Below are 125,452 nucleotides of genomic sequence, written 5' to 3'. Positions count from 1 at the left end.
ACAAACACGCAAACACACACACACAAACACACAAATACACACACACGAACACACGAACACACAAACACACACGAACAAACACACAAACGCACACACACAAACACACAAACAAACAAACAAACAAACAAACACACAAACACACACACAAACACACTAACAAACACACACACAAACACACACGCAAACACACCCACAAACAAACACACATACAAACACACACACAAGCACACACACAAACACACAAACAAACACACAAACAAACACACACAAACACACACACAAACAAACAAAAAAACACACACACAAACACGCAAACACACACACACAAACACACAAATACACACACACGAACACACAAACACACACGAACAAACACACAAACGCACACACACAAACACACAAACAAACAAACACACACACACAAACACACACACAAACAAGCAAACAAACAAACACACAAACAAACACACACACAAACACACAAACACACACACAGACAGACAAACACACAAACAAACACACACAAACACACACACACAAACACACACACAAACACACAAACAAACAAACAAACACACACAAACACACAAACAAACAAACAAACAAACACACACAAACACACAAACACACACACACACACACACAAACACACACAAACAAACAAACACACACACACAAACGAACAATAAAACAATAAATGAATTGATTGATTAATTGAACTAATTAAATAAATAATTAAATATGTAATTATTAAATTGATGAGTATAATTAATTAAATTATTAGCTAATCAATTAATTAATAATTATTTAATTAATTGAACTCATTAAATTCAAAACAACGCAGTCTAAAAAACCCCAAGACAGCGAGAGAGAAAAAAAGAAAAAGAAAGCCAGCAGATTTCAGTGATTCCTTGGCATCTGGGCCCTTATTTAATTAAGTAATTAACTAATTAAATAATTAAAGAATTAATTATTTAACCAAACAAGAAATAATTGATTAGCTGAGTAAATATATAAATAGGTAATTAAATAACCAAATAAATACTTAATTATTAATTAATTAATTAATTAATTAATTATTTAATAAATAATTATTTATTCATTAATTAATCAATTAATTAGTTAATTAATTAATTATTTAACAAAGACAAACAAACAAACAAACACAAAAACACACAAACAAACACACACACAAACAAACAAACACACACACAAACACACAAACAAACAAACAAACACACAAACAAACACGCACAAACACACAAACAAACAAACAAGCATGCAAACAAACACACACAAACAAACACACACACAAACACACACACAAACACACACACGAACAAACAAACACACAAACAAACAAACACACGAACAAACACACACACAAACACACACACAAACACACCCACAAACACACACACAAACACACACACAAACACACGCACAAACACACAAACAAACACACACACAAACAAACAAACACACACACCCAAACACGCAAACACACACAAATACACACACACAAACAAACACACAAACGCACACACACAAACACACACACAAACACACAAACCAACAAACAAACACCCACACAAACACACAAACAAGCAAACAAACAAACACACAAACAAACACACACACAAACACACAAACAAACAAACACACAAGCAAACACACACAAACACACAAACAAACACACAAACACACACACAAACACACACACAAACAAACACACAAACAGACAAACACACAAACACACACACACACACACACAAAGACACACACAAACACACACAAACACACAAACAAACAAACACGCACAAACACACACACAAACACACAAACAAACACGCGAACAAACAAACACACACAAACACACAAACACACACACACACAAACACACACACAAACACACACAAACAAACACACAAACACACACACAAACAAACACACAAACACACACAAACAAACACACACAAACAAACGAACAAACAAACACAAACAAACAAACACACACACAAACGAACAATAAAACAATAAATTAATTGATTGATTAATTTAACAAATAAGTAAATTATTTAATTATTTAAATGATGAGTTTAATTAATTAATTAATTAATTAATTATCTAATTAATTAATTAATACTTATTTAAATGATTAAACTCATTAATTCAAAACAACGCAGTCTAAAAAACCCCAAGACAGAGAGAGAGAGAAAAAAAGAAAAAGGAAGCCAGCAGATTTCAGTGATTCCTTGGCCTCTGGGCCCTTATTTAATTAATTATTTAATTATTTAATTAATTAATTAGGTAAATAATTAAATATATAATTATTAATTAATCAATTAATTAATTATTTATTTAATTAATAAAGGAGCTCACCATAGTGTGCTCTTTCCCTCACCGAGCTGCTTCCCTCATACTAATAATTAATTATTAATTAATTAATTACTAATTATTAATTAATTAATTACTAATTAATTAATTAATTAGTTATTTATTTTTATTTAATAAATAATAATTAATTAACATAGTCTCATTGATTAATTAAACAAACACACACACACAAACACACTGACAAACAAACACAAACAAACAAACAAACACAAAAACACAAACACACAAACACAAACACACACACAAACATACAAACAAACACACAAACAAACACACAAACACACGAACAAACAAGCACACAGACAAACACACACACAAACAAACACACACACACAAACACACACACAAACACACACACAATCAAACAAACACACAAACAAACACACACACAAACACACACACACGAACACACAAACAAACAAGCAAACACACACACAAACACACACACAAACAAACAAAAAAACACACACAAACACACACACAAACAAACACACGCAAACACACACACACACACACACAAACAAACACACACACAAACACACAAACAAACAAACACACACAAACACACACACAAACACACAAACAAACAAACACACACAAACACACACACAAACAAACACACACAAACACACACACAAACACACACAAACACACACACAAACACACAAACAAACAAACACACACAAACACACAAACAAAGAAACACACAAACAAACAAACACACACACACACACAAACACACACACACAAACACACACAAACAAACACACAAACACACACACAAACGAACAAACAAACACAAACAAACACAAACAAACAAACAAACACACACACACAAACGAACAAAAAACAATAAATTATTTGATTGATTATATTAACTAATTAAACAAATTAAATAAATACTTAATTATTAAGTTGATGAGTTAAATAAATAATTAAATAATTAGTCAAATATCTAATGAACAATTAATTAGGTAATTAATTAATTAATAATTATTTAATTAATTAAACTCATTAATTCAAAACAACGCAGTCTAAAAACCCCAAGACAGAGAGAGAAAAAAAAAAGAAAAAGGAAGCCAGCAGATTTCAGTGATTCCTTGGCATCTGGGCCCTTATTTAATTAAGTAATTAACTAATTAAATAATTAATAAATTATTTAATTAACCAAATAAGAAATAAATAATTAGCTGAGTAAACAATTAAATAATTAATAAATAATTAAGTATTTAATTATTAATTAAATAATTAAATAAATAATCAATTAATTAATAAATAAATAAATTATTTAATTCATTAATTAATAATTCTTCAATTATTATTTATTTATTAATGATTAATTAATTAAGCAAACACAAGCAAACAAACAAACACAAAACACACAAACACACACAAACACACACACAAACAAACAAACACACACACAAACACACAAACAAACAAACAAACACACAAACACACACAAACACACAAACAAACAAACAAGCACGCAAACAAACACACACACAAACACACACACAAACACACACACAAACACACAAACAAACACACACAAACACACAAACAAACAAACAAACAAACACACACACAAACACGCAAACACACACACACAAACACACAAATACACACACACGAACACACAAACACACAAACACACACGAACAAACACACAAACGCACACACACAAACACACAAACAAACAAACGCACACACAAACACACACGAACAAACACACAAACGCACACACACAAACACACAAACAAACAAACACACACACAAACACACACACAAACACACAAACAAGCAAACAAACAAACACACAAACACACAAACAAACACACACACAAACAAACACACACACAAACAAACAAACACGCAGACAGACAAACACACAAACAAACACACACAAACACACACACACACAAACACACACACAAACACACAAACAAACACACACAAACACACACACAAACACACAAACAAACACACAAACACACACAAACAAACGAACAAACAAACACAAACAAACAAACACACACACACACACAAACGAACAATAAAACAACAAATTAATTGATTGATTAATTGAACTAATTAAATAAATTATTTAATATTTAATTAATAAATTGATGAGTATAATTAAATAATTAAATAAATAATTAGTTAATCAATTATTTATAATTATTTAATTAATTGAACTCATTAAATTCAAAACAACGCAGTCTAAAAAACCCCAAGACAGCGAGAGAGAAAAAAAAAGAAAAAGAAAGCCAGCAGATTTCAGTGATTCCTTGGCATCTGGGCCCTTATTTAATTAAGTAATTAACTAATTAAATAATCAATTAATAATTATTTAGCCAAACAAGAAATAATTGATTAGCTGAGTAAATAATTAAATAAGTAAATAATTAACTAAATAAATAATTAATTATTATTAATTTAATTAATTAATTAATTAATTAATTAATTAAACACATAATTAACTAATAAATAATTAGTTAGCTAGTTAATTAATTAATTAATTAATTCGTTAGTTAATTAATAATTAATTATTAATTAAATAGTAAATAATTAATCAATTAATTAAACAAAGACAAACAAACAAACACAAACACACAAACACACACACAAACACACACACAAACAAACAAACACACACACAAACACACACAAACACACAAACAAACAAGCACTCAAACACACACAAACACACAAACAAACAAACAAGCACGCAAACAAACAAACACACAAACAAACACACACACAAACACACAAACAAGCAAACAAACAAACACACAAACAAACACACGCAAACACACAAACACACACACAAACAAACACACAAACAGACAAACACACAAACAGACAAACACACAAACAAACACACACACACACACACACAAAGACACACACAAACACACACAAACAAACAAACACACACAAACACACACACAAACGCACAAACAAACACGCAAACAAACAAACACACACAAACACAGAAACACACACACAAACACACACAAACACACACAAACAAACACACAAACACACACAAACAAACGAACAAACAAACACAAACAAACAAACACACACACACACACAAACGAACAATAAAACAACAAATTAATTGATTGATTAATTTAACAAATAAGTAAATTATTTAATTATTTATTTGATGAGTTTAATTAATCAATTAATTAATTAATTATCTAATTAATTAATTATTACTTATTTAAATGATTAAACTCATTAATTCAAAACAACGCAGTCTAAAAAACCCCAAGACAGAGAGAGAGAAAAAAAAAGAAAAAGGAAGCCAGCAGATTTCAGTGATTCCTTGGCCTCTGGGCCCTTATTTAATTAATTATTTAATTATTTAAATAATTAATTACTTAAATACCAGATAAGTAATGACTAGTTAGTTGAGTAATTAATTAATTAATTAATTAATAAGTAATTAATTAGGTGAGTAATTAATTAAATAAATAATTAATTAGTTAATTATTTATTAATAATTAATTAATTAACTAATTAGTTATTAATTAATTAATTAATTAATTAATTAATTAATTATTAAAGGAGCTCACCATAGTGTGCTCTTTCCCTCACCGAGCTGCTTCCCTCATACTAATAATTATTAATTAATTAATTAGTTAGTTATTTATTTTTATTTAATAAATAATAATTAATTAACATAGTCTCATTGATTAATTATAATTTAATTAACTAATTATAATTCAATTAATTAAGTACTCACTTATTCACCCAATCAATCACTCAGTCAATCATTATCTTCTAGTCCAGCCGTGGTGACTCGAGAACGTAAAAAGCCATTCCGATCAACGAACGCACAGGCCATGTCAGCCGTTAACGCATACGACCAATGACAATGACTAGAGGATTTATTGGGAAGTCACTGTAACATCCGCGTTGGGGACGTCGAGCCGCAGTCTGCAATATGCGTCCAATCCCGAGTTGGTGCTTTCATTGACGCAGCGCACGGGTTCGGGAACGGTCTCGTCGCCGTCGGCTCACCTAGTGCCTTCAACAGCACTTCGCAAGATCGCCAGTGGATGGTGCAGTTCTTGAGCCATGCACTCCTGCAAATATAAGGAATGACGCGATGCTCACCTCATCGTCGATGTTGTTCTTGTTGCTGTTGTTGTTGCAGTTAGCATTGGAGATAAGAGAGGTGTAACTGCTTCTTTTATATTAGATGTCAAATGTGCAAAATTCGGCCGTCGGTAGGGGGGACTACTTAAAAAGCATAGGAGTAAAAAACAACGCAGTTTAAAAAAAACCCCAAGACAGAGAGAGAGAAAAAAAAAAAGAAAAAGGAAGCCAGCAGATTTCAGTGATTCCTTGGCCTCTGGACTCCTTTTATTGCGTCACCAGCATTATCTCATAAAACTGACTATAGTGAGGAGACCATAAATGAGGAGGAGCCATAGTACTACAGTGACGGGGTTACAAGAGAGAATGCACAACCGGGGTAGCGGACCTTTCCGCTATTACACAGATGTCATGGTGCGCACCTCGCATCACACAAGAAACTACAACTAGCTTCGAACTTTAAAAAAAGTGGCACCAACAAGCAACTTGTCAAGAGGTGGTACCAGTCCGGTCGAAAACCTGTAAAGCCATACATGTCCTTCAAGCGTCCAATCATTTGAGAACACTGAGATTTCGGTGAAGCTACGGCTTCAGCGTTTCGGTCCAACATACGCATCTTCCGTATAAGTTATGTAGTCCACTTAGGAAAAAAAAACATATCGAAGGACACGTCTTCATCGTGGGGTGCAATCAAGTATCGGATGGTATGCTGGTTTAACATGAAGTATTTCTTAAGAGTCCTTTGAAGCACATCCCGAAATAATATTGCATCTTTACAACTTGGGAAGCGTGCTCCAAGGCCATGAATACGACATGTGTTGGCTGGTGCTTGCACCTTTCTCGCGTATAGGAAGATTCTTGCATATATACGATGCAATAAATACCATGTAAAAAAAAAACGAAAGAAAGACGCAGGCGTCATGGTGTCATGGTGGCGCGGAAAAGCGTTAGACTTATGATTCTGGGCCCTTTGGTTCGAATCTCGTGGTGGCAATTGTTTTGATGTTATATTTAAAAAAAACACTGTGCTGTGATATTATTCTCTTTGTTTCAGTTCTGCCGTACTTGTTCTTTTGCGCTATACTTCACCACCACGACTGAAACAGGGAAGGGGGGGATGGGGGGGGGAATTCTTGCCAAGGGTAGCGAAGCGACCCGTTGCGATGCCGATGGGGGGAGGGGGGATGGGGGGACGGGGGCCTTTACGCAGGTGCCGCTTTAACTGCCGCAGACCACTGAGTAATGACGCGTTGCTGGTTGTTGCTGTGCACCCCAAGGCAAACGGGCCAACCGTGCATTGACTAGCGAAACTCGGCACACGCACACCATGCGATAGAATAAAAAAGGGGGCCCCGCTCACTTGAGTAACTATACGGTGAGGGGGCCGTATAGTTATTGGTGCGAGGGAAGGAGTTCACCATAGTGTGCTCTTTCCCTCACCGAGCTGCTTCCCTCATACTAAAGACCAGCATCTTTTTCTTTTTGTCTGCTTCTTTCTCAAATGCGTTCACCAGTACGCGTGCATCCAGTAGTTAGGGTTCTCTTTCTTTAATGGTGAAGTGCGAGGTTGTATGAAAACTTATAATTTAACGTAACAAGAAGCGATAACTAATATTTATTGCAACATTGGAAATGTAATTAGAATATGCGATAGTACGAAAAGGTAAGTGTGCAGAAGATAACTTGTGACTTTTTCGTCTTTGTCACCTAGGAAACCTCCTTTCTGTATGGCATAGTAATGCATGTTGTGAAAATCGAACTACGTATATGGACAGATTTTATCATTCTTAGATTGCCCCTTGTCTCAGTATACTATATTTAGTTAGTTAGAATACGTGGCTTTGTAAGACTTCCTATACGCAATTGTTTGGCCAACTGCTTATGCTAATCTTTTCTTTTGTTCGCGGTGGTCGAACAATTTACACTTTAAACATGTCATTCGGATTATCTTGGTACAACTTCTTTATTTTAGTTTTTTTCTTATGTGAAGCAGTCACGTTTATTTGTTCTCACCATGCAGTAGCCAATGTCGATGTACCTAACTGCTTGTCGTGACTGTAGCGGGATATTTCAGGCGACCTTGAAATCTGAAATTCCCTTACACCACTTTAATCCGATTAGCATTATAAGAGTACTTCGCGAACTTTCTGAAGGCTATCTGTCTCTCTGTCTGTGTGTGTCGGCCACTTTTTTTCCGCCGCCAGCTTCGGTAATAGATAGCCCATGCTCTGATGGTTATAGTACCGGGCTGCTGTGATGAGGAAACTGCGGTTCGAAAACCAATCTCGCGAGCCAAGTTGGGTAATGGGTGTGTGAAACCGCGTGGGTGCCTTTCTTCGATAAAACTCGTTCACCCCCTCCTTGTACCACTGGGTATGTGAAGCTAGGTACGTGGTCCACTTCAACGAACAATTGATTTCAATTAGGGTTACTGGGTAAGAATTGTCACTGCGATGTGACGCCCTTCAACCACAAAAACAAATAATCTAAATTTCTCCTGTGTTGGACCGAGTACAGCCCGCGTCATAACTATTCGCTCTTGTCTGAAGATATGTTTGCAATCGCGCCTCGCGGCTTGTTCGCTGCGGCGACCCTAGATGGCGCAGCGTGCCCAACGTAAACGCGAGAAAGCGTTCCGGATGCATTCACGCTTCATACGTACACGCCTTCCTTTTCAAATTTTTAGAATACGGTAATGTTGGCTCCGTTGTTTACGGAAGTGTTCGTGTGTGCTACACTCACTGTTCTAGCAGAATCGTTATTAATGGTGATCTGTCTGAGTCGGTGTCGATTCTTTCCCCTGTAAAACAGGGTTACGTGAAACGGGGTGCCCGTTATTCGGAGTCATATTGTGTAAGCATTCTAGAGTCCAGTGATGTTCATGGTTTTAACGTTTCGCGACAGGAAGTAGTGGCTTTACGCAGATGATCTTGACTTTTCCTGCTTAGAAAAACCGAACATTGACAAAGTTCTTTCATTACTTGTGTCTTATTCGTAGCGACAACAATATTTCATGCACTGCGGATTCTCCCTTGTGTCCGGACTTACACTCAACGTTTTTATAGAATATTCGCTACTTCTGTGTGGTCATCTACCTATGGGCCTATGTGGCGAGATATCTTTAGACCCATATGGGCTGGTGGACATAATCTGGTGCATCTATTTGTGCGATAGATTCAACACATCTCGTCGAGTGGCATGTTGCTTTTGCGTGAGTTACACCATGCTTGCTAATTTTCTTAGTAAGCGAACGTTTTCAAGTCTATATGGCCGATAAAGCTACTATACTTACTTCATATAGCTTTCGACTAATTTGCTATCGCTATCGATGCTTCGCCTTTCGTGCGAAACTGAGACTTTGTTTTGTAGACATCTCCTTAACCTTTATTTCCCATCCTCCAAACTTCTCTATCTGCCTATCGTATCAGTCTCTCCCCTGCCTTTCTTTCCCACCGATACACTACGCGTCTCTTGATTATCTAGACTGCTGAGCAGTTGGTGCTTCTGTCCACTTCGAATTAAAGCGTTTCTGGAAAGGTTATGTTACCTACGGTTCTCACTGGGTGGATTCCTTCGCATTCCTTTTGAATATGCTGAGTGGTCTCCGGATTTTTCCTGCAGCATATAGATGCCTCATCTCATTGTGAATGTTTGCCCTGGTATGTTTTCGTCCTTAGGTCCTTTGTGTGATCGTACATATCTTATTTTCTATTTTTTTATTCCCATTCTTGTATTTCCCAAGGTTTTTTGTTTGTTTGCATTCTCTGCATCTAATTCGCTGTCTCTTCTGTTTCTCGCACTGTCTGATGACCCCTGGTTGTGTGGGTACACTATCATTACCTTATACTTGTTTGCCAACTTTATTGACCACATTCCTCTCCCCACGTGTAGGATAGAAAACTGGACTGTCTGGCTAACATCCCTGCCTTTCCTTCTTCACTTCTCTCTCTCTCTTCTTGACCTCTGCCTCCATTATGCGTCCACGCTTCTCAAGCACAGCTATTTGTGCACTTTAGGTGCCCGTTTGTTTTCGTCCATGTTCCTGAGTCTTCAAAACTAATTTTGCTCTGCACTTCTCTCACTTCAAAAGAGGCCCGACCCATTTCACCCTGCACTGTACATTTGTGGCTGTACCGTGGGCTGCCAAAGCCGGCCGGCCTACAGATCTTTGGTTGACTTCCAAACCCAAAAAGAAGTGCGATTTTAAACATAGAGTCGCATTAGCGAACGTTAGTTCTGGTACCAGCATTCCTTTCAACATCGACGCTTTCAAGGGACGCCGGTTTCTTGTGACCCACCATATCCGGCCCCAGAAATAAGCCACTCACGCCAAGAAAAGAAAGATTTGTGCCATATCTTTGAACACAGCTTCAAATGATACCGGCGTTGCTTCTCTTGTTTTCAAATGCGAAGCATTTCTTGGCGAACATAGGTCACTTTCACAGCATCTATCTATCTGGCCGCCTACGTCTTGGTGCTTTCACGGTTGTTTCGTTAACTTGGTATGTGCCGAAATTTTCATAGTATGACAAGAGTGTATGACAAACATAAATGATCGGTCATGACATGAATGTCATGACATGCCTGCCAAGTAGGTCATGAAACATCCGCCTACATCTTGGTATGTGACAAAATGTTTATAGTATCACAAGAGCGTAAGACGAACACAAATGATCGGTCAGGACATGAATATCATGACATATGTGTCATGCAGGTTATGAAATGGCTTCCTACTTCTTAGTGCTCTCATGGTTGTTTCGTTAACTTGGTACGTCCCAAAATTGGCATAGTATGAAAAACTATATGACGAACATAAATGATAGGTAATGACAAGAATGTCGTGACATGCGTGTCATGTAGGTCACGAAACAGCCGCCTACTTCTTGGTGCTCTCATGGTCGTTTCGTTAGCATGGTAGGCTCCCCGCACGCTGCTTCGCATAGCATCGATTACCACAGGGCTTGGGATCTGCCGGCTTTTTTGCCTCTAGCGATGTCTTAGTACACGTTCTCACTGCAATGAAATGATCCACTAATTCGAGAATCTGTGCCTAGCGCAATAATAAACATCGTGACAAACATAAACATAACGACATCATCAACAACAATTTTTATATTCAAAGCAGCACAAAGGCCTCTCTTGGGGATCCGATTAGAATCAGCAGTCGTCTGTATGATCATTATTCATTACATTGCTTTTCTAAATTCTACCGGGAACATATGTAAAGAGTCTAGCGCGACGTTTGCCTCTGAAGTTCGCTGTAGAATCTATATATGAAGCAACATATACCAAGGTGGGCGAGTGGGTTAAAAAAGTGGATAAACGCTGTGAAAATCTACGGGCGCGGTGGTCGGCCGTGCTGCTCAGCTCAGAACTCCAAGACCAACTTTGGGCCGTCCAGCGAGCCAAGGAAGCCGCACGGCAGCAGCAGCTCCCAGTGGCCATCTAGGCGGCCCCAGGCCCGCGCCTCCCAATCGCCGGATTCCAAATGAAGTTATCACATCACAACACTGTGTAACACCGCAAAAGCAAAGCGGACAAAAGGAAGGAGCGCAGTGTTGTTTTTTTCTTTTGGCCGTGTCGCTAGTGCGCGGTTACAAAACGAATGACCTACATTTAGTATCGAACATGACCTCCGCGATCTTCGAAGCACGAGTTTTTCCTTGCGCTTGTCAGAGAGCTTCAAGACCTTTTGTAATAGTTCTCAGTCTGTCAAACAACAGGGTCAGAAGGGTCATCATCATCATCAGCCTATTTTATGTCCACTGCAGGACGAGGGCCTCTCCTTGCGATCTCCAATCACCCCTGTCCTGCGCCAACCGATTCCAACTAGCTAGCACCTGCAAATTTCCTAATTTGATCGCATCACCTAGTCTTCTGCATTCCTCTACGGCGCTTCCCTTCTCTTGGTACCCATTCTGTAGCACTAATGGTCCAACGCTTACCTAACCTGCGCATTACATTACCTGCCCAGCGCCATTTTCTTCTCTTAATGTAAATTAGTATATCGGCTATACCCGTTTGCTTTCTTAACCAAACCGCTCTTTTCCTGTCTCTTAAAGTTATGCCTAGCATTCTTCTTTCCATCGCTCTTTGCGGGGTCCTTTCAGTTCAGTTCAGGTCACTTCTATTACCTTAAGGCCCCTTTCCGTGGGGCATTACATAAGAGGTGGGTTATTTATTTATATAACGAACAAGCAAGGAAGATTAATTAACACTTAAGATGATCACTAACACAATCTTGATAAGTAGATGCTGAAGCGATGACGGCGATGTCCCGGGGAACTTGTTCTCAAGCCTCTTTGTCAGTCTTCAAGTCTCTGCCCCATATGTGAGCACCGGTAAAATGCACTGATTGTACACCATCCTTTTCAATGATAATGGTAAGCTTCCAGTCAGGAGGTAACAATGTCTGCAGTATGTGATCCAGCCCATATTTATTCTTCTCTGAATTTTCTTCTCATGATCAGCGTTCCCTGTGATTAATTCACCAAGGTAAACGTACTCCTTCACAGATTCTAGAGGCTGACTGCCGGAAGTGTACTCACCACGAATTCGTCGACGAGCACCAGTATTCTGTACTTGTGCTTTATAGACTGTAATGTGAGAGGAAGAAACATACTAACAAAAATAGAGGCACATATATTATTATTATAATTGGAAACCTGAGAAGTCCGTTAGAACTATTTAGCTCTAGCCGGCTACTCGGCGTTGGAGGAAGAGAAACAAATAGAAAAGTGAAATTGATGGTAACACGAAGAAAAATAAATGCGGGTTAGTAAAATAAAAATAAACATATTGAGTTCGCCTTCTTTAAAAAAAGATCACACATCGGCCATCAATGGACCGACACGAAGAGTATCTTGCCCACTAGCCCAAAAGAATAACTTCAGAGAATGGTCGGCTGTCCATGCTGGCCAAAGATTCCGCTCTACTCATTGTTTTTTTCTCGCAAGAACAGCGGCCCCGCGCGCATAAAAACACGTGGTGCGTCATCTCTGGCACCACGCAGGCTTCACAGACTGAGCCGTCCACGCGGCCATAAGCCATCTCAAGTCTCAATCTGTACAAAGCGCTTGCGAGGTTTCTTTGGCCGCTCAGTGTCGTCCTGAGACGAAACTCGGATAACGGCGACTAAGTAACTTGCTTTGGTAACTTGTATAAGTAACTAGGCTACTTGCCTTGCCTTGGTGGCATATATGAGGTCGTGCTACATACAATTAGCATATGTCTTGCCAAATGGGGTTGAAATGAAATTGGGATTGTGGCCTACCAACTTTGCATTTGGGTTGGGGAGCTCATATCCGTTAAGACCGCAGTGTCCAGGAAGGCATCTAAATGCTGTGCGATGCCAATTTCTCGAGGTGGACTCGTAAAAATACGGCAAATTCGTGAGCAAGCCAGCTATACGCTCCTGGCTTTAGCATAGAGTCAGTAACCTGTAGTATGGGTCAAATGAGAAACATTTTAGTTACACCAAGTTTACTGTAACAATGTATTTGGCCGGTGTCTGGCGTTCCCCATGGGTCAATTGCGAAGATAGGGCAGTTGGAAATATTGGCCCATGTGTCACTGGGCCCACTGAGTATATGCCGCAGTGTATGTGACCGAGGTGCCTCAGTGCTTTTCAATGAGCCTATCTGAATAGAACTTGGGTCACTGGCTATACGTAACGCGAAGAGTTACCCGCAGTCAACCGCAGATGTCATCGGAGTTTACTGGGTGTAAGCTTCCTTTTATTTTTTTTAAGGCGGAAGTTTTTAATGGCTCATTGTCAATGTCATCTGCCGTTAGCAGAAACCGTCACAGCTTTCCGGTCTCCTGATTGGTCTCCTCTGTATCGTGACGTAACTTTCACTAGGCACACGTGTGCGCCTCCTGATTGGCTCGCGTGCGTGACGTCACTGTCATCAAGTGCGGGTGTCGGGGTGGTTCGGTGTCGCGCGGGATGACTCATCACATCGACACGCGCGGCGGCCGTGTGTTCGACGGTGCGCCCTGACGTCACTGTCGTCAGGCGCTTGAGGTGGCCTCCCGATTGGGTGCTGTGTGGCCTGACGTCACTCTCGCGAGGCGCGCGTGGCGCCCGTCTGCTTGGGTTTGGTGTGGCGGCGGCGGGGGTGGCGGCATTTTACTTTGCGATATCGTGTGGGAAGGATGCCTATTCTCGCCGAACCAGTGTCTCCTAACATGCGAGGTGCGGCAGCCGCTGAACGCAAGCGACGCTCAAGAGAGGCTGAGCGTATACGTCGCATGCATCAGGGCGGCGAGGCGCAGCCGACACCACAGAGTCCAGGGACGCGACTGGCCAACGCAAGAGAGGCAATGCGTTTGAAGCGACTCGCTGCATCTCCGGGTACCAAGGCAAATGAAGCGCGGAAGCGCCGTGACCGCCATTTTGCCGCGGCAAGCCGAGCAAGTACAAGTCAATCGAGCGAAGTGGATGATGAGGATGGCGAACTACACCCCGACACCGCCATAGAAGACGCGTCTTCTCCGGATCCACAAACGGCGCCGCAACAGTTCGGCGCTGCAAAGCAGCCATCCTGAATGTAGACCCACTAAAGCACAAGGAGTTCACCGGCCATGAGTTGCCAGCCGACATCCTCCCAGATGACAGCTTTGAAATGATGGACTCAGAAGACATCGAAACGATGGACATAGGCGTAAACGACGTTGCAGGCATTTAATAAACAAACAAACATTCGCATAACGCTGTACGAGTTGTGTGCCTCCGTGGTGTTTCCGACGCAACAAATCGCCATTGGTAACGGTCAGGCTTCCGCTGCTTCACACTGTTGTCTCGACAAAGTGTCTTCCGTTTTTTTGTGTGTGTTACGAAAGATGGTTCACGTCTGAGGCTCTTGTTGAGATAATTGACGAACTGCTTGCGACTGAGAGTAATCTCCGCAACCGCCCGCCTTTTCTTGTGGCCAAGCTCGAAGTTTCGTCGAATCGATAAATCTGGGACGACGAGAACTACTGTGGAGGCAACTGGTAATGTCACTTCATTGTAGTGTATACATGCACTAGGTGAGTATGCAGTCGAACACCTTTATAATGAAGTGCTTCGTGCCTCCGACATCATTCGTTATGCAGGTCACTTTGTTCTGAAGGACGCGGACCACACCGCTCACAATAGAACCAGGACAATATTGCTCCTTCATTATACAGGCCATTCCGTTATACAGAGGCGTTCGTTGAAGTGATGCTCGACTGTATGGTACAGAGACGTGTGATAGCGCTAATTGCTTCACACCAGATGATGACATTCTTGATTTCTTTCTGGGACAAATTACTACTATATATTACAGTACTATGATAAAAATTTATACTTTAGAAGATAAATAAATGCGCTATCACCGTAAAAGAAATCAAACGAAAGAATAACACGCACGCACATGAAGTGTGCAGGCCGTAATTAACGCGAGTTCGAGAAATGATGCTTACCGCCATCTCGAACATTTCCGCCTTAATGCAATGCGCTGCGATCGTCATCTGGCAAATTCAAGAAATGAGAGAGTAAGCGACGGTGAAGAAAAAAATCAGTGAGTGAATCATTGGGCGAATGAGTGCACTGGAAAATGACGTGAATGACGCTAGTCCCCATGTGCGCAACTAAAGCATTCAGAGAAAGACTCGAGGGACTCTACGCAGAACTGGTTGGTGTCCTTGCGGATGCTTTCTGCGACGAGCATCTACATGTCATACGGGCACACTATGTCAAGATATTAAGTTTGGACTCCAGACTTGTAGGCATCAACGACCTTTACATCAATTTTAAGAGAAAAGGCTCCTAGGCTTATCTAGTCAATAATGTAGCCGCGCGTGAGCAGATGTTCGGAAATATCAAAGGCGAGCATATATTATGGTCGCTTTTCTTTGTATCTGCCTGAAATCGGACTCCATGCTTATAGCTAATTATGCTGTTCTGGTTGACCTCCCTGCCTTTCCTACCCTTGTTTTCTCTCTCCCTCTCTCTTATTGGTACATTATGCTGGCGTGGAAAACCAGCCAAATTAAGGAAAGAAGATGTAGAGTCGATTATCTCATTATTATTGGTTCGGTCCTCGAATCGAGCAGCTGCTATCAAGTGCTTCCTTAGAATGGCCCGCTTTCTTTTTTCTCTCGCAGCTCTCCCACTCACCCGCTCTTTTCCCCTCGCACTGCAAGTCATGCCTTGAAACGTCAAACAACAGCGCTCATTTTCTTTTCAGTGTCTTACTTTACAGCCAGCAGTCACCGGTAACGACCGCACGTGACGGACCCCTATTATCCTGTTGAAGCTGACTTGCCGAGGATGATAAGGCCGCCTTTGACGAACGTAGGCCCACCTATCGAAACGCAGGCTAATCCTTTTTGAGGCACCTTATTCTTGTTTGTAATTTTTGATGCCGCAGTGTGCTACTCCGTGCGTCGGCCCCCTTCTTGATTTTGGATTTCTAAACCGGCGAGAAACTGTGCTCTCTCTCTCTTCAACCCCATACCCCCTTCCCCCAGTGCAGGGTAGCATACCGGACGCGCGTCTTGTTAACCTCCGCGCCTTTCCTGTCTTCTATTTAACTCTCTCTCTCTCGCTCGCTCTCTCCAATCCTGAGGCTCGGGCTTCTGGTAAAGCTTTTACGCTTTCTCGCCTAAAGGCCCTTCAATCGTTTGTTGCAAATAATCCGAAGCGTTGCTGGACAGGAAACTATATCAACTGCGAACCGTGGACTGGTAAGATATTCACCGTTGACGCACCCTTAGTCCTTCGCACTGTTATAACCGGAACTCACTAAGCATAGGGAACGTAAATATCCTTGGAGAGAGAGATTGCGTTTCCTTGCGTACAGTGACCGTTCGGCTATAACGGATTATTTTGCGCGGCGCTCACGGCATTGTGTGCGGGCCAACACACAGCTGCAGATAGATAGATAGATAGATAGATAGATAGATAGATAGATAGATAGATAGATAGATAGATAGATAGATAGATAGATAGATAGATAGATAGATAGATAGATAGATAGATAGATAGATAGATAGATAGATAGATAGATAGCGTGCTGCCATGCTACTCTGCGTGGCGAAGGAAATTGGGGAGAGAAAGAGAGAAAGAGAGAATATGCACTGGTGTGCACTGGCGACTGACTGTGTAAGAATTCAGATGCCGTATGCTCTTGAACGCCGCGATCGGGCTTATGTCCGCACCGCATCCTTCTGAACGATGCCCACAAAAGATACCGTCTCGCGTAAAATTAGGCGGCTAGAGAATGGCGACTGTCTCCCACGAGCCGTCTACGATCGCACGTAGCACACTTAATCTTCCTTTTCTCCTTCTTAATCTTAAAGTTTGAGAACACCTAGAGTGCAACCCCCTTTGGACTCCAAAAGACCGGCCTAACGTCCGCACTGAATCTGCCTCAGGGAGCGGGCACTTTTATCTACAACACCTACGCAGACTTCGGACTGGCGCCGTCTGCGGGTCCCGCGCTTTGAAGGGGCTTTTCTTTTTCTCACTTTTTGTGCGATACAATTATCCAAAAGAGTAACAATATTTGTACGTATAGCGTGTTACGTGTCTGTTGTGTGCCACTTCGTTAATCATCCCATTCATATCGGGTAGCGTGTATACTTCTTGGTGCCGCCAGGGAATCCTCTCCAGTATTAATTGAAGAACCTTATTCTCTCTCTCTCTCTTTCTCTTTGTACACGTAATGTATCCTCGTAGTTCCTCATCAAGGAGGCGAGGCCTGCCGTATTCAAAAGTTTCCAGAGCGTTTTAGGAGTTCGTCACCGCACCGCTAAACGTCACTACGGCCGTTGCGGTTTGAGCACGGCTCCCTACTTTTCGTTACAGTTCGGTCTAAAGACGCTATACGCATGCAGTATGTTACTGCCATCCATACTTACTTAATACCACTGTCCATAAGTAACCTACGTAATACCGTGTCCATAAGGTACCTAATACCGCATACATTGAATTCATACTCAGAAATACTAAAATTATCATTGCAGAACATGTCAGACATGTGCCGTAAAAAAAGCGTACATGAATTGTTCTGCAAACGATTAATACTGTGTATTCTAACTTTTTTCATTGCTTGCACTGTCTACATTGTTGTCTATTGGGGCATTTGTTCAATCATCTATTATAGCTGTGCCTTTATTCTTTATTGTAAAGTGCATAATTATTTCCAATGCTGTCTTTCTTTTTCTTCTCTCTTCTTTAAATTTATGATAGGCAGGTGTTTGTAATGCCTGTAGCCTGTATGCTCTTCCTCGTTTTACCAAGCTCATGTACAGGCAAACTGAAAACAATAAATATATCGAATAAACTGAATAGTACAGTTCTCTGACGAGGCGACGCCCGATCTTCAAGGAGGAGGTAAAACTTACCGTAACTTGGCTGGTGCACGGATCTAGTGACTCGTTGGCAGGGGTGTCCTGTGCGACGCAAAGTGAAAGCTTTCTCCTTAATGATTCGCTTGCGTTCTGCAGATTGCGCGAAAACAGAAAGCACAGTTTAGGGAGAAAGAACGTTTAAAGGTGCAGCGAGGTCAACATAAAGAAAGGCACTTTTGGTTGGCATTTCTGCGCTTGGAGAAGGGAGGAGGGTGTGAATCGAAGAGCAAGAACGCATTCAGCCGCGTACACTCGAGCATAATCACCTGTTTGATTAAATGTGTGCTGAGATTTTTTCAGGCCCTACTGCCTTGTCACTAGGTATAGTTCCTTCTGCTATCGCTGTCCGTTCTTTTCTACGGTGACTTTTTGCGCTCTCCACCTTCAGTTTTGCCGAAAGGATCACTCATTACACCTCTCACCTATGGCAAAGCGTCGCCTCTTTTCTAAGATGTCACCGTCATCGTCCCTCATGAAAAAGAACAAAAAAAAAGGTTGCCGACTTTCAGTTGGTGCTCTTATAGGGCACTCGCGTGGTCCCAAAATCTTTCTTTGGTGTGCATTTACTTAATCTGCGAATATGTATGTATGCCGCCACTGATACATACATACATACATACATACATACATACATACATACATACATACATACATACATACATACATACATACATATGCAGCATGAATGTATGTGTGTACATATAGATAGATAGATAGATAGATAGATAGATAGATAGATAGATAGATAGATAGATAGATAGATAGATAGATAGATAGATAGATAGATAGATAGATAGATAGATAGATAGATAGATAGATAGATAGATAGATAGATAGATAGATAGATAGATAGATAGATAGATAGATAGATAGATAGAAAGAAAGAAAGAATTGGAGGACAAGTTGCACAGAACTAAATTCTGCACCGTGCCACATACGCGTATGGCCTTGCGCTTACTAAAGGTCTGTGGTCATGGTCACATTATCTTAGTTTCTGAGAACGGGCCTATCCCCTAAAAGGCAAAGGGACTCGTGCGCAGGCCACGTTTTTTAAAGGCGCAGGTAGGATAGTGGCACAAGGAAGGTAACGCATCGTCCAACCTTGTCATGTATAGTGAACGACGAGAAGCTAGAGATTTCGAGTATTCTACAACGTGGAATCCGTATGCTTTAGGGGCTGAGTGCGTCGAACAAGAAGCCGATAAACTCGTTCTACATCACCAGTGAATAGTTGTGCCAATAACGATGGATTACGTTTGCCTACCTCTGTGAAAAGCTCTCTGGGTAGGCGTCCCTTGAACTTCTCTGAGCAGGCATCGACTGCTCTCATCGCTGCGTAGAAAACGCGTCAAAGTAAAAAGAAAGCTGCGCTCAAATAAGATAGATGAGTTAGTTTGTAACTACACACAGTGGCAAAGTACAATCACGGGACATCAATCGCAGCCCAGCAGCAGCGTCTGTTCGCGAAAGCGGAATGAAGACTCGTTGACCACTTTCATGTGCAGATCGAGCGGCTTCGTCGTCGTGGTCGTTCCCACTGATGTTACAATGTCCTGGAAGCCATTGAAAGATTATGTTGTGTCCCTTGTCATGGCGGTGATGATATATGTGTTGAATTTCTGAGGCCAGTTGTTCATTGGGTCCGTGGCGCATTGGGCTTTGTATGCACTGAAGGGTTGCCTTCGAGTCACTAAAGACAGTCCACCGTTGCGGTGGTTCCTTCTTAATGAAATCAAGTGCAGCACGGAATGCCGCTAGTTCTTCACCCGTTGATGTGGTCACACATGAAGTTTTTAATTTGATTTCTTCAGATTTTGCGGGAATGAAGACTGCAGCAACAGAGATGTTGAGTTTCACCGAACCATCTGTGTAGACATGCTGCCGAAATCTGTGCACGTTGTGAATGTGTTCCTAAGTTGCTTGTTTCAAAGTTTGCGAAGGCGCTCCGGCTTTGTTTCTGATGCCTAGAATTGTCAACTGCACTTGCGGCCGGTGCAGACACCACAACGGGTCGGATAATCGTGTAGCAGGCGTAAATTCTGATGGCAATTAAGTAGGACTGATGTCTTACAATAGTGTTGCCAAAAGTTGAATGTGACCTTTTTGCTGGCAAGCAAGCAAGATGGTGGGAGGGAATCCGAGTCAGGTGTCGAATGTGAGCTCTCAGGACATTTGTATCGATGTATACTGTCAAAGGAGTGTCTCCGGCAATGGCCAATGTCGCAATCGATGACGTAGCTTTTGGGAGATCGAGACAAGTTCTGAATGCCTGTGTTTGCACACTCTGCAGTTTGCGGATATTCGTAGTGCAAGTATTTCCTAGTACAGGTAAGCTGTACCGCAGGAAGCCCAAGAACAGTGCTTTATACAGTTGCAACATTGATGGTACTGTTGCGCCCCAGGACTTTCCGCCGAGGAACGCAAGAAGGTCCACAATGAAGGCCAAACGCTTTGTCATGTACGAGACGTGAGGGCTCCAAGCCAAGTCTTTATCAATGATGACGCCAAGAAATCGGTGCGTTCGTCTATATCGTATCGTTTGGTCATTAATCCGCAAAGCATACGGGGCCATCGATTTGCGAGTAAAAGCAACGAGTACACATTTCTCAGCTGAAAGCTACAGGCCTCGCCTTCTTAGGTATGATTACACGGCCGTTGAAGCTTTCTGAAGTCGTGCGCGGACTTGTACAAGTGTCACTCCTGAAGCCCATATGCTCAGTACGTGCTGCATAGGAGTCGCGGGCTTGGAAAAACCTTTTATGTAGCAAGTATTGAGCAACAGAAAGCTGAATCGAGAATTTTACAGCGAAAGCTGTATATGACTAACCTTCCGTAGTTTTTTCGACGTCCGGCAACAGAAACCGACTTAACGATTTCTAACAAACCCATACGGGTGCAGTGCGGATGCGCTGATGTCAAAATGCGGTACAGATTAAAACGCTCGCCATCAATAATAGCGTGACGTCAAGGTTATCGCAGCATATAATCAGGAGAGGTATCGGCGCTAAAAACAGCTGCGTTATCGATGGGGAGGACACGTAGAGCGCGTATAACCGAAGAAAAACATGCGTACTAGGAGCGCCGGAGGGAACAGCGTCGAAACTGTAAATGGCGCCGGCGCGAAACGACCACCGACGAGAAACGTTCCCGCGATGCTGAACGAAAACGACAATCGCGAGCTCGGGCACCTCCAGACGAGCAACGACGCGAGACTCACAACGCAAAAAAATAAAAAATGACAACCTTTCCCCTCTGTGAACATGTAATGGCAGCGAAAGCACTTTGCTTTTCGTTCGAGAGCTTTGACTGTCGTGAGCTTTCGCTGCCGTTCCATCTTCACAAAGTAGAATGGATGTCATTTTTTCAGGATGGTCTGCATGTTTCTCGTTGACAATTTCGTTATGAAATAATACTTGAAATGGCAATTAACAATACCTGTTATCTAAATACGCGAAATACGAAAAAATGAGAACCCATCCCACTGTTACTGTTGGCGGTAATGCACGTTAGCTCTGAAGCAACGTAATCATACAACGAATTGCCATCGTCGAAATGAGTTATGTATGAGGCATCTACTGCTCCAGAACTTCTCTTTTGCGATTCAATGGATGGATGGATGGATGGATGGATGGATGGATGGATGGATGGACGGACGGACGGACGGACGGACGGACGGACGGACGGACGGACGGACGGACGGACGGACGGACGGATGGACGGATGGATGGATGGATGGATGGATGGATGGATGGATGGATGGATGGATGGACGGATGGACGGACGGACGGACGGACGGACGGACGGACGGACGGACGGACGGACGCTATGAGCGTCCCCTTTGGAGCGGGGCGGTGGATTGCACTCCCACGCGCTTGTTATTATATCACCTAATGTGCTGCCTATGTTAATAAATCAGAAAAAAATAAAATAAACCACAAAGAATTCCCATCCCCAACCTTTTTGACCCCCTATTGGGAACTTTGTTTTTGTACGCCTCCCTTGTTTGTCTTATCTCTACTTTTCCGCCACCGCGCTTCCAATCACCTCTTACTAATCTCTATTGCGGACATGCTTACTTTCCCCTTGCTCTCGCGGCACCTAAGGGCTTCAAGGAGGCCAGAGGTGCCTAGTTCAACCGGTAGGCAGACATCGTCCCATTCTAATAAAACGTGCTCCATCGTTTCCCTAGCTTTCCCTAGCACCCTAAGAATACTAGGCGCCATCTAGCGCTGCCTCAGCGAAGCCTGCGGCTGGCCTCCGATATACGTGGTGCGCCGGTGCTTACGAACGCTACAAGACGCGTCAAGGCTGTTTCACACGATTGTGATTTCAACAATGCGGCCGGTGCCACTCCCAGTGTTGCTTGCTGCCAGGTTTTTGTGGCAGTCACCGCATAATTTTTTTTAATGTTGTGAAAATACCTGTGCGTCATGATATTATTGATCTGTCGTTAATAGGCGCACAATAATACGCGCGTTTCGCAATTTAGAAGCGATTTGAAGTTTAAGTTCATTTTGGAGCGCGCGCAATGTTGCATCCGTTCGCGGCTATTCGCCGCTGCATAGCAGCGGGTCGTTCAGCGCTGTGTTGCTGTGCGCTGCCTCGCGAGCCTTTTATATCCATGCCGTTGTGCCTGCGCTACAACTAATTACACGACAGCCTATCGAGAAGGCCGTACGGCAACCCTCATCGCACATGCGGTATTCGACTGCAGCGAAATCGTGGCGTCAGCGCAGCGAGGTCCTCGCGTTACCCGCGCTCATCGGCGTAGGCTTCTTAAGAAATGATGTGCGTATATTGCTCGAGGTTGCGCATAAGCGGCGTGTGCTCTAGCCATATTCTTGCACCCATGCTTAGCAGAAAGCACCAACCCGAATGCTCACGTCTGCACTGAAGGAAGCCGTAGGTATGATCTCTGTGTGAATGCTGAGTGCGGACAATAATTTGTGTTGTGAACATTAATTTCTAGCGCTATAGCCTGGTTCGTCCACCCCGGCGCGTGTGCTGCCAGTATGTATAGAAATCCTCTCTGAATGTTTCAAAAGGCGTAAAAGGACCACAATATTTTTTTAGGAGCTGCAGTCATTTGTGTACGTGGCACCTGTGCGTTATTGTTCTTGACGTAATAGTTCTGCGTAAGCCCGCAAGATCGAGAGAAGTAATTAATAAAGGGAAAACCAGACATCCACCCAAACGTAGCTAAGTGCTACAAAGGACACCCACACAGGTTCCTCGAAAGAAAAGCTCCGCAGTTGAAGAAAAATTCGTCCTGGTCCGGGACTCCAACACGGGACCACCGCCTTTCTGGGGCAGCCGCTCTACCAGCTGAGCTAACCAGGTGGCTAGCAGACGGCAGGGCGAAGTCGAATTTGTCAACAACTCGAAACAAATGCAAGGGTTTGACGTAATAGTTCTGCGGAAACCCGCAAGCTGGTAGAGCGGCTGCCCCGGAAGGGCGGTGGTCGCGTGTTGGAGTCCAGGACCAGGACGAATTTTTCTTCATCTGCGAAGCCTTTTTTTCGAGAAACCCGTATGGGTCTCCTTTGAAGCACTTAGCTACGTTTGGGTGAATGTCTCATTTTCTTTTTCTTTATTCTTGCTCTTGTTATTGTTCCCCAGCGAAATGGGGCAACCCACTCGGGTGATCGGCCATGAATCCGCGGTAAAAGAAATGTTAGCATTGTTTTCAGGCATGGGCTTCGTCTTCTCTCTTGTCGCGTGTCTCTCGCGCTGTTAGTGTACTGTGAATCTGTACCATGAAGCTTAAATCAATATGGACTTAGTGCGGTGGCGTAGCCCCACGGCAAACAATAAATACGTTTTTAGGAGTACAGTTTAACAGCAAAAGATAGAAAGCTCGAATTCTGTATTCACACTGGCAAGCGTAAATAACAAAGTTGCGCCAGTCTCGTTGACATGCGGGTGCTTCTACCTGCTTCAGCAAGTTATCTTGTTAAATTGAAGTCGAAAACAGCAGAATACGAAAAACTTATGCAACTGGAGCAGACGCTGTGGTTCCTTCACTAGAAATAAAAGCAAGCATCCAATCGGTTAATCTAGTCATGTACACAACCTATATTAAATAAATGTTAGTGCATGCTAATAGGAGCCGTTTGAAACTACAATAATCGACCAAAATAAAAAAAGTGCAAGGGAAGCCTCACGGTACAATCCAATCTGATATTCCCGAACACGTTGCATTAACAAAATTGTGTGCCTGCTTGAACAGCCTGCATTAACCGAATGCTCAAAACAGGAGAGACGACGTTCCAACCTTTGTTTGAAAAGCTGTTGAAATGTCAGTAGCATACCACATATTGTTCTAAAGAAAATTGTTAATCATTGACAATATCTCTGGGCCTTTATATAAGCTTTATTCATGAAAAAAAAAATGAAATAACGCTGTGTACTTTTATAAGTTTCAGAATCTAAACATAATGAAATTCTTTCGGAGGCCAGGATAAAATTTAAGATAGAGACAATAAAAGTGTGCCTAAATACAAGTCTCACAACCAAATGCAACACACTTGTCTAGAGCGGTCGAGTGGCCGGCTGTGGACTGCACAAGCGTATGTAGCTGCTACATCGCGGTAACTGCTTGGTTCATATTTGACTTAAAACACAAGAAAGCTCAAGGACACAAGACAGAAAGACCAGCCAGGACTATCGCTCGTTCTATCGGGTCTTCCTTCCTTGTGTCCTTGTGTCTTCTTTTTTTGCGCTCGAAGTCAATTTTTACAAACTCGGTCAAATTTCAGTTCCTGTAAACTGCTAAGTTACAGATATGTTACACTGGCAAATGACATGACATGCGTGGTCTCATTCCAGTATCAGCCTGTGCTATTTTTGGCGAAAGATGGCGACCAACTCGACCCAAGCACCATACCGTCTGTACATATATTTAGCATTCATGTGCATCTTACTATGCGCATGTGTTTGTATCATGCTATTATTGTACTTTCAGTGATGGAAGCATATTTATATACATACTGCAACACAGTCATTTATTTAACATTGTGTTGAGATGTTCAAAATGTGGCCACGAAGTAATGGCCAAGATAGCAAGCAGTATCGGTAAAAAATATGATGCAGTTCCAGTGCACTTTGTTGGAATCGACATGAGGTGAAGCTTTCATGCAACGGTTAAGTAAGTTCTGTAAAACTAACTGCAATGTGCACAACTGTCTTTATCTTCATCCGATGCATCACGGACTCCTATACAATGTAGGCTTATGAACCTCCCATGTCAACAACCTTAATGTTATGCGATGCATACATAGGTCGGTGAACTCACTCGAGAGTCGGCTCACCAGGGCTTGGACCAACCCGTGAGACTGAGTTTGTGTGAGCCTGGATGAGTAAAGTTTTGGTGAACGTGGACGGAGCCAGCACCGCTGAGTAGAATTTTGGCTAAGTCTGAGTCCGCGTTAACTAGGCTGAGTGGAACTATGGGGAGTCTGCACACGCATGCTAAAAGATTAGACCGTGGAATAAGTCAGGGAAATAAATAAGTAAGTAACCGCATCTCACAATCTATCAAAAAGAAGAACCACATACACAAAGGTCATGCTGCCTTTTGTATATTTTGCGAGTTGCATAATACTTGTTTTATAGATGCAGTAATGACGGGATATGGTTGTGAGCTTATACATGTAATTGAAAGCGTCCTTTTATTTATTTATTTATTACATACTACCAGCTTATATTTAAGGCCTTAGGCAGGAGTGGGAGCTGGGATACAACATAATAGAAGCTTCGTACACAAGATCAAAATTTAAAAAAAATGAGAATCAGAGGAGGATAGAAGCAGGGATGAGTGCAGGAATACAAGGTAATAGAAGCTCAGTAAACAAAAAAGCAAGGCGACGGGACGATATCGGAGTATGTGGAATAAATCCGCAGCAGCGAGTCTCAGAATTCCTACTACACGCGGTAAATAAACGGGACTTCAGGAATGTGGGCTGTCGCCTCACTGCTCGGCTGCTGTTCGCATTGCCCTCGACAGTCGTGGTCGCATGAGTTCTGTCTTAACTTCTTATTCCTGCTACAACCTTTTATTCCCTTTAACTCTTTCTCCAGCACAGGGTACCAAGCAAGTACTTACACAAGCTACCTCCGTGTCGTTCCCTCCCTTTTTACCTTCATTGAGTGTATCTATCTATCTAGCCTCTTACGCCAATGCAGTGGCCCAATATGACTGCTAATTTAGGGCAGACTGGGAATTTGCTCGTGTGGTTGATACCGCCGTGGTCGTTGCGCCTTTACCACTCCAGCTTCGTCATCCGACTCTCATTACCGTCGTCATACAGTGATCGCGATGCCTTCGTCGTCAGCCCAGTGTCCTCACGTCGTTGCCATGCCAACGCTGTGCCATTGCCATTGCGACGTCGTTATGCAGTCTTCGTCATTCACTGTTTGTCATACTGTTGTCCTGATTCTGCCATGATGGTTCCACCGTTGTAATTCAAAATTTCTTATCCGCCTCCCGTCACAACTTATCGTCACGTCATTCTCGTCATACAGGCGTCGTCATCGCATTCTCATCACGCCGTCGTTTCTACGCTGTCGTCTTACCAACGTCATCGCTTCAGTAAAGTTATCCTAATGTCGTCGCGCTGTCGTCGTCCTATCGCATACGTCGTTTCATCATTGTCATTACATATTAGTTTTGTGTAATCATGCTGTCGTCATTCAATCGTGAGTATATATGCCACCATTATCAGACCATTGTCCTCATTGCGTTGTCGTCACACGCTCTTCCTCGTGCATTCATTGTCAAGCCGTGGTGGACATTTCATCGTCATTATTTCACCTTCGTCATCCAATTTTTGTCACGCTGTCGTCGTTATAACATGGTCATCATTTGAGAACCGCCATCCCTTTGTCATCATGCCGTCGTAATCAAACCGCCTTCCTTTTTTCATCGGTGTCATTGCGCCGTTGCTTTGCCTTGATGGTCATGGTCGGTTCTGGCAAACGAGTGTCATAACAAAGTGGGCCGATACCGGAAAGAGTGTATGTCACACATAGCCGAAGTCACAGAAAAGTTAATATGACAACTGCAAATTCTAAGTAGAAGTGTCTTCAGCATTATGGTTTGTCGCTACATTTCTCGAATGTTAATCGCATTTACGCCGACTCTTACCATGAGTTGGGTCGACGGATGATTCTAAGGAAGAGGAAAAGACAAACAGAATAAGAAGAACCTCGGAATGTTGCTGTACAGGAACGCCCTGCGTCCTTCGCTTCTTGACAGCATGGCAGGAAGGCCACGGCACCGATGAAAAGGAAAAAAAACGCTGGACAGGCAAGCTGAGGATCCGTTCCCGTGGCGCTGTCTTTCTCCACTCGTAAAAGCAACGCCATCTACACGGTCACCTATATTTGTAGTGGGCGCCACGTACTATAGTGTGCCAACAAACTGAAAGCCCCGCTTTCACATACCGACCTCGTATGCACTCTGGTGACTCGTCCATCTCACTGGAGGCGATGCACGTTCCGCACGCAAGAAGAAGTGCCACGCATACGCGTATCAGTCTCTCAATCATGCCTGAAGAAACGCTGAAAGAGAGAGAGAGAGAGATAGAGAAGAAAAAATAGTGGCCTACCTTAGTTTTTATTTCATTCATGTGGCCTCAGAGTAACAAACTGAACTCGTTTAGTGACAGGATGGAATTGCTTTACAGTGAAGCTGCACAGGAAAGTTCCACAGTGGTCAGCGCAGAGGAGGCGCAGGCACATTTAGTGATTAATTTCGTTTAGTTATTTTGTTATTTTTTACTTATTCCCCCGTACGGGCTGTCGTTGTCGAATAGTGTCCCAAGAGTAATTACATCATTGCTATGCACTGTAGAGGAACAAGCATATATGGTATAGTATGAGTGCCCAGCTGGTGGTTTTAACGCCACTGGTTGCACAGATCAGCAAGCAAAGCCTTGAAGCTGTGAAAGAATACAAAGCGCATTCATACGCTAGAAGTAATATGATATGGTAATCACCAAGAGTACAACGATGTGCCGTAAAGAGCGTCAAGCTAGGAGGAAGCTTTGCAGTGGGGAAACACTTGGAATTATTTATTCAAGTACACGTGAAATAAAAGTAATCCTCGCAGGAGGCAGCTGGCTGATACATTTCGAAATAAATTCGTTTTATTGAAAAGAACTGCATAAGCTTCACAAACATCGACGTTCTGAAACAAAGAACATTTCAGAAAAAAAAAGCAATTTCATCCTTATTATACCTACTTTAGAATTTGTGTGCATCGTTCACTCTCCCCTACGGTTTACAAGTGTTACCAAAAGCATATCGATGTTTACACACCTTCCTATATTGCCCAGCTGTCTAACCTACAGCACTGCAAGCAAGATGCTCTACTCCGCCGGAATTCAGAAACCTTGTTTCTTTTTATTTGAAGCAACGAACATATCTTATACCCTTCTGTTTCTTTTTTAACGAATGTTTTCAGTTCCCATCACTATTCAATTTAATCCTCAAATAATCAATACATAACGTACCTTTTGAAGCGACAGAAGTAACCGAAGTTAATAGGAAAAAAATTCTTAAGTCGTTTCGTCGTGACTTAAAGTCTCGATGCTCATGCAGTGGTGCTTTCTTTGGATGTATCCGCCCCTCGTTCTTTAATTTTCCCAGTGTTCCTAAAGAAGTCCTTTGTTTTCTCGTTACTTTTTTACAAGCGGCACTGAACTGAAATAAAAAAAGAAACAGCACGAAAGCTCCAGCCAGATTTGTTCCCAAAATATTTCTAAAGACTCCCGCAGCTGGCCTATATATTATTCAGTTAGAAAAGAAAAACAAAAGACAATCGAAATGAATTTGTGCAGTGAAACGAAATAAAAGCAAGTATGCGGATCTAACGCAGCCGTTGAAGTTTATGGAAAACGTAGTTTTAGTCGAGCGGCTAAATTATATGCTACACAGCTAAACGCGATGCGCACACGTGGCATGTTGAATACCAACCCAACGTGCCATATCGTGCAAGGTTTTTTGTTTACGCCCCCACGCTGGTAACAACTTTAATCCCGTACAGTGTGTCGGTTCATGCATTACGCCGTTCACAGGGTGTATGTTGAAATAAGCCCAATCAGGCGCGAGTACACTGGAACACGTGTACGTAGCTATGTTAGAAGGACGAAGGCTAAGTGGGATATCAGTCGGAGCGGAGAACGGGGATGGAGCGCTGATGTAAAAATAAGTACGGCGAATATGTAAATAAATTTCAGGTTTCAAAAACAACAACCTTTGTGCGCTTGTGTTCGTGTGTGTATTGTAGTTTCTGAGATTTCTCTCTTTCTTTCTTTTCTTTTCTGGAATCTGGAATTTTGGTACAGCCAGAACCGACGTAGCCTACCTTCCCATGCTTCTACATCTAAACAAAGTACCCTATAGTGGCACAGCTATCCCAGAGGATCGCGCGAGAACGGACACATACCTAGTATACACACATAAAAGGACGTAGCCGAAGCGTAATTTGTGGGCTCATCGACATGGTATTTCCGACTTCTCGTTTTTTTTCGCGTTGAATGAATGTCTCAAACCTCTAAACCTGCGAACAAAATACGCACATGCCTGGGAGATCCTCCCACCCCCCCCCAAAAAAAAACAACAAAAAAACAACAACAAATATATATATTGTCACGGTGCCACGAGAGAGATTTCGCATCGCACGCGAAATGCGAAGGTTGTGGGTTCGGTTCCCGCCTGCGGCAAGTTGTTTTTTCATCCACTTTAATTTCCAATATTTCATCGTTTCTTTATTTTCATTTATTAAGAGCAACTAATTTCCCCTGTGTTGTCCTTGGTGTCAGTGTTTGTTGGCTTCTTATGATATGACCAATAAAAATCGAGCCCCTCGGTTAACTTCCTTTCTTCTCGTTTATTACATAACAAGGGTCTCGAATCCGGCTACAGTGATGCCTTCAGGTAGCATATGTGGGTTTATTGACCAGTTGCCTTCACCCAAAAAGATCACGTTCTCGTGACGCCTGCGGCAAAAAGGACGTTCCACGTCCGCCGCCAAGGTCTGTGAGTGGTGGCGCTGGCTAACACTCCCAGGGTTCTACTAGGACACATAAATACCCAAGAAAGTGGATGGGGAAACAGCGCCGCGGTAGCTCAATTGGTAGAGCATCGCGCGCGAAATGCGAAGGTTGTGGCAAGTTGTTTTTTCATCCACTTTAATTTCCATTAATTTATTGTTTCTTTATTTTCATTTATTAAGCACAAGTAATTTCCCCTATGTTGTCCTTGGTGTCAGTGTTTGTTGGCTTCTTATGATATGGTAGAAATTCAGTCGCATATAAATAACCTATTATATTAATCTGGTTTAGTCGCATACAAGTAATCATAGGCCACTCTATGAAGCGTTGCGCTTCAGTATTGCTTGGGTTCGGAGAAGGGGTTTCCAGTTGACCCAATGAAAAAGCCGCAAAATTCACCCGCAGGTGACCTCCTGACATCAGTGCCTTCATCGGCCATCGTTACCGCGCCATAACATCACAGGTTCAATCAAACCTTCGGCCAAGATCTGGTGAAACATTCAAATCAGGAAACGAATACTGATGACTTAAGATAACCTGCCTGAACATGCTCATTATCGAGGCTAATGCGGGGCACGACAGCGCATGTTCGACTATATACTACCCGCCAAATTGAAGCGTTCAAAGCTGCGTTCACTGCTATACGGCTTCTTTCTTCCATAACGTAATTGGTTAGACGTAATTGGTTTCTGAAAACTGTATTACAGTGGGCGTTACCGAGTAAAAAAAAGCAATCGATGAATTACAACATTACCGGAAATGTAATTGATTACTAGTTAACAATTACATGCAATTTCTTACGTACAAGTGTCGGTGTCTGTCAGTGTGACACAAAGCCTCTTAGTGCCTAATATGTACTCACATTTTGATCTGTAGCGCATGTTATAATCCCTATGCTTTTATTTTCTCCAAATACACCTCTCCGAACTATTCGTTCTCCGACCAGGATCAAACATCGCTTTAGTCTCCTCGTGACGTCGCTGCGTTGAAGTCTCCCTTGAACAGTTTGCATTTCGGCAGAACTAGTGAATGGTTTAGTGCGTAAAGATAAAGTTTGCATTGAGGTAACAACTATCGATAACATCGAAAGGTCGCGGGATCGAATCCCGGCCACGGTGGCCGCATTTCGATGGGGCCGAAATGCGAAAGCACCCGTGCACTTAGATTTAGTTGCACGTTAAAGAATACCAGGCAGTCGAAATTTCCGGAGTCCTCCAATACGGCGTGCCTCATAATCAGAAAGGGGTTTTGGCACATAAAGCCACACAATTTAATTTAATTTTTTTAGCAACAACGAACTACAACAGATATTACCTGTGCGGTGCATAAAAATTCAATTTGTTTAGGCGGGTGCACTGGTGGGCTGGTCAATTGGCTGGACCTTATCGTTTCGGAGCTCGCGTTTCTCTGAATCATCCCGAATTATAGAACGTCCCTACACTGAACACTCCACCTCGATGCTATGATGATGATGATGATGATGATGATTCTGTCAGTATCTTTCCTGCCTTTTTTTCCCCCAATGATCCAATCGTCTCTTACTTATCTTGACTGCTGGCCGGTTAATCCTTCCGTCTTCTTTGAATCCAAACGCTTCTGGAAGGTGGACACTTTCTACGCGAAAGTGTATCGCACTAGAAAGGGGGTGACAGCGCCACCCTTTGGGAGAAGTTGTCACTGCGCTTCACTCACGCACCTCGGGAACGTTTGACAATCATGGCTTCTTCTTCTGTCGAGGGATGGGGGGGCGTTGTGCTCAATTCAGCGGGTACCATGGAGATTTACAAGAATCAAAATAACGAAAACAGAAGGGAAAATCTATACGAAACCACGAAGGAAAGTTCTTTTCTATTTGAGGCTCGAGCTGGTTGCCTAAGATCAAAAACGTACCGTAGCAAATATTCGCAACTGGATGAGACAGTTGTATGCTGAAGCGAAAATCCGGAGACCACTCGGCGCATCCAAGTGGAATGCGAAGGGATTCACCTAGTGAGAGCCGTAGGTAACGTACACCTTCCAGAAGTGCTTGGATTTAAAGTGGACGGAAGGCAGCAACCATTCAGCAGTCGAGATAGACAAGAGGTGTTAAATGTATTGGTGAAAAAAGAAGGCAGGGAACAGATTGACACAACCGGTTCCATTGCAAATATAGGCAGCGGTACAAGGTAGATGGAGAAGTTTTGAGGAAGAGAAAAAAAAAAGATTGAATACATACACACAGGAATGCTAGAATGAAAAGCTTCTATAGCGTAACACAAGCAGGATAAACGAGAAGAAAGGGGGTTAACCGAGGGTCCCGATTTTATTAGTCATATCATAAGAAGCCAACGAACATTGACACCAAGGACAACATAGGGGAAATTACTTGTGCTTAACAAATGAAATAAAGAAACGAAGAATTAATGGAAATTAAAGTGGATGAAAAAACAACTTGCCGCAGGTGGGAACCGAACCCACAACCTTCGCATTTCGCGTGCGATGCTCTACCAATTGAGCTACCGCGGCGCTGTTTTCCCATCCACTTTCTTGGGTATTTATGTGTCCTAGTAGAACCCTGGGAGTGTTAGCCAGCGCCACCACACACAGACCTTGGCGGCGGACGTGGGACGTCCGCCGCCAAGGTGAGTATTTGTCGCCGCCCTGCTTCAAAGGGCATGCCAATAAGTCATCATCATGGAGGGGAGGAACATCGAGTCGACGATGGTTTGAAAATACAGGGGTTGGTGTTTGTGTGTGTCTCAAGAAGTGCTATTTCTTTGAAATAATGAACTAGTGACACTATACGCGGTTCCTGAAATGAACGTAAAGACAACCATGGGCATTGCGTTTAGTTGTATAGCACTTAATTACCCGTTCGACGATAGCATTGCTTCGCCATACCATACCCGCGTTGCATCTGCCTAATTTCTTTATTATTTACCTTTCGTGATAGGTCCCAGGACGACCGTAGCGTGTGGCTTCTTGCAAAAGCTGGCCTTCGTAGCCACAACCTCGTTCGCAACATAAAAGAGTAGTGAGCGCCTGTTAAATAATTAACCACTTTAAGCCAGGCCGACAGCGCTGGAGAGACGATGCGGTCCTTTGTTTTCAATTTATACTGGAATCGCGCTTCTTTTCCTGGAACTTAGTCCGTCAGACTGTTCTTTTCCCTCACGTTCTTCCTCGAAGAGAAGGGCAAAAAAGTAACTCGAAAACGCAAATGGCGCCGACGAAAAAGCTCTGTGGCAGACAGCTTAACAGGTGGTATTTCTGTTATACGGCCGCATAAAACAGAAAGCCCAAAACGAACGCTACGCTTCGCACATGTACCAGGCGACGCTGCGAAGGTCAAGGGAGATTTCTCTTAGAGCTCCCAGTCGTGAACAAATGTAGCGCATCTTATATGAAAGCATGCAATTGTGTGTCACGTGACTCGATGCGACATTAAAGTGGCACTAACATTGGCGTGTACATTAGCAGAGGTCGTGCGACCGATCGCGACTGACGACCAAGAAGCCCCGTGAGGCCGCATTGTCTTGCGACTGCTGCTGTTTACGCATGCTTTGCCTGACTCGGTCACGCTCCCTATACTAGTATTTCCTTTCTCCGTATGTTCACGTCTGTTCGCTCAGCCATCGCCACGTAAAATAAGGAGTCAGCGTATGCTGACGTCCTGCTCCTGGTCCGCTGATTGGTCCAGCAGCTTTTGTGATTCCAGTCGTGTAGCTCGAAAAAAAAAAAGAAAAGGTGAGTAAGCGACTTCCCAAAATTGGTTGCTTTCCGACCTAATGGGACGATTTCGGACAGTAGCTCTGCTGTCAACTTGGCCGCAAGAGCTCTGTGAGTCGCCAATGTGAATGCCGTGTACACATCTCGTACTTTAATGTCGCTATACATGACGTAATCGGTGCACGTAAGGTGTCGCCTATTGGAGCCGGTTTACCACAGAAGGGGCGGAGTGACATGTTTTTGGGATCAGGGGCCAGAGAACGCCGCGTGTGTTCGCACCAAAACATAGTACGTGGCATACTTGAAGCACAAATGCGAACAACGCATCACGTCGTTCGACGTAGCCTTACGTGCATAACATGCATTTGTAATATACCAAGTAGTTATTCCGTAGGAGGCGCCGCCCAACAAAAGCAATCGCCCCGGGAACCACTGCATGGTGAGCCTTGTTTGAACGCACTACTTTCGTAACCTCCGCAACCTTGTCTCGTAAATATAAAGAGGAGTATAGACGTTCGGCGACGTAAAATGTTGTTGCATGCTGATGTCTTCTGCGTTCTTGCTCACTAGCTGTTGCTGTTGTTCCTAATGACCAAAGTTGACAGAATCATATTTTAATGAATAAATCAGTCGCTCGATCAATTCATCAAGAAATGCCTCTGGCAATCGGTCAGGCTGCAAATCAATCATGGACTGAATGAGCCATCTCAGTAAGTAGACCAGTGAAATAATCTACGAGTAAATGAATAAATAAATAATTAAATTAATTAATTAATCGTCTCTAGGTCAGCCGCAGTGACTCGGGAATATAAAGTCATTCCGATAAAGTCATCGAACCCATACGCCGGCTCAATAGTTAACACACACGACGCATGATACCGAGTCGAGGATTTATTAGGTAGTCGCCCTAAGGTCGGCGGTGGGTATTACCAGTCACAGTATTCATTATGCGCCCAATCCCGAGTAGTTAGTGCACTCGTCGCCGTCGGGTCAGCTACTGCTTTCAACACCACTTCGTAAGATCGCTAGTGGCTGTTGCAGTAGGTCCGCCATGCACACCTGCGAATATAAAGAGCGTCGCAATGCTCAACTCATTGGCATTGTTGCAGCCTTTAACATTCGAGATTAAAGAGCGGCTTCTTGATTAGATCTAAGGTATGCGAAATTCAGCCATCGATAGGACCAGCAATCTTAAAAGTATAGGCAGGAAGAACAACGCACACACAAAAGAAAAATAATGAGAAAGCACTTTTCAGCGATTCTTTCGGCTCTGAAGTCGTTTACTGCGATAGCAGGATTCTCCCACAGAACTGACAATAGAGAGGGGGCCCTTCACTATAGCCATAACCCTACAGTGACGAGGATAGGATGCGGAGCGTGTGTAATAGCGGTCATTTCCGTAATTACACAGGTGTCATGGCTATCATGACGTAATGGTGTCATCATGGAGCACACTATTGGAAAAAACAGATTTTGGCTCTGCAGTGTTTTGCTCAGACATTCGTTCCACAGCGAAATTATATTTTCGGAAGAGCTCAAGGTGGCAAGAAGCTTTTGGCAACAAACATTTTTTTACGTATTGGTAGCTTTTCATTGTGCCAGGCTTTACGCACAACGCAAGCATCGAATTTTTCGCAACTTTCGAATTGACTTCAACTTTTCAGCCTGTGAAGCGAGAAAATATACATTTAGGCCAGTCGTGCGGTTTGGCTGGGCTTAGTGCATCTCCATTTGCAGCAAATCGTGTCTTGTTTCGTGCAAGTCACAGTTGTTAATATCTTACTCGATTTAGTTGTTTCCTCACATGTTTCTTGGCGTTCATGCTTGTAGAGTTCATGCAAGATGTTTACCTTGTGGTTCGTTTCCTGAGAGTTTGGTGGTTTTCCACTGACTACTTGTACTCCGTGACCCGTAAAGCATTATACATAGGTTTACTGTTCATACTATTATCGCCTCCCTTTTATGGATCACTACATATTGAATGATCAGGCCAAGAGGTAACTAAAGCGAGTTCGTAAAATTTCTATATCCCTTTGCTGCAGAGCATTATATTATAAACTTCATTGTGAAACCTTACCGGCAAGAAAGTGGTTACAGAAGGAGGATATCTTTGTGTCTTCTGCCAACTGTCGTCCTTGTGGTGTGCGAGAGGTAATTGTTTTATTAGCTACAAAGGCGCCATCCTGTTTTGCGAAGCCCTTGAACACACTCTAGAGAAAGACTTTGAAATTAAACCTCATACTGTGCGATACCTGCTGCCGACCGATGATGATAACGTACCTTTTGATATTGTGTGTGTGTGTTTATTTTTTTCTGTCGTGCGAGCGTAGTCGGCGGAAAGCGCGAATCATAGACCTCAACGCCGAACGGATAGTTCCTACAAGGATGCATCTTATTCAGATGGCTGTGCACCTAAAACACTTTCATAGTGATATTCCACTGGACTGGTACCCCATTTTGGGGAGGTGTTTATCCTCACCACCTTTCTAAATTGACACCAGCATATCCACCTAAAATACGAACAGTGCCTCTTTTGTGTGTGGCTGTCTGTGCCCCCGCCGTTGTATGACTATTCACAACCGGCGAATGTTTTATTGGGTTACCATTAAAAAAATAATATGCTGTCAAGGCGCTGCCGCCCAAGAGCGTTGGGCTCATGGGGTCGAATCGCGTAGTGGAAACTCGTTTCTAACGTCGCTGCGCTATTATTTTGATTATTATTTTGGTGGTGATTTACGGGCATATCCCTTTGAAAAGGGGGAGTTGAAAAATGGTCAGCTAGCCTGCTCGAGTTAATCAGCTCAGTGTTGGACGGAAGGCTCGCCTGCGGCTGTGGTATAATGTTTTTTTCGCCGACGAGAATCTGCTATGGATTCTCGTCCGCCGCGCATTGTCCACGACGGGCCGGCCTCCACAGGACGCAGGGGGAGGGGGAGAGGGGGTGCGTGCCACTTGCTTGCTCGAGAGCACGCACCCTTTCCTTTCCAACCAGCGACCTTGCATAATCCCCCGTCTCCTTCCCGCCACTGCAGTAGCTAGAACTCGCGCCTCACGTTCCCTAAAGTTACTGTATATGCTCCCAAAGGTAGAGAGAGAGAGAGAGAAAGAGAGAGAGAGCAAGGACCGGAAAGGCAGGGAGGCCAACCAGACGAGCACCCAGTTTGCTACCCTACACTGGGGGGAAGGAGAATAGGAAGAGAAAAAAAGGGAAAGAGTGAGCACTGAGTTCGTGTGGGAGGATGCACAGGAACACTACAACGATCTCTTAAACCGCCAAAGGTAGTACATGTAGTCACTCTAACCTGCTCCACCGCAACATCTTTACTCCTTTCAAAACCGACGCCTTTCAAGGGACGCCGGTTGTTAATTTTGTAAACCTGCATCCAGCCTCGGAAATAAGCCGCTTACGCCAAGAAAGGACTTGTGCCATATGTTTGGACACAGCTTCATTAGATTACGGGGGGTTACTGTTCTCCTTTGTGCATCTAGCAATATCGTGGTATCCTAGTGCTTAACTGAAATGATGCACTAATTCGAGAACGTGTTGCTTAGGGCAATAGCAGACACCGTGACAAAGAAACAAACAAACAAACATCATCATCATCAACAACAACAACAACAACACCTATATTCAAAGCAGCACAAATTACTCTCTTGGAGATCCGATTACAATCAGCACTCGTCTCTGTGATCATTATTCATTACATTGATTTTCTATATTCCGTCGGGAAAACCTGCAAGGAGTCTAGCACGACATTTCCCTCTGAAGTTCGTGGTAGAGTCTATATATGAAGCAACATATAGCAAGGCGGGCGAGTTGGTTAAAATTCATCGTACGCTGTGTAGCACCGCAAAAGCAACACGGGCCAAAGGAAGGAACGCCGTGTTGTCTTCCTTTTCCCCCTTTTAGCCGTGCTGTCATTGCACTGTTACAGAACGAATGACCTGCATATGGTATTGAACGCGGTCTCCGCGACCTTCGCAGGCAGAGTCTTTTCTTGCGCTTGTCAGAGAGCTCCAAGACCTTATGTAAGAGTTCTCAATCTGTCTAACAATGGGGCCGGACGGGTACTCACCACAAGGAAATCCAGGAACTCAAGTACTGAGTACTTGTATCTTAAAGGCTGTAATTTGAGAAAAATAAGAACTAACAAGACACGTACAGATATTATTAAAATTGAGAACTTGAGAGGGCAGTCTGAACTATTTCGTTTTAGCCAGCTACTCGGCGTTGGCGGAAGCGAGACAAAAGGAGAAGTGAAATGGATGGTAACATGAAGAGAGAAATAAATGCGCATTAGTAAAATAAGATAAGCATATTGAGTTCGCGTTCTTTTTTAATCATACAATGGCTATCATAGGCTGACACGAAGAGCACCTAGGCCATTTACCCAAGAGAATAACTTCAGAGTGTGCCCGGCTGTCGATGCTTGCCAAACATTCCAGTCTGCTGGTTGTTTTCCTCGTAAGAACAGCGTGTATGCACGCATAAAAACTCGTGGTGCGTAGTCTAAGGCACCATGCAGATCTCACAGTCTGATCCAGTGGCGTAGCGAGAAATTTATTTCGGCGGGCTTCGTAGGGTCTTCTCCTACTGGTCCGAGGTAGAGTCGGGCGGAGCGTTTCTACACTCCCAGAGCATGTGTGCGAATGTTGCTGTGGCCCTACACGAGGGGCACGCATCGTCGGGGTAGACGTCCGGGTAGATGACGTGTAACGTGGCGGGGTTGGAATAGATACGTGTTTGTAACAAGCGTAGTTATAGCGCCTGCGGCCTATTTAGTCTGGTGACGTCAAATGTCTGCGGAAAGATTTATCGTGAATATTTTCACTGGTTAGTGTTGATCCACTTAGCGCAATTTTTTTACCGCGAGAAAGGAATTGACATATATTTCGAGTTTTTGTTGCGGTGTGCACGATCGTGTTCATCGTAACATTCCTTGTGCTATATTCTTAATTCTTTTTGTCGCCCGTCTTGTTATTCTACCTTTCTCTATCTTCCTCTTCCCCCAGCGATAAGTACCTGGCTTTTGGAATGTGTGCCTCCGGTGAACCTCTCTGCCTTTCTTATCATGAAACTTCTTTCTTTGCTTTGATTTCCTTTGCATCCTATCCTAGGCAGTTGCTTGTAGGCCCGTGCTTACACTGGCTAACTTTCATTTCTTTTCCTCTCATCTTCCTCTCTCGCTCTCCTCAGTACTTGGCCTGCATTATGGTGCTAGACAACCTAAGAAAAAAGATCTCTTGACGCGGCCATTAGGTACCCCACGCTTCATCTGCGCGGCTACAATGAACTGGTGCGAAGGTTGCCAAGATCAGAGATTTAGATGACCCGCTTTGTGATATATGCCACGCCGTCATAGCACTTTTAGCTTCAGGTTTGTTACCACGCGCTCGGAGCAGCCTTCGCGGTGAGATCTCGATTTAGGCTCGGGTGCATTACCACTGTCATCATAAAAAGATAGAAGGAATAACATGCACCAACATCGCGCACGCACACGCACACACAGACACAGACGCGCGCACACATGTACAAAGACATGTAAAAAGCACGCACACGCATACGTACATCCAAAGTGCGCAGGCCGTAATTAACACGAGTGTGAGAAATGATACTTACCACCATGTTGAACATTTCCGCCCTAATGCAATGGGCTCCTATCGTCATCTGGCAAATCAAAGAAACAAGAGAGTAAGCGACGGGGAAAAGAAAATGAGAGAGTGAATCGTTGGGCGAAGGAGTGCCCTTGAAAATGACGTGGATGACGCCAGTCGCTGCGTACAACTAATGCGTTTATAGAAAGGCTCGAGGGACTCTACGTCGAACTGGTTGGTGTCCCTGCGGATGCTGTCTGCGACGAGCATCTACATGTCATATGGGGACACTACGTCAAAATATGAAGTTTTGACTGCAGGCTTGTAGGCACCAACGAACTTACTATCAAGAATAAAGGAATGGCTCTCGTCAACAAGGTAGTCGCATCAGGAGACGTTCAGAAATATCGCAAGGCAAGTACCTTTTATAAGTCGCTTTAGCGGTACCTGCGTGAAACCGGACTCCGTGCTTGTAACTGATTTTGCTCCGACATTATTCCACGTGGCAAACCGGTCGAACTAAAGATGAGAGAGTCGGCTACCTAAGTAAATGTCACAGGCCTGCGCGGCACACGTAGCAGAGGATCCATGTACGAGCTCCATTTTCGGCTCCGCGCGCACCACGGGGTCTTCGCGGCGAAGCCTTTTCGCGGCGAAGCTTCATCGCGGCGAAGCATCTTCGCAGCAAGGTTTCTTCGCAGCGTTTTTCGCGAGAATGAGGCACGAAGGTCCGCTAGGCTTCTACGGTGACGTGCGGCTCGTGCAGCTAGCTCTCTGCACAGTGGCTTGCTGATCGCGACGTTGCCTGGCTGCAGCTACGATCCGCTTCTCCAGCGCCGTTTCGTACTTTGCGAGGCGTTGCCGTGAGGTGCACTGAAGAGTGAAGACAGGTTTCCGACACTACGCGGCGCACATGTCGAACTCTTGACACGTGACGCGACACGATGCAACTGCTGCATGTCTCGAAACCTGGTGGAATACAACGCAACTTCAGTGCGAATTAAGATTTGTACGTACGGACGTTACACGCGGCGCGCATCTCACATCGCGTGTCAAGTGGCACGATACGGCGATGATTATTTCAGGGCATCTCCTTTGAAACAAGGCGGTGACGAATAGTCAACCAGCTTGCTTGATTTAATCAGGTGTGCTTGGGTGCTTTGGGGCCCCAAACGTTCGGGGCCCCCAAAAAATAGCGTCGGAGCCACTGCGAATGTGAGAGGCGCAAACTGCCTTTGGGTTTTGGGTCAGGCACGCTATTTCAATCATTTAGCGGGAGCCCCAAAGGCTGCGCCAAAAGATATGCGTAAACAAACATGGAGGCACCCATCGAAGCGACGGCTCTGACCTAGCACCAAACTGGGCTCTATTCGTAGTAACACGTGAAGTTCGCAAGCTAGGAGAAGTGACTGCGGTTATCGCTTTCTTTCAACTAGCGTGTGTTATGAAGATCGATTTATTAGACGCTGCTGAATCCGAATTCGATTTTCGATATTATGGTCCGTAGGCCTAACACGGCTTAGCTTGGCTGGTGAAGGCACGTAAAGCTGGTTACTCTATACTAAGCGCAACGAATTGCTTGCTGCTAATAGAATAACCTCTAAATTGTAATTAAACTCGAAAATACGAAAGTCAAAATTACCTTTTTTATCATAAAATGGTATATTTTATTTCATTATTTCTAATAGCTTTTTTTGACGCCGTAGTGGTGCGTCGGCGCAAGATGCAATCCGCAAACGCAAAGCCCTATTTTAAAGCTTCTGCTCCTGCGTGCCCCAACGCTAACACACCGAAAGCTCTTTGGGGTCCCAATCTTTTGGGGCCGCTATGCTAAAACTCTCTATTACCGCTGTGCATAACATATCCATAATACCACATACATTGAATACATACCCAGAAATACTAAAACTATAATTGCAGCATATGTCAGATACTCGCTATAAAAAAAGTGTGCTTAAGTTGTTCGGTAAATTATGAATGAGCTGCATTGCAATTTCTTTTTCATTGTTTACACTCTCTACATTGCAGTCATCTGATGTATTTTTAAATCATATAATGCTGCTGTGTCTTTTATATTTTATTGTAAAGTGCATGATTATTTCCAATGGGGCCCTTTTTTCCCCTCTTACTTTATTTATTTTATGGGAGGGCGGGCCTACGTCACGTGTCTGTAAGGCCTTTAGTCTGCTCTCCCTCAGTTTAGCAAACTCGTGTACCAGCAAACTGAAAACAATAAATCAAATCAAATCAATCCTACAGGTCTTTCAGAAGGCGAGACCCGACCAACAAGCAGGAGATAAAACTTACCGCAATCTCGCTAGTGCAACCATGAACCGTCTCGTTCATAGGGATGCTTGACTCCATGCACTTCACGACTGGAGCGACTAAATAGTTACTTTTTACCTGCAGTTTACAGGAAAACAGAAACAGCAGTTCAGGGAGAAAGGACACGTAAAAAGGCAGGTAAGTCAACATTCAAAGGCAATTTTGGTTGGCTCCTCTGCGCAGGGGGAAGGGAGGAAGGGATGGATGGAAGAGCACAAACGAAGTCAACCGCGCATACCCGAGTATAATCACCTGTTTGATTAACTCTGTACTGCGATTCTTTCGGGTCCTGGCTGCCTTGTCACTAGGTACAATTCCTTCTGCTATTGCTTCCCGTTCATTTCTGCGGTGAGTTTTTATACTCTGCGCCTTTTGTTTTTCCGTACTTACCACCAACTACCCCTCTCGCCTAAAGCGTCGTCTCCTTCTAAGATGCTACCGTCCTCATCCCTCACGAAAAAAAGTTTGCCGATATTTGCAGTCGGTCCTCTTAGGGCACTCGCATGGTCCCTGAATCTTTCCTTGGTGCGCCTTTACTTAATCTGCGAATGTTCAGGCAACACGCGTTCGCTGGTACATTTACTTTTTTTTCTAGAAGCTCCGTGCTCGACGTTGTTGCAGCGGGCTGGCTGCCCGCTGGTGGGTCGTGACGTAAGCGGAACGTCACTTCGTGGGGCGTGGCTACGCGTGCGGGGCAGGCTCGCAGTTTCAGTTTCGCGTGCTCTGATTTCGTCGAATTTCGTCGTGCCACAGTTCCGCGGGTAATCGCATTTTATCCAGATCCAGAAGTTGATACGGCTGGCGCGGAGAACTCGCTGCAATTTCCCGATTACGATGTACCTGCTGAAACAAAAAAGTAAAAAGAAAAGTTCATTATTGATTGTTTTTTTTTTTATTTAGCGACCTCGCATCCGCCGTCCCGCGGTGGTCGCCACCACTCACGGAATGTCTCTAAAGGAAATGTTCTATTTTTTTTTCGGAATTGGTATTTTTAAATATTGCTAGAATTCTTCGTAAATACATCCGGTACATGGTTACTGCAAACCTAGCTCTGTCCTCCTCGGTCAAACACTGGGGCTCCAGGTGGCGCCACTGACCCTGGCTGTCAGGTTCACGACTCTGGTAGCTCGACATTCCGTAAAGGGCAGTGCAATTTGCGGACAAGCTAAAAACTCCCCCATTAGAGTATTTATGCTGTGCGTGACACGTTGCCGTGGTAAGGGATATGTTGGGCCTGCTGCGCGTGCGTGTGTTGTACCGCTGTAGGGAGCGGTACGTTACTTTAATTGCGGAACAACATGGCAGCGCCAACGTCAGTTCAGACCACCCGCTTCGATCCGAATGCACCCTTGCTGTGCTTGCTTGCCGTCATGACAACAAGGAAAAATTATACATCGGTTAGTTCCCTCTTATGGAAAGGACAAGTTATCACCCATGTTTTGTCATAGCCTTTCGTTTTCATGCTACTAGGCCTGTAGAGACACCACCGACGCGAAAGAGCATTTCAGTTCTAAACAGCAGTTGACGTCACAGCACTAGCGCCGGCGAATGGTTTTCGGTCCGGTATGCTCTAAAAACCTAATTCATCACTGGATGATCAATTTAATTCCATGTTCCAGCGCGGTACGCGGTGACGGTATGCGCAAAAGGGGTAAACTAGCGGGATAGTTGGCTTGTCTTTATGTAGAGTGCGAGCCACTATTAAAAGGAACACTCAAATGTGCTCGCCTCACTTTTTCGGCGCCCCAGCTGCAAGTGGATGCGGGAGCAACGTCCGCACGCTGCACTGGTGGGTCGAGCGTAGTAAGAGCTGCCAGCCATAAGCTACCTGCTACTTCAAATCTGGGTGATTGTGCCCTTGCGAGTGCGAAAAATCTGCACATGTTAAAAATAACAGTCAAGTGTTCTCTTTAACGTTGGGTCCATCTGTCCAACGTTGGGTACACTGTAGCGCAAGGGGCATGCACATGGCTACACACCAGACAGGGACACCGTAACGGGTCCACGTCTTTTCCGTTTGTGTTTTCATTGCGCAGTGCAGGGTACACGACGGCATGTTATAACGTTGATCTCTCGACATGTCTACAGGGTGATTCCGCTTAGAGAGAGAGAGATGAAGGAGTTAGGTAGGTAAGTTAACAAAGCACAAAGGTCTCGCCCGATTGGCTACCCTACGTGTCAGAAAGGAGAAAGGAGGAAAGAAAGATAAGGAAGAGAAAAGCCATTACACCAGCTCATTAATTTACCTCATAAGCGCTCGTCTAGGCCGGTTGTCTTAGAACAGTTCACTAACGTTTCCCCCCCCCCCTTTTTTTTAAATGAAAATAAAAGCACAAGATGCAGTCACCCCATAATGGAGGCAGCTACTCCTTTCAGCGTCAGTAGCAATGTTATTAACAAAAAATAATATTGAAAAACGAAAGAAAATTATGCTGATCCCACGCACTATGAGAATCGATGTAAACGAAGCTGTCTGTGTGGTTTGCTTTGAATGACAATTAGTGGGGACGTTGAGGGCGGGTGTTTAATTTCTTCTACGTTTTGTACAACACGAGAGTGGTGAGTCGATGTTAAACGTTACCTTACGTGTACCACTGCTGTTTGTCTGCGGGGTACACAGAACACACAGGGAGGGGCGTTTGCTTGAGACGTTGTTTTGCGCTGTAATTCATAACCTCCGAGAGAGTTTGGCATATTCATTGCCTCGCATGGCACATCGCATCGTGGTAGAAGTGTTAAACTACTGCCACGATGGGGTTGCATGGTGCTGTACGTGGCAGAACAGCAATCGAATTATGAGGCACGCCGTAGTGTCGGACTTCGGATTAATGTTGACATCGTGGTGTTCGTCAACGTGTCGCTGAAGCTAAGTGCACGTGCGTTTTCTACTTCGCTTCCTTAGAAATGCGGCTGCTGCGGTCGGTATCGAACCCGCGACCGCGAGCAATGTCATAGCCGCAAGGCTACGGCGGCCGGCAGAGGAATGTTGATTTGACGTGTGACCGCTTCCGTAGTGCCGCCTGGACCCTACTGTGCGCTTTGGTGCGGCTCTGCTTATGTGCGCCCTGTGTAAGTTGTCCGCTCGAAAATTTGCATGGTGCTTATTTTTCAGAAATAGCAGGAATGTACGGTACCGTGCCTTGAACATAAGTTTACTCCGTTTGCCTGCAACCGCTGTCGTGTCCATCGTAGTAGCGTTTGCTTGCCTTCTCACGTTAACTTTCCCCATCCCAACCTCTCCTCTGTCTCCTCTCCCCTCTCTTCTCTGCTATTCTACCTAGTTTCCCTTTGGACTTGCACGTTAGTAGAAAGGTAAACATCATCATCATCATCATTAGCCTATTTTATGTCCACTGCAGGACGAAGGCCTGTACCTGTGATCTCCAATTACCCATGTCCTGCGCCAACCGATTCCAACTAGCGCCTGCGAATTTACTGAGTTCGAATAAGTAAAGAACAAGGCTCAATAGACCAGGACAGAAGACGAACACAAACGACAGGGCCGGCACTTTGTTCTTCTTATTTGTGTTCTTCTTCTGTCCTGGTCTATTGCGCCTTGTTCTTTACTCATTCAAGCATGAACTAACTAGCCCAAGCAAGAGTTACTTACTAAGTTCATCGCCCACCTACTCTTCTGCCCCGTCCTCGACTGTGTTTACTTTCTCTTGGTATCCATTCTGTAACCCTAATGTTCCAACGGTTATATAACCGGCGCATTACGTGACCTGCCCAGCTCCATCTTTTTCTCTTGATGTCAATTAAAATATCGTCTATACCCGTTTGCTCTCTGATCCAAACCGCTCTCTTTCTGTCTCTTAACGTTACGCCTAGTATTCTTCGTTCCATCGCTCTTTGCACGGTCCTTAACTTGTTCTCAAGCTTCTTTGTCAGTCTCCAAGATTTTGCCCATACATTATCACCGGTAAAATGCACTGATTGTACACCTTTCTCTTCAATGTTGATGGTAAGCCTCCAGTCATGATCTGACAATGTCTGCCTTATGCCCTCAAACCCCCTTTTTTTCTGTAAGTTTTCTTCTCATGATCATGAGTAATTGACCTAGGTAAATGTACTCTGTCACAGACTCTAGAGGCTGACTGACGGTTCTGAACTCTTGTTCCCTTGTCCGGCTATTGCTCATTATCTTTGTCTTCTCCGTATTAATCTTCAACACGACTTTCACACTTTCTCTTTTAAGGTCCACAGACATTTGTTGCAACTCGTCCCCAGTGTTTATGAACAGGACAATGTCATCTGCAAACCGATGGTTGCTGAGATATTCGCCATTAATCCTTACTCCTGAGCCTTCGCAGTTTAATTGCTTGAATACTTCTTCCAAGCACGCGGTGAATGTGTCTCCTTGTCTGACCCTTTTTTTATAGGTATCTTGCTGCTTTCCTTGCATAGAATTAAGGTAGCCGTGGAACCTCTGTAGATATTTTCCAAGGTATTTACGTAAGCGCCCTGGTACTACTTGATTACGTAATGCCTCTATGCCTGCTGGTATCTCTACTGAATCAAATGTCTTTTCGTAATCTGTGAAAGCCATATAGAAAGGCTTATTGTACTCTGCGGGTTCCTCGATTACCTGATTAAGGACATGGATGTGATACATTGTCGAGTAGCTCTTCCTGAAGCCAGCCTGTTCCATTGCTTGACTGAATACCAGTGTTCCCTTTAATCTATTGCAAATGATCTTGGTGAATATTTTATATAATACTTGAGGCAGTCTAACCGGGCCTGTAATTTTTCAATTCTTTAACGTCTCCCTTTTTTAGGATTAGTACAATGCTGCCATTCTTCCACTTCTCTGGGACTCTTTAAGTCGCTCGATAGTTCGTATAAGAGGCTGCCAGTTTTTCAAGCATTATGTCCCCTCCAGCCTTGATTAAATTGACTGTCATTCCATCTTCTCCTGCTGCTTTTCCACATTTCATGTCTTGCAAGGCCCTTCTAAATTCATCGCTAGTTATAGAAGGAGCTTCTGCAACCTGTTCATTACTACTTCTAATGGAGGTGTCGTGGCTGCTTTGGGTATTGTACAGGTCAGTACAGAATTCTTCCGTTGCTTTTACTATATATTCGAGACTGCTGATGATATTACCCTGCTTATGTTTCAGTGCATAGATGTTGGTTTGCGCTATGCCAATTTCCTTCTCACTAATTTCATGCTGCGTCCATTTTTTACTGCTTCCTCAGCCTATCTCGCATTTTCTCAACAGACCACCGTCAGTTGCACTAGACGGACGGATGGACCGACCGACCGATCAACCGACCGACCGACCGACCGACCGACCGACCGACCGACCGACCGACCGACCGACCGACGGACGGACGGACGGACGGACGGACGGACGGACGGACGGACGGACGGACGGACAGGGACGGACAAAGACAGACAGATGGACAAAGACAGACAGACGGACAAAGACAGACAGACGGACAAAGACAGACAGACAGACAAAGACAGACAGACGGACAAAGACAGACAAACAGACAAAGACAGACAGACAGACAGACAGACAGACAGACAGACAGAGACAGACAGACAGACAGACAGAGACAGACAAAGACAGACAAAGACAGACAGACAAAGACAGACAAAGACAGACAGACAAAGACAGACAAAGACAGACAGACCAAGACAGACAGACAAAGACAGACAAAGACAGACAAGGACAGACAGACAAAGACAGACAGACAGACAGACAAAGACACACAGACAAAGACAGACAGACAGACAAAGACACACAGACAAAGACAGACAGACAGACAGACAGACAAAGACAGACAGACAGACAGACAGACAGACAGACAGACAGACAGACAGACAGACAGACAGACAGACAGACAGACAGACAGACAGACAGACAGACAGACAGACAGACAGACAGACAGACAGACAGACGGATGGACGGCGAGGACAGGTTGCATCACCCTTAGTTGTGTCATTGAGCACCAGTTTTGTACCAGACCGTGTTACTTATACTGGTATGATCTTGAGCATATTATAGGTCTACGGCCAAGACCCCGGGATCTTAGTTTCCTAGAAGAGGTCCGTCGTCTAAGCTGCTAAGTCTCATGCGCAGACCACGTAATTTGTACGCTTTGGTTAGACTGTGGCACAAACTAGATGACGCATCCGCAGATGGCCTAACTAATCTCTTATCATGAATGACGCAAAGTTAAAACTCGAATATTCTACAACAAGGTTCAGGTGAGGAGTGCGTCGAGAAAGCAGCCGATCAACTTGTTCTATATCATCAGTGAATATTGCAGTCGTAAAATTGATGCATTATTTTTGCTCACCCGTTTGAAAAACTCGTCTGGTAGTTTTGGACCATTTGTAGTGAAGTCCGGTGATCGATACTTTGGTGCACAGTCAAAAGCGGAAGCCTTCACTGCATAAAATGAACGCGTAAAAGTGAAGAGAAAACAGTGCTCAAACCAGAAAACTGGGCTAGTTGAAAATTGAACATCTGAGACATATTCATTGTTTAGGGGATGAAAAAAAGACGCAAGAAAGGTGCAAGAAGGGATCCCGGCAGAAAAAGGCAGCGTCCTTACCGTAAAGTTATCTTTTTATTCTTATAATAATAATAATAATAATAATAATAATAATAATAATAATAATAATAATAATAATAATAAAGCAGGGCAGTATATGCTCTGTCCTCGTGCCATCGCCTTCGTTTGTCGTGGTCGTTTCATCTCCGGAATTCCTGTGTCACCATGCCAATTGATCGCCATTCGTCGCACCGTGGTCCTCGCACCGACGTCGCCATTACATCGTTGTCTTTCCTGCGACATGCGCGGGGAATCCGCATGTGTTGAGCTAGGCATCACCGGCGAAAATGTGTCCGCCTCGGTCGTGTGCTGTATACTTTCAAACGGTCGTTGAAGAGGAAGAGCGCTCTTTCCAAATTTCAACGAAAGCTTTGGCTGAACCGATTCCCACGGTGCGTGGGATCTGAAAGTATTACTTGAAGCAGTCCTATGACGGGGGGGGGGGGGGGGGGGGGGGGCTGCAAATAGAAGAAGGGAGACTTCTAACCATACGGAAAACCACCGGCTTCTTGGCCAATCCCCCATAGTGGTTACGCGCCACTGTTGAGGACACACGACAAGACAAGAAGAGAGAATAAAGAAGTGCGATAGAACAAAATGGAGTCTTTGTTGTGACGCTGCTGAGTGCAGTTTTACGGCATATTTTGGCGCAGTCAGCCTTATACGATCCGTGATGTGGGTAACCTTCTTCGTTCAGCCAGCCAAAGACAGCCTGGTCTTCACGAAGTACACACTTCCTAAAGACACACCAGTCGACCTTCCCGTCGACGTTAAAACAGGTGAACTCGTGTCCATCGTTTTGCAGAAGGCATGTATGTCCTTAAACGAACGCTTAGAAGAACGGTCCATGAAGTTAAATCTTTAAGTCTCCCTTTTCAACCGACATGTGCTATCGCAAGTAGAGAAGTCAATCGCATTGGAGCCAACTTACCATTCGGATCTCTCCGTTATGCTTCAGGCGATTCAACATCAACAAAAGCAAGTTTCCGAGCAAAATGAAATGATTCAGGCTCTTGTCTCGGCCCTGAGTCTCAAAGAAAGCGTTCCTACAGAGGTTGTGGAACCTGAACCCTTTGATGGTTTGACGGGGAATCCAGAAGCTTGGATTGCGTTCTCTGAATACGCCTGTCGACAAAACGGATGGGACACAGGTGGAAGAGTGAAGTATGTATTCTTTTTCTAAACAGTATCGCAAGAAAAGGGTACGAGCTGCGTATCACGTGACACCACTGGGATGCATGGAGCACGTTGAAGGGGAGCTTTATCTAGTCATTCCGTGGCAGCCCACTTGAGCGAGGGGAAGAAACCTTGTTTTATCGCTACAGGTCTTGAGCAGTGCTCGATTGTTTCTTCGAAAAGCGTCGACTACTTCACCTTGCAGAGACGGAACTTCCACTAAAATCTGTTAGAACGCTCATAGTACATGACCTACCTCGGAAATTGCAACGACAAATTCAAGCTGCAGTGCCAAAAACTATGGAGGCTTTGCTGAAATCACTTCAAGATATCGCCTACCATGGGATGGAGAGGAGGACAAAGCCGCGTTAGGATGTCCAGAGTGCAGAAGCATCGAGAAACAGAGTTTCATGAACGGTTACTAAGAGGGAAGTCACCATAGGTCTTTGCATAACGCGGAAAGAGAGTCATTGCCTGAGGAACGCAGCTTGCCCAGATTGAAAAAAAAAACTAATAAATGAGGGTTCTCAGTCTGGCCCTATGACAAAAAACAACATTGTTTGTTTGATTTCTGCGAGTTGGTAAATATAGTAATTGAGGTTAATGGACAACGGAAAAGAACACTTATAGACAGCGGAGCTTCTGTATCCATTCTTAAAAAAACCAACGCAAACCCACAAGATGTATTCTTAGTGAAATGAGTTCTTGTGCGGGACTATGATGGAAGCAAGAGAGAGTATTGTGAATAGGCACACCTAAAAGTAAAGTACCAATATAAAGAGGCAGAAGTAGTTGCATTAGTTTTAGACACTGTGGAATACGACTTTCTCCTTTCTCGTCCGGACATGAAGTTGTTGAGACTGAATATTTATTGGGACGATGCAGTGTGTGTTGATCAGGAGGCTAACCAAACGGAGTCGGGACAAAAAGAAGAGCACCTGCAGATGCCGAAGAAAAAGTGTAATACCTCAACTGTATACCCCGAACTGGTATACTTGGAAGGATATCCACCGGCAACGACAAAGTTAGAAGTTCCATTTCACCTGTCCCAGAAAAGGGTTGTGAGAAAACAGTCATACAACTTGACGAGAGAAAAGAAGGCGTGGATAAAAGAAGAGCTGCAAAATATGTTAGATGCTAAGGTAATTCGCCCGTCGGTGTCTCTCTTTGCTTCATCTACGCGTATCACTATTGCTTCAAAGCAAGACGGCAGCTGGCGGCTATGTACGGATTACAGAGCAGTAACTAACCAAACCCTGTTGCTTCCTTTTCCAATGCCAAGGAATGACACCATCGTCGATGAAATCGGAGGCTATATCTGCTTTTCTCGCATAGACTTGTGCAAGGGCTTCTGACGGCTACCACTGCAAGAAGACACCAAGTAATACACCGCATTCACGACTTCATTGGGCATATACAAATATAACCGCCTTCCCTTTGAATTGAAAACTCACCTAGTCGGTTTCAAAAGATGATGAACACAGCTTTGAATTCCTACATTGGATGCTTCTGCAATGTCTACGTGGACGACATTATCACATACAATAAAAGTGAGAAGTTGCATGAAGAACACCTGGGTCATATTCTGGCAGCGTTATCTGATGCTAAGCTAAAAGTTGACTTCAAGAAAATTGAGTTCTTCAAAACTAAGATGACATTTATTGGCAGAGTTTCGGACGAAACAACGAAGAATACGAAACAAGAATCGGTAGCTTGCATAACAACACTAGTAAAGCCATACGATGTACACTTACTTCGCGTGTTTCTAGGCGTGGCGGGCCGTTTCAGAGCATTCACTCAAGATCATGTTCTCAAAAGTCGCTGTCTGACAGGACTGACTCAGAAGGATGTTCCCTTTTTTGGACAGAAGAATGTGATGACGCCTACCGATAATTGGTCCGAATAATTTCTTCTGATCCTATGTTTTGCTTACCAGACTTTGCGCTGCCCTTCGAATTGAATGCTGATGCATCTCACTATGACACGGGAGCAGTCTTGTATCAGAGAGACTCATCACGACCACCAAACCAACAGCTTCGTGCAGTTGGATAATACAGTTATACATTCAACCAAACTTAATTGAACTATACCACGACAGAAAAAGAAGCTCTTATTGTTTTAAAAGCCGTACGCTACTTCCGCTCATTTTGGAAGGTGCAAAGTTCAAACTATACACAGAACATCAAGCACTAACGTACATTTTCAAGATGGTCGAACTGAAAGGGAAGATAGCTCGTTGGGTGAGTGAACTTCAGCCATTTGATTTTTAAGTATCTCATCGCTCGGGAGCTTCTATGACGGACGCCGATGCAATGTCGCGATTAGCCATTATGCTTCCAAACAGTCGCAAATAGACAAATATTGCAAGGATATGGAACGGAACGAAGGTTTTGCAACGCACTAAAAATGGACGAGTTGCCGTTCCTACTTCCTTGGTTCCAAAAATATTAGAACTGTATCATGATAGCCCCAAATTCGGAGGCTATGATAGCTTTAGGAGAACCTACATGAAATCAAGAAAAGGGTTCTCATGGCGTAGCGTGAAGCAAGAAACAAATGACTATGTATTATCGTGTCATAACTGCCACATTAATGAAAATTTCAACAACGGACGCAAAAAATGGTTATACGACAATATTCCAACAAGCCACTTGAGGTTATTCGTCTAGACTTCGCGGAATTACGAAGAAAGTCTGGAGAAGTTAAGAAGACACAAGCCTTCCTGTTGTGCATTGATGACTGCACCAGGGCTATTGCAGCAAGACCAGGTAAAGAAGGTGCTAAGAGGGTAATTTCCTTTTTGAACAGGAAAACGTTTGACAGTGCCAAGGTAATTGTCTCCGATAATGTACCTGCTTCCCGAAGTCGTCGGCTACAAGAATGGGCTGAAAAGCATAACATCAAGTTACGGTTCACTGCGCCCTATCATACCCGCCGCGGATGCTCAGGGGCTATGGTGTTAGGCTGCTGAGCACGAGGTCGCGGGATCGAATCCCGGCCACGGCGGCCGCATTTCGATGGGGGCGAAATGCGAAAACGCCCGCGTGCTCGGATTTAGGTGCACGTTAAAGAACCTCAGGTGGTCGAAATTTCCGGAGTCCTCCATTACGGCGGGCCAAGAGTCCGAAAGTGGTTTTGGCACGTACAACCCCATAATGTAACGTATGTAATGCGCCCTATCATCACGCAGCAAATGGGCTAGCCGAAAGGGCTATCAGGGACATCGAACAATACATGTATCCAGCATTCCCAGGTGGTTGGAAATGTTGTTTGAAAGCGGCAGTAGCTCACCACAATCGCTCGTATACAACTGGCCTGGTATGCACTACGCTATTCACGGCAACTGGGAGACCACCTTACCTGCCTGCGTATGTAAGCCTCGGAACTTAAAAGAACATCAAGCTCACAGAAGCAGCAAGAACTGAAGACAGTAGATCAAGGTATCGTGAGAGAATGAAGAGAAATTTCGACAAGAGGCAAAATACAACATTACCAACACTCGATGTCGATGACTTCGTACTGGTGAAAAGAGGGCCAATCCTGGAAGCCGCCTGTGTTGTGAAGCTGCCTAAGCGCAGTTTTGTTACATTAATCTTATTCGAAGCAAGAAGGAAGACACATGAAGTGCAAGCTGGACAAGAAAAATAAGGTAGAGACCGTCCTTAATAATTATCGGGTTTTACGTGCCAAAACCAATTTCTGATTAGGAGGCACGCCGTAGTGGAGGACTCCAGAAATTTCGACCACCTGGTGTTCTTTAACGTGCACCTAAATCTAAGTACTCGGGGTCGATGACACCGCCACATCGAGTATCGAGCATTCGGTTCGGCAAGCTCAGGGTGTTTCATGTCACGTTATTAATGCGAGTAGCACGCTTTGCCTACGGCAGGTACCTTAAATGTGTCTACTTATCCTCTTACGCCAAGCCAGTGGTCGAAATTCCCGACTAGTCTGAGTCACTAGGCATGAGCCCATGGTCTTGATACCTCCGTGGTCATTGCTTCGTCGTCATAACAGTTTAGTCATCCCACTCTCGTCATACCTTGGTCGTCATGCCATCATTGTCGTACAAACGTTCTCCACCTATCATAATCATGTCCTCGGGGTTACGCTGTTGTCGTACCATCGTCACCTATTAAGGAGCTTCGTCCTGATGTCTTCATGCTTCATCATCCTACCGCCCTCTGCTTTTCATCAACGTCCTTCGATCTTTGTCATTCCGTCACAATCAGGCCCTCGTCATTCCGTAGTGATTATGCCACCATTGTTACGTCATCGTCCTCATTGCGTCGTCGACATAAACTCTTCCTCGTGCATTCGTTGGCAAGCTTTCATGGACGTTCCATCGTCGTTATTCCATCCTCGTCGTCCGATTTTTGTCATGCTGTCGTCCTTATAACATCGTCACGACTTAAGAATCGGCATCCCTTTGTTATCTTGCTGTCGTCATCATACTGCCTTCACTGTTCCATCACATTCGTACATTCACATTCCACAGAGTCGTCGTCGTGCCTTGATGGTGATGGCCGGTTCTGGCAAACGAATGTCATTGCAAAGTGGGCCGATACCGGAGAGAGTGTACGTCACACATAGCCGAAACAATAGAAAAGTTAGCATGGCAACTGCAAGTTCTTGATGAAGGTGTCTTCACCATTACGGTTTGTCTCCACATTACTCAAATGCTAAGGGCATTTACGTCGGCTGTCATCGTGAGATGGGTCGACGGGAAATTCTAAGGAGGAAAGTCGCTGGGCAGGAACGTGTAGGGTCCTCGTTCCGTTCTTGATAGCACGGCAAGAATGACGCAGCACTAATGACAAAAGGACGCTGGACAGGCAACCTCGGGACCATTTCGCTGCATTTTCCCTAATAAAAAAAAATCAAAGCCAATGACACGTTCCCCTATAGTTCTTGTGGGGGCCATGTGTGAAATTGATAGAATAAACTGAAAGCTCCGCTTTCATATACCAACCTCGTTTGCATTCTTGTGACTCCATTATATCAGCGCAGTCGACGTACGTTCTGCCCGCAGAAAGAAGCGCCACGCATACGAGCATCAGTCTCTCAATCATGCCTGAAAAAACGCTGAAAGAGAGGCATAAAAAAATAGTGACCTATGTTAGTTTTAATTTAATTGATATATCTTTAGGGTAATAAATTGAGCAGGATGGAGTTGTCTTACAGCGAAGCCGTGCAAGACATTGCCACAGGGGTCAGTGTCGAGTAGGCGCAGGCACATTGTGTGCAAAGTGGAGCCCGCTCAGTGTACAGCCGGAGAGCCATTGCAGAAACGTGTCGCATTAAGCGGGGAGTACAAAACTAAGTCTAATGGTGAACCGGTTATCTACCCCGCGTATTACGTGACCTGCCCCGTTAGTTCCATTTCTTTCTCCTAATGTCTGCTAGAATATCGGCTATCCCCGTTTGCTATCTGATGCGCACAGCTCTCTTCCTGGTCTGTTCAGGTTACGCCTAACATTTTTCGTTCCATCAGTCTTCGCGCGGTCCTCAACTTGTTCTTTATCTTCCTTGTTAAGCCCATTAAGTTTCTGGCCGCGATGTTAGCACTGGGAAGGAAAGCGCAGTCGAGCACGGCAGAAAACTAGGTGGTGTGTGAGGAAATTAGGAAATTCACAGGCTCTAGTTGGAATCGGCTAGCGCAAGCCACGCTTAAATGGAGATCGCAGGGAGAGCCCTCCATCCTGAGAGTGGCCATAAAGAAAATAGGCTGCTGCTGACGATGATAGAACTAAGTCCAGGTATAGTCAAGTGTTTCAATATAATTGGGCATAGCGAAGGAATTGCGCCGGATAACGTGAAGCATTGCCAGTTGTTCGGGGTAATTTCGGGCATAAGGGAGTTTTAGACTTTGGGCAGCGAAAGTGCGGGACGCAAGCCTCCGGGAGAATGCAAAAGAATGCAAGCAGGTGCACAAAAGAAAACAGAATGCCCACCAAAAGCACAAGCAGGGTCTGGCGCTTTGGGGGCGCAAAATGAAAGACCTCCTGTAGTCTGTTATAGTTTCTGGATCTAGCGAAACGTTCGATTACATTTCGGAAATTGTTGAAAAGTTGCACTGGATACGGCGGAGCATCTAAGAGTGGGGAGTGGACGCAGCCTCCAGGAACATGCACCGGATATTTCTTCCGCCATCTTTAATACTTATTCAGGACATCTTTTTTAACTATTCTAAAGTAATGAACTTTGCTATGCCTTCTACCATTTAGTTGGGCTTGTTTATTGCTGTAACAGCTCCCTCCCCCCCCCCCCCTCACGCAATGTTCCAGATACTGGAACCTGTGAAGTATGCATATAAATAAATATAGCATATAATATAGAAGCACAAAGCCCGCATATAGTCAAGCGCACGAAAACATCCCGGCTACAGAGGAGTGCCCGCATTGATTATAGAGACCTGTTTGCAAAGACTGAAGAAGTATCCGTCGGGTTATTTGACCGATGGTAGTTCAGAAACTTGTGAAAAGTGCCTTACACGGTTTCTCTGTTTTTGACGTGCGAGTTGCTCAATTTGACATCTATCTGCGCTGGATTCTAATTAGAGTTAGTAATTTATTGTCCCTGCTTATTCAACCATACGGCTCATTGTTGTCGAATAGTGTGCCAAGAGTAATTAAATCATTGTTACACACTGTAAACGAAGAAGCGTATAGTGTACATAAGTTCGCAAATGGTTGCTCTTAACACTAAGTTTCACGCATCAGCACGATAACTGTTAAAACTGTGAAATACTATAAAGCAAATTTATCCGCTAGATGTAACGTAATGTAGTCGTCGTTAAGAAGACATCTATGTGACGTGACAAGTACCATATTAGGAGGAAGCTTTGCAGTAGGGAAAGTTTTGAATTTTTTGTTCAGATACATGTAAAACACAGTGATGCTGGCCTCAGGTAGCTGGCTGATCTAAGTTGAAATAAATTTGTCTTATTGAAAAGAGCTGCATAAGTTTTGCGAACGTCGACGTTCTCCAATAAATAACGTTTCCTATAAAAGAGTTTTATCCGCTTTATGCACACTTGGGAATTTGTGTGCACCGTTAACTCCCCCATGCGCGCTACAAGAGCGACCGCAGGCACGTCTTTGTTTACACTACTTCGTGTAGTGCCCGGCTATTTATTCTGCAGCACTGCACGCAATATGATCTTGGGGGTACAAGCTTCTCCGCTGAGATTAAGGAACATTGTTTTTTCTTTGAAGCTACAAAAATCTTTCACCGTTCTCTTCTTTTTTTTTTGTTCTTTAGCGAATGTTCTCGCTTCTCATCACAATTCAACCCTAAAATAATCGATATATGACGTACCTTTAGCAGCGACACAAGTAAGAACGTAACCGAAATTGAAATGAAAAATTATTCAGTCGTTTCGTACTGGTTTGCAGATTCGATGCTCATGTCGTGGGGCCTCCTTTGTATGTATCCGCCTCTATTTAATTTCAGTGTTCCTAAAGAAGTCGTTTATTTTATCGTTGTTTATTTTGGAGGCGATGCTGAAGGGAAATAAAAAACAGCGCGAAAGCGAAAGCTAGGTTTCTTTGCCAAAATATTTCTCAAAACTGCCGCAGCTGGCCTATCGATTATTCAGTGCGAAAAAAGAAAGCGAAATGTCTTTCCGAAGTGAAACGAAATAAAAGCAAGTATGCAGATTCAACGCAGACGTTGAAATTAACGGGAAGCGTAGCTTTAGTCGAAGGGGTAATTAGATGCTGTAGATCCAAACGCGATGCGTAGACGTTTCTTTATTGTGTACTATGCAACGTGTCTTATTAGTTATATGAGTGGTACTTCCGTGGCCCTCTTCAAAAGGGAACTGTCCTATCTTGAACGGTTTGGCAGATGATGCATTATGGTCCTTGAGCACATGTCTGTAATTTTCCTTATATTATGTGATTTTTTTTTTTGTGAATAAAGATATATGAAGTTGGCGCTTGTCCTGTGTCGTTCTCCCTCTCGCGATCGTCTTAGTTGGCGCTGTTCCTTCCTAATTCGTATTATACGAGGTTTTCGCTGGTGTCCCCACGCCAGGTAAACTTTCATCCCTTGCAGTGCCTCTGTTTATGCACTGCACCGTTCACCGGCTGTATGCCGAAGTACGCCCACATAGGGGCACGTACACTGAGACACGTCTACGTAGCTATGTTAGAAGGACGAAATTGATGTGCGATGCCTTTCAAGGGGAGAGGGGGATGACTGGCGTATGTAGAAAGAAGTGCAACGAATATGTAAATAAATTTAAGGCTTCTACGACAATCTTTGTGCAGTCATGTTCGTGTGTGTATTGCGGTTTCTCTTATTTCCTTCTTTATTTTTTTCAACAGCGAATCTGGGATTTTGGGATAGCCGGCACTGACGTAGCCGACCTTGCCATGCTTCTACATTTAAAAAATATCCCCTACTGTCGCAGTGGCATAGACCTGTCCAAGAGAACTGGACAAGAACTGAACCATACCTACTGTCCATAGAATAGGGTAGTATATAGATATAACCTATATAATATTACGTAGAAAAGCTACTATATCAAATTTCAAGGGCGCTTTGAGGCTTAACAGTACTTTATACTGAGGTTTAGAGATCCGGGACCTTAACTTCGCGAAAAAAAGGAATAATTGGAAATACCATCTCAGTACATTTTTGAGAAAACTGAAGAAACCATGCTATATCGCGATCAATGCCAACTGATGGTCTCCAGCCCGTTACTGAAATACCTATGAACCGACGTTGTATGTGCAGACTTTCCAACGTGATGCAATTTCTACATATGCCAAACAGAGGTGCGCTTACTAGCACTGGTCGAAATTTAACCGCATATATGTAATCATGGGGTACCCTGATGTATGAATATGAAGCACTTAGCAAGCAGTAAGTGCATCATTATTGCTAGAGCTTGGGAAAGCCACTTCCAGTAGCGTCAATGAAAAGCTGGAAAAATTGCCCGCCGGTGACCTCCTGACATGAATATCCTCATCGGCCATCACTATGGCGCCATAGCATCGCAGGTTCAAACCTTTGACCAAGATCTGGTCAAGCTTTCGAATGAGGAAACTAATATTGATATTCCGAGATAACCATTCAAAACATTCTCATTATCGAGGCTGATGCGTGGCACGACAGAGCGTGCTCTGCAGCACGTTGTAGTACAGTACACCCGCCAATTTAAAACGTTCAAAACTGCGTTCACTGATGCACGGCTTCTCTCTTCAATAAAGTAATTGGTTACATGCAATTGGTTACTGAAAAGAAGTAATTGGCATTACAGTCAGCGTTACCACGTAGAGAAAAGTAGTCAATCAATCGCAAAATTACCAAAACATGTAATTGATTACAAGTGGTTAATTACATGTAATTTCTTACGTAGACGTCTCAGTATCTGTCAGTGGAACACAAAAGCTATAAAAGCCTTACGTTTCGATCTGTGGCGCAAGTGTTATAATACGTATGTTTTCGTTCTCTCTGAGTACTCCTTCTTTAACATTCCTTCTCCGACTATAATCAAACATTGCTTTAGTCTCATCCTGATAGCGCTACGTCGAACTTTTACAGTGCACCTTCTTTTCGGCAGCACCAGTGAGCGGCATGGTGCATAAAAATAAACATTGCATTGAGGTAACAACAACAAACAACTATAACAGCTATGACCTGTGCGGCGCATGAACATCGAAATTGCTCAGGCGGGTGGACTGGTGGTCTAGTTCGTTGGTCAGTATCGTGGTCACCTAGCGTGTTTGACTTAATGAGGATTTACCACATCTATCGCTATATAGCCTTTGCCTCTTTGACCTCGACCTTAACTTTCCCATTTCACGCCTCTATCTCTGTATTGTAATATTATCTACGCTTGCAATGAGTGCGGTTCTGTCAATGCGGTTCTTGTTTTTAGAGCGCAGCTGTTAGGCGCCCGTTCCTGCGGGGAGCATTGATGTCGGCGTCCCTCGGCGTAACCGAGCGAGAGATAACAGCGAAGGATCGAAGAGTGAACGCGGAGCGCAGCGGGTAAAGAAAGACTGCGATAGCGAAGAGAGCGCGAGGAGGAAAGCGATGCAGGAGGGTATGGCGAAAGAGCGAGAAGGAAAGCGTAGTGCCACGCAAGACGAGCTCTGCGGCGGCGACGGCTATGAGATGGCGCCCGAGTAGCACGCGTCATCACTGACGCCACCGATAGGATGTATGGAAACAAAGTGCTGCATAAGAGAAGGTCTGTCTGCGGCGGCTGCTACGAATCGTGCCCACGCGTCGCCCACGCGCTGCCTCTCGTCATCTCCTGATTAGCGAGGCAGTCGCGCCACACTTCCCTCCGTTTGCAACGTGCCGCACGAGACCTATTGTGCGCGCAAGCCAATATATCGCAAAATGAAAGCACGCACAGAGCTGCGCTGAAATTTTTGCATTAGGGAGTATCGTAATCGTCGGTGCATTTCTTATTTTTTTGTCACCAGTTACCTAATCGTCTCTTATCTCGACTGCCGACCAGTTCATGTCCAAGAAATCTGGACATTCTTCTTCGGAACTTCATGGCAATGCACAAGTATAACTCAATGGGAATTTTCTTTTCAAAATTATAGTTCATAATATCGGCTGAAGGTCAAAAAGCTTCAACTGACTACAACAACCCTTCTAACAGGATATGTTTTGGCACTTAGTCGGAACATTGGTAGTGCGTTAAAGCAGTTAAAGCAGGTCAGAGAGAGGCGGTGAAGTCACATAACTGGAGGAAATCAGCTTTCACCCTCCCTGCAGAGGGCACATTGACTTAAAGAAGCTCCAAATTGAAACCATAAAGCGATTTATTACAGATGGCATTGAAGCAGTAATAGTATAGGGAGTACTATGCAGTCTGTTTGCACGCGCAGGTTTTTGAGAGGCAGCCGAGACTGTAGATAGTGATTATGCGTGTGCACGTCTTGAGTGTGGCTGTGTATTGTTGTATGCGCGTGTACGCTCTGTGTATGTGTGTGCGTGCGTGGGCCCCCGTATTTGCGTTTGCGTGCGCGCGAGTGCGTGTGTGCGTATGTGAGCGTTCGCTGCGTGTGTACATGCCTGTGTGTGCGCGCAAGCGTACGCGCATGTTAGTGCACGTGTGCGTGCTCTTGCAGTACATGCGCGGGCGCGTGTGAACGTGTTCATGCGCCAACTTGCCTGTTCGCGTTTCAGCGTACATGCCTGCGGACAAATGTGTGCGTGTTTGTGTGCCCATCTATATCTGTGCGTATTGTGTGTGTGCGTATATGTGTGTGCGTGCGAGGGAGAGAGAATTCATCTGTGTGTGTACGTGAGAAGGAGAGACGCTGTGCGTGTGCGAGAAGGAGAGTGTCTGTGCGTGCGGGCGACAAAGAGTGTGTGTGTGTGTGTGTGTGTGTGCTTGCGAGGGGGTGTGTGTGTTTGTGGGTGTGAGGGAACGTTCTTCTGCTTACACCTACTCTTGGAAACAAAAGCAATGTGGAGATCATTAAAACCTATACTTAAATCCAGGAGACAAGAACGAATGACACTGCATTTGTAGCATTATCTCTTTCCGAAAGCGAAACCGACAAAAAAGAAAGCATCTATGACGTCAATATTGCCGCCCTTGATCTGCACGGCCCCGTAAGAAGCTGCTAAGCGGTTCACCTTCGTTAGCTTGCTTCGTTAGGAGCTTTTGCGACTGCAATCTTGGAGAGGAGAGAAGGAAAAAAAAATCGGTCACTAAGCGACTTCACAAGATTGGTTGCTTTCCGACCCAAAAAAGTCCATTTCCGACAGTCGCTTTGCTGTCAACTTGTCTGCACAAACCCCGCACAAACCCTCAGTTGCCGGTGGGAATGCCGCCTACATCTAGAATTTTATTGTCGCAATACATGACGTAATGAATGCACAGAAGGCGTCGCTTATTGTAGCCCATTTGCCACAGAATGTGTGAAGTGACACGTTTTCGTAACCAGCGGCCGCATCACACCGTTTGGGCTCGCACAGAAATCTAACTCGTTGCATACTTAAAGTACAAATGAGAATGACGTACTACGCGATTTGACGTAACCTTACGTCCACAACTTGCAGTTGGAATGTACCGAGCAGTTATTCTGTAGGAGGCGTCGCCGTTTAAAAAACGACTCTTGTTTCACGAAGTGAAGCCGTATTTCGCATGAGCGTGCTTCCATTTCTGTCGTCATTGTTTATGTAACTATTCTCTTATTGTTTATACATTATATTTTTTTTATTTTTCGCCCACTTCAGGACAGCACAAGTACGTCCATTATTAAATGACTATATTATTTAACGTCTCATTCACTATAATCTGCTGCTGTTGCTTATTATTCAGCTATCACGCTTTCCGACCATCACACCTCCACCTCTTCTTCCTATTCCGATCCACATTCTTGTCCGTCTGTCGACACCTCTTGTGTGATCACGAGAAGGACCAGCTCCCTCCATACAACTTCACAGCGATGACGCACTGACTGTTCTTTCCAATCGCCGATACAGAATTGATCACGTGCCTCTGCGAGCGCCGAGTTATGTTGGGCTCTGAAGCCATGCGCTCCGCGCCGCGCAACCCCTGCGACTTGGCACCGCGTCAACTGTGGTGATGACGTCACCCGCGGCGCCGCTCGCCTCTTCTCATCAAGGTCACTCCGTCATCCGCCGTGACAGCTGCGCCGCCGACCTAATTGTAGGCGCTCTGCGAAATTTTGTCGCCGGGCTTCATACACGCACATCGCGAATCTTCAAAGTGGCGGCATATAATCTCACGCTCAAAAAAAAAAAAAAGAAGAAAACAACCACGCGGGAAACCGCCGCGTAGTGAGACTTGTATCAATTGAATTTTCGAGTTTTGCGTGCCATAGCCACGATTAGATTATGAGGCATGTCCCAATGCGCGGGACACGAGCGTTTTCGCATTTCGCCCCCATCCAAATGCGGCTGCCAAGGCCGGAATCGTATCCCGCGGCATAGTGCTTAGCAGCTCAACACCAGAGCCGCTAAGCCACCGCGGCCGGTAAGATAGAGACTTGTATGACTGCGTTACATTATTAACATCCGTATCCGTGCCTCGAAAGTATAAAATGGAGTCTAGACTAAGGTTAGTGTTTGGGCATGTTGGTACGACATGAATGTAGCTTTTTTGCCCACTAGACGAGGACGAAGAAGAGGCTGATACACATGAGCGCAGACTTACAACATTATTTTATTTTATACGGGAACACCGCTACATAGCGAAAGAAATGAGAGGGGGGTTTGTGGATGTCCACTGTAGAAATTGAACGCGTAATCAGGCAGACGCCGCTGATGCGGTCACGTGTAAACCGGTGTATAGTGCGTGCTCAATCGTCAGCAGAAATCGTAATCAGCTCACCCGGGAAATCATCGAAGCGGAATTGACTGACAAGTATGGCAACAGCTATGTGTCAAAACCGTCCATCACCCTTTCCAGCAAGGAGTATCCTTATTGCGCAGAGATAGACATTTTCTGCGGGCGGGTCACACCTGTTGTGTCACATATTCTGCTATGTATGTGGTCGCTTGCTTCAATATAAAAAAATATTGTAAGTCTGTGCTCGTGTGTCTCAGCCTCTTCTTCGTCCTCGTCTTGCACGCAAAAATGTGGAGTCTGGAGATTGTGCGGCGAAAAATGTTGCATGCTGATGTCTTCTGCGTTCTTGGTCACTAGCAGCTGCTGTTAGTAACACCTGGGGAATGAAGTTGCGAAAATAATTTTTTAATGAATAAATTATTGTCCTTTGTATCAATTTGCTACATTTGGGTGGATGTCTCATTTTCCCTTTATTAATTACTTCTCTCCCCCTTGCGGGTTTCCGCAGAACTAGTACGTCAAACTCTTGCCTTCGCTTCGAGTTGTTGATCGATTCGACTTCGCCCTGCCATCTGCTAGCCGCCTGGTTAGCTCAGATGGTGGCGCGGCTGGCCCGGGAAGACATTGGTCCCGGATTCGAGTCCCGCACCAAGACGAATTTTTCTTCAATGGCGAGGTTTTTGCTACATTTGGGTGGATGTCTCATTTTCCCTTTATTAATTAATTCTCTCCACCTTGCGGGTTCTCGCATAACACTTTTGTCAAACAAATAAGTTAGTCAATCGTTTGGCTAATCAATGATTCCACCGATCAGTCAATCTGCCAACCAATAACTAACTGAGTGACCCGTGTCAGCAAGTAGAGCAGTCAATTAATCAACTAGTAAATCAATCAATCAATCAATCAATCTTCCCTAGGCCAGCCGCAGCGATTCGGGAACATAAAGTCACCCCGATCAATGAACGCAAACACCATCTCAATAGTGAACACACACGAGGCTTGATAATGAGTCGAGGGTTTAATAGAAAGCCACTGTAAGGTCGGCGGTGAGTACGTCCAGTCACAATCCACAATCGGCGTCCAATCCTGAGTTGAGTGCATTCGTTGACGCGGCCCACGTGTTCGGGAACGGTCTCGTCGCCGTCGGCTCATATAGCGCTTTGAAAAGCTCTTTGCAAGTACGCTAATGGCCGTTGCAGTAACTCCGCCATGCACACCTGCGAATACAAAGAGCGTTGCAATGATCAGCTCATTGGCGTTGCTGCAGCCTTTAACATTAGAGATTAAAGAATTTTAGCAGATTCTTTATTAGATTTAAGGTGTGCGAAATTCAGTCATCGATAGGGTCAGCCACGTTAAATTCATAGGTATACGAAAAAGAACAAAGACAAGAGAAAAATAATAAGACAGCATATTTCGGCGATTCTTTCAGCTCTGAAGTCATTTACGGCGATTGCAGCATTCTCCCAAGGAACTGATTATAGTGAGGGTGCCTTCCACTACAGCCATAACGCTATAATGACGGTGAGCGGATGCAGAACCTGTGTAATAGAGGACCTTTCCGTAACTACACAGGTGTCGTGGCTGTCATGATGCAATGGTGTCATTGTGGCGCGCGCATTATTGGAAAGAACAGATTTCGGCTCTGCAATGTCGGGCTCAGACATTGGTTCCACGCCGAATTTATATTCTCGGAAGAGCTCAAGCCTGCAAAACGTCTGCGGCAACAAATAGTCTTTCTACGTATTGCAAATTATTCGTTGTGCCGGGCTGTACATCCAACGCTTTCACCAAATTTTCGTAGTTTTCGTATGGTCTTGAACTATTGAGCCCATGAGGCGTGAAAATATATTTAGGCCAGTTAGTGCGGGTGAACTGGGCATAGTGCATTTTTATACGCGGGAAATAGTGTCTCGTTTCCTCTGTTTTCGCCATGCTGCCCTTGCTGCGATTAAGTCATTCGTGGAATTTCCACTTGATAATGCCTTACCTGATTTAGTTGTTTCTTCAGATATTTTTTCGCGTTTATGCTTGTGCGGGTTCACTCAAGATGTTTACTTTGTGGTTCGTTTCCTGACAGTTTTGTTTCCCACTGACTCTTGTACTCCGTGTGGCGTAAAACGTTGCACTAATATTTGCTGTTCATGCTATTTCGCCTGCCTTTTACCGATCGCTACACATTGCGGGGTCAGGTCAAGATGCGCCAAAGCGACTCCGTAAAATTTCTATATCCCCTTGCTTCAAAACATTCTTCTATAAATTTCATAGTGAACTTTTGCAAAAACGTCACTACAGTAAACGGGTGTCATTGTGCCTTCTGTCAAATGCCGTCTTTCTGATGTGCCAGAGACAATTGAACATTGTTTTATTACATGCAAAGACGCAATCCTATCTTGCGATGTCTTTCAACGGACTCTAAAGAAAGACTTGAAGTTAACGCTCATGCTGCGCCCACCTCCGATGATGATGTACCTTTCGAAACTGTTTTTTTTTCTCGCGGGAATGCGCAATTTGTGGGAAGTGCGTATGATGTACCGCAACGCAGAATCATTAGTACCTCAAATGATACATTTCATTCAGATGGTTGTGTTGCTTAGTTTGGATTCATCGTACGTTTTATAACACCGCCAAAGGAGCATGGACAAAAAAAAAAGGAAGAAGCGCCGTGCTGTTTTCTTTCCTTTTGTCCGTGTTGCCATTGTGCTGTTACAAAGCATAGGGCCGATATGTGGTATCGAGCATAGTCTCCGCGATCTTCCAGCTGCCAGTTTACCCTGGCGCTTGTTAAAGAGCTGCAGGACCCTATGTAAGAGATCTCAATCTACCTAAGAACGGGACCGGATGGGTACTCACCACAAGGTCATCTAGGTACCTCAGTACTGAGTACTTGTAGCTTACAGGCTGCAAGTTGAAAAAAAGAAAAAAGAACAGAACAAAGGCATACCGACAGAGAGTATTGTTATAAGAGAAAACCTGAGAGGTCAGCCTGAGCTATTTCTCTCAAGCCGGCTTCTCCGCCTTCGCGTAAGAGAAACAAAAAGAAAAGTGAAGTTCATGGTGACAAAAGAAGAAATAAATGCATATTACTAAAACAAAATTACAAACGTTTAATGAATTCGCATATACGGAGTTAGTGTTCTCTAAAGAAAAATCATACAATGGCCACCATAGACCCACAGGAAGAGCTCCTTGGCATTTTACCCAAAATAATAACTTCAGGGAGTGGCCGGCCTCTCGACGCTTGCCAAAGATTCCGGTCTATCGATTTTTTTTTTCGCAAGGACAGCGGGCATGCAACGCAGGAAAACATGTGGTGCGTAGTTCAGGCGCCATGCAGGTCTCGCAGTCTGAGCCGTTCGCATGGCCGAAAACCACGTCAAGTCTCAGTCTGCGCAAAACGCTCGCGGTGTTTCTTCGGCCGTTCGGAGTCGTCCTCAGGCGAAGCTCGGATCGCGGTGACTGAAAGAAGGAACTTGTCTTGGCCACATGTATGATGTCGTGCTACATAACATTAGCACATGTCCTGCCGAATCCCATTGGAACGGAGTAAGATTTATGGTGGACCAACTTTGCCTCTGGGTCGGCGAGCTCATTTTTCCCTTAACACCGCGATGTCCAGGAATTCATGGAAATGCTCTGCGGTTTCGATTTGGCGAGGTGGACTCGTGAAGTGCGGGAACTTAATGAGCAAGCAAACTGTACATCCCTGACCTAAGCACAGAGTCAGTAACCTGTAGTGAGGTTTTAATACGAAGCCTAATTGACGAGTTCAACAAAGTTTACTGTATCATGGTAATTTGCCGGTGTCTGGCTGTTTTCGTGGGTCAATGCCGAAGATAAGCCAGTCTAAAGATGTGGGCCGATCTGTTACTGTGTCCACTGGTTATATGCCGCCCTTCAATGAACAACTTTGATGTACAGTTGGGCATGTTCCATTGGATATGTGCCACATGTAGTGTGGCCCGGGCATGTCCGATTATGTGCCACTCTTGAACCAACTGCTTGGAAGCGAATGTGGGTCATTGGGGATACGTAATGCGAGATATCAGATTCCAACCGCAGATATCACCGGAGTTGACTCTGTTTAAAAGTTTAATTGGTAGCATTACAGGGGAAATAGCTCAAGATGTTCTCTTCGTCTGTCTGTGGCCAAACTATGTGGGCCGATCCCCGAGATGGTTCAACACCGGCCCCATCGTGTCCCGGAATTGCCCCCTTGTAACGCACGTGTTTTCTTTGAAGCCCTAAAAAAGGCCAGCAGACAATGTGAAGCAACGTAACAGACTTCTTTGATGGAGGCAAAAAAATAGAAAGCTGGACTTATCGACTTCGCTCACAGTGTGCAGATATGTGCGTTCCATTTGTCTTTGCCTGGTATGTCCAGTGGCGGCGAATAAAAAGCAGCGTGCGCGGAGGTTTGGCTGAATTGGGCCCCCTATACATATCTGATGCGTCTTCTTTTCACTCCAGCTTGGTGCGTATTGCTACAGGCAGCCGTTCTGGCGAAGCCACCGTCGGTTTCTCGATCGTGGCTGGCTCCATCCAGCAAGTATATAGCCAAAGGAGCGAATCTCGATCAAGACATTTCGATCCAGATTGGGCTCCGTTCCGATCGTTTGCCCGGGTGGCCGAGGAGCTAGACGCGGCGTCCGACATTCCGCGTTCGGCGAAATAACTTTTCATTTCTCGTAACGCTTAACTTGTGCGTCTACTTCGCGACGCGTTCAGTGTTATGCAGAAAAGCAACGTTACTCACTGCCCAATAGATATAGACTCTAATTATGATGACTCGTTAAGAAATTCACAAACCATAAACATTCTGTCGTTCTTCTTATGGAGTGTCAAGTGCCTTCGAATGAAGTTGCATAAATTTGACACATTGTATCGACAGCGCACCACCATTTTCGACTGAAGGAGTTATAACAATCCGATTAACCTCGGAGAAGTTCTCCAGGGCGATCAACTTTAACCACTGGTGCGTTTGCAGGCCAGCCAGCCGATGCTCGATGTAGTTAGTACTCGATGTATGCTAGAACCGTTGACACCACGCTTGATAGCACAGAGCCGTTCCTGTTAAACAGGGCTCGAGGTCGCACAAAACGGTTTGGGAAGGCTAGGCACGGAAGGGTAATCAGAGGGCCTCGTTACCTGGAACCGGGACGCGCTGGGTTCTGACGACGTCTTCGGGAAATCAGAAGAGCCGATATAAGGTCAGGGAAGTCCTTCTTTGAAAACCGAAACACGCGGTTAAAACACGTCTCTGTCCACCGTCTCCGCTTCCAGAAAACCGCGCTCGTGCAAGTGGCGGTGTGGCGCAGGCTCAGGTTGGGGGAGACACATGTCGTCCATTTCTAGGCACGACAGAGAGTGAATTAGCAGCTCTTGGCTAAGCGACGCATTGATATGTCATTTGAGCTTGGTGAACTCTGCCTAAGCCGTACCGAAAGAGAAAATTCCGTGCCCTTCCACTCCGCGAAGAAGGATGCCCAGCGAAGCTGTCAATGTGGCCCTTTAATGGCGAACTGCACCTCCGCCGCGGGTCGGCCCGGTATTGCGGTATCTTTGGTATCAACCTACGTACGGGGAGTGCTTAACACCTGCATCCCATCCGCCGCAGGTCGGACCGGTATTGCACTATCTTCGGCATCGGCTCACGCATGGGAGTGCTTAATGCCTGCTTTACCTCCCCCGCAGGTCGGCCGGGCATTGCACTATCTTCAGTATCGGCCCACGTATGGGGAGTGCTTAATGCCTTTTTTTAGCACCACCGCAGGTCGGCCCGGCTTTGTACAATCTTCGGAATCGGCCCATGTATGGGGAGTGCTTAACGCCTGCTTTACCTCCAAGGCAGGTCGGCCTGGCATTGCACTATCTTCGGGATCGCGCCACGTATGGGGAGTGCTTAACGCCTGCTTCACCTCCGCCGCGGGTCGTGCTGGCATCGTACAATCTTCGGGATCGGCTCACGTATGGGGAGTGCTTAACGCCTGCTTTACCTCCAATGCAGGTCGGCCTGGCATTACACTATACTCGGAATCGGCCCACGTATGGGGGGTGCTTAACGCCTGCTTCACCTCCGCCGCGGGTTGTCCGGGCATCGTACAACCTTCGGGATTGGCCCACGTATGGGGAGGGCTTAATGCCTGCTTTACCTTCAACGCAGATCGGCCGGGAATTGCACTATCTTCGGGGTCGGCCCAAATATGGGGAGTGCCTAATGACTTCTTTACCTGCAATGCAGGCCAGCCGGGCATTGCACTATCTTCGGGGTCGGCCCAAATATGGGGAGTGCCTAATGACTTCTTTACCTGCAATGCAGGCCAGCCGGGCATTGCACTATCTTCGGGGTCGGCCCAAATATGGGGAGTGCCTAATGACTTCTTTACCTGCAATGCAGGCCAGCCGGGCATTGCACTATCTTCGGGGTCGGCCCAAATATGGGGAGTGCCTAATGACTTCTTTACCTGCAATGCAGGCCAGCCGGGCATTGCACTACCTTCGGGGTCGGCCCACGTATGGGGAGCGTTTAATGCCTTTTTTACCCCCAGCGCAGGTCGGCGTATGGGGACGCCGACCAGCGCACGTATGGGGAGTGCTTAACGCCTGCTTCACTTCCGCCGCGGGTCGTCCTGGCATCATGCAATCTTCGGGGTTGGCCCACGTATGGGAGTGCTTAACGCCTTCCTTACCTCCAACGCAGGTCTGCCCGGCATTGCACTATCTTCGGCATCGCCCCACGCGTGGGGAGCGCTTAACGCCTGCTTCACCTCTGCCGCGGGTCGTCCTGGCATGGTACAACCTTCGGGATTGGCCCACGTTTGGGGAATGCCTAATGCCTGCATCACTTCTGCCGCAGGTCGGCCCGGCATTGCACTATCTTCGATATCGGTCCACGTATGAAAAATAGCTGGTCTATGTTCACGGAGACGAGATCCGTCAGAAACTAGCCATAAACAGCTTCGCTGTAAAAACTGAATAAATAGACGAAACTTTATACGATGACACTACGCCGATGTGGAACTCGGACTTTGATAAGTCATTTGCACTTGGTTAACTTTATCTATACCTGCAGAAAGAGAAATACTGATTGAGCGAAACTCTAGATTAAACGATTACACTAAGCCGATGTGGAACTCAACCTGCCGAACCCTAACCGCGTAGTGCAGTGAGCCGTTGCGGTGAGCTAACCACGCCTATTTGAAACATGGCTTGCGCTCAGTTTGGCTGGTAGTAAATTTCATCGGCCCTATCACGGCTAAATTAAATACCGCTATCCATAGACTTATAAATGGCTTGAAAAATTATTTTAACCAAAATATGGAAGTGGGAGGAGGCCATAATGAGCGAAGGTGTTCCCTCTGTCTCCCGTGACCCCCAATATGCGCGGAAAAATTTAGCGTGAATATTTTCACTAGTTAGTGTTTCTTCGTTTAGCGTTTTCCTACTGCAAGATCAATTACATCTCTGTCTAGTTTCGGTTTCGCGGTGCTCCCGTTCATCGTACTTGTCCTTATTCCATCCTTAGTTCCTCTTGTTACCAGCCTTGTTCTTTCTTTCCCTGTTCACCTTCACTTTCCCTCAGTGGAGAGTAACTGGCTTTCGGAATATGGGCCTCCGGTGAACCTGTCGGCCTTTCTTATAATCCTGAAAACTCCCTCAATCCGTCTCTCTCTCTGTACACACACACACACACACACACACACACACACACACACACACACACACACACGCACACGCACACGCACACGCACACGCACACGCACACGCACACGCACGCACACACACATATATGTATATATATATATATATATATATATATATATATATATATATATACTGGCTAGTCGGTCTTTACAGCGGCTAACTTTCATGTCCGTTCGTGTCATCTTCGTCCCCCTGTGTAGAAGAATCGACATTTGGGCGAATTGGTACTGGTTGGACATCCTGAATGGGCAGCGCAAGACGACAAATACAAAAGGCAGGAAACACACGGGACGGCGCTGTCCTGTGTGTTTCCTGCCTTTTGTTTCCGTCGACTTGCACTGCCCCTTCAAGATGTTCCTCTCCGTCTGCTCAGTACTTGGCGACATTTCTGGAAATATATAGACAACCAACAAAAGAATTTGCTTACGGGTTATCAGATACTTCTCGCTTCATCTGGGCAGCTCGCGGTGAGGAGGAGGAGGAGGAGAAACTTTATTATTGCAGAAACCGTTGCGCGGTTTATTCCTGGGTGGTTCCCTCTGACAGGGCTCCACTGGCGATCGCGGCTCGCCGGGCCTGATCGAGGGTCGCCAGTTGGCTTCCCAGGTCCAGTTCGGAGAGTCTCGCCTCCCAAGACCACGTAGTGAGTGTGTGTGTTGTGACTCGTGGCGAAATTGCGTCGCCCGGACGGTCGGTGCATTCATGTGTTATGTGCGCGAGTGTCGCTGTGTGGTTGCTACACCAGGGACATGTTCGGGACGTATAACTGTCTGGGTAGATTGCGTGTAGACGAGACAAGTGTGGGTATGTGTTAGTTTGCAGGCGGCGCCAGTCCCTTGCCTGGAGTTTATTGAGAGCTTTGTGTGGGGGAGCGTATTGCGTTCTTCCGAGCCGTTGGTCCTGTAGTATTTGTTGACCTGTCGTTAATAACTCGTGGGTCGCTCGTCGGTCTGTCGGGGGCTGAAGAACGGTGTGGTCTGCCGCTCGGCTAGTGAGACCTCGAGCTGCGCAGTCCGCCTCTTCGTTGCCCCGCAGGCCTTCGTGCCCGGGGCACCAGACGATACCGTGGGTCCATTCTAGTGAGCGACCCAGGATTCGAATGGCTTGTATAGGGAATGTTCCATTCAGGTATAAACGACAAGCCGCTTGTGAGTCAGTAAGGACACGGGCGGACCTTCCCTTGCTCTCAGCGTCGCGAAGTGCGAGAGCGATTGCTGCTGCTTCTGCTGCTGCGCTGCATGTGGCGCGGATGGAGGCTGAGGCTACCAGGTTCCCCTGATTGACAACGGCGATTGTGTATTTGAGCCCGCAACGTGGCGACGAGGGATACGGGCTAGCGTCCGTGTAGTACGTATCCGGGTCTCTGAAACAACGTTTGTGCAACATGCGGGCACGCGCTGCTCTTCTCTCCTGATTGTGGGTGGGGTGCATGTTCTTGGGGATAGGGTCTACTACAATGTTCTCTCTAATGTGGTTAGGCAAGAGTTGTGTTTCTTCTTTGCAGTACTGAGGTGTCAGCGGGTACCCTAGCCGTTGAAGAAGGTGTCTTCCCTGTTGAGTCTTGTTGAGGCGCTCCCTCTGCGCTATGAGCGTGGCACTTGCTAGCTCCTCAAAGGTGTTGTATACGCCTAGCGCTAGTAATTTCTTTGTGCTTGTGCTTGACGGTAGCTGTAAGGCCGTTTTGTACGCGGTTCTTATAAGAGTGTCCATGCGTTCTGTCTCGCTTTTGCGCTTGACTTGATACGGTAGCGCGTACGTGACACGGCTGATGACGAGGGCTTGTATTAGTCTTAAGGTTTCGTCCTCTGTGAAACTATCTTTGCTGCGCCCTACTCTGGCGATGCTTCTTATAACGTGATTTAATTTCTCTGAGGCTAGCTTTATGTCGTTGTTCTCCTGGATGTGCATACCTAGTATGCGTGCGGTCGGGACGCGCTTTATAGGTTGCGGTGAACTGGTGTGAAGGTTCCATACGATCAGAGATTGAGCCGACCTGCTTCAAAGATATATGCTATGCCGTCACAGCGCTTTCAGCTTCAAATTTTATGTGACATGCTCGAAGCGGCGTTCCTGGAGAGATTTCAATTTAGGCTCTGGTGCATTACCGCTTTCACCGTAAAGAAAAAGAACACGACGCACGCACATCACAGATGCACAGACACAAGCGCACACGCACACAAACACGCACGCACACACAAGCACGCACACACACACACGCACACAAAGTGTGCAGGCCCTAATTAACACGCAATTAAGAAATGATGCTTACCGCTATCTCGAACATACGAGCCCTAATGCAATGTGCCGCGATCGTCATCTGGCAAATCAAAGAAATAAGAAAATTAGAAAGTGACTCGTTGGGCGAAGGTGTGTAATCTAAAATGACGTGAATAAAGCCAGTCGCTGTGTACAACTAAAATGTTGAGAAAATCTCAAGAGACTTTGCGTCGAACGGGTGTCCCTGCGGATGCTTTCCTGTGTGAGAAGCCTGTATCGCACACAACACACATTAGTCCTTTATACGTCTACAAAACGTCTTGGCAATTACCATACAACTTCTAAAAGACTTCCTCCAGACGTTTATAAAAAAACGTTTTCGAAACGTTTTCTGGACACTTTTACAAAATACTTAAGACATTTTATAGCCGTCTTGACGCAACTTTGGCAGCGGCCTTCTCGCCGTCGTGAAGACCATTTCATGCACTGCGAATAATTAATATAAGACGTCTTGCAAAACTCCTCGTAGCCATATTAAAAACGGCTATCAGATGTTTTGCAAGAAATTTCGTAGTAGTTCTAAAAACGGCTATAAGCAACTCGCTGAGACGTTTTGTAACCATCTTAAGAACGTCTTTAAAACGGTTTAAACATATTTTCGAAGGCGAAGGTATGACACCTTCTAGTCAGTATTTACGTAATGTAATCCTAGATTTTGTTGAGTGGAAGGTGCTTTAGGGCGCCAAGGTGACATATGAACAAGCCATTTCAAAGTTTTTCAAGAAAAGCGAGGGTACAATGTCTAGTCAGGACTGTTCAACATTCATTGCAGCCGTAAATTGTTCAGTAAATGATCAATGCGGGGGTTGCGTTTTTTTTTTTTGTTAGCACTCAGTACATTGTCGTCTGTTGATGTATTTGTCTAATCACATGGTGCTGCTGTGTCTTTTAACTATTATTCTAAAAATACAAAATTATTACCAATGCTATCTTTTTAGAGCGCTGATCTTAGGCGCCCGTTTCAACAGCGTGCGTCGGCGTTGTCACTCGCAGCCGAGCGAGCGAGCACAGCGAAAGGTGAAAGCGAACGCGGAGCGCAGCGGGAGATGAAAGAACAGAGTGCGAGGAGGAAAGCGCAGCAGTAGGCTGCAGTGAAAGCACGAGGCGGAAAGCCGAGAAGGAAAGTATGGGGAAAGAGTGCAATGGAAAGCAGAATGCCGTACGAGACTACGAGATGGCGCCACAGTATTTGTGTTCTGTAACAGAATGGATAACTGGGCTAGTTGGTTTACTTGCATCCTGAAAGTGTCCAAGCGCACAAAGACAAGAAACGAAGACAGTGGACAGGACGAAGCGCATGTCCTGTCCTGTCCAGCCATGTCCACTCTCTTCGTTTCTTGTCTTTGTGCGCTTTGACAGTTTCAAGATGCAAGTATTTGTAATCTGGGTTATTGCGCAATGCCAATTGTGTAGTACTTCTGGAAGCCACGCGGGCACCAGCGATTGCACTGGAACCTTCGACGAGTCATGTATAAAAGCCGACGCGCTTGACCCACAGATCAGGTTTTCGACGATCGCAGACTCTGCTCTCCGCTATCGTTGTACGGGAGTGTTCCTTGTTTTGCAAAGCTTCGCTTCGTTTGGAACGTGCCATACAAGACAGATAGTCCGCGCTAACCAATATATCGCGAAATGAAAACACGTATCGAGCTGGGCTCAAATTTCGCGTTAGGGATTATCGTAATGGTCGGTGGATTTATTTCTTGTTCTTTACGCGAGTGTGGGCCTACGTCAGGCGTTTGTAATACCTTTAGCCTGCTTCTCCTCGGTTGGCCAAGCTCATGTGCGGGCAAAGTAACAATAAATAAATCAAATAAATCCTGTGAGATATCTCCGATGGCCAGACCCGACTTCCAAAGAAGAGGTAGAGCTTACCGCAACCTCACTATCGCACCCACGAAGTGCCTCTCTGATGGGGGTGCTGTCATCGATGCATTTCGAAGCTTCCTGGACGAACTGATGGCTTTCGACCTGCAGTTTGCGCGAAAACAGAACACTTTAGGGAAAAAAGACACCTAGAGGCTAGAGACAGAAAGGTCAAAATATAACGGCAGTTTTGGCTGGCTACCCTGTGTGGGAGGAAGGGGGAGGGGTGAAATGGAAGAGCACAAACGGAGTCCACCGCATATACAATCAACTGTTTGGTTAGCTGTATACTGTGATTTCACCAGACCCTGCTGCCTTGTTACTAGGCGCATTTTCATCTGCTGTTAATGCGATTAGCATTCTTTGCCTACTTCGCCGATTTGGGCCTATCTATCTATCTACACATCTATCTATCTATCTATCTATCTATCTATCTATCTATCTATCTATCTATCTATCTATCTATCTATCTATCTATCTATCTATCTATCTATCTATCTATCTATCTATCTATCTATCTATCTATCTATCTATCTATCTATCTATCTATCTATCTATCTATCTATCTATCTATCTATCTATCTATCTATCTATCTATCTATCTATCTATCTATCTATCTATCTATCTATCTATCTATCTGTCTGTCTGTCTGTCTGTCTGTCTGTCTGTCTGTCTGTCTGTCTGTCTGTCTGTCTGTCTGTCTGTCTGTCTGTCTGTATCAGTGTGTCTGTCTGTCTGTGTCTGTCTGTCTGTCTGTCTGTCTGTCTGTCTGTCTGTCTGTCTGTCTGTCTGTCTGTCTGTCTGTCTGTCTGTCTGTCTGTCTGTCTGTCTGTCTGTCTAACATTTTACGCCGACCCAGTAGCCAAAGTTGTCTACCTGCTGGGCCACTAGGCATGTGCTGATCGTGATGTCGTGGTCAATTCAACTTTGTCATTCCAGCTCCATGATCTCACTCTTGTCCATATATACCTCGTCGTCGCACATTCTAACACGACCCGGTGGCCCAAATTTTTTAAAAGCTTGGGCCGTAGGTATGTGCTTTTGGTTGTGATGCTGTCGTGGTCATTGTATCATCGTCATTCAAGCTTTGTCATCCGACTGTCGTCATGCCGTCACCGGCACACCATCGTCGTCAAACAGTGGTCATGTATTCGTTGTCACACCGCCATCGTGATGCCGTCATGGTCCTTTGGTCGTCGCCATTGTAATTTCGTTACCTGATTTTCGTCATGCCGTCATTGTCACACCTTCTACTCTGACCTAGGGGTCCAAGTTGTCTAATAGCTTGTGCCACCAGGCTCGTGAACCGTGATGCCGTGGGAGTCATCGCACCGCCGCCATTGCTTATTTGTCAGCCGACTCTCGTCATGCCGCCATCGTCGTCATACAGTCGTCGTGCTTTAGTTGTCACACCACCAGTGTGATGCCGTCATGGTGTCTCCATTGTCCACGTTCTAGTTTTGTCATCCGACTATTGCCTTGGCGTACTCCTGACGCTATCGTTATAACATCGCCACCACTTCGGTAACGCGATCTTATTGTCCTCATGCGTTGGTCGTCATACAGCTTTCGTTGTTCTGCCGATGTCAGTGCTTCTTCGTCGTTCAACCGCTGTCGTTCACTGCCGTCGTCATTCGAACCTGATTATGCTGCTGTTGTCATGGCCTTATCGTCACTTAGTCACGGTCCTGCATCCGTTGGCATATCTTCGCCGTCGTGCCCCCATGGTCGTGACATTGTCGTTACGCAGCCTTCATGATGCCGTCATCATCTCGCCATTGCAACATACTCTCGTCGCCATACTATTGTCCTCACACTGTTGTCATGCATTCGTCATTACTGCGTCGTCGTCATGTATTTTTTCGTACGTTCGTGGTGATGCCGTCGCGGTTGTTCCATCATTGTCATTATCAGCTTCATGGTGTCGTTCCCACACTGCCGTTTTACCGTCGCCATCACTTGAGTAACGCCATTTCATTGCCATCGTTCCATCACCATCCTGCCATCTTCGCCGATACATCGAGGTCGTTCCTTGCTCGTCATTATATCGTAATAATGCGGTCGTCATTCAATTGTGTTTATTTTGCCGTTGTCATCAGGTCGTTGTCATTGCGTCGCCGTCACATAGTCGTCGTCATGCATTCGTTTTCGCGCCTTCGTGGTGATGCCGTCGCGGTCGTTACATTGTCATTCTGACATCGACACCCGACTCTCGTCAGGCCGTCGTCGTCAGGATGACGTTTCACCGTCGTCATCGACGGCATCCCATCGCCGTCGTACCGTCATCATCATACAATATTCGCCGATCCACCGACGTCGTTCCTTGTTGGTCATTCTAGCGCAATAATGCTGTCGTCATTCAATCGTGTTTATTCAACCGTTATCATGCCATCGACATCGTTGAGTCATCGTCAGATCGATAGTCGCTATTATGCATCCGTTGTCATACCGTTGTCGTAATGCCGTTGTGTTCGTGCCATGCATGGTCATCATTCCAGCTTCGTCATATACCTTGTCGCAGTGCCGTCGTAACGCCATCGTCATCATATACTCTCGTTGTTATCTCTTCGTCCTCACGTAGTCGTCGTCACGATATCGTCGTTATGATATCGTCATCGTTTAAAAAAATGACATCTCGTTGTCGGCATGTCGTAGTCGTTATGTCGCTTCTGCCGCTCCATCGTTGTCAATGCGGCTGCGTGATAGCGCCTTATTTATGCCGCCGTTCTCATAGGCTACCTTGGCAAGGTAGTCCCATAGCAAACTTGAATTTCGAAGTATGTCGCATATCTCGGAGGCAAGAAAAATGTCGGTATGACCACTACCCGCGTTAAACGTGACTTCAGAAATACAGTGTGTCGCCACATTGCTCGAATGCTAATCAAATTACCCTCCACAGCCATCGTGGGATAAGTACTGCCGTAATTTTTTTTCAACAACCTCTTATAATTATTAACGTTTTTTTGGAAAGCTAGCCATACAGGAAAGATTCATTCTTGAAAGGATTGACTACAGTCCCGCTTCAATGATGTTGAGAGGTCATTCACGCGGTTCATTTCTTGTCGTTTCTTTTCTATAGTTTGCTCTTCGCCATCTGTATTACTGGATTTGTGCGAACACAGACCATGACTTCCGTTTTGCTGAAATTATTACTTCTAGCCTTCCTCACGTACAGCGACGCGTCGTCTCTGTCTAATATGTTACCGCTCTCATCCCTCATGAAAGCTTTTTGAATGTTTAGTTCGTGCTCCTTGTTTACTCGCACGGCTCCAGAATCTGTTTTTTTTTTCGCCTTTACCTATATTGTGCATCCGCAAGGGTGCCTAACTTATCTCGTAGCACGAATGACGCAAAGTTAAAGCTTATGAATATTCTACATCGAGATTCAGGTGCGGAGCTTGTCGAGCAAGAAGCTGATAAACTCGTTCTTTATCATTATCGAATATTAGATCCGGAATAACGACGCATTATACATTTGCTCACCCTTTTGAAGAACTCTTCCGGTAGGTAGTACTCGTACTTCTCTGAGCAGTTGTAAATCGCCTTCATCACTGCATAGTAAAACGCGTAAAAGTGGAAAGAAAAGCAGTGTTCAAACACTGCTTTCTGCAGTGTTCACTGCAGTGTTCACTGTTTCTGCAGTGAACACTGCAGTGTTCAAACACTGCAAAAGGTGGGCTTCTTGAAAATTGGTCATCTGAGATGTGTTCATTGTTCAGGGGAGGAAATGAGACGCGTAACAAATGCAAATATGACAAGACGGATGCAAGAAGGATTCTGGGCAGAAAATGCCAGGATCCTTCCCTTGATCTTTTTTTTTTTTATTCTTAGAAATAAAAACAAAGTAGAGCAGGACAGGAGTGACAGTTGCGAGCACGCAAGAAGTGTAAGCTGGTTAAGGAAAGGCCAGGATCTCTCTTGACATTTTTCTGTTTAATGTGGCGCATTATACAGGGCATCCCGCGTAAGTTGTGCCAACATTTAAATACCTGCGAGTGATACGTATCTGGGCAGAACCAAATTAATGTTGTTTGCCGTCGCTTAGGGCAAGTTAGACAATGTAGTTTGTTGTATTTCGCGTAATAACATTACATATTAATAATAATTCAACTTCATCAAATAATATATGCAGAGCAAAAGTGTCAATTAGTAAATTGTATACCTTCCGGAAAAATTCCTGGTCGAGCTTTCTCTTGCTCAAGACGGGCTAATAGAAGCCCGGGCCGCAAGAACTTTCGGGATTGAAAAAAAAAAGACAGTTACGTAGCACGTATTCAGCAAGAGAAAGCTAGGTCGGGAATTTTTCGGGATGATCTACAAGTTTCTTAACGGCAATTTTTGTAAAGAAATAATATTTCGGAAGGCAATTTATAAATACCAGTAACTAATTATGTAATTGCGTGAAAAAAAGAAATATACCTGACTTGCTTACGGAAGAAACGAGAACGTTTAGCTCGCAAGCGCGTGAATAGGGAGTCACTAGAATTCCTCCTAAGGCAGTTTCGGTCGTAGCGTTCCTGATTCTAAGGAAGGAGACGAAGCAACAGGACAGGAGGCACACTGCAAGGTCGCATAGAGTATGAGTCGAACAGAAAATCTAATAGCCCTTCCTGTCATGTTATCGTTTGTTATCCTACGCAAAAATGATATAGGACAGGAGGTATGCAGCGAGGATGCAGGAAGGACGCTGAATAGGAGAGTCCGGTTGTCCTTGTCATGTTCTTATCGCAACGAAACTTCCTTTGGTACCCTTTCGGATTTGGCATGGGAGTGTCGGTGATATATATATATATATATATATATATATATATATATATATATATATATATATATATATATATATATATATATGTGTGTGTGTGTGTGTGTGTAATGTGAGTTAATGTACGTAAGCACGGGACATGAGCTGCTCCAACACAAGATACCGTAGTCTTCGTGCCGTCCGCGTCAGTTCATGGCCTTCATTCCTTCGTTCTCGTTCCGTTGTCATCGCTCCGCCAACTTCATTCTATCGTCGTCGCTGTGTTGTCATTTCGTCAACACGACGCCACCGCGACGTAGTCATCGTTCCGTCGCCGTCATAACGCCGTCGCCATCACGCACCCATAACCGTGTTGTCATCAAGCCATCGTCATGATTGCGTCTTCGTCATGCCGCCATGGTCATTCATCGTCATCTTATCTTTATTGCAGTGTTGTCACATGCAACCATTGTTACGTCATCTTTGTTATTATGCCACTATGCTCAAAGGTCTTTCTACTTGTATTGTCGTCTTGATTCGGGTGCATTCGTGCCGGCATCGTCCTTCTAGCTTCATTATTCGATTGTCGTTTGCGCCGTTGTCGCCATCCGATCCTCGCCTGGCTTTCGTCATCGTGCCGTCGTCGTCACATTATTGCTGCGCTGTCGTGGTCATCCCATGATCGTCATTGCGTTGTCGTCATACAGGCATGCTCGTTCAAGCGTGGTCGTTCTCTCTTGTAGTCACTCGAGGATTCTCTTCCCACCATCTTTACGCTATTATCGTCATGCTAATCGTCGTCGTGCGGTCGTTTTATCTTTGTCATTCCAGTGTCTTAGTCCCATTTTGTCGTCATGCGTTACACTGGCGTCGCCGTATCGATGATTATATCGTCGTCTTTCCTGCGACACGTGCAAGCAATCCACAATTGTTGAGGTCGGCATATCCGGTGAAAATGTGTCCGCGTTGTTCATGTGCTCTGTACTTGCAAGTGGTCGTTAAACGGGAACAGCGTTCTTCGAAAACCCCAGCGAAAACTTTGCTTTCTCACAGCGCGTGGGATGGGGAAATATTTTTCTTATTCGAAGGAAGAATGAGAGACAAAAGGGTAGGAATGACGCTTCGAGGACACGGGAAGTATAAACTGGACAAAAAATAATGCAAAGGCCATCCTTGATGAGTTACCAATGTTATGCAAATAATTTTTTAAAGATAAAGACGACTCAAATGTGTGCACAAGCTTTCTAAATCTTAAGTTCTAATCCTCACTGCTTTCTTCGATGCTTCTTCAGACATCGTATAGTAGCCGCAGTATAGTCTTCATGCGCAGTTTGGTGGTAGCCTCGCATGCGTACTGAAGTACGAGTCGTATTTGCAGGTGGCTACATCGACTTCTCTGGTGAACACGCGGTCGTTGACAGTGCGGCGTCGACTAGTGGGTATTCGGTTCGTGGTGTTTAAGGTGACGCGAAGCTGATGCTGCATGTAACAGAACCGGTTAGCCAGGTTAGATGCCTTGCCGCTTAGTTCGAAAGAGCCCGAGCGAGTGCTATGTAGTCGTGCGCGGCCGCATAGAACGCCCATGAACCGAGTCTGCTCGCGGTGATGAAGCGGGGCTACCACGAGATGAAGACGCTAGTCGGAGTGGCAACAATGATATCGCGGCGATGACCTTGTGATGCCGACTACGTGACGAACGTGGGATGACGACGCTGAAGAGACGACGAGGGTGTATGATGATGATGGTGAGGCGATGGCCGCGTGATGACCATCGAACGACGCTGGAAGCACTGCGGTTCTATGACGTCAGTGGTATGGCGACGGTGATATGGCGACGATAGTGTGATGAAGACGGGGTGACGGGAACGGCAAGACCACAGTGGTGTGACGAAGGAAGTTATGGAGCTGGAACGACGGCGACGGCGTGTCGACGATGGCATCACGACAAAGGTATGACTACATTGCAGTCACTGTGCCAAAATGACGACGACAGTCTGATGACGATGGGGGTGACGGCAACGGCAAGACGACAGTGGTGTGGCGAAGGAAGTTATGAAGCTGGAACGACGGCGACGGCGTGTCGACGATGGCATCAGGACAAAGGGATGACGACAGTGGGTTGACGACATTGCAGTCACTGTGATGAAATGATGACGACAGTGTGATGACGATGTGGTGCCGACAGTGGCATGAAGACGATGAAATGATGACAATATTACGATGAGAGTATGACGACGACGGCTCGAAATCGGCATGATGGGGACGATATGAAAACGCAGTGAAAGCAACAGGTTAAAAACAGCGAGAAGATGACGATGACATGACAACAAAACAATGATCGTGATATCACGGAGACAATTAAATGACGACGACAGCGTGACAACGATGGCGTGTTGGGTTTGGAAGTCACGCCTGCGCTCGCATGCATCACCTGCTTCCACGGGCTGCCTCATTTCACATTTTAAGCAGTTTTTGTTTGCAATAGGTCCGGTACTGACCAGTCGGGCCGCCTTAATTAGCAAAATATTCACATTTTTTCGACTCCACTATATTCGGCATCGGTCCACATTTTTCTTGGGCTAAATGTCATGAAGACGACATCGCGTCTTTGCGCATTACGTTCACTCTGACCGTGGCATGACTAGGTAAAAAAATGCTTCGCACTTAGAAAGCTGTCGCCATCGCGCCATTGTCGTCGTACAGTTATCAGGCATCTAACCTCGTCATACCACTCACGCCATGGCAGCGTCCTCACGCCTTCATCGTCGCACAGTCGCCATCAAATCAGTGTCGTCATTCCATCGTTCTTACGCTTCGCTTTAGCATCGTCATTACTTCAGAAACGTCAGCCCGCTGTCGTCGTGCCGTCGTCGTCATGCGGCCTTGCAGTGCCAATGACGTCATTGCTTCTCCGTCGTTCTATCCTACTCGTGCAGTCGTCATTCATTCATGGTTATCCCGGCGTGCTCGTGCCGTCACTATCGCTACGTCTTCGTCAGACAGTCGGTGCCACGTTTGTGACGCCATCGTCATCATTCCACCATTGTCCCCCAGTTGTCTTCATACGCTCGTGGCCATCCCACTGTCTTAGTGCCGTCGTTGTGACGCTGTCGTCGTCATAATATCGTCCTTATATTGAGAATCGTAAATGTAAATGTCGCCCTTCCACCATCTTCATACGGTATTTGTCGTTCCTTCGACGCCATTCATTCGTGCTCATTCTATTGTTGTCACTGCGACGTCGTCATACAGTCGTCGTCATGTCGTCGTGCTCGGCAGACCTTGGCAAAGGAGTGCCATTCGAAAGCGTGCAGACACTGGAAACGGTGTATGCCGCATATGCCCAAAGCAACGGAAGTATAATAATGACCACTACAGGGTTTGAACAAACGTGACTTCAGCAATACGGTGGGCCGCTACATTGCTTCAATGTTAATCACATTGCCATCGAAAGTCATCGTGAGATGGTTTCTGCGTTAATTTTTGTAAATAAATTCTTCTCTCTCTCTCTCCTTCCTGCGTTGTTATTTTTCTTATTCTAAGGTAAAAAGGCCGACGGGTTAGAGGATAGAGGCAGCAAGTATGCAGGAAGTATAGACCGGATAGTATAGCTTAGCGTGCTTTATGTCACATTATTAATGCGATTATCATTCTTTGCATACGAGCCACTTTGGGTGTATCTGTATATCTGGCTTACGCGAACTCAGTGGCCCAAATTTCCTACTAGTTTGGGTCACTAGGCATGAGCTCGTGGTCTTGATATCGCCATGGTCGTTGTATTGTCGTCACTACAGCTTCGTCATTCGACTCGTCATACCGTCGTCATCATAACGCCGTCTTCATGCATTAATTGTCATACCATTGCAGTGACGCCGTCACGGTAATTGTATCGTCGTCATTCTTGCTTCGTCATCTGATTCTCGATACGTTATCGCATATCATATTGACCACAAATAAAGACGGGGACAGCGGAAGAGAACACAAAAATGACGCGCTGTCCCGTCTTTATTTGCGGTCAATATGATATGAAGTAAACAACTAGGCCAAACTGAAGTTGTTCGTCATGTTATCGCTGTGCCAATCTTTTAATACAGCTGTCGTCACACAGTCGTCGCGATGCGATCGTGATCACTAAAAATGTCTTCGCATCGTTTCCATGCCAACGCCGTCAGGCATTTGTCGTCACACTCTTGTCGTGATTCCAACGCGGTCTTTCCATCGTCGTCATTCCAAATTTGTTAACTGACTGCTGCCATGCTTCCGTCGTCGCGCCATTTTCGCTATGCGGACGTCATCGTCCCATCCGTCATCATGTCGTCGTTCTTACGTAGTCGTCGTCGTTATTTCAGAAACCTTATCCTGATGTCGTCACGCCGTCGTCGTCCTGCCGCTTTCGTCCTTCCATCATCGTCACTCTGACTTCGTCGTTCTGTCGTGATAACGTTGTCGTCGTACAACCGTGATTATAGACCACCATTGTCATGCCGTCGTCCTCATGGCGGCGGCGTCGTGCACTCTTTCTCGTGCTTTCGTTGTCAAGCCATCGTGGTCGTTCCATCGTGGTCGTTCCATCGTCGTCGTTTCATTTTCTTCATCCGAGTGTCGCCATGTTTTCGTAGTTATACTGCCGTCATATTTAAGAATCATCATTATCCTTTCGTCATCATACCGTCGTCCTCATACCGCATTTGTCGTTCCGTCGTCGTCATGCCTTGATGGCAATGGCCGGTTCTGACAAGTGTCATAGCCAAGTGAGCAGGTACCGGGGAGGAAAGTAATGTGGAAAGTTGGGCAAGTTGGTGATTAATCATCATACTTTGCCGGCGAAACAGCGCACTGACACGGACACGGTGGAGACACCGTGTCCGTGACAGTGCGCTGCTTCAACAGCAAGGTATGATGACCGAGGAGAGTGTATGTCGCATAAAGTTGAAGCAATAGCCTGCGACCACTGCGAATTCTAAATAAATGTGTCCAGCAATAGGGTTTGTCGCTACATTGTACGAATTCTAATCGCATTTACGTCGACTGTCATTGAGAGCTGGCTCAACGGAAGATTCTAAGGAAGAGGAAAAGACAACAGGACAGGAATGCCGTTGGAAGGTTGCTGTACGGGAACACCCAAGATACTTATTCTGTTCTTGACCACATGGAGGGAAGGTCGCGGCACTGGTGACAAAAGGACTCTGGACAGACAAGCTCAGGATCGTTCCCGCTGCGCTGGTTTTCTCGAATCTAAAGAACAACGCCGTTTACACGTTCACCTATATTTGTAGTGTGTACCACGTATTATAGTGTGCCAATAAGTCGAAAGCTCCACTTTCATATACCGACCTCGTTCGCACTCTGATATTTCTCCTGCGGGTGTGCCTTCGGCGTCCGTTCTGCACGCAAAGGGAAGTGCCATGCATACGAGTATCAGTCTCTGAATCATTCCCGAAGAAATGCTGAAAGAGAGAGAAAAAGATAGTGACCTACTTGAGTTTTTATTTCACTCATATGGCCTTACAATAATAAATTAAAGGCTTTTTAGTTGCCGAATGGAATTGTTTCTCAGCGAAACTGTACAGGAGAGTTCCAGAGTGATTAGTGTCGAGGACGTGCAGACGCATTCTGTACAGAATGGAGCCCGCTCGTTATACTGCCGGCGCGACATATACATGAACATGCGTCGGATACAGCAGAGAGTACGGAACTATATAAGTCTCGATATAGCCAAACGTTTTATCACAGTCGGGCATAATGAAGGAATTGCTCCGGATATTGGGAAGCACTCTCAGTTGCCTTCGATAGATTTCGGGTATAAGGTAGTTTTCGATGTTGCGCAGAGAAATTTTGGAACGCGAGCCTCCGGGAATACAAAAGAATGCGAAAATGTGTGCAAATAAAAACAGAGCTACCGAAAACACGAAGAGGGCCCGGTGCATTCGGTGCGCAAAATCTAAAGCTCCCTATGGTCTCTTAAGATGTCTGCATGTAGTGAAACGCTTGGAAACATTTCACGGATTGTTTAAAAGTTTCACTGGACGTAGCGGAGCACGTAAGAGTGGGGAGTAGGCGCAGCCTGCAGGGACACGCATCGGATGGTTCTTCCGCCATCTTTAATATTTATTCAGGATACTTTTTACTACTCAGAAGTAATGAACTTAGCTATGCCTTGTACCATTTACTTGTGCTTGTTTATTGCGGTAACACCTCCCACCCCCCCCTCACGCATGAAATGTTCCAGATACTGGAATCAGGGAGGTTTATGTATAAGTAAATATAGCATATACTATAGAGGCACTAATATCGGATATAGTAAAGCGCATGAAAACATCTCGGCTATACAGGAGCGCCTGCATTGCATATAGAGAAGAGTTTGCAAAGACTGGAGCATCCGTCGGGTCATTTGACCGATTGTAGTGTAGAAACTTGTGAAGAGTACCTTACACAGCTTGGCTGTTTTTGGTGTACTCGTTGCTTATTTTGCATGCATATGCAGTGGCACTTATTTAAGTTTAGTGATAGTGTTCTTGCTTATACCACCCTACGGGTGGTCGTTGTCAAATAGTCCCAAGGGGTAGTTCCATTACTGCTAGACACAGTAAAGGAAGAAGCATATAGCGTATATACTAAGTGCACAACTGGTTGTTTTTAACGAAACTCGTTGCACAGATCAGCAAGGAGAGCGTTAAAATTGCGAAAGATTACAAAGTGAATTCATCCGTTAGATTTAACGCGATATGGCTGCCATTAAGAAGACACTTATGTGGCGCAAAAGGTATCAACTTAGGAGGGAGTGTTGCATTGGGTAACGCTTTGAGCTATTTATTCAAATACATGTGAAACATAATAATGCTCGCCTCAGGCAGATGGCTGATCCAGTTGGAAATAAGTTTATTTTATTACAAAGAACTGCGTAAGCTTTGAAAACATCAATGTTCTCCCATAAACAACGTTTGTTATGAAACAACTTCATGCACTTTATACGTACTTGAGAATTTGTGTGCACCGTTAACTCTCTCATGCACGCTACAATTGCAACCGCAAGCGTGTCGTTGTTTACACGCCTTGCTGTAATGCCCGGCTATTTATTCTATAGCACTGCACGCAATATGCGCTTGCAGGTATCCAACAGAACATTTCTCTTGGGTACTTCCAAGCTTCGCCGCGGTAATTCAGGAACATTTGTTCTTGTGTTTTTTTTTTCTTTTTCGAGCAAGAAAGACCTAGTTCACTACTTGTTTTTTTTTTTTGTTTTTTGTAATGCGAAAGTTTTTTTGCTAAGGCCTCTGCGCTTGTCTTGCTGACTGAGGCTGCCCGCTCCTGAGGCTGCTCTTGAGTTTCGCCGAATAACTCACCCTCGGCTGCTACATTTATTGTATAAAAGGGAGTCTGTACAGTAGCTCTATCGGACGGATGGACGGACGGACGGACGGACGGACGGACGGACGGACGGATGGATGGATGGATGGATGGATGGATGGATGGATGGACGGATGGACGGATGGACGGATGGACGGACGGACGGACGGACGGACGGACGGACGGACGGACGGATGGACGGATGGACGGATGGACGGATGGATGGATGGATGGATGGATGCCATGAGCGTTCCTCTCGGAACAGGGCGGTGGGTTGCGCCACCAAGCCCCTGTTATCATATTGCCTGATGTCCTACTGATCTTAAAGAAGAAAAAAGAAAACTAAAAAAACTCACGATGAATTCCCGTAATCAAAATTTCTGAACCTCTATTGGGAACTTTGTTTTTGCACGCCTCCGTTGTTTGTCTGCTATCCGAATGCGGACGGCAGCGCCATCTTGGAGCGAAGGCGCCCGCGGCAGCGGAAGGTGGAGGAGAGGGGGCGTTGGTGGGGGCGAGCCGCCCAGCGCATGAGGTTGTTGGCCACTGGTGAAGAGGGTGAGGCGGCTGCGACGGGCAGACCCGCGATGAGACGGGAGAGAGGGCACCGCAGGAGATGGCCTTAGGCTGCGCATGCGTCAACTGCGCCGCCTGGCAACCACGTGGACGGTCGCACCTGCGCCTTCAAGGGGAGGTCGGGTACCTCAAACAAATGGTGCGGTGAGCTAGATTGGATCTTTCAATCCCTTTAACGCCGGTTGTGTTCGAAGATGCATTGTAAGTTTTCGCCAACAGGAATAAAGCATTCAGTTTCACTTCGCACTCACACTGAATAAACGCAAACACCTGCTTCAGCACTCCTTATGCATTTACGGTGAGCTTCGCTTTATAGAGACTCAAGCACGGCACGTTGGATCTGCTGCATTTCTTTAAATTAATGCTCTCGGTTGTCATCGGTATTCAATTTAATCCTAAAATAATCGATATATGACGTACCTTTTGCAGCAGCAGAAGTAAAAACGTAACCGAAGTTGAAATGAAAAAATTCCCGAGTTGTTTCGTCCTGGCTTGAAGACTCGACGCTCATGTCGTGTTGCTTTCTTTGTGTGTATCCGCCTTTCTTTCTTTAATTTCAGTGTTTCTAAAGAAGTGTTTCGTTTAATTGATATCTTTTTTTTGAAGGTAATGCTGAGGGGAATTAAAAAGAAGCAGCGCGAAAGCTCATGGCAGATTTATGTCCTTGAATATTTCTAAAAACTGCCGCAGCTGGCCTATCGATTATTCAGTCAGAAAAATATGAGCGTTATGCTTTTGCGCAGTGAAATGAACTAAAAGTAAGTCTGCGGATTCAACGCAGACGTTGAAATCTACGCGCAATGTGGCTTTAGTCGAGCGGGTAATTAGATGTTATATATTCAAACGCGGTGCGTGCGCGTGTTTTTTTTTTTTTTTATCCTATGCAACGCGTCATATCATGAAATGTTTTTGATTAGGCTCTGTGATGAGATACCTATGAGCCGATATTTTATGTAAATGTTTTATATCGTGCACTGTAAAAATGTTTACACCCTTAAGATTGTTCTCTTGTCGCACTGGTAACACCCTTACCGTTAGGGCCTAACAAAAAAATTTGCACAGGCCGACAACGGCGCTCTAACTAGGCGTGCTATGACAGAACACGTAGTTGAAAACTATGTAATAATTTTGAAAGCCTTGGTCGCACTGAAATATCCGACAAGAGATTTTCACAGGGAGAGATATAAAACTGCCCGTCGGATATTTTTGTGTGCCCAAGGCTGTCACAGTGATAACATAGTTTTCAACCACGAATTTTATCATCACACGTCTAATTAAAGCTGCTTTGTCAGCCTCTGTAAATTTTTGTAAGGCCCTAACGGTAATGGTGTAATGGTACCTGTGCGACAAGAAAACACCCTTAAGGGTGTAAACATTTTTACAGTGATGATGTAATGTGGGATTATGCACAACGGAGGCGCATTTCTTGAATAGCTATATCAAGCACTAGTTGACGTTGAGCCGCATAAAAAAAAATATATATATTTGCTCGGAATGATAAGAGGTACAATATTTTGCCATGCGTGACGAACTCTAATGGGACCAGAGGCCTTTTGTCAGCCTATGTAGCCTTTAGCCTCTCCGCCCGTTCCTGCAAGCAGGCAGGACAAATAAACTTCAAAAAATATAAATACATAAAAGTAATCTGTTCAGCGAGAAACTTGCAGCAAACCTCTGGGGTTGCATGCGCAGAAAGCTTCGCCTTTAATGTAATCCCTGATCCACTAAATGTTTAGTACTTGCAATGAGAAGGTCAGGAGCCGAATCCACGGAGATTTTTGCTCTTAAGTATTTTTCCTATTGGCCGGCTGCCATCGCTACGAATGTATAAATAAATTTGCATATATTGGTGACGCACGTGTTAGTGCACCATGGGTGCGATCTTGTACGCGTTCCAAAATAGAACGGAGGCGGTCCGTTCCACCGAGCCGCACACGGTTGGTCAGTTTGAACGGTGGCGAACGCCATGACGTCAATTGTGAAGTGATATCTGCTGTCAATCATTCCGTGTCGTCTGCTATCGGACGAACGCAACGGAACGGACCGCCAATTTCTGACGGAAAGAGCGGACCGCCTCCGTTCGATTTTGGAACACGTACAAGATCGCAACCCATATGTTCACCTTTCTCAAAAAAGAATTGAATTTTGTCAACCCCGCGCAAGCAGCGGCTCGGCGCGGAAGGCAGTACAAACTAATCTCATAATCGTGCAACATCGCACTTCTTAAACTTGGTTTTATCATTATTTGTCGCTTTCATATGCTGCATGCTTGATGTCATGATTTATGAAGTTGTAGGAGTGCGCGTGTGCGAGCTGTGTGCTTGCAATATGTACGCGAGATATTTGCGAAAATAAACGATCGTTAGAAGCGGAAGCGCTTCGTATATACATTAGTCTAAGCCATCACTGTGTCTTTTGCGATCTAAAAGCATACCGACACGCATAAGCTTACGTTGTTTCATTAATAATTTGTCCAGCCCTAAGATGTTTACTGGAATTTCTTCTTAAGAACAAATCCAAGCCAATCTCCACTCCGCTATACCACTAGCAAAGGCGGTCGGTCAATGGCAAAGAGTACTTACGAACCAGAAGCTTTGAAATTCGTCCCCATGGCGCAGATTAAAGAATTAACGCTATGCCGTGGCGCAGAGATACTACGCGTCTTGGTTTGTTGTGGTGCTTTACTGTAGCACCCTTTAACAAGACATGTGTGGCCTCCAAAATATGCATTTATTTTATGCATCTTCTCCCACTTTGTTTCATTTTCCTATTTTTTCTTTCGTTGTAAGACATATGACACACAAGACGCTTCAGACAAAAACAGTCCATGCAAAACCAGTGCAGAGTCCAAGTATAGCTAGCTACGTGCAAAGTAAAATGTTGCTTGATTAAAGGTTTAACGGATGCTTATATATGATGCATGAGAGGCTTTAGACAAGAGGCTTCACGAGACCATGCAGACATTAAGTATAACCTGCTATCGTGAGTACAAACAAACGGGCTGATGCAAATGAAGGGATACGTCAAATGTCCACATGTTGCACGCGTAATACTCACGAAGGACATTTTTAGACGCTGGCAACAGTTCGCCAGGAACACAGACGATTCCCTCAGCCATACGGGCTGATCGTACAGCTTTGAACTACAATACAAAAATAAGTAAAAAAAAAGAAACTGTCGGGTACAGTTGGGTTATCTCAATGGGGCAGCCATCTTTCTTTTTTACTCCTTTTCTTCTGAGGCGTCCTAGCTCTTGCATGTTAGATGGACCAATTTGATTAACAGCGTGCAGATGTCTTTCATTAATCAAAATACAGGCGTCAAAGTTACGCCCAATGCGAAAGTGAACACAGCAACTCCGAACACACACCGGCAAAAGGGATTCTCGTACCTCGACGTCTGGCACTACTACTTTAAACTGAACTTAATTCCAAGCGTACTTGCGTTGCACTGTAATGCACACTAGAGCCAAGGTGGCAGTGAGCCTTGTGCAGTTTTTTTTTTTTATGGACAGCCTCGCAAGATATCGGAATCTGTTGATTCTTCTTGGTTAATCGGGGAAGAGTCAGCGTGTCACACAATTCTTGCAAAATCAACTATTTGCGGCGAACTAATGCAAGACACATTTACACAAAGAAACACTTTACGTCTTTTTGGGAACCAACTTATCGCATCAATACGCTTCAATATATATATGATATGGAACCACGTCATGTCACAACATGGCACAAACGTTGCTTCCCTTCTAGCCTCGTCTTTGCCCTTGTATTTGGCAAGGCACACCTGTACACAGGGGTCACAGGTCACTGAGTTACTAGGGTAAGAAGTATGACTGAACCACGTCAGTCTTTTTTTTTTTTTCTGCCGAAGTTCGTATATGTAAGATTGTCTGCCGATTTTTCGGGAATGTTTCCAAAATATTCCAGGACAGAAACAAAGCCTGCTTCTCGCATGTAAATAGACTTTTCCCATTTCACCTGCGGCCAAGCTAACTGATAGTAGATAAGTTCTACGATTGTCATGCTCGTGACGGCTTTCTTGCTCCTCAGATAGTGCAGTAGCGCAGATTTAGTTGACTCAGAGCTATATCTTGGCCTGGATAGTCCAATATTGCTTTGTCATTCATTCATTCAGTCAGTCAATCAGTCAGTCAGTCACTCAGTCAAAAAAAAAATCACGTGGTGCGCTGAAGAAAACCTTTATTCCCAGTCGGCGTCGTGATTTGAGCACTCTCGACATCACCCCTTTTCCACGTCACTCTGAAAACAGGGCCCACGTGCGCATATTTTACGTGGGGTCAACCTGGTTCGGTGTTGAGAGCCAATGCCGTCTAACGACGATCCAACTTTGGTCCAACACTGACCCTGCTTTCCCATACGCCATGCAGGATTCGTTTTAGTCCAACAAGGAGTCGTCTGGCGCGTTCGTGACTTGCGGGGCCTCGAGCAGGTCGTCGTCTATCGGCATAGACGTTCCTTCCCTTCTAGACTCGTCCCTGCCCTTGTATTTGCCAAGGCACATCTGTGAACAGAGGTCACAGGTCACTGAGTTGCTCGCGTAAGAACTATGACTGGAACACTCTGCGGTATGAGACACCATGATCATGACTTAATAGCTCAACGGGAAACGTATCTCTCAGTTGTCGGTTGCAGTTTTGTGACGTGTAGGCTATGTGTCCTTTTCAAGGGACAATTTACAGCCCGGTTCTAGTTCTCCCTCAGGGGTGTATTGTATCGGTTTGCATGATTAATATTTTTATTAACTGAAGAACAAAGTGCGTGCTGGTGATTTCTTTCTTCGAGAGCAACTGCATGTTTGACTCCCTTGTCAGAAGTTTTCGTACTCTCTAAATGGAGCACATTTATTTCACCTGTACTTATAATAACTGTGTTCATATTCAATAACGTACAAGCATCAGCAATAGGTTTTAGCCTATCGTTTCCACCACCTCTTTTTTTCCTGGAAACAAAGTGCGCGCGCGCCCGCGTGTGTGTGTTCGTGTGCGTGTGTGCGTGTGTGTGTGTGTGTGCGCGTGTGTGCGTGTGTGCGTGCGTGCGCGCGCGTGTGTGTGTGTGTTCTGCTAGAAGGGCGGAAAAAGAAATCAACATGGAACAAGCGGCTAGCGCTCGAAAAGTTGCCACGACTGCTTTTCTTCGGCCCATCTTTCTTTTCAATCCTACCTGAACTGCGAGACCGACAGCATCTCGGTACGGACAGCGTGGTGGAATCCGTGCTGTATGGATATGCTCGAATGTGAATTTGTGCAGATCATTCCCTCCGCTTAAAGGGGCCTTGAACTGCTTCTTTATCGAAGTGGAGAAATGCATCTGAAGTTCGAATATGCTAGTCCGAAACACTTCGCTGCAAAAAGTACTTCAATGCGTTCAGAGGTAGCGCAGTTACCGCCAATCAAAGATCGCCCTTGATCCTGTCGCAGTGCTACCGGCCCTTCTTCAATGTCTTGCACTGCGAACGCTACGGCGCAGCGGAGGGGGGGGGGGGGGGAGGAGGGGACGAGGCAGTGCTCACAACGCACCGCCTACTGAACTTCACCGTAACGCACAGTTTACATTTGATTTGGGATCTTCGCGTAGACGTCACTACTTCCAATTTTGCGGCTAGAACCGCCAAACTCTGAGGGTATCCCTCAACCTACGGTTGAGTTCACGGTGCCTCTACAGGTGTCTCATCCATTAGCTGTGTTACAGTGCGCTAGATAGCTACGCGTGGTTCTTTTTTTTTTTTCTCGCAGCGAGTGGCAAGGGTATCCCGCAATCAATAGCTCACTATGAAGCGATGTTTGGCAAGGCGTCTAGCCAGGAGTGTTCGAGAGGGTGTGCATGTTGACAAGCGTGCGTGTGGTCCGACCTTACGTTTCGCGTGGTTTCGCGCTAGTTGAGTTGAGCGCTGTGCCAAGGCTTTGCTCCTACGTAGGCAGGCGCGCATGAGCGCGAGCTGACGTTAGTCGGCTTCGTCAGCACGTACGCATAGAGTTTCTCACTATAACACCTAGAGGGTAATCTGGCGCCACCGTCTATGGGAGTTTCTTAAGGGGGCACCGTGCCGTCATGGGAATGACGGTATATGTGTCTGCGAGGCTCGTGTTGGCTGGTGTTGTAAGAGGCTTCGTCTAAAACGTGGATATGGCTACGCAAATAACCCGTTCTCAAAGTAAAATCGTCATAAAATGTTTCCATCCACGCATATTACATCTTTACTCACCCACGATGCATGACCAAGCGAAGAAAAGCAAGAATAGACGACCAACTGTTTCAAAGCGAGCGCGAACCTTGTCGTCTGTCCTCCAACTTTAGCGGCTCGCTGATACTTTTTACGTAACATGTAGTCGTACACACAATAATAAGTTCTCTTAGTTAAACAAAACATGTTTTCGCGTAATAATAAAGCTAAAACAGCTTTTCACGTGCTGTTCTAGTAGAAAATGAATCATTGTGACAGACGGAACGGTACTTGCCAAGCGCGTCTTCAAGGTGCCCTGTCTCTACGAGAACGATGCCAATCCGAATCCACAACATACCGGCATTCCCATGCATACTACAGCGCAGCAGCGCCAGATTTCCCTCTAGGTAATGTAGTGAGAAACTCTATGCACGTACGTGATTCTTATCGGAATTCGAAAGTAGATTTTTCGCTTACGTCAGCCTGTTTAGTTAAACTGCGTCAATAAATGTACACAGTAGCAGAACTTAGAAGCGTACGATCCAAACACGCTTCTTGATTGATGTCAGTTATCGGCCAATGGTAGCACTTTATGGGAATCTGTCCGCTGACGTCGAAGGGGCAGCCGCCGATCTCTTCGAAGCGGGTGAGTCATAGGTCTTTATTGAAAATAGAGTCTCTGAGAAAAAGGTGACGTCGCGTTCCACTTGTGAGCTCCACGCGCCGCGCGCACGACTAAAATTTGGTTGAGACGTCCACAGGAGCGCGTGCTATCCGCTGACTGTGTTCTTTCACGAAGGCCGAGGGGTGCTTCACTGCAGGGCGCCTTTAGGGTTGAAAGACGTAAACTTATTCTCGTGTATTTCTCCAACACTAGCTATGCGCACGCGCGCACGCACGCATCGCAGCAGCATAGCACCTGCGTATGACAAGTATGGCGCATCTATGCACAACTCAACATAGAATGCACATGAATGAAACATCAGATAACGTCAGCACATTTAGCATCCAACCAAGCAGCTGCATCGAAGCTCGGCCTCCGCGAATTCCCACAGTGCGTCGGATCCCGACTATCTTTTTGAGCGTGAACTCGAGCGCGATATGAGGCGCAGTCATCGCATGTAGTTTCGTTCACTCCGAGTGTGTTTAGTTGGAGTACTTACCCTGATTTTGTTCGCGAATCTCGCCACCCTCCAGCGTACTATGGGCGACTGCAAAAGAAAAAAAGTTGGAAGGCGATTCAACCTTCAGTTGAAATAGATGAAAGAGAAAGTTTTCTTGGACAAGCTGGGGTTGAGACTGGGGTGTACGAACGATATAAATCATTCTGAGAAGCCCGCAACGTCTCAACTGGCAGCGTCGGCGTCTTTGACCAGGGGAGCAGCGTCTCCACGAAAGTAGACATCTTTAGTTTAGCGTTTGCAACAGCACGTAAAAGCATTACGTACGTAAAGAAATAGCGTCGTCCTTACTGCGCATGCTCGGAACGTTATTGGGTTTCTGCGGTTTACGCGCGCTATGATAACGTACGTTATTTGGCGAGTTTAACCAATGCCTCGTTTTACGTCCGTAATGTTTACGGACACTAAGAACTGTCGTTGTCGAACATGGCGGCACCCATGGCTCCCGCTTCAGCGTGAATTCTCGTGATGGCTACGCTCTCACTCGCGTTGATCGCCAGTAACTGTTGTAATGAGCTTTCGCTTTCTCTAAACTCACCTGAAAGGTTAGTGATGAGCGCATAGCACGTCCAATTTCTGAGATCGTTCGGCGATTCTGGCGCCCGTACGCCTAACGAGACGCGTCCACATAGCAACAGCAGGATGGTTGCTGATGGACCGTCTTGGTTTGGATACGTTTGGCACGAAATACCAGACGGCGCCCTGTTTTATAACGTTTTCTTTACTTTTGTGTTTTCGTAAGGTAAACTAAAAGACTTGAAAGGACACGCACCGCAACGTCTCCCAAAGGTGGTTGCGTTTAACGTACGTAATGCGACAAACGCTATTCTAAAACTGTCTAGTGTCTCAAAACGCTAGCTGTGGGAAGAATTGAGAGAACGCTCCCCTTACCACGTACCACCGGGCGGTGATGGTGGACGCTGGCACCACCGGTACCGGTACCGGACCGTTGTGCTACCGCTTTCCTATCAATGATACCACCCAGTACACCGGTACGGCACGGTGGTACAACCGGTTCCGATAACATTGTTACCACCGGTACAACACAGCTATATCATTGGCGCCAGTACCACCATGAGTACCGGTGCCACTGGTACCACTGATACAGCACGGTTGTACCACCAGCACCAATGCCACCTGCAGTGCCGCTGGTAGCATCGGTACAGCAGGATTGTTCCACCGGCACGAATACCACCCCGCGAACCGATATCACCTTCACCAGAGCTAAGGGATTGACGCACATTTGTACACTGCGCTATCTCAACGATCGGTTGTAAGGGATGATAACTTGCCAAGAAAGACTGTATTTATAAGCAGTGCTTATGCAAAAGGATAGGGTAAACAGTAAATGGTTTTCGTGGAGAAGTAAGGTCAAAGCCAACACTTTCGGATAAAAGCCTCGTATTAAGCTGAAAGCTTTAGCTCAGGGCCAATACCGGTGATGGCAACCACTTCCGTCCCCACTTCGCCCTTAGAGTAGTGTCTCCTTAGAAATCCCCAGACAAGCACTACTTTCGAGATATCCGTTAAAAAAAATGCGCTTGAAACAGCACAGGTGCTTTCGTTAGCATTACCATCAACTGTTCAAAAGACAATGTTTACATTAGGCTGGAAATTATTAGTTTCTATCCGCCAGTTCTGTGATAGTGATACTGACACATCTTTTGCACGTTTATTTACAGCTACTTGTGGCGTGCCAACATTGGCCGCTTTAGACACCATATCAGATGCATATTTCAGGTGACGACTGAGTACTGCATTGTCGGCTTTGGAACAACATTGAGAAGCGATATTTTCAATCAACAAATGACCGCGCTCGACTATCGTGTTTCGGCGTGCTTACCACATGTTCCCTGAGAGATGTGTTGATGCAGCCAACTAGAATTTCCTCCTGCCAGCGAACAAAGGAAAAACAGAATGGTGCAAGGTCAAAGTTGGTCCAATAATGGTCGCTAAGCAAGCTATCTGTCTGGTCTTTTCAGTTGTATATAATTAATGCACAGCCTCCGAATGTAGACTTATCAACGTAAACCAGCATGAAAACCTGATCCGGGCCCGCCCCACCACCCCCGCCTCAACGAAAAAAAAAATGGAAAAGAGGAAAGGAAGGCGATCACGATACTCACACTTAGGTTGAGGAGTTCGCGCGTTCCAAGTTTGAAATTTTAAATTCCTTGTGAGTTGGATTATTCTAAGATATTGTGACGTAGTTTTGGAGCATGGAATGTGGGAGCTCCGTAACGTGAGCATGAGAATGAGTCGGCTCTGCTGATTTCTTTCTTTCTTTACTTCTTTTTACAGCGGAGCTTAGTATGGTTAGAGCACCATAAAAATGTTCGTGTTCGCACACGAAAGCTAAAATCATCAATGGCTCATATAGTTCCGTAAGCTCTCATGCCCCCGTGAGCAAGCATGCAAAAAATGCAATAACTCATATCCCTGTAAAGTTCATGGCTACTCACTTTGCGCGGGTTAGTTACGATGCCACTACCTCTGTGGTCGTTGTCGCTGATTTCAAAGTGGATGGGTCAGGACCGCAAAGGGAGTGGTTTAAGCGTTTCGTGATGCAGGCATATCGCTTGCGATGCCACACCGCTCCGGCCCAACCGACTACCCAGCGGCGTACGTGCATCGATTTGACGTCATCACAGAATGTGTTTGCGGTTGCGAATATGCCGATCAGTCTAAATCACAGCGACCACAAAGCAATTGTGACCTTCGTTACTAAGAATGAGAGACGCAATAAGTTCTGTACCCCAAGTTTTCTCGCCACGATGTTCACAGCTCCACTGGTCATCCGCCTTCGCATGACGCAATGACTTTGAAGTTTTTTTTTTTTTTTTGTGCCTTTCGTGCATATTTTGTTCGTGTCGGCCTTCCTTAAGTTATTTTTATTTGTCATCGTTTCTGTGTGTGGAGGGGGGGGGGGGGGGGGGGCGTATGTGAATCGTGTAACTGTTTGTGTCGCAAAACAAAAGAAAGCCACTGAAAAGTGAGCGATGTGTTTTCGTTCCCCTCTTTATTTGGTGCAAGTCTAACCTTCGTGCTCTTAGTTTATTCGGGATAACTTAGTAATGCGATTGCCAGTCACGGTGGATCGGCGGCTACAGCATTATGCCTCTGAGCACAGGGTCGCTGGTTCCGTTTATCACTGATTCCTGGTGTCAGAAACCAATGAAGGCGCAGCGCATGCATATTTACATTTACTGGCACATCTACATTTAGATGAATCTGCGCTCCCCGGTGGTTGAAATTAATACTTAGCTCAACCGCTGCAGCTCAGCTTGGGACGTTAAACTCGTAGTTTAATTTGTCACTACAGCGAAGCTGTTAACGAAAGTATTCGCAGCAGCTTTCGTGCGGTGAAAGCCGGCTCCGTTTTCGCTGTTGAGCAGCAAGGTATAACCTGTGTCGGAGTGCCAAAGTGTTGCATCACAACGTGATTATGGATGACTATAAAATAAAGGTTACCTCGCGTACACCTAATAAACTTCTTTGAGCAGACTTATCGTTCTTTTTTTTTTTGTACAGCGATTTTCTTTTTTCGCTTCATCTCTTTTTTTTTCTGTTTCTCGTTGTAGGTGCGCTGGGAGTTGGTACGGCTGCGATGGCAAAGAATGGGGACAGCGACACAGTCGGCGTCGTCGGGATTCCGATGCAGCCGCACGACTAGGGCGCCGATGAGAACGCGCAGGCACCGTAGGTGGTCAATCGTCACTTCAAAGAGCCAGCTAATAGACTCATATATCATTTCCGAACGGTGCGAAAACTCGCATATACGCAGCTTCGATGTCCACGATGCATCAGTTCCTCAGATTGACACATATGTCTACGAAATATTTTTATGTATTCATTTCTTGCTTTTCTTATCGCTACGCAAGTGTTTTCATATCGAAAAAATAAAGCGCGAATGCGACAGAACCAGTGATAGAACAGTTGATTTTTCAGAACCGGGTTGTGACAGACCTTTCATTTATTCAGTGACCGTGAGGAATTGTATTTCTTCTTTTTCCAAATGTGCTACCTGACCAGACGATATTTAGTCGATTTCATGGCCATACTACCTTTTTCTCTTCGCGCATCAATTCTTCCTATGGGGAGGGAGGGGATAGATGACCGAATGTGCCTCGGATCAAACCACTATGCCCTTTTCTTCTACAAATGAACTTCACTTTTTTTACCAATAAAATCTTATATGACACATGTGCCACATACCCAATAATGCCATATGGATTATATAAAAACACATGCGAAGCATGTGTGTTTATATGAGATTATTGGATATGTCGCATGCATATGTGGCACATGAATTTTCATTTTATAGAGCGGCGATGTTAGTGATTCTAACTACTTCTTGGGCGTATTCTTCACTCCAAACATCCCCAAGGGCGCACACTGTATTTTCTTTAAAATCTTAGATTGCTGAAAATCTTAGTTTGATGAACGACGCTTTCTTCTCGTTGATCACCCTCCGCAGCGCAGACCTCGGAAGCGCGTCACAAGGTGCCTCCACTGGATGCGCACGTGATGCCAAGTGTGCTTCCACCAATGCGAGAGTGGAGTTGTGTCACGTGACGCCAAGCTTGGTTTACTACAGCGCCACCGGGCGGTGTTGCCCTCCGCGCATCACTGTATTCGTAGCCGTTGTGTGTGTGCGTGTGTGTGTGTGTGTGTGTGTGTGTGTGTGTGTGTGTGTCTGCGTGTGCGTGTGCGTGTGCGTGTGTGTGTGTGTGTGTGTGTGTGTGTGTGTGTGTGTGTGTGTGTGTGTGTGTGTCTGCGTGTGCGTGTGCGTGTGCGTGTGTGTGTGTGTGTGTGTGTGTGTGTGTGTGTGTGTGTGTGTGTGTGTGTGTGTGTGTTTTAAAGCGATATTTTCCAACGGACTATGCACTCGGTTAACAAACGGGGTTTGTCATATGGTTGTTTCTTGTGCAGGATTCACTGCATCTCGCGCGCTTACCTCCACTGCCAAGGACCTTCCCTACACCTCAATACTCCTTCGTTCCCAACATGCCTTAGGTGCGCTCGTATGCTATAGAAGGGTATGACAATTTTTCTAATTGTAGTGTGGAAGAACCAGTTGGTCCAGTGTAAAGTGTAATGCCGGCGTTCCTTACGTTCTGTGTGAGCTACTGCTTGCCTGTGGAAGATTAAGGTCCTGAGATTAGCTGCAAGGTAGCGCCAATCTCCCTTTGCCCCTGTACCCTCCTCCTACATGGAGCACCGCTAGCCCCCCGAAAGTTCCTAAGCCTTCAACGCTGCGGGCGGAAACAAATAGTAGTAGCTTCTAGTGCGTGTCCTACTACATTTATTATTACTATTATTATTATTGTTATTCCTCGGTTGAAACTGGATACCATGCAGTAAATATTTACTCGTGCCGCGTGCGGATGTTGACGTAAACCATACTACGTGGGGAAAAAAAAACATGCCTTTGGGGGCGCTAGAAGTCAGTGCGGTCACGTGGAAGTTGCACGTGACCACACTAAGCGAATCATGCTCGGACGCGATGGAGAGGAAAGTGAGCGGACGAGGAGGACGGCGGCTAAATGAGAGGATTACGGTATACCTTGAAACTCCTTTTTTTTTTGCTGAGGAGGAGCTTACGAATGATGAGGCACAACCGCCAACTATAGACTATATAGGCTTCACGGGCGCCGCCGTCTTGGCCTGTTGCACAAACAATTCCTATGTTTTATCAATATATCAATAAATAAATAAATAAATAAATAAATAAATAAATAAATAAATAAATAAATAAATCAAGTTTTATTATTTTCGCCGCAGATAGTACATTGTTACTGCGAAAATAGGGGGCCAGAGGAAAAAGCTGCATCGGTGCAGCTTGACTAAGCTCTAGCCAACCGTAGAGCAGCAGTGACACGACGATAAGGTATAAGGATTCAGTTATGTAACCATCAGCAAATAAAGAAACGATCAGACACTTCCATCACAAATAAAACTATTTTCATGCTTGCGAATCGACTGTAGTAAAGCGCACTTCATCGTTAAAGACAGAAAACAGCGGCGTTAACAGCCAAAGATGGCGGCACCTAAACGCTTCCGTAAAATAGTCTATGCACCGAAGCGAACATCGCGGCTGTTGTTCACTCCTTGACTCATTGTACTGAGTACGCTCGTAAAGCGAAAGTAAGAGTTATACTTGCCGAGTTGTTGCCGTCACATATCCTGACGATGTGTCTCTCCACAAGCCTCCGCCTGACACAACCCATGAGCTGGTCTTGAGTTCCTTGGTCGCTGAGCTGCAGAGGTGAAGGTAAAGAGAACGTAAATTAGAAGGGCGCGCACCTCGTGAATGCTAGACATCTCGAGAGATACTGACGCACAATTTGGAAATTGTCGAAACTCTTGTGACTCGCTTTCAGGTGTCTATAGAGAAGGATGGCACATAGCGATGCGGGGATGTTTTGGGAAGCGCTGATAAGATACCTTAATTACCAAAGTCGCTCTCGAAATTCCAGACACCTGGCGTTATTAACACCGTTGTGACGTAATGACACAGACGTGCAGCAATAAGAACACGTATGGTGGCATTGTTCGTCGAAAAAAAAAAAGTAAGCAAGTCTGCTGCGCGTGTCTGCCTGACTTCGCGTTTGGCAGCACCTGCAATCGCCGGAACGGAGCGAGCCGGTGTACCGTGACGTCATGACTCGTCCCCCTTTCCTTGTTTTTGTTGAAACCGGAACTTATTTGAAGCAGCAAGTCTCAGAGTAAATTATTCAGGGTGCTCAGGGGCTTGCCCAAAAGAACCTACTTTTTGGTGTTTATATTGTGTTGACCTTCATTTGACCTCCTCCCTCCGCGCGCGCCCAGAAGAAAAAATATGGCAGTACCCATTTGTTATCGATCAAACGACGGCTTGAGTGTACGTTTCCGTCTAGAGGTCAAAGAGAAAATGAGCGCTCGATTTTATTGTCTGCGTACAAAACCTTGCCCACCGCAAAATCATAGTGGCTGTGGAGTCTTGCGGTTGGGGGCGATCTCGCAAGTTCGATTCTCTTGATGATAGCGACAGATTACAACAGAATGCAAAACGCTCTCTTGCACAGTTTTGTCTGCACGTAAAAGATCGGTCAAGCTGCTCATTCTTCTTTTTTAACGGGATGTGGTGGGATTTGTTCGAACACTCCACCAACAATAAGGCTGCGGGATGCAGTCTATTTTAAATGCGTAAGCATTTCTGTGCCTACCCGAAGAGAAAGCCGTCCGCCCGTCGCGTAGGACAATGAATGGCTCATACCCTCGTATGCAATGGCTGATACTCCGTAAGCAAGCAAAAAATGCAATAGCTCATACCTACGTAAGGCAGCGACTGTAAGTGCTCAGCAAAGTGAAGCGAACAGTGCATACATTCATTGAAAAAAAAACCACAGAACAAACAGAACAGCATAAATTTCAATAATACTCAGAACAAGCACGCAAACCATCAGTCAAGCACTGCACACCCGCCTCACTAATTGTAGTGGTGGTTTTTGCAACAGCTTCGCTGGACACCTAAGTTGATAAAGCCTGGTAAGAGTTGATAAGGGCCGGATCATGTTCGATGAGGTTGATAAGGGTTTATGCTGGGCAAGGGCTTATGCTGGTCGAATCAAGTTTCGTGACATTGATAATGACACTGGACTGCCTTGAGCTGAGCATGTGGGGCAGTGCTTACGCACAATGTGGGGAACTCCCAGACGAGTTTCTGCGTGAATATTTTACCATTACTAAATTGTTGGTCCAGATCTTTTCATGGATGGAATAGAATACATAACATTCGCTGCGCAAATAACTTGTTGCTATTTTCTTTCCTTGAAAGTGTTGTCCGTGGCATTTTAGTGCAAGCAGGCTGCAGAAAAAGGCACCCACCCCCGCAGCTCGGAGGTCTTCAATTATAGCCGCTTTGTTGCTTAACGTGCAGACTACCGAAATATTCCTGCGTCAACGGTGTCCATTATTTGAGAATCATCAACTTTTTTTTCGTTATTAAAACCTTCAACTTGAGCCAATAAAACTTTCTTGTTTTTCCAAGCTTGCTATAGTTAAGTTCAAACCTTCAGACCGTCTTTTCCTTAGGCATTATAGGAGTATACTCCTCTCCGAGTCCTTTTTCACGAACCTTATCAATACGTTAAACTAGCAGTATTCCACGGACGCCTGGCGTGTGCGCTGGTGAACCTAGAGCACACTTATTCGCACCCTTATCGTCTCAAGAACGACACAGTTCGTTCACCTGCACAACTTCGCTACGCGGGAGATCTTGTTTTAAGCATTCCCGCCTACACTTCCCTCTCAGGAAAAAAACGTTCCTGCGTTAGTTTACTTACCCTAGCCGGAAAACCAAATAGAGGTAATTGCTTTTGTTTATTCACTTGTGCACATACAATCACAGACACACTCATTCGCATGAACGCGCACACACACAGTAACAATTTTCGCTCCCTCAAGGGCGCTAGTACGTCTCATGGTTAACCCCCTTACATTAAGGGTAAGAGTGAGGCGCTGTTGGAGACAAATTAGTTTTCCTTTCTGGCGACTTTTTCTTTTGGCAAGTAATTATGATGATAGCTGCGACGGACGATGCGAGAACTGTATGATTTAAGCTGTAATAACCATCACTGTGAAACTCTCGTGAAAGTTACTTCGGCGTGCACCACCTGGTCAGAATTAATGAAGTTTTAAGCTGTGGCTCCTTCCATCGTAGAAGTAATTTGAGCTGGATGTACTGTAAAGGTTTCTTTTTTTTTCTTGAAGCTTTCGGGGTGAGCGTATTTAAATTGTGTATTTAAATTAAAATTAAAATTCTGGAGTTTTACGCGCGGCAATTGTGATCTCAATTGGTGAGGCACTCCGTAATGAGGGGGGGACTCGGGATTCTATTGAACACCTATGGAGCTGCTTAACGTCCACCCGTCGAAATGCCGCCGCCGAGGCCGGGATCGAACCCAGGACCTGAAGCTCAGTAAGGCAACGCCATAGCCACTGGACTGTCACGGCGGGTAGGGGTGCCACACCTACACATAAACACACACAGATATCCGCAGAAACAGATACACTCATACACACTCAAACACACACGCAAACACACACGCAAACACACACGCAAACACACACGCAAACACATGCATGTGCACGCACACAGCTTCGTATCAAGAGGGGAAAGAAGCTGCCTACATAGTTCACAATATATCGAGAATGGCCACTCGCATACCGTACCCTGTTCTTGAAATACCGCACTTCGAGCCCTTCGAATCCATTGACGCATGTCTTTAGGCGATTACTAACTGGAAGAAAAAAACAAAGTTACTGGTCAGGAAACTCGAGAGGACATTCAAAATTTCCGACACAAATTTAATTGCTTTTTGGGTTTTAAACTGAATGCACCATACTTCTGTGTTTGATCGGCAACGTTGGTAGCCAAACGTTGGAGGTGACTATACAAATACTGCCTGCCGGGAAAGACCCCACGTAGTCAGATACGCGAGCACAGGGTTACACCTTAGGTGACAGTGACACGAGAATTTCATGACGATGTTACGATGTGATAAAATTGTGCTTTCGTGGGACTTTTGTTTTAAATCTTATTTTGGGGCGCTATAACGTAAAGCCACTCCAAACTTTTCTATTCCAATTTTGCAATCAGTCCTCCGCGATTGGTCAAACATTTTTCGGACCACCCCCACTTCGCCTGTCTATCAGCGACGTCATGAAAACCACGATAGCTCCTCATCTGATATGACGTATACAGACTGATTATGCGTGATTTGAAAGAACAAAAGAATAATAGTCATTTCTTATTCGACGCCTTTTCGCCATTAGCCCTTGGCTATTGGTCGAAAGTTCTCGAGCTGCACCCACTTCACCTGCCTGTCGCACGACGTCACAAAACCGCAAAAGCTCACCACGTCAAAGTGACGTCTACGCGTTAACGATACATTAATATGCCGAACAAAACTGAATTTTCTTCTGAATAGCCGCAGGCTGCCCTGTTACAAAAGGAATAAAAGATGGCTGCCACCGATCGCTCAGGCAGTGGCTACTCGTACGTGCCGGAGAGCATGGGTTTATTTCCGTATACTAAAACTTTTTGCGTGGCCGTGTAACGTTTCCGAGCTCTTTCGGCACATTTACGACCTCGTTCTGCCAACTCATGTTTGCTGAGAGTCCATTTTAGCGTCATTCTTAAGCTTTCGTTGCTTCCGCCGCGATTTGTTACCAGATACCACAAACTAACTTAGGGAAAGCGGACCAATCGCAGACGCCCGCAACACCCTCTTCATCTGGTTATCGATTTTCAGTGCAGTAGCTCGGCTCTATTGAATCGCTCTCCACTTGAGCGTGCTCCTTGCCTCTTGTAAGCCACTTAGATGGGACAAGCTGCTCAGTGTAGGCAATGTTGCTCGTTTTGAAAGCAAACAAAAGTGAACGAGGAGAGCGTTGGATTGGGCTGTTCAGACAACGCTGCAGGTCACCGCCCGATGCTTGCGTCGGTGGTTACGTAAATTTGACGTTAGAGGATTGGAATAAAAACATATTGGAATCGTTTTACGTTTGTGGGGTTCTCACACCCATGCTCTTGGGACAACGGAACGACAACACAGTAGTGCAAACAATCACAAGGGCATTTATTGCACCTTTCATAGATCAATGCCTGCTAGCCGAGTTGCTATCCACAAAACATGCCGATGGGCGCACGACAAATCTAGAAGTCCGACTCACCGCGACCGGATAACGAGCGAATATGTTCGCCCCATGCTGGATCTCAACGCCTGGTCGTTCGCGCGTACGGTCACGCGAACGGTGGCGCGTTCGAAGGCGGCCACGCGAGACGGTCTCGCAGAAGCATGGATCGGCGCCCGCGCGGGACGTCCGCGGCGCTCCCCGGCCCGCAACCCAAGAGAGCCCCTTATCTCTCCCGCACCCCCAAGTAACCCTGCCGTGAGGAGGCGCTGGCAGCGCAACACTCGCGCCATCTCTCGCACTGCGCCTCAACCACTCCAACCGCCGCGGGCGCCAGGCCACGCGGCGAAGCCGCACTGCCGAAGAGAGGAGCTATGCGGGAAAACAAGATATCAGGGGACGCGGGAGAGTCACGCATCCCCACACGTTATAGGACCCTTGATGCCAGGATATACTTACAAGTTCGTGACTTTCATCGCACTTTGCTTGCACTCAACTATTTCAACATGAGTAAGGAGCATATACTGATGCTTGTTGAACGTCGTTCACTGCCTTAAGTACCTCAAAGTTGAAGCAAAGTGTGAGGCTTGAACTTGCTCATGCCAAAGGAGCCACCGGCACACAGTAGAGTGCACAGCGAGGGTCAGAAGTGAGGCTCACTCCTAGGTTTCAATTTAATGTTGTATTGTCGATCACCTGTGACCATATGTACCAATATATGCTGAGAAGTTTTGACGAATAATTTCTGCCCATTCATATAAACAGAGCTTGAAGCGCGGTGAAATGTTAACACTTCCTTTGTTTCGGCATTCGGCGTGTCCAGTATGTGGACATGGCTGTTTTACAGCCTACTAACTTAGACCGTGATCAAAAGCATGTGGGCCTGGGGTTCTGCGAAAAAAAAATCCGCTTTATTTCAGTGCCATGGTACGTTACCTCAACCTGAAAAACTGCCCTTCAGACTTGGCATTGCGAACCTTTTTTTTTAATTTATAGATTCTGCGATCTTCTACAAGGTCTTAGCAGGGTGGGGACATACAAGTACATTCATACAAACATACGCTTCAAGCAATCATGCCGACACTTGAATTCAACATGGCAAAAGGACAGACTGCATGAAAAGAAGGAGCAAATAAACTATGTGCGGTTGAGTCATGAATGCAGGTGCGCCTGAAAACGGGATAAAGAATTTAGTGTAACGAGAACGACAGAAAGCTGAGCTAGTTGGTAAGGATTCATTATGCAAAAAAGAGGTTTAGGAATGGTATCACCAGGTGTCAGTCGGGTACATGGGCCGGTCTACATGGAAGATAACTGTTAAGGCACTTAATCTCTTCCTCATGTAAAGTAATCGAAGGCTGGCTCATGCATGCACTTCCACCATGATAGATATGCCATGCCTCTGCCATAAGACGCGTATCTTCATTCTTATGCCTGTACAATATGGCGAATTCATCTAACTCTGGCGTGCAGTTACAATCTTGGCAATGTAGCGAAAGATTAGAAGGCGATCCGCCGGTTAACGACCTTTTATGTTCCATTAGCCTCTGATTGATACAACGTCGCGTTTGCCCTACGTAGAACTGGCCACAGCTAAGGGGAATTTTATAAACCACACCCATACGACAGTCAGTAAAACTGTTGTTCTTATTGTGCTTCACTGGACAAATATCTGTTCTTTTTTGCCTTTTATCTGCTCCTTTTTCCTCTGTACGGCAGCGCATATCTTACCTAGCTTATTGGGAGCAGTGAAAGCAACATTAACATCATATCTACTTGCAACTTTTTTAAGCCTGTGCGACACTGAATGAATGTACGGAATAGCCACTACTCTTTTTTTGCTATTACTGCTTTCTGTAATCAAGTCCGTCCCCCTTGAAACCGACTTCTTTAGGCGCTCAGCCACAGTGGCCACTGCTACACTAGGATAACCTGCTTCTAATAGGCGCCGGATCTGCGCATTAAAACTGGCGCTCATTTTGTGCATACGGGATCTGGTGAGAGAAGACTTAAGGCATGACATGGCAATTCCGTTTTTTACTACTTTGGAATGCTTGGATTGAAACTTTAGCAACGGCTTCGAAGATCTTGGGGAGTACTGCCAACAAACGTGATTTTGTTCGAAGACCAAGGAAATGTCAAGAAACTGAATTACGCGTCGCTAAGGAAATTCCTTGTTAAACTTTAATCCTCCTCCATAAAGTTTAAATTTCTCACTTACTGAGGTAGCAGCGGAATCGAATTCTTCCCTATTGCAGAAAATCAGGTAATCATCAACGTAACGAAATATCTTGATAACACTATCACCTAAGGCTTTCTCTAAGCAGCTGTCAACCTTACTCAGGTAAATATTGCTAAGAATAGGGGCAACCTTTGAGCCAATACAAATGCCTGATTTCTGCAGAAAAACGCCATCTCTCCACCCAATCAGCGTCGACTTCAAGTACATTGAAAGAATTTCTAGAAAAGCTCCCGTGGAAACGCCGCATCTGTCATTAAAAGCCGACTTTTGCACTTGTTCTTTAATGCACTCATTTACGGAATTTAGCAACCCGTCATGCGGCAAGGAATAATACAGGTCTTCGATATCCATACTAATAGCTGTACAATCACCAGGATTTTCCTCTCTCAAATACTGAACTAGTGCCCGAGAATTACGCAAGCAAAAGGGGTCTGAAAAAACTAGTGAAGCTACGCAGTTCTGTAGGTAACTAGCGACACAGACCTGCCACGTCCCTTTCTCTGACACTATAGCACGAAAAAGAATTTCTTGCTTATGGGTCTTCGCCGAGAAAAACAGTTCTAAGGTGAGGGATTTTGCTTTCTTGACATTCGAGACAACCCTATCAAGATTGTGTCTTGACAGGAGGTCAAGCGCACGTTGCTTTACTGCCGACGGCTTGAGTTTTACTGGCTGTACATTCTTTTCTATGGCTGAAATCGCTTTTTCTGAAAGCTTGCGCAGATGAGTTTTGTGTCTTCTTTCTTTTTTCGCCTCAGTGCTCCCTTCAGTTGATAGTCGCCGTTCGTGTTGTCCACTTCTCTACTCCTGTGTCCTGCCTGCACGCCTCACCTTCTTTTGCATAATTAGTGTAACGACTTCATCACAAAGTTTATTCCAATCAACTATTGTTCTTGTAAAATATCGCAGTGCATCCGTCAGTTGGAGGTTGTCAACTTGAGTTGACCAGTCAATTCCCGTTTTCATAGAACCCCTGGTTCGCGTGCTTATGACCACGAGTGTACGTCGAGTCCTCGGCATTATTTGAATCAGTCTAAAAGTCAATTACATGCCCGCCTGCGATGGTCTCCAAATAAGGCGGGCCTGTATTGAGAATAAATACGGGCGCGTCTTCTTCGCTGTGTTACGTGAGCATATACGTACGCTTGTCACAGATGTCTTCCTTTGCAAAATGTTTTTTGAGGATGTCAATCACAGATGCTTGCGCATGGAGCACCAAGCAGGCTAGTAAGATGACCCCAAGATTCAGTCGGCATTCCATGTCTGCAAAAGATGATCGTATGGCGCTACTTATTCATTTATTTATTCTGCCCTCAGAAGCATGAAAGAGGGCAGAGGGTTCGGGAACACAAAAAATAAATACGTGCGAGGATAAATGGCAAATATTCCGTGAGCACTATGAAAAGGAAAGCACAAACGGGCAGTGAACACGGCTGACAAAACTGAAACAGAAAATCCTTGGCACGTGTGTGGAAGATTTGCTAAACCTAATAGTAAGCGCTTTGCGGAATAGATTGGCGTCAATAATGAAAACTGTTTTATCTGGCAGGTAATTGTAGTCTCGTCAAGCTTGTGGGAACTATGAATGGCTGTATTCAGTAGTATTAGAAAATCGAACGCTGACCTTGAGCCGATGGTCAGCTAGTGATGAAACGCAAGATGCCGTTGCTATCGAGAGCGAACTAAGCGTGCGATTATGGAAATACATTTTATGGAACATAGACGTGATGATTTTTTTCTTTACAGTAGGTGAAAAGAAAAGTGTCTAAGGTGGATATCACTGCACAACCGTTTCCAGTATAGTATTAATTGTTAACGATAGGCGCTTTGTTAATTTGAGAATTTGTTCCCGTTCATTTCTAGCAGTAGCCCATTTTTTTTGGTTTGAGTTTTGTTTCACGCATCCAAAACGTATATATTCTGCCGTTGAGTGAGATAGAAAGAAAAAAAGGAAGTATATATTCCCAGTGTAGCTTTTTGTATTATATTGAAATGCTCTATCACGACCTTTGCACACTCGTGTACATAATTAGGCGAATTTCCGACATCTCACGTTTCCAAATTCGTACTCCTGAGTGCACGAATTCGGGGCAGAAATATATTTGAAGGCTGCTTGCATGACCCCGAATTGATCTAAGCAGTCACGGCAGCATCTAGAAGTGTGGCACACGGGCCTAGTCGCAGTGAGCCGCAACGTCGAAACATTTCTGTAATTTAAAGGAAAGCCTGTGCTCTGCGGCACGTAAATTTTCGCTTAGGACCTATGTTTCTTAATAAGAATCTCCCGAAAATTGGCAACTTTCAATATAGAAGTACTAAATTTACAAACACGTTACTATTGACCACAAACAGTTATCGGTGTTCTGCATATGTTAGAGCATCTCAAGCAGACAAATGCGATATACGAAATAGCAGCATTTCACCAGGGTTTCGCAAGTCTTACTAAATGTTTGGTGATATATTTCAGAAAAAGTGTATATTACATCAAGGTCGCCGTTTTATGTACCAACAAAGGTAGCTCGTATATTGCACCATGGTTATATATCGTTTCGATGATAGAGTTGTAATCTCGAGGTTTCATTTTTTTTTTTTTTTTACTTTCGCAATTTTAGCATTTGTAAAAAAAATTGAAAAGGGAACTGATGGTCTATATAAAAAAATTTGTTATCACAGTCGGCACATCTCAGCGTTTTTGTTGCTTTTTTTTTTCAGATGTATTAAACCTAATGGAATTCGGCACAGCGGGGTGCCGATCTAAATGATCTTTCCCGTGTAGTCATATATAGGAGCTCATGAGGAGGCCCAAGTCACTGTGACGTAATGGGCAACGAACATGTCGATGAAGCTTGTCGAGCGAAGAGGGCGTGCAGAGAGCGATTTATTTGCTTATTTTAATTACCCACAGCCTGCATGGCATTACTGATCCCGCTTTCAAGAACAGATGCAATAGAGAAGCTTCGAGTGTGCGGATGATATGCCACTCAGTTATTCCTTACGGAACACACCGAGTTTCCAGCACAAACGTCCAGCCCCATTTCTGCCCTGGAATTAGTCCTCCATCTGGATTTATCTCGAGCCGTAGTTTGCCCACTGTCGCTGAGCCTCACTTTCACAACATATTTTGCTTTCACTATTGGAAAGGAATATGGTAAGGTTAGGTCCGATTACCAAATATATAGCTTTCCACGTCGGAAGGGAAGGTAGTGCTGTATTAAAACACCAAGCGGGACGCATTAGTAGGTTAACACCTTGAAAATAAAAGAAAGTGCGAAACGAACAAATATTCAGAAATCGCTAGCGCTGACTCGCAATTAAGTGCTTTATTGCACATTCAGTAATATACACGAAGGCGCGTGATGCATGACAGGTTTGAAGGGCGCATCGGAAAATCATGCCACTTACGTATTTTACTTCTCTGTAATGCAGGGTGACAGAAGTTTGACGAGGCCGAATTTTTATACATGTGATACGCGTCGACTACCCCCCGTGGAATATCGGAATGAGGACTTTAGTTGAGTTTGAAAATTTCGTTGCCATTGCGATGCACAGAACAAGGCTTCACAATTTCAAAGTTTACAATGTGTCGACACATTTTAAACGAGTCAGTTGTAGCGTGGACACGGAGCAGAGACACGAGAAGGCACAGAATATTGCACTCACATCGCGTCTTTTTTTTTTTTTTTTTGCTTTTGTGTTTTCCGGTGCCCTCGTCTCCTTCCCGCGCTACAGCTCACTCGTTTCAAGATGAGCAAACAACAACCTCACATCGCCTCTCATTAGTCAGATTTGAGCCTGCGGAATTCCTTATTGTGTGAAATATATCCTTGTAAGTGCTAGAATACTAAAATAAAAAACTAAAACAAAACATTTATCTGTGAGTCGAGGCTCGTGTTGTACGAATCATTGCCCCACGTCAGTTTCGCGCTGTCTGATTTCGAAGAAGATAGTGCTGCTTTTGACCATTGCGGCAGTAAGGAAACTATTCGACACGTTCTGTGCCGCTGTCTGTAGTTATACAGCACACACTGTTGCAGTCGCTCGAGACAGCGTCGACCCGTCTCATCGATTGGCCGATTTCGTATAGCAGACGATAATGGAATGATGACCTTTATGATCGTCACACCAGAAAATCATAAATCGATACAGGCGCTGTTGAAGTTTTTACGTTCGAGTGGCCCGCTAGAGATGCTGAACTTCCCGAGCGTTCCCCACCCTGTTTGTTTATTTCTCTTTCGTTTCCTTTCCTTCTCCCTTTTACTTTTCCTCAAGTACAGCGTAGCAAACCAGAAGATTCTCTTGCGGTTAACGTTCCTGCCTTTTCCACCTAATTTTCCTCTCTTCTTCTCCTTAAGTTCAAACTTTACCATGAGGCTGGCTTCGATTTCCCTATTTTGTTTTGCGAATGGGTGCTCTCATTATTTTGTTTTGCTCGAGCTACCCGATGCTTTGGTTTTGATTGTTTTTGCTTATTCGTCATTGTCTTCTGTTGGGTGCACTGTTCATTACCTCCAGCGTGGCCAACCCTCCTCGTGGGTACGAGCCACGTTCTGACGTAACAGCAGCAACAGCAACAACAAAATGCGAATCGCTACAATGCTCTAACTGTAGACCCAAAGTACATTAACAAGATCACAGGGGGCAAGGAAAGCGACCAATGTAGGCTCTGTTCACAAACAGGAACACTCACACACATAATGTGGGAATGCACTTCGCTCCCGTTCTCTCATCCCCCCGTCAGCAGCGAGACTGACTGGACAGCCTGGCTCAGTTCCGGGACGTCGACCGACAGCTTGAACTGGTGGACTGGGCGGAGAAGGCCAAGCAGGCCCAGGGCCTTACTTGAGCCCGTCCCCTCAGCCACCTCCCCCTTACCCCTTCCCCTTTCAATAAAGTTTACCACCACCACCACCACCTCTCAACTGTGCCGGCGCTGAATTGCCGGCGTGTCTCAGGCAAGAGGGAAGTGGGCCTGACCCACCCACCGTCCTCTTTCTCTCTCCCATGTGAACGTGCGAGGGATCTCATTTGGCAATGCGTCAAGCATCGTTAAAGCAGCCCCCCATTACTTTATTATAATTTCACAATCCGTAAGAGGACCAATTCCTGTCTGCAAAGAATCCCAACTAGGCGCACTGTAAGAAGAGCAGGAACATGCCCTTAAGAAAAATCGTCTGCGACTATTGCAGGATTGGGACGAGTGACGATAGCCTTGAAACTCAGAAAGAACGTTATAAACAATCTGTAATAATAGCTGCTGGCTTCGAACCGTGCTCGCAGTATGCTGTCCCCTAAGGAAATAAAAATAAATAAGAATAAGAGATGCAGTTTTATTTGACAGACCTTCTGATAACAAATTGTCACTGCCCACGGAGCTCGTCTTCACAGTAGCGTATATGACATATATCAATATTCCGCTGCTTTGCATATATACCAACTCGAAACATCGTGCGCGTTGTCAAACTTTCGTTTGTACGTTTAGTCTTGGTGCATCCAGCGATGCATTCAGCGGAGCCGTATTTCCCCTGGTGCATCAATACAAGTCGCTTAGGAGAAGCATGAATATAAGTTTATGTTCCTTTTCCAGGTTAGCATGAAATGCTGCTGCGTGGTTCAAAAAGAACAGGTTTGGGAAAGAAATTGCAGTAATATTAGATTGCACGATGCCGTGGAACACGCTAATTTTCTATTCAATTTCTTCATCTACGGCCAGCCGCCGCCAACAACGACAGTGTGTGACGTCACCCTACTAACTCGTTAAAGCTGACCCACCGAGAAACGAGGCTGCTTTGGACAAAGATGGGTCCACTTAGCCAAACGTTGACCAGCCTTTCTGAGGCACTTTATCCCTGTTTATGTAACTTCTATCTCACAGTGTGCTACCCCATCTGTCGGCCCCCTTCTTGACTTTGAATTCCCGTGGAAAGGTTTGGAGCAGCTATTAATGGACGACAACCGCGATGCATATTCATTTAGCCTTAATCCAAAAAAGCCGCGATTTTGAATACACTCTCTGAACAAGATACCGTACTTTTCTGTCAGGGTTGCCTTCAGAAAAGCTAACTCGCCTGTTTGAAATTGTTCCCGGGCAGGTACCTGCTTTGTGCCTGGATTAGTCTGATCATGGTCTAATGCACCTGAAACGAAAGTAAGCTAACACATTGATGCATGTGTTTCCTTAAAAAAAAAAACAAGATAATCTAAAGATTCTGAAATTATTTGTTTCGTGGCAACCGCGGTCTAGTTCATGGTGCACAGATAGGCCGGAATGAACTTGTAGGTCCCGAAAAAAAAAAATAGAGACACGCTGGAGCTTGCTACATGTTACATGTACCACATCAAAATCAAACAACAGCACCTGTGTTATTTCGTCTTTGTTCTTCGTCCTGCGGCTATCCGTACAGGAAAATCCTGTATATGCTGTTCCGTAACCCTGGGTTTTTTTCCTATTTGATTGGCTTTCTATACCATATGTGCTTGTTAAATTATTGTACGGGCAACAAAACCCTTTTGTAATTACTCCAAACTCTTGTTTGTGACGTGTTCCACTATTTTACACTTGTGTAATGTGCTTACTATATGTATGCCTTTCCTCATAAAACCTTCGTCGGGATGGGCAATATGCCTGAAAATAAGTAAATAAATATACGAACAAACAGCAATTATGGAACAGGGCACGCACGATAAACAGAGCTACAGCTCTGTTTCTTCGGGAGGGGGGAGAAGGGGAGGAGAGAAGGATCGAATGTTCCTCAACCAACTTTCCTATAACTTCGCACTCGTGTACCGAACTAACTTGGACGTGTCACATACGTGCAGACACCCATATGGAGGAACATGCGGATACGGCTTACTTGAACACGTTGCAACACGCCGCTCGAATCAAGGCGAATGCTCCACCTGGGGAGGCAGCAAGCAGAGGCGGGACGTCTCGTTCCGTATGACAACTGCGGCTATATGCCTGCGGTTTTGCTCACGGCTCCCCGACGAATGAAATGCGCGCCAAGCTGCAACGTGAGGAACGCATTCACGAGCGTCTCACTGACTTTATAGTGCGAGTCGTTCGCGTGTACTGTACGTGACGGACAGCGGTGCGTTTAAATAAGATATTTGCATCGGTTCTTTCGAGCACTTCTTTCGTGCGAGTCGGTTGCTTAGTTCAGCCTGCATCACCGCGAGAAGAGTCGTTTGTCCACGTTAGAAGATAGAAAAGAAAGAGAGGCAAAGAAAGAAAGGTGCTGCGACTGTCACTTCATTTCCTTGATTTTTTTGCTGGAGGTGCCCAACACATCTACTATTTGTTTGTTATTTATGGGGCCGGGACGGTGGGGGGGGGGGGGATTCATTGTAACACACCTCCGAAGCTCTACGTTATGCGATTCGACGGTTATTGGTTATGTAGAAAACAAATTCAGCAAACTGAACTCAGTCCTGCTGCGTTGTCATTTATTCACTGCGCGTCTCTAAGGCACTCATCTGAAACGACGGCCTCACTCTCTGGACAAAAATTTGCGGGAATGTGGACGTGGTCACGTGCTCACGTACTTCGCACTATCACGTTCTCTGCTCATCTACCGTCCTTTGTGGCGATTGGCTGCGATGAGTCTTAGATCGTGTTTTTCGGACCATGATAAAAACTCCACAATGCTCATGCACTACGCGTTAATCTACCGAAAATGTATTCCTCTCTTTTGAAAGCGTTGAGGACATTCCTTCGTTAGCGCCTTGTGTCACGCAGCGAGCTAAAATGCCATTTAACTAAACGCGCTCATTTGACGAAGAAGAGCGCGCACTTTAATGGAATCGACTTGTTAGACGATGCCGTTGAAAGCGGGAGTTTCACACGATCCGTTTCACGTTTCACCTTCACAACTTTCATCGGACATACGACAGATTGGGGCCGCATAGATTTCGAAGCTGAATTTCTGTGCGAGGTATTCTTACGCAAGCGAGGATAAATTTGTTTCCCGAACAAGAAAGAAATACACCAAAAAGAGAGAAGCGTTATACGACGGCTCAGACAGCTGTTCGGACGTGCTTTAGGCGTTTTGCGCGCGTCTTCAGCGACGCCTCACAAAGCATTCGCTTTCGCCGGCGGTGGGCTCAAGCGCAACATCTGTCGACAAATGTAAAGCCGTAACGAGCTATAACTGGGGCGCTTCACGCGGTCAGTCTCGTCACGCATTTCGGGAGGCAAAAAAGAAATGGAGACGGAATACTGCATGTTATCGGAACATTTAGGAATGAAAAAATTGCAGATCCGACTCGAATGTCGGAATCTATGAGCAGGGAAGCGTTAGGGGAAGTGATTAATTAACTGTTACAAAGCTTGTTCACATTTGGCGGCACGTTATGCAGCATAGTGATTACGTAGCTGCCCGGCAAGACACAAAGTCCACAACCGTGCAGAGCACGTTATAGACCGTTACACGTGGATTTTTTTTAAATACATTTTTAGACGTGGCGTAGAGGCTAGGTCTTTCTGTCCCGACGTGGGAGCAGCCCGCTACGTGTTAGTGCACATCCCGATAGATCCTAATAAAGTTTTTCCATCCATCCATCCATTACCGCAGTGTATGATGCGTTAGCCGTAACATTTTCTGGGACATTCTGGAAGGAGAAGGCATAGGCAGCCACTGTGTGAAGCTTATGAAGGAGATTTGCCGAGAAAATACCGCTTGCGTTAAATGGGAAAGGATGAGGAGCGAGGAGAAAGTTGATGTCAACAAGGGACTCAGACAGGGGTGCCCTTTATACCCACTGTTATACTTGGTAAGAATGGATATGGCGTTCAAACAGGTACAAGGGCATGTTATTAGAGCAACAGCTCCCAGGTTTGCTTCATACGGGCGACCGCATTTGCCTGCAATTGTCTTGCTTGTCGACAGGAAAAGTGACGTCCAACGTCCGGCTAATATCCGGGGAGAAGAGCGTGAGTTTCAGCATTGAAATTCACCGTTCGAAAATCAAGTCTTATATTATTCAAGAATAACGGTTAATATACAAAGTGAATACAGCGTCAGGAAATGCCTCGGGTAAGAGAATACAAATACCTCAATGTATAGATAAACGAGGGCAATAGATATACGGAAACACAGGAAAAGCAATAATAGCAAAGGGGCAGATAAATGCAGTCATAGTGAAACACAGATCGATATTGGGATACAATAAGCCTGAGGTACTCTCGAATATGTGGAAAGGTGTAACGGTTCCAGGACTTAGATTTGGAAATGCGGTTGTTTGCTTGAAATCAGGGGTACAATCAGGACTCGATGGCAACCAAAGGTCAATGGGACGCCTCGCATTGGGCGCTCACGGGAAGATTACAAATGAAGCTGTGCAAGGTGATTGGGGCTGAACAAGTTTTGAAGTGAGGGAAGGTCAGAGTAAAATTAATTATGAAGGATGATTGAGGAATATGGAATAAAGCAAATTTGTTGCGAGAGTGTACAAGTAATTGTACAGTAAAAATATTGACTCGCAGCGGAGGGAAGGCGCTAGGAAGCTTACCTGCAAGTATGCGACCGGTATAGTAAGCAACATGACAACAAAGAACGTAAAGTGAAAGGGACAGAGGCTGAGACAATCACCTGGCTGGCGGCAGTAGAAAAGAAACCAGCTATGAGTAACTACGTAAGAGGTAAAAATGAAATGAGGAGAGAAGACTTTTATGATAAGGGATTGGGAAGCTCTTCCCTTTTCGAAGCGAGGTCAGGAGGCCTTAGAACACGCACTTATAAAGCGAGATACAACAATGAAAAAGAAGTATGTCCTTGCTGCGCTAAAGGTAGGGAAATGATGGAACAGGTTTTATTAAAATGTGAAGACGTTTGTCCGCTTGCCAGTTTAAGCTCCGCTGGCCTTCTTGAAGCCATGGGTTCAAGGATAGCGGAGGGAAACTAAACATGTTCGCAATAGAAATTGGCAAAAGTCGGTAGGAGGTTTGGTTCCACAAAAGTAGTTGCACAAACAACTGGAGGAGTACAAAAAGGAAAGTTCCCAGTACTGGTTCAGAAAGATCGATTCTAGGAATTCTTTGTCCGTAAAGAACTACAGTAGATAAGACATTCGGCAAAATAAGAAAAATAGAACTCGGTGCCACAAGCCACCGCCCCGTTTCACAAGGGACGTTCATAGCATCCATCCATACACCCATTAACCAAGGAATTACACGGTTTCCGATAGCGGTCGAGCTTTCATTATATCACCCCCGAAATTAGCCCAGTTTGTTTTTGCGATCAAAGCAGAAAGCTGGGCTAGTTGGTGTGTCATGATTATTCAAAAGAATAGCGCAAAGTAGCAGGGACAATGACAGAGAATACGACAGGACGAGCGCGACAGGACACAAACCAGCCGTACCGGACCGCGGAAAAGGAGGTGTGGAAAGTTTAGCTTTAAAGTCATTTTTCGCCTGACAGTGCATATTTGTAGATAATGTAGCTTTACAAACAACAGTCTGGCACAGGCACATTTGTACATGTAGCATACCGATGGGCGCTACATATGACCCGATTCTTTCTACGAGTGCTGTCCTGTGCGGGAACCACTCGGCAAGGCAGCAGAAGCAGCCATGAGCCAGTTTGCAAGAAACGCTCAATAGCGGCTCAATAGAATCTCAATAGCAGCTGCACCGGATTCATGTCAGAACAACGCGACGGTACTTTCGTAACTTCAGGTTGGAACGATAACTCTAGAACCGTGCCTCGATAGAAATTAATTTAGGCAGTCTGTATAAAGTATATCGGAATGAAACGAACAGTCAATAGTCTGCACAGTTATCGTCTTGCTATATGTCCTATTGATGACCTAAAACAATATTTTTCGATGTAGATGTGTCATTAAACAAACTAAACTAGGTAGATTTAATTAGATCATTTTGGATCATTTTGTATATATGTTTTTTTTTTCGTCTGTCATATGTGAAACGTTTTGTAACGCCATTACGCGCCATTACTCACTTTTCACTTAGCGCTCATGCATTCTTGCAAAACTGTGTATTTTTGTATTGTTAAAAACACGCGGCAGCTCCGCGCTGCCCATGTCTTGTGGTCATATGGGGCAGGGTGTTTTTTCAAGCTGCACTTGCAGCTTTTCTTCCCTGTCTCCCCCAATCTGTTGGAAATAAAGATATATTCAATTCAATTCAATACCACAGTTTATAATTTTCTGCAGCTTGTTGTCGGTGGTCGGCGAACGCTGGTAAGCAAAACCGTTCGTTCGTTCGTTCGTTCGTTCGTTCGTTCGTTCGTTCGTTCGTTCGTTCGTTCGTTCGTTCGTTCGTTCGTTCGTTCGTTCGTTCGTTCGTTCGTTCGCTCGCTCGTTCGTTCGTTCGTTCGCTCGCTCGCTCGTTCGTTCGCTCGTTCGTTCGCTCGTTCGTTCGTTCGCTCGTTCGTTCGTTCGCTCGTTCGTTCGCTCGTTCGTTCGTTCGTTCGTTCGTTCGTTCGTTCGTTCGTTCGTTCGTTCGTTCGTTCGTGCGTACGTGCGTGCGTGCGTGCGTGCGTGCGTGCGTGCGTGCGTGCTATTCGCTTACATCGGCAATCATTGTAGATGATTTCTGCACATTTTTGTGATCAGCCCTGAAGATTTAGCTTATGACCTGCAATGAGCTCCTATCCTATCTACTTTGTTTCTTCCCGCCCTTTCTTCGGTTCAGCAATGCGCCATGCTGCGCCCTAAAGAGCTGGCCCTACAGTGAACAATCCTGATCTCTACAGGAGCAAGCGTACACTCACCAGCCCTTCAGATGAAGCGTCGAGATGCCAGCCGGGTGACTGCAGATAGAGGCTGCTCGGTGCTGTCGTCAGCGTCCGCGCCACATTCAGGTACAGACCTTCTAGTCGTCCGTCGCAGTGGGCGACGGCAGTCACGTGATCGCTCAAATTTTCTTCTCACGCACGCAACACTGGCTAGCAATAGTCGCAGAAACCAGTCAGAGAGCGCGCACTTTTGTCGCGAACGTTGCAGACGCTTACCGAAGGATTATCGTTGAACTTTAGCCTACACTGATAGTTGAACGCCCAACTGCTTGACTCAGTTCACAGCAGCCCACTACTGCTGTTTTCAAGAGGGCTTTCTTGTCCGGCGCGGTTCAGTGACCACCATTTAGTCAAACGAGGGGGCGGAGACGGGCTTACGGATGCTGATGTCTTGCCAAGACAGTTCAGTCGAGAACATTTGTAAGGTTGATGGCATCGCAAGGAATGACAGTTAAGAAAATATGGCCAACAAAATGATTTTCAAGTTAGTTCAGCGGTGTACACCTCTTAAGTAAGAAATGCACCGATAACTCTCATATTATTACAACCTTTATGGCGCTGGTTTGCTTTATGTCTAGCGACGCTATCCTCGAGTCCATAAAAAATGTACTTTAAACGAAAACGACGACAGGCTGCACACACGATGAGGGAATCCGTTGTCGTGAACTATGCATTAGTTCTTAACACACTTAGTGCGCACCGAGATATGCAACACGAGAGTTTGGCAGCGATAGGTATTAAATTATATTTCTTGCACTTTTTGTGTCCTCTGTAGCCACTTTCATGGTGTTTGGTGGCCACAAAATATATCGTAGAAAATTTAAAAGATCTCCATCAGCGATTCGATTTTACCCCTTAAGGATCACAGTGTTAGCCACGAGGCATACCAAGCACCTTTTATACACCCATGAAGGTGCTCGACTGTTTAATGTTCATTGTTATGGATGAAAATAGCGCAGGCCAATTTACGGCTGACCGCATTGTTGCTTAAATGTGCAACGAGGCCTACCCCAAAAGCGAACCCACTGCCGGTGCAGTACGTTGCCGTAACCGGGCTGCATTTTGCCTTAACATTCTTTTATGCCACAGAGAACCCTTTCGAAATGAAGAAATAACACTTTTCACATAGTGGAAATGACGACAGCATTTACTCTGAAGTTTGAGCACCATGAAAGCACCACTGTTTCGTGAACTGTCCACGAACATTTGCTTTCGAGTATTTCTTGAGTTTTTTGTTTGTTTGTGTGTGTGCGGACGTTAGAACTGATATCGCTGTGTTCTTGTTTTCTCTTGTGGTTCCTTGAAACATTTGCATCGTTTCGCACACCACTAACAGTTCAGAGAAGGATAGTAGCCAGCCCCGCCTATACTGCAGCATACGCCTCCTTTGAGACACATAGTGACGTCCTCGTTAGTGTAGCGTGTACACTCAATATTTTAACACTTTTATAGAGTATAAAGGGTGCTTGCTTCTTCTGTCCTCACGTTTAAGAGGGGAGATCGAATGGACGGTGGGGACAAATTAAGCTCTCTTGTTTGCTAAAAAATTTGTGGCAAGATCACGATGACTGTGACAGACGACACGGGAAAATGCACTAACCTTTTCCTAGCTATTGTTGTCAAATTCTCCTGTCAGATATTTCTAAGTTCATTAGGTGGTCAGACTCAGTAAACAGTTTTCAGTTACGCGCTTTTTTCTCACCGCACATCTAGTTATAACCAGGTGTCACGTGCAATAAATTATTCATAGGCGTAAAAGGTACGGGATAGTGGACAAACGAACGTCCTTTAGGGCGTAAAATGTTTTATTGTCTGTATTTTATTTTTTTACTGTGCCCTTACACAGTGTCCAAAGTCTCGTCGCTTCAACCTGACCCATCTGTACGCCCTCTAGCAAATCAGTATTGGTTGCTGTCGCAAACTGTCCCTATACGCATCTGAATACTGCTGCTTAAAGGGACACTAAAGTGAGAAATGAGTTCTTCTGCATCAGTAAATTACCGTTCTACAACACCAAAAACACCACTCTTACAACGTTAAGACGTTTGCTAAGCCAGAAAAAGCGCAAGAACGAAATACGGGTGGCGACGCCTACATAAGTTTCTGCACCTGGGGGCTGTGACGTCTTGGATTTTAATGGCAGCTTCTAGGGCCTACTAATTATATATAGCAGTACAGATTGACTACATTGTGTTCTAAAGGAACCAAATATTAAACATGGCAAGTTTCGGGAACCTTTATTCAGCCAACGCGGCCCAAATGCGAAAACATACTTTGGAATCACTGACGTCACGATGACGTAGCGGTGCTTGGGTTTCGGCGCGAAATTCAAATACTGATACTTGGACCTTCATTTTCTTATCTAATAATCAAACAATTTTTTTAATGACTGCCTGCAGATTTCTCAAACAATGCTTCATTAGTCTAAACTTATTTATTGTTTCGCTTTAGTGTCCCTTTAACTTGTACATAAACGTATTACCGATTGCAAAACACAAGGTTACCGGAGATGTTTGCGTGTGCTACCGCGTTGGTGGCGCCATATTGCAGCTCTCAATCAACCTTTCAGTCAACGCATAGTCAAGGCAACAATTAGAGGCCACGAAAAGCAAACACTGGGGCGATATTCTGCTTAGCTACCGCCGGGAAGCGTCATTAACGACTTCATCGATGGCATTCAGTACGTTTTCTTTAAATTTTATTCACCGAGAACACTCGCGCAGCGCGAGAACGTTTCAAACACGTTGTAGTTGGAAAAAGTGCCACAAGGTGCTGCCACAAGCATTGCTACTACGGGTCACGGATGCCGTAACACGGTATTTCCGTATAGAACGGCAACGCGTTTACAACAAGCTAAAACTCTCTACTGTTTCTCGGAACTCACCTGCCGACTCGCTTTGTTTTCAGGTATTTCTAAACATCTGTCGCAATTAATTTATTCAGCGCTTATATCTCGCGTACTTTCAACCACACAGTCCGAAAGAAAAAGCGGTGAGAACATTTGATATTACAGCGTTGAAGAAAGCCTATATCGGGCACGTTCTTATAGAATTGATTTTTAGACAGTGGGTAGATTGGCTGCAGTGTTGTCGTGGACCTTCTCGCGTACTCTTATGCGTTGGCTATTTAAGGTTCATACGTAAAAGGAGCACGTTCCCAAGTCTATTTAAACTATTTTATTGTGCAATTTGTTGTCCGCACGCTTCCGAAGGGGTTGCTTGCTTAACTCGTAAACACATTTGTTGGCAAGAAGTGTGAGACCATAAGCGTCTGCGGGTTTTCTGTAGACAATTTGCACAGTAACTGAATGTTCATATTATGATTTTCATAGTCAATTTATGGGAAGTCTATAAATATCTATGAATCATTTAAGGAAACTCTCACGTGGGGTTACATCGATTCAGTTCGTTAGGTATCTGCGCTCTCGGCCTTTGAATATCAGCTTCCTGAAGCTTTCGCATTACAGTGACGCCGAAGAGAGAGAGAAAAAAGAACAAGTCGTGCTGTATTTAGCAAATTACCCTTCAAGAATGAAAGCGCAATTTTGTCACGAGATGACGCTTCGTGAGTCAGAAAAGACGCAAAAATGACTGACTAGTGCGGAGGCCTTCTTGCGGTTCACGCACCAGTTCGTCAATAGTGAGGTTTAGCCTGTCCGGTATCCCGGTAAAACGCAGGCGGACGGGGCGTTGGGGCGCAGGCGTAAACGTGAGCGGGCTGCATGGTGCAGCCACCTGGTGGCGCAGTGCTCAAACAGACAGAAACCGCTTATATTACATTAACCGAGCGTATTTTACTTTGCTGCGGGTGTAAATTTTTGGCAGCAACACGATTATGCCAGTGCCGGAACTTTACACCAGCAGCGAAGAAGAATACGCTCGGTTAATGCAATATCAGCCGTTTCTGTCTGTTTGAGCACTGCGCCACCGGGTGGCTGCACCATGCAGGCCGCTCACGTTTACGCCTGCGCCCCAACGCCCCGTCCTCCTGAGTTTTACCGGAATACCGGACAAGCTAAGCCTTTCTATTGACGATAGGTATTTTTACGGCGTCTTGGCGAGCTCGGGTTAATATTTTACAGGCAGAGGTAGACTACATTGTATTCTAGAAAAAAAAGAAAGAATACCACTTGAGCGTTGACGTGGGCTAGCTGCTATATATAGGAGGCTCTATACACTTCGAAGATGGAGCTAAATAATATTAAGTTACCAGAGCTTTGAAACATTGAACATTGAAATCCGTGACGTCACACACACCGGTGTTGTCGCTCCGGCGAAATATGTAAAAAACTTAAAGTTTGGCGATCTTTATTTTTCATCTGCTGACAAACCTCTTCAAGTTAACGAAAATCGCGTTCAGAAAGATTATTTTATCTCTCTAAACTGATTCAGTGTTTGTTTTAGAGTTGCTTTACAAAAGCGAGTGAGTGATGTAGCAGGCTGAAGAGAGGGCGTACTAAAAGGCGGGGTTATGCGCAGCGATTGCGACGTGAAAAGAGGTTTGTTGAGACGGCCAGCGGAAGAGCGCGCTTATATATAGAAATCGCTGTCAACAATACTGGGCCGTGCTTCAGTCGACATTTTATTGCCTTCAAGTAATTTGCCGAGAAGCAACAGAATGTCACTCATGGTTATTTTTTTTTATTTTTCAAGGAAGCAACAGCACGGGATACAGAGGGTGCCACGGAAGTACACAATGCCTATGACGTCCGGCCCGACGTGGTCATCATGAGTGGCATCTCGAAGGGCATCTCCGTTTTGTGTTCGTTGTCGCCGTGTCCCGCCAGCACCGTAGTCATCAGTACGAAGAAGGCCCGTGCGCGAACTTGTGGCAACTTCTGCCGCATGCAGCTCTGTTACAAGCGTAAGGAAGAAATTTGCAAGGTTACTAATCCCACCTTCGATTCATCCCAAAGAGGTTCCCCAAACGTTCTTTACTTGCCGAGCGATAGAGAGCTTTAGCTCGTCTGTAAATGTATTAGCGTTTGCCGGAGTACCACCATAGAATAAAGAACAACTTTAGAGAAGGGAAACTGTACCTTCCACAGTGGTTCGAAAATAAGAAGCGGCAGCGCATGGAACTTAGTGGGGGGCCCGACAGATGGCGCTACTTAAACAGGAAGCGGAAATGTTTTTTTTTTTAGTCCAACATTCAATATGGCCGCTTTATACCGGTGCCGTACGCTGGGTACGCGCCGTGCTCGCCTCGCTGGCTTGGCGGCATGCCTCAGCTGCCGCGTTTTAATGGCCAGGAGACTAAAGAGCCTCTACTGACGCCCATACA

General features: G+C 45.2%; 5 protein-coding genes across 11 annotated transcripts in view; all 5 read right to left on the bottom strand.

The window, feature by feature from the left end:
* Positions 1–6,281: 6,281 nt before the first annotated feature.
* LOC126525886 (uncharacterized) lies at positions 6,282–34,106 on the bottom strand. Of its 4 annotated transcripts, none has more exons than XM_072284179.1 (7): positions 33,871–34,106; positions 28,343–28,455; positions 20,159–20,226; positions 18,889–18,936; positions 15,961–16,008; positions 13,059–13,106; positions 6,282–6,497 (listed from the first exon to the last, which is right to left on the bottom strand). In XM_072284179.1, exons 2-7 carry the CDS (start codon positions 28,440–28,442, stop codon positions 6,429–6,431), a joined length of 381 nt encoding a protein of 126 aa, XP_072140280.1. In that variant the 5' UTR covers positions 28,443–28,455; positions 33,871–34,106; the 3' UTR covers positions 6,282–6,428. The 4 variants fall into 4 exon arrangements, with proteins under 4 accessions (XP_072140280.1, XP_054923893.2, XP_072140279.1 ...); XM_055067918.2 differs by having other exon boundaries at positions 18,889–18,984; positions 33,871–34,102; XM_072284178.1 differs by lacking the exon at positions 33,871–34,106 and adding an exon at positions 29,409–29,503 and having other exon boundaries at positions 18,889–18,984.
* Positions 34,107–35,534: 1,428 nt separating this feature from the next.
* LOC129383385 (uncharacterized) lies at positions 35,535–57,777 on the bottom strand. 2 transcript variants are annotated; one of them, XM_055067914.2, is made up of 7 exons: positions 57,642–57,777; positions 55,294–55,406; positions 48,888–48,979; positions 42,561–42,656; positions 40,279–40,326; positions 38,735–38,782; positions 35,535–35,717 (listed from the first exon to the last, which is right to left on the bottom strand). In XM_055067914.2, exons 2-7 carry the CDS (start codon positions 55,391–55,393, stop codon positions 35,649–35,651), a joined length of 453 nt encoding a protein of 150 aa, XP_054923889.1. In that variant the 5' UTR covers positions 55,394–55,406; positions 57,642–57,777; the 3' UTR covers positions 35,535–35,648. The 2 variants fall into 2 exon arrangements, with proteins under 2 accessions (XP_054923889.1, XP_054923890.1); XM_055067915.2 differs by having other exon boundaries at positions 55,294–55,395.
* Positions 57,778–64,627: 6,850 nt separating this feature from the next.
* LOC126525887 (uncharacterized) lies at positions 64,628–88,684 on the bottom strand. Its single transcript, XM_072284177.1, has 7 exons — positions 88,554–88,684; positions 85,545–85,657; positions 78,953–79,020; positions 75,478–75,573; positions 73,595–73,642; positions 66,475–66,522; positions 64,628–64,838 (listed from the first exon to the last, which is right to left on the bottom strand). Exons 2-7 carry the CDS (start codon positions 85,642–85,644, stop codon positions 64,770–64,772), a joined length of 429 nt encoding a protein of 142 aa, XP_072140278.1. The 5' UTR covers positions 85,645–85,657; positions 88,554–88,684; the 3' UTR covers positions 64,628–64,769.
* A 3,631-nt stretch (positions 88,685–92,315) lies between these two features.
* On the bottom strand, positions 92,316–115,473 carry LOC126525884 (uncharacterized). Its single transcript, XM_050173851.3, has 7 exons — positions 115,268–115,473; positions 109,560–109,679; positions 104,711–104,778; positions 101,659–101,754; positions 97,338–97,385; positions 95,477–95,524; positions 92,316–92,654 (listed from the first exon to the last, which is right to left on the bottom strand). Exons 2-7 carry the CDS (start codon positions 109,675–109,677, stop codon positions 92,529–92,531), a joined length of 504 nt encoding a protein of 167 aa, XP_050029808.2. The 5' UTR covers positions 109,678–109,679; positions 115,268–115,473; the 3' UTR covers positions 92,316–92,528.
* Positions 115,474–124,793: 9,320 nt separating this feature from the next.
* The window catches only part of LOC129383384 (uncharacterized), a 20,393-nt gene continuing 19,734 nt past the window's right edge, over positions 124,794–125,452 (bottom strand). For all 3 annotated transcript variants that reach the window (XM_055067912.2, XM_072289991.1, XM_055067911.2), the window contains one exon: positions 124,794–125,021. In XM_055067912.2, the coding sequence (XP_054923887.2) occupies positions 124,869–125,021 (153 nt within the window). In that variant the 3' untranslated portion in view covers positions 124,794–124,868. The remainder of the gene's footprint in view (positions 125,022–125,452) is intronic.

Source organism: Dermacentor andersoni, chromosome 8 (assembly GCF_023375885.2).
Source record: "Dermacentor andersoni chromosome 8, qqDerAnde1_hic_scaffold, whole genome shotgun sequence".
NCBI lineage: Eukaryota > Metazoa > Arthropoda > Arachnida > Ixodida > Ixodidae > Dermacentor > Dermacentor andersoni.
This window is presented reverse-complemented; position numbering and strand designations above follow the sequence as displayed.

Coding starts and splice junctions, on each gene's coding strand:
- LOC129383385 (XM_055067914.2), bottom strand. CDS start 55,393: ATGATTGAGAGACTGATGCTCGTATGCGTGGCGCTTCTTTCTGCGGGC. Junction 42,657..48,887: donor CAGACGAGTTTTTCAAACGG/GTGAGCAAAAAT, acceptor TGTAAACTGCAG/GTAAAAAGTAACTATTTAGT. Junction 38,783..40,278: donor CGGAAATGTTCAACATGGTG/GTAAGTATCATT, acceptor CTCAAATTACAG/CCTTTAAGATACAAGTACTC.
- LOC126525886 (XM_055067918.2), bottom strand. CDS start 28,442: ATGATTGAGAGACTGATACGCGTATGCGTGGCACTTCTTCTTGCGTGC. Junction 16,009..18,888: donor CGTGCACCAGCCAAGTTACG/GTAAGTTTTACC, acceptor TGAATTTGCCAG/ATGACGATCGCAGCGCATTG. Junction 13,107..15,960: donor CGGAAATGTTCGAGATGGCG/GTAAGCATCATT, acceptor CTCACATTACAG/TCTATAAAGCACAAGTACAG.
- LOC126525887 (XM_072284177.1), bottom strand. CDS start 85,644: ATGATTCAGAGACTGATACTCGTATGCATGGCACTTCCCTTTGCGTGC. Junction 73,643..75,477: donor GGTGCGATAGTGAGGTTGCG/GTAAGCTCTACC, acceptor TTGATTTGCCAG/ATGACGATCGCGGCACATTG. Junction 66,523..73,594: donor CTCGTATGTTCGAGATAGCG/GTAAGCATCATT, acceptor TTCAACTTGCAG/CCTGTAAGCTACAAGTACTC.
- LOC126525884 (XM_050173851.3), bottom strand. CDS start 109,677: ATGGAATGCCGACTGAATCTTGGGGTCATCTTACTAGCCTGCTTGGTG. Junction 104,779..109,559: donor GGAAGACATCTGTGACAAGC/GTACGTATATGC, acceptor TTTTTCTTCCAG/TTAGTAATCGCCTAAAGACA. Junction 97,386..101,658: donor TATGTGACGGCAACAACTCG/GCAAGTATAACT, acceptor GTTCGCTGGCAG/GAGGAAATTCTAGTTGGCTG.